The sequence below is a fragment of the Liolophura sinensis genome, chromosome 13, assembly GCF_032854445.1.
Source record: "Liolophura sinensis isolate JHLJ2023 chromosome 13, CUHK_Ljap_v2, whole genome shotgun sequence".
Lineage (NCBI taxonomy): Eukaryota > Metazoa > Mollusca > Polyplacophora > Chitonida > Chitonidae > Liolophura > Liolophura sinensis.
Genome location: NC_088307.1, coordinates 17,722,777 through 17,866,955, shown reverse-complemented (window position 1 = coordinate 17,866,955; position 144,179 = coordinate 17,722,777). Strand labels below are relative to the sequence as shown.

General features: G+C 40.0%; 2 protein-coding genes across 11 annotated transcripts; both read right to left on the bottom strand.

The window, feature by feature from the left end:
- Nucleotides 1–30,906: 30,906 nt before the first annotated feature.
- On the bottom strand, nt 30,907–39,529 carry LOC135480601 (uncharacterized). 8 transcript variants are annotated; one of them, XM_064760478.1, is made up of 6 exons: nt 39,341–39,529; nt 38,604–38,771; nt 34,937–35,278; nt 33,909–34,283; nt 32,737–32,778; nt 30,907–32,116 (listed from the first exon to the last, which is right to left on the bottom strand). In XM_064760478.1, exons 2-6 carry the CDS (start codon nt 38,650–38,652, stop codon nt 31,944–31,946), a joined length of 981 nt encoding a protein of 326 aa, XP_064616548.1. In that variant the 5' UTR covers nt 38,653–38,771; nt 39,341–39,529; the 3' UTR covers nt 30,907–31,943. The 8 variants fall into 8 exon arrangements, with proteins under 8 accessions (XP_064616548.1, XP_064616545.1, XP_064616542.1 ...); XM_064760475.1 differs by lacking the exon at nt 39,341–39,529 and adding an exon at nt 38,897–39,305; XM_064760472.1 differs by lacking the exon at nt 39,341–39,529 and adding an exon at nt 38,906–39,305.
- Nucleotides 39,530–42,223: 2,694 nt separating this feature from the next.
- On the bottom strand, nt 42,224–122,075 carry LOC135480687 (uncharacterized). 3 transcript variants are annotated; one of them, XM_064760588.1, is made up of 6 exons: nt 121,722–122,075; nt 53,974–54,084; nt 53,012–53,093; nt 50,180–50,257; nt 49,669–49,755; nt 42,224–43,013 (listed from the first exon to the last, which is right to left on the bottom strand). In XM_064760588.1, exons 2-6 carry the CDS (start codon nt 54,053–54,055, stop codon nt 42,800–42,802), a joined length of 543 nt encoding a protein of 180 aa, XP_064616658.1. In that variant the 5' UTR covers nt 54,056–54,084; nt 121,722–122,075; the 3' UTR covers nt 42,224–42,799. The 3 variants fall into 3 exon arrangements, with proteins under 3 accessions (XP_064616658.1, XP_064616659.1, XP_064616661.1); XM_064760589.1 differs by lacking the exon at nt 121,722–122,075 and adding an exon at nt 66,229–66,346; XM_064760591.1 differs by lacking the exon at nt 50,180–50,257.
- Nucleotides 122,076–144,179: the final 22,104 nt, after the last annotated feature.

The window sequence follows — 144,179 nt, the reverse complement described above, 5'->3', positions numbered from 1 at the left end:
TTCGCAGCACTATGCCATGCTCGTTTACCATGGTGACGTATCTCTTCGCTGTATACGCCAGGTGCGACTGCTTAGTAAAACAGGTCCCTCGGACTTTTGTTCGGGAATCATGCATAGGCCGTACACAATTTTGTCAAACTTAACGTCATAGCAATGTCCAACAGGCAACTTCGTTGCTAGCCCTTTTAAAGTGGTTTCAGACAGGTCAGATTATCGGCGTATGCTGATTGTCGCCGTGACTTGTGATTCACGCAAGATTTGTATGGTGAGGGATATGTGTTTCAAGCAAGATTTACAAGATGGGGGATAGGTAATTCACGCAACATTTGCAAAATGGGAGTTATGAGATTCACTTAAGATTTGCAAAATGGGGGATTTGTGAATCACGCAACATTTACAAGCTGAGGGATTTATCAATCACGCAAGATTTACAAGATGGGTGTTGTGTGATTCAAGCAAGATTTACAAGATGAGGGATTTGTGAATCACGCAAGATTTACAAGATGGGAGATGTGTGAATCACGCAAGATTTACAAGATGGGTGATGTGTGAATCACGCAAATTTACAAGATGGGTGATGTGTGAATCACGCAAGATTTACAAGATGGGAGATGTGTGAATCACGCAAGATTTACAAGATGGGTGATGTGTGAATCACGCAAGATTTACAAGATGAGGGATATGTGATTCAATCGTTTGTCACATTACTTAAGACAGAACAGCGAAGATCGTCGAACTTGATGTGTACTTTTTTTTTATTAGTACCGCGGTTTAGCCACAATGTAACCAGCTGATCCAAACTGTCACTATTTTGGTATATTTTCAAAATCGAAGGAACCAAAAAAACATTAAGGACATCTTTATTGGCGAGTCACTTTTTAAAAATGCGCATGGTTACAAAACCTTGCAGCATGCATTCTTCTTAATAGGCCAATCACAGGTCGTTTGCCATCAAATAGCCAAGATGGCTGCCACAGACGAGCATCTCTCACTGACATGTTTTGATTGTAGGGTCTTACCAACAAGATAAATAACTTGTATTTTAGATCAAGAACGTGGATAACAACGGGTATAATCGCCTAAACAGGTCAATTCCAATCTGTTTAAAAACACATATGCATTTCCCTATATCAATGAGGCAGCTTGTTAATAAACAGATTTCAAAGAGACATATATGGACTAAATAAAAATAAAATACAGCGTGCAACCCCGCCCTTATACAACCAAATTGAGTTCTTTCAGTAAGAAAAGAACTGTAATAGTTATATGTGAGACACTATTCGAATACATGTACTTGATCCAGGCAGGGTGGTACTAAAACAAGCTATACACGTTGGGATCAAAGGTCTTAATTTCATGTCACATACCATGTCTGAGGAGGGCTGTGGTAAGTTTGAAACTCAGGGATATCGTATTATTTGGTTGAGTGTTTACTTTACTACTAATAATATCAGATTGTAGGAGGTTATACTATAAACCGTGTTGGCGCTTTTTTTTTGGTTGAGGGGGGGGGGGGGCGGGGGACTGATAAAGTATTTTTTGCAAGCGAAAGAAGTTAATCTGAAAAAGCATAATAGCACTGACGATCAGACATCCCTGTATATAGATGACATTATAGCGTAACCCTTAATAATGATTGGTCAAACTCCGGACACTGAGTTTACAAATCGGGCGTCAAAACAATTCTCTTCCAAAAATTTTTTTTCATCATGTCAATTTTACGACTCCGTACAATTAAGCTATATACCGTAACATATCTAAGGCAAGGAGGAAAACCAGCGACGATTGTCTGCATGCGTCTTAATTAGACTGTTATTTATTGTTGGTCAAAGTTAGATCACGGTATAACAATCTCCTTGTATCACAGACACTAACTTCACACTGTTTTTCGGCGTCTGCCATGCAGCAAAGCCTTTCCACACATCGATTATTGTGATCGACGTAGTGACTCTGAAATAAACGGTCGTCATTTTCAACGAAGGGAAATAGCTCTTACCAATAATCTGAACCAAAATACGGGAAGGACAGTCTTGAACATATACATATTACTGCCAATGTACCGTACATATTATACCCAAGAATGACTATTTCTCCAAAATACATCAACAATCTCCCTTGTACTGAGCTAGATGTGGAATGGCTATCAATAGCACCACAGGTTTTACTCTTAGCCGACAAGTCTTGGGGTATGGAGCGAAAGCTGTTTCCGAAGCAGACGGCAAAAGGAATTAAATAAGACAACGCGTTTAGAGGCTCTGTCTAACGTATGAGCACGCGAACCTGTAATTTCGAGACAGACAAGACAGTGACATTCACAGATTCCCAAGTAAGCACTGAACGCTGCTTTGTAACCTATTAGTGGGTTATTTTGTTTGTATTTTCGATTCGGATCATTTCAATTATAAACGAACTCCTCTGCGTGGCGTTTTTCATAATAGGTTTTGTATAGCAATAGGCAATCGGCAATTTGCATAGCAATAGGCAATCGGGGAAAAGAAAAAAAACCCACCACGCTAACTACCTCAGCCAGCCCGGCACCACGCCCAGGCTGACCCCTGAGTTGTTCAGGAGTAATATAGTAAGTTGCAAACGTGTCGCATTGCGATGGAGGCAATGCAGTGGAGGGAGTGTGTGTTGTTGAGTCCGCGCTCCCCAAGGCGCGTGTGCGTGGCGTCAGCGCATGATGACGTCATACGAGGCACGCCAACGGACCAATGAGGGCTGCTCCTTCAGCTCTATGTCCCGCCAAAACGGACCTATGGGTTTGCGCCAAAACTGACCAATGGGTGAGTTCCATTTCGTTGGCGACAAAATTGACCAATGGATGAACTCCATTTGCACCACGCGCCAGAGCAACTCATTCAGGCGTGACGGACCAATGAGCAGCCACGCGTTCTTGGTATGTTGGGGATTGAGCAGCTCTTTCTGAGCAGCCCCTTGAGCACAGCTCTTTCAGCTCCTCAGCACCCAAACTGACCCTTGGGTGATCACGTGGTCGGTCTTGGCGCCTGAATTTTGTTGACAAATGCATGTACACTGGATAATATATATATATCCGCTGTCTGGGATAGGTTCACTCACTTAACACGAATACAGGGACGACACCTGACTATGCCTCGCACCGGCCGCCAGTCACGTCGCCAGCACCAGCAGCGGCCGCAGCCGCCGCCGCGGCGGGGACGGAAGCGGGGTCAGAGAACGCTGGCGGGCAGAGACTCAGACCTGGTCGATACCGCTCTTCATGCATTGTACTACGACCCCGACAGTCCAGCGACTTACAGCGGCGTTCAGCCCTTGCTCAAGGTAGCCCGGCAACATGGACTCAAAGTGAGTCGGGCACGTGAGTGTCGGCTTGGCTGGCCCAGCAGGACAGGTATACGCTGCACCGCCCCGCTCGACGGCGCTACCCTCGTAACCGAGTTGTGGTTGGGGTATAGACAGTCAGTGGCAGGCGGACCTGATCGACATGGCAGCGTTTGCCAAAGAGAACGACGGCAACCGTTACCTACTTACCTGAATCGATGTCCTCTCCAAGTACGCTTGGGTGGTTCCACTGCGCACCAAAACCGGTGTTAGTCTGATCGGGGTGTTTTAATACATTTTCAAGACGGGACCTCGACCTTTGTACCTGCAAACGGACGAGAGTAAAGAGTTTCTGAACAGACCGTTCCAGGCATTTTTAAGGATAACGGGGTGTTTTTCTTTCACACGTTTAAAAGCGTCCGTGGTAGAACGGTTTAACCGTACTTTGAAATGACACATGTACAAATATTTCACCGTTTACAACACTCGGCAGTACCTGGACGCCTTACTGGCGCTGGTCCGTGGCTACAATAAAGTGTATCTCCGGAGTATACGGCGGACCCCCATCGAAGTCACCACCCAGAACTAGAAAGAAGTACGTCAAGCCATTAACGGTCCACCCACGTCCAGACGATCGGTGTACCGTTATTGCGCCGGCGATCTCGTGCGTATAAATAAAGTGAAAGGGAAATTCGAAAAATCGTCCCGAATTGGAGCACGCAAATGTTCCACATCGTCCACACCCACCCTCGTCAGCCTGTCGTGTACACACTGGAGGACTTGAACGGGGAAAGGTTGCTCAGGACGTTTTACGAGACCGAACTGCAACCGGTGACGGCTGTGACGGCCGCAGCAGACAAGTTTTATCAGCTGGACTTTCTTGTTCGACTCTTTACCGTAGCAATAGTATGTCTTCGAACTCAAACTGACGATAGCGTCACCAGTCCACCCGACTTTGAAATGCCCCGGCGTACGTTTATCAAAGTCGCAGTGGTCGCGTCGAGGCAACCATTTGTCCCGCTCCGTCTCGTACACCGCCCGCAGCTCAGGTTTAACCAAGGATCCCCAGTCCGGGTCAGACCATGTACGTAGAGTCCGTGTCCATCTCATAGTACTGCCAGTCTGCCGTGTTAAAAAAAACGAGTCATAAAATCATAGTAAAACTCCAAGTTGCAGGGATTGGCATACTGGTACACAATACATCTTATTTGCAAGAGGTTGTAACAAATGGTCCTCTTGCTGCTCACAACTTCGAGGGCGTTGTCATCGATTTGGTCGACGGTACGTCACCGTACACTCTCCAGTAACTAGCGCGTGTTCGTCAGGTCACAGATTTTCATATCTACATGCTGGTCTTGGTTTGTCACGGTTTTGCCATAGCCGGAATTTCACAACAACTTCATCGTTTCCCCGATAAGAGCCTTGGAAGGGTCGCCGTCTCCCTCTCGCAGGGCTTGAGTGACGCCGTCCGAGAATGTTTGAAAGGCTCGCTCGGGCGTGTACTCCACCACTTGGTAGACGCGGGTCACTACCAACCCGTGAGCGAGATACCACTGGAGTAACGGGGTGGCCAGCAGAATTTCCGTGCCGAACGTACTCCCGATCAGCATTCGCCTGGAACCGGGCATGATCTCATGTACCTGAGCAAACTCCGCCATGGTGGGACCTATGTCCCCCGGACTCAAATCGATGTTTTTAAATATGGGTGGACATTCCTTGATATAAGCGTAAAGTCCGACATTCCTATACCATTCGTAGTCCATAAAGGGCGTTCCAAGTCGATAATCCATCTCCAAAATAACGTTTAACACTAGCTCCCAAAGAAAAAGGTATGTAAGAAATTATACAAATAAGAAATAATGCCGGTAACACACTAGAGAGAAGCGGTCATCAGTTTTCAATGATGCCGGGCAGACAATGAATATTCCAGGCATGAATTCCATATCAAAGTTCAAATTCGTAGTCCGTGAATGAGTTCCATGTCAAATAACAATTAAACAAGTATCTCAGTCGCTCTTTAATTGCAACTGTTCATAAAAGCATCATGCAGATGTAATGAGCATGACTACCTTTACGGCCCCTAGCCCCAGGTTAAGCGGTATTAGATACAGTTTGAAAATGAAGAGCATTACAGACCCTAACCGATCAGATTGTGATTCAAAAGTAACGGACGATTACGTCTTTCCCGTTAATATGTAAAGATCTCATGCTACAAGAGGCGCCATGTATGATGCTACACATGACATACAAGATAGACGGTTACACTGGGCATCCATCTATGTTGTTAAATACCATGTACTTGATAGATATGTACATAGGGATAACAGCGCCGTCTATGTGGTTGATCACAATGCAGATCGCCAAAGATTCTGAACGCTCTGTCCATACCTGCCAACGAGAGTGTTATACTCATTGTAAAATTTGAGAAACTTAGAATGAAGGCGTTTGATCGCAAGATCTGATAAATGCTACAAGGCGAGATATGTACACGCCATATGCAAGACCCTTTGGTATATTGCTATCTAAATAAGGATAATTTACAATATCAAAATTGAAATTATCCCTTTTGTCGTAAAGGCGGCGTGAAAGGAGACCTTGTTCGTCTTTGTACAGATATAGATCCAAATAAGATGTACCATCAGGACTATCTGTTGTCTCCTTTAAATCCAATGAAGGCGGATAGATTTCCTTCACCGCTTGAGCAATATGGGAATTATTTAACGCCAGTAGATCATCAATATACCGCTTGGTAAATGAAAAGGATAGAGCTTTAAAGATATTACTTTTAAGTAATTTCTGCATATAGTCGTATTCATATGAAAACAGGTATAGGTCTGCCAAAAGAGGCGCACAATTGGTACCCATTGGAATACCTATGCACTGTTGGTAAATGGTATCTCTGAATTTCACATAGATGTTATTATTGAGAAATTCAAGTAATTCAATAAATAATGTAACATCCCATGAGTGGTAACCTTTATAAAGAGTAGAACTAAAGAAAGCCTTATTGCTTCTGCCGTTAATGTAACGATGACCTGTTTTAGTAAATACCGAGACAATTAACGACGATATTCTTTTAATAAGATCTTTGAGAGGAATCGTAGTATAGAGAGTAGAGAAATCCCATCTGGATACATCTTTGTACGGTGTATGCATATGAGCATCGAGTTCTTCTGTAAGACGTTTGGAGTTGTTAAGAATCCACATGCAGTTGACACCTGAATTTTTTGTTATGGCACAACAATACTTATTCCAAAATGACTTTACTTCTTGTAACGCTGTCGTAAGTAGGGTTGACAAGAGTTTGGTGGTACAGCTTCTTGAACCTGCAATAAATTGGGCCTTGTACGGGGATTTATGCATTTTAGGAATGCAGTAAAGTTGTGGTATTTCTGTGTGACGTGTAGGTATATGTATGCGCCTTTCTTTAAGAAAGGTTTTGTGTTTGTTAAATAGTTCCTCCAGAGTACATGTAGTAGCAGAATACGCGGATGTCGTTGTAGATGCATATAGCTCTTGAACAAGAATTTGATAATAATAATTCTTGCAAATAAAGATGACATTATTAGGAGCCTTGTCTGCTACAGTGATGACAAATTTACTATGAAGGTCAGCGAGTGTTTTTTGCACAGTGGGATCCTTCAGAACCTGTTTAACTTTAGGCAGAGCATCAATGTCTAGACGGTGTATAGTCAAACTAACTTTCTTTTTGACAATCTCAAGCCAATCGTTAAGTACCGAAGAATCCACTTTCTCCCGTTTTGACCATTTTTTAACATACTCCTCAAGTGCCGAGATGATATTTTTTTTGTTTCATTGAATGTTGACATTACTCTTTTCTCTATACTTAGGACCCCTCACAAAGAGATTCCTGAGATTATGATTCTTAATAATATTAAGGTCACCAGTCAGGACATGTTTACATTTGTCGTAGGTAAAAACTGAGGATTCACAATCACAGTTATAGCCGCCAGAAGTATACGTCGCCAGATCGAACTCCTTGATGGCCTGGGAATAATTGAAAAGTTTGGAAGCGATAGGCTTTGTATACTCATAGGATATGCAAGGTGGCTCTTGGATATTAAAATAATTAGGCACAGCACTACGAACATCAGGTTCATTAAAGATACGTGGTAGGTTAATTAAATCAAGGCCACTGTCTAAATACTTCATCTTCAGGAAGAGTCGATCGTGTTGAGTTTCAATTGTAGTTACAGGGCGATTCAATCGAAAATACGATATGTCTTGACACAGACGTACAAGGTAAGGTGGAACATTAAAATTGTGTATGTTATTGGATACGTCTTGAACGACCTGTTTTAGCAAGTTCAATGGCAGTGCATATAATACTGTGCATAGAGCATGCATGCTATTGGTGTCATACGACAATCCTACTAAATAGCTAACTGTAACGTGTGTGTGAATCATGTTTCTGTTGAACTTCCTCCTACCATGACTGCGAGGTCTACGTTTACGGTATTTGAATAAATTTGTTACGATGGAGTCACATGGTTGGCTAGATGTTACATTGCCGATTCCCATAACGTTATCATTCAACCCATATGGGAAGACTGAACCAATCTCTAGCATCCAGAAAAGCTCACGGTCACGGATTTTACGTTCAAATTCGACATCAGTCTCATTTGTTGATGGATAAACTGATTCTATTATTTGAATGTTGAAATGGTTCCAGTCATGGTCGGAGGCACAGAAATGCTTGCCTATTAGCATTTGTTTCTTGCGCACGGACTTACGGTGCCTGTTCACCCGAAGATGTAGTTTCTGGGTGGTCTTCCCAACATACTGCTGACCACACTTCTTGCATGTTACCAAGTAAATACAACTGGACGCAATACAACTTAAGTTAACGTAGGAATTAACAGAATAACATTTTCCAGTCAGTGAGGAAATAAAAGTGGCGGATGTATCAAATGATGGACATGTAAGACAATTGGTATGTCCACATTTGGAAATAGTTAAATGTTTGCTTTGGGAATTCAGTGTCAAACAATCGTTCAGTTGGATAGAACACGGTTTGGGCGAAATGCCATGTTTAATGCTCTCAAATATATCCGGTATTTGGATGGAAATGGGTCTTAGTGGCAAACGAATCATTTATTGACTCGCCCTGGGAACATGCACCACAATTCCCAGCGTTAGTCCTATACATATTGTTGTAGTTCATCAATTATTGGTATAACTGTGCAGAGGCCTCGCCTCGGTGTCAAAAACCACCAGAAGAATCGGGGCATGCACAGGTTATAAATATAAGCGTCAAGTCCGACATTCCTATGAAACTGGAAGACGGTGGGACATCCGTCGATGTGGGCGAACCCTTCTACGGGGAGTTGCCTATCATTGACCCGTTTCTCGGTATGTTTCAGCTGGTGGCGGATGGGTACCCACAGCTGGTGCGACTGGTGAGACATTCCTCCGCTTTGAGATGGTCCGGCACGTGAATGTCGCATTCGACGAGGCCAAACAACCGGCCTTGGACGACAGCCTCCACCAGTTGACCCTGCGTCTTGGGCTTTCGCTGTGACGGGGGCAAGCTGTACAGCTGCAGGAAGGCGCGCAAGGTCGGGTTCGTTTTCCGCAGACGAAGAAACTGGCACTCCCATATAGATATCAGCTCGTACCCCTGGGGGCGGACGTAGGCCTTGTTCGTGTTGAGGTGTCAACCTTCGCCGGTCGTTATAGTGCAGTTCACCCTGACGTGGGTGATTCAAGTGACAGGCGTGGTAGTGATAATAGCAGCCGTGGAACTGGAAGACGGTGGGACATCCGTCGATGTGAGGGAACCCGTCTACGGGGAGTTGCCTATCACCGACCCGTTTCTCAGAATGTTTCAGCCGGTGGCGGATGGGTACCCCTAGCTGGTGCGACTGCCGGTGCAGCCATTTTTCAGCCAGACGAGTTGCGGTGCCGGAGGGAACGAACTTCTCCCCGTCACGTTGCCATCGGATGTAGTGACCCGCCGGCATGAGTGAGGCAAGGCAGGCGAAGTACAATGTGTTAGCATCGAACCCAACGATCCCCTGACAGAGCTTACCTCCCCGTATACGAGTCACGCCTCGTTCGTGGTACGGAGGACGGGGAGCTGGTTGATATAGGCCACGAATTTGTCCTGCACCCGCCGAGTGTGAGACGGCTTGATGTCATTGGGATCGATGCGCTCGTTTAACTCTTCCAGGATATAGTCATAACGCTCGGCGAGATAGGCGCTAGTGGTCTTACTGATGGTATTGAGGTAAGCCATCATCCTCTTGACGAGCTTGTGAGGATCGACGGTAGAGATGAGGCGCACGGGCTGGTCGTAGTCGGGCACATTGGTGTTCCCCTGACACTCATGGGGATGTGTTGGGACCTCCGTTTCGTTGAGCCGGTCATCGCTTCGTCCACAGGGGCCAGGTAAGCTTCGAAGTCGTAACATGCTCGGTAAGGGAATATTTCGTCGTCACCTTCCCGGAGGTAAATACCCATATTCGCCAACACTTCGAAAATACTCGGTTGATTGTGGAATACACCCTCCTTTCGACGGACGGCGTCAGTGCACGTCTGACCGTGCCATCGTAACTTCCATAGCTTTTTGAAGCTCTTAGAACACACTTGACAGGTGAAAGACTGGTCGTAACGCCCCATGTCCTTGATGTAGCTGAAATGCTAACTGTTCAAGTTTAACCGCATGGTGAGAGAAGCATAGCGCTCTGCACTGCGATCGACGAGTTGAGCCGAGTTAAAGTTGTCCATGGGGACGAGCTGGTACACTGAAATGTTTACGTTAAATAGGCTCTCCACCGTGTCCACCGCACTGAGGGTTACACCGAGGAAATGTCTGACCTCCATTTCTACCGCCTCCATATAAGTTCGGTGGTAAAACTGAGCCTAGTTTTCCCAGTTTTGGGGGTCGACCTTGTCCAGATGGACGGCCAAACAACGGAACAAACACAAATTCTCCATGTAAGGTCAATGAGATCCTTCCCCCAACGTGTGCAGCCCCTTGTTCGCCGCCAGGAAAGGCGGCAACATTACCCCGCCCTCACCGATGGGCTAATGGGGAACTGATGCACAAAAAAAAAACACGTTCGTGAGGAAGTCCACGGTCCATTTCGTATCGGGGCGTTATTTTTGTGCACAAGCGAGTGGATCTTGGCTGGGGAGATGGTGAGTGAGGAGTTTACGCAGGTCAGCCCGACACGCCACGTGGTACGGAGCGTCGAGTACTCGGGCATTATTGGTGTAGGGTAATAATAACTTAACTATTCTGTTTCCTTGTGTCGCAGGATATGCCCAAAACTATAATGGTGAAAGCGGTCGGCTGAATCTCATAAATCGCGTTTAGATAATCATCCATAATGCCCAGATCGGTCAGTTGTAGCGATCTTGGACTGGCTTGCCGCGGTGAAAATGGCTCCGAATCGAGCGCCAGTGCTGCCGATACAGTTCCCATAGATTATTCTCACTGCTAGACAGGAGATCATGGGTCGGGTCGGGTTGGAACTGACTCGTCGGGATCTTCCAGTTTTCCTTGGTTGGCTCCTCCATCTCTAGACTTGCTGCACTCGACGAGCTAGCTTCGTTTTCGTTGCGGTGGTGGCGGTGGTGGGGAAAACGGGTCTCTGTAACACAGAAGCGTGTCGAATAGTAGACTAAGTATAGTAGAGTAGAGTGCAGTATAGTTTAGTATAGTATAGTATAACTATTGCAGAGTATAACTGTAGTATCGTAGAGTATAGTTTAGTATAGTATAACTATAGGAGAGTATAAATATCGTATCGTAGAGTATCGTCGAGTATAACTATAGTAAAGTATAACTATAGTATCGTCGAGTATAACTATAGTAGAGTATAACTATAGTATCGTAGAGTACAGTTTAGTATTGTATAGTATAACTATAGCAGAGTATAACTATAGTAGAGTATAACTATAATATTGTATAGCCATACTATAGTAAAACTACAGTAGGGGAATAGTACGGTCGAACAGCACGGTGACTGGGTGTAACAGGTCTAGGGCGTGTGATGACGTGACACCCCGCGTGCAGTGTGTCAGCCGGCGTCCGTGGGGGCTTGCCGAATATTTATTGTCTAGTATAGCTATAGTATCGTATAGTATAGCTATAGTATCGTATAGTATAGCTATAGTATCGCACAGTATAGCTATAATATCGTTTAGTAGAGTATAAGTATAGTAGAGTTAAACTATAGAGTAGAGTACATAACTATAGTATAGTATATTTATTTATTTATTTGATTGTTGTTTTACGCTGTACTCAAGAATATTTCACTTAGTATAGTATAGTATTGTTTTATTCAATTTACATAAAATGTCACCAAATCCAGAGAATATGACCACAGGACGTGTTAGGCAACATATAGGTAAAAATAAGCTTATAACTTGGAATCACACGGTTATGTAACACTAATTCTGGATTGTCTTATAGAATAGCTTTTCACGTCACACAATTATCTGTTCGTATCGGCAGTCATACCTTTCCATGTATGTGCGGAAGCGAATAGCGGCGGGCGATGACCTAGCGAGCATTATGGCAAGTGGGCTTAGATTAGCCATACAGCGCTATCAGTGATGTCTCAATAATTATTATTTTATTCAGTTTTACATATATCCGTTTGAACAAGTGGGCTTAGATTAACCATACAGCGCCAAAGGCTGTTCCCCATCTATAGCCGTGCCAACAAGCGGCCCAGAGTTATTCCCCCCTGAAAGTCTCTGTACGAAATACGGCATGTGTTCATACGGCATGTGTTCATACTGAATGCTCGTATTCAAATATGTCAGTTTTAGTTGACGGCCTTCAGGTCTAGAGTTATGTTGTACAAAAAAAATCACATGAGTTCGGCAAAAAAACCTAGGCTATCTGGAAAGCTGAAAATGACACAAATCCAACGAATGCGCTATCACTGACATCGATTTGACAACAGGCATATTCCTGTGTAATATTTTTGCGGGACGAATTTCTTCATGTGGTCTCTAGCTTCTGGATTGTCTTATAGAATAGCTTATAATTTCACCTGTTGGTATCGGCAGTCATACCTTTTCATGTCTGTACAGAAGCGAATAGCGGCGGGCGATGACCTAGCGAGCATTATAGCAAGTGGGCTTATTACATCAGCATGATGCCTTTATGAACAGTTGCAATGAAAGCGCGACTGAGATACTTGTTTAACTGTTATTTGACATGGAACTCATTCACGGACTACGAATTTGAACTTTGATATGGAATTCTTACCTGGAATATTCATCGTCTGCCCGGCATCATTGAAAACTGATGACCGCTTCTCTCTTGTGTGTTACCGGCTTTATTTCTTATTTGTATAATTTCTTAAATACCTTTGTCTTTGGGAGTTAGTGTTAAACGTTGTTTTGGAAATGGATCTTGCCATTACAGACTTGGAACGCCTTTTACGGACTACGAATGGTATATGAATGTCGGACTTGACGCTTATATAGATTAACCATACAGCGCTATCAGTGATGTCCCAATAATTATTATTTTATTCAGTTTTACATATATCCATTTGAAAAAGTGGGATTAGATTAACCATACAGCGCCAAAGGCTGTTCCCCGTCTATAGCCGTGTCAACAAGCGGCCCAGAGTTATTCCCCCCTGAAATTCTCTGTACGAAATACGGCATGTGTTCATACTGCATGCTCGTATTCAAATATGTCAGTTTTAGTCGACGGCTTTCAGGTCTAGCGTTATGTTGCACAAAAACATCACATGAATTCTGCAAAACACCTAGACTATCTGGAAAGCTGAAAATGACATAAATCCAACGAATACAATATCGCTGACATCGATTTGACAACAGGCATTTTCCTATGTAATATTTTGCGGGACGAATTTCTTCACCCACCCTGTTTGCAACCAGGGAAACCACGTGGTCTCTATCTTCTGGATAGAATAGCTTATCATGTCACATAATTATCTGTTGGTATCGGCAGTCATACCTTTTCATGTGTGTGCAGAAGCGAATAGTGGTGGGTGATGACCTAGCAAGCATTATGGCAAGTGGGCATAGATTAGCCCTACAGCGCCATCTTCGATGTCCAATAATTGTTGTTTTATTCAGTTTAACATAAAAAAAGGCACCAAATCCAGAGAATATGACCACAGAAACGTGTTATGCAACATATAGGTAAAAAAAGCTTTTAACTTGGGAGCACACGGTTATGTAACACTAACTCATGAATAGCTATCACGTCACACAATTATCTGTTCGTATCGGCAGTCATACCTTTTCATGTATGTGCAGATGCGAATAGCGGCGGGCGATAAACTAGCGGGCATTATGGTAAGTGGGCTTAACACTTTTCAGTCTTACGAAGATGAGGAGTTATTCACCATGTGTATAGACTGTGTCTTCTTGTAGCAGAGTTCACGCCGCCAAAGTGTTGCCGCCACTGAAGTATCAGGCCAAAGATACCAGACAGGACACCCCACCCAGTCACATTACAATGATGCCGGGCCAACCCATCCTGGGGTGTTGATATATGCCTAGATATAAAGTTTTTTTGAAAATGAGATTTTGTGCTATCTAGAACCACTTAAATATTTATAGAACAGTGGTAATGAAGGAAATACATATAAGTTAAAATAAGGACTACTCCCCAGCGAATAACTAACTGCTAAGTGCGAACCGCCAACTGCCTTCACCGACATCATAAACCAGCAGTCCCCAAAGGAATATGTAAAGCCGGGTACACACTAGACACATGTTTTCGCTCGTACAGGCGTATTTTGTAAATTTATCAAAATCCTCCTAATGTGTCCACGCAGGCTATATTTTCGCAGGCGATCTTGTCCGATCCCGAAATTCGCTTATATCAAACATGTCAGACATTAGAAAAGAAATACGCCAGCGATTTCATTCGATCCGCGTAGTGTGTCCTCTCCATCAAATTTCGGCCATGTAGCTGACAAATCAAACCACACGGAATTGTGTTGAACTGTACACTTTTGTTTGTGTCACTGGGTTTACTAGGTCACATGACCTTACCTAATGACCACGATCCACGGAAAAATCCGCCTAGTGTGTCTGCAACTATATGCTATCACTTCAAGCCAAAAAATTCGCCTAGTGTGTCCCCAGCTTAAGCAATAATATACACCTAATAAATTAAGCTAGTTACATGTCAAAGAAAAGCAATCATTAGTTTTTGATATTCTAGACATGATATCCAATTAAACTTTCACATCGTAAAAACTCATAAATATTTCCATTTTTTTAGTTGTATATAGACAACAACTATACAGAATAAAACAGAAATAAATTAAATATGATGTGCTTTATAATGTGAAAACTTTACCAAATGCTACTAAGGTTATTGTAATTAATGTCCATCGTATTCACCCAGACGTCAAACATCTCGCTGTAGTCGTTCTTTTCGTTGATTATAATGTGGGGAGGGAGAAAAAAAAACGAAGAATACGCCTCCGCAGCCATTTCCACCTCTGGTGAGACTTTTCTGATAAACTGTTCTATTTTACGTGCATGTCGAATTACTGCAGTGTGGACACGATGCATACGTCTGTCAGTAGATATAACATGTTTAGCATACATCATGAAAAACTGCGTATATACTCATACTGATTCACCAACCTATTTATTACTTGTGAGAGTGAAAGAGTATGATACAAAGACTTCTGAAGTGAAGTAAACAAAGTCATTTTTCGCCTTTGATACGATGTCCAGTCACGTGTGACCAAGGGGCACACCATATTGCAAGATTTGCCTGATGTGAGCACGGACTCTGCCCTATTTGACAGCCATTTTTTTACGCAGGCCAAGCCTTTTGACATTTCTGTGCACGGAAATATAAAGACTCCGATCGTGGAGGGTGGTATCGATGTCGACATGAGGTGGTATTTCCTGTTGGACCACGCAGGGATTCACCAACTGAGCGTGTCAAGAGGACGCGGTGTCTAAAAGCATTTCGTCAACTCAGCTACCCCCAGTGGCTTTGCTCTCTGCCCTGACATCTCTTAACCCGTCTCCCCCTTGTCTAGCAAATTCAACAGCCCGTGACCACTGACGGGACTTTACCTGATAAAATAAAGCCACACAGCTCACTGCTAATATAGTGGTCGCACTGGCGTTGTTAGATATATGGTACATAGCACAAGCCAGAAGAGTTGGAAACTCCGATAGAATACCGACGTATACAGGGCAAAGCAGGAGCCATAGGAGTTGAGAAACTGACGAAACCGTGATTTAAAAAATTGCATAAAAATACTACGTAGCTGAGTAATGGAACGAGCCTGTTCGGTAGACTGACTTTCCTTACACAGTTCAAATGCTTTGGGTGAACACAGGGGCGTGGATAAAACGTGGAAGTGTAGTCTTTTTGTTTTTTGCATGCACGGATACCGTTGACGAATTCTGAAAAGAAGATAAAACCACTCCTGCATGCTTGATACCTGTTTATGGTGTTTATGTATGGACAGCCAGCAACCCCAGATTGTGACCAGTTCCTGTAGAGACTGACACTTCGTACACTGCGAGACCAACAGGCGAAACAACCGCGTGGACAACACTTGGTTTACAACACGCGCTGTCTGACAATTCGTACTTGCTGTGTGTGATCAACAGGAGATCAAACTGTGTGAACAACTCCTGGGTTACAACAAGCCCTTGTATGGTAGTTCATACTTGCTGTGTGTGATCAACAGACTAACAAACCGTGTGAACAACTTTGAAAATACAACAAGCGTTTAGTCTGACAATTCGTAGCCTACTTGCTGTGTGGGATCAACAGACGAACAAACCGTGTGAACAACTTTTGGAATACAACAAGCGTTTGGTCTGACAATTCGTACTTGCTGTGTGTGATCAACAGACGAACAAACCGTGTGAACAACTGCTGGAATAAAACAAGTGTTTGGTCTGACAATTCGTACTTGCTGTGTGTGATCAACAGACGAACAAACCGTGTGAACAACTGCTTGAATACAACAAGTGTTTGGTCTGACAATTCGTACTGGCTGTGTTGACCTGTAACTGTCGTACACATTTTTCAAGGGCATATATACCCCCTCTTCTTTCAGCCAACAGTTTATACCTTCACAAGTACAAAACACACACAGTGTGCAGACTGGGCACAAAAGGGATCACTGGATCAGTAACCTAGACACCGAGGAACAGTTACACTAAACACCATGTCTCTTCTTAAACAAAAACAACAACAACGGCGTCAGCAGGAAGAAATCTTCGACAAGGCGTACAAGCGTTCTGCCTTCATATCCATCATTCTACTGCTATTTATCGGAGCTTTAATCGCCCTTGCGGCGCTGATTATTTTTTACACGCTGAACTGCCCGTAAGTATATATATTACATATTTTTTAAAAAGTTAAAAAAAAGTATAAAAATGGGGTTATTCCAAAAATTGAAAAAATATTACACTTATTGTTTTAATTTTTTATTATGCCATCGAGGACCCTGAATACCCTTCCACAAAGCCAGTTTTGACTTACGTCAGAATTTCAAATATGATTTTAGAGCTTATTTTCGTGATTTGTAAATTAAAATTTTGATTACTTCTTCAGTATTATCTAAAGTCGAATGTGTAAAAATTTAAACTCCCAAAACCCAATAACCAAACATTGTGACAACGTTTTGAATTATCTTTGAGGAATCGAACCCAGGAGTAATAAATGGATATGGGTGTCATACGCAATATATTTTTCGAACGAATTTATTTATTTATTTGATTGGTGTTTTACGCCGTACTCCAGAATGTTTCATTTATACGACGTGACCAGCATTATGGTGGGAGGAAACCGGACAGAGCTCTGTGGAAACCAGGACAATTCGCAGGTTGGTGGCAGGTCTTCCCACGTACGGCCATAGAGGAAGACGGTTTTCGAAAGAGCAATGTTTTCGTTTTATATGAAGTTAATCAACGTGACTACCGGGTGTTTTGACTGTTTTTTTTTTACGTTGCAGATTAGGATATTGCATTCATAAGGGGCAGTGGGGAGGTTTTAAGGGTTGAGATAAGACAGATGAATGCGGCATTTTTGTTTTGGAATGCAACCATGGCAGATCGATTTATCATCTCGTATCGTATATTTGCATAAACACACCAGGACTCAATCATTGGCTTGTAATTCAATGAATTCATTCGAATTAAGCTGTTTAAAACTTCCCAACAATGTTGAGACAAGGGAATTGGATCGTACATACTACAGTAGCGGTGTAAAATAAATCTATTTAAGTTCTTATTTTGCATGATTCTGAAGGTTATATTAATCTTAGAAAGATGGTATGAACTTTGTTTGGGAGGTGTTTAGTATGATATCGTGCGGGAAAATTGTTTCAGCGCCAAAGGTATTACTTTAGAACCTGTGGGTGAGTTTTTATGTCAAATACGGTACATACGCCTGTATAGCCCGTTGCTCGTTGAACCATTTCCCTACCCCACATGTATAGCCCGATGCATGACCTAGTTGGGTGAAGGTCATCGATATGTATGTTCTGCATATTTTTTTTTCGTTTTTTGCTACAACCCCCGAATAACATAAAATTTTCTCAGTGAGAGTTTACATCCAAAAACGGGTCAAGCAAATCCAAGTGTACCATTGGTTAGTCAAAGTATATTTACTGAGTCGGGAAAAGAGATGTAAACAATTTTTTAGGTCTATATAAGGATAATTGATTAACTAGAAATACAAATGCATTGGGGGTAATACAACATTAATTAAACACGTTATAAGCTATTAAATATTCTTGTTGTACCCACTGGCAAATAAGGCAGAATGGCCTTGTCACTGTCCAGATATGTATCTATGAATATATAATTATTCACTCGAGCAATAATTATTCACTAAACCGCATATTCAGTATGTCAGCCATTTAGTTAGTCCAGAAATGAGTCGTTAAGTCAAATATTAAATCAATCTTCTCGGCATTCAGCGTGAACTTTGGTTAAGAAGTTATGAGTGAGTGACTCATTCATGATGTGAATGAGTCAGATATTACTCCACCAGTCAAACACTCAATGATTTAGTCAGCCTTACACTCAGTCATCCTTCCGGCAAGCCAGTCAGTCAGCCAGTCAAATGAGTTAAAAATTCACGTCAGTCAGAAAGTGATTGAAGTACCTGACCCTGTCAGTGAGTCAGTGAGTCAAATAGTTTAATCAGTCAGCCATTGAGTCAGTCAGACATAAGTTAGCCAATCGGCTAGTCAGTCAGTCATTTTATCATAATGCAAATCCGGCCATTAGTCATAAGCCATCAGGCAGTAGCAAAGATGTACGTTTTCACAGTTTAAATACCTTGTGAGTGTTACCTGGTACTGTTAATTACATATGAACGTTACATCTCAGCAAGCACATATACAAATGCTGCCATAAATATGATGCATGAAAACTAAAGAAAAGTTGGGACCATAGCCCGAAGGTTATATTCTGTATGGGATCATTTGTGAAGTTGTTTTATGTATATGAGATGCGTTACCCATTAAGTATATAGCCACTTGTTGTCAGCCCTTAGGCTCACTTGTCGCCTGGCTACACGCGAAAGTATGACCTTACAAATGGATGTATTCCTTTTGTTGCTTATGCATCTGTCCTTGTATCATTTTAATGCTTATACATTCAGTATAATGAGAATTTCAGGTGCAGCGTAATGACGTATTCAGGAGAAACAGCCCATAAATTCGAGGGGAGGGGCTCTAACTGGTGCAAAGGGTTACAGAGCTGGCTCGCTGCGATTATTAGGCCGTTCAGGTTGTGGGTTCGAATTCAGCTCTCGCTCCTTCGGCTGCGTCTTTAAGTCAGGAGCTCTGTCAGTTACATAGCGAAGAGAGGCGCTTTGCGCCGGGAACCCGGTCCCCCCAGCAAATAAAACTGAATGCCTTCATTTAAACTGAAAATTCTTGAGTGTGGCGATAAACAAAAATCAAACAAATTCTTAGATAAAAATGGATAAATAGATAAATAAATTAACGTCAACGCATACGCACAACAGAAGAGACCAATGGCGTAGGAAGATGACAGGAGCTGACGTAAATTTACAAGCCCACAGTTTATTTATGGTACCGCCCAGCCGCTTCATCAAGGTTATGTCTGATCAGAATGACCACTCATGCCTGAAAATACCTTTACTTATATTTCAGTTAGTTTGTTTATCCACCAAACCAAATGCATTCAAATGTATGAATCATGTATGGTTGGCTCTTTGTACCATACCGATTGTTTATATGCGCAGTGACGTCACGTTGGTTTCTCGTGTCAAAATTTACTGTGTGCTGTTACGATGTACCGGTAATGACAAACAGTCTTGATGATTGTGTAGTTTGTTATATACCTCGCTCGCCTAAGCTATAATTCACAACAAAAATTTATTTAGCTACTAATGAAGATTTAAGCTAACTTTTTTTTTTATTGTTGAATCACTCAATCATCGAATTGAAAAGGGTGTTAGTAACCACACCGAAACTCAAATCAACCAATTAAACAACAGTTTGTTAATGAGGTAATCAATGTGTCAAAATGTCAGTCTCCGTGTCTTTGCAGGGCCAGGCGTGCCATAATGACAGAGAGGAATCAAGCTGTGGAAAGGTACAATCTGTCAGTCTCACAGACAGGAGGGTGTGTCGGCCAGCCCACTGCCCTCTTCGCTGACGGCCCAGGTTTCGCCCACACTGTGACTTATCTCATCGGCAGCGGCGACATCAAACCCTGGCAGTATGTCGGCGATTTCCCTATATACCTTTATTATCATCAAGGAGAGGCGCTCAAGGTAAATATAAGTGTCATGTCCGACATTCCTATACCATTCGTAGTCCGTAAAAGGCGTTCCAAATCGCTAATCGCAAGATCCATTTCCAAAACAACGTTTAACACTAGCCCCCAAAGACAAAGGTATGTAAGAAATTATACAAATAAGAAATAAAGCCGGTAAGAGAGAAGCGGTCATCAGTTTTCAATGATGCCGGGCAGACAATGGATATTCCAGGCATGAATTCCATATCAAAGTTCAAATTCATAGTCCGTGAATGAGTTCCATGTCAAATATCTCAGTCGCTCTTTAATTGCAACTGTTCATAAAGGCATCATGCTGATGTAATGAGCATGACTACCTTTACGGCCCCTAGCCCCAGGTTAAGCGGTATTAGATACAGTTTGAAAATGAAGAGCATTACAGACCCTAACCGATCAGATTGTGATTCAAAAGTAACGGACAATTACGTCTTTCCCGTTAATATGTAAAGATCTCATGCTACAAGAGGCGCCATCTATGGTGTTACACATGACATAAATGATAGACGGTTACAATGGGCAACCAGCGCCATCTATGTTATTAAATACCATGTACTTGATAGATATGTACATAGGGATAACAGCGCCGTCTATGTGGTTGATCACAATGCAGATCGCCAGAGATTCTGAACGCTCTGTCCATACCTGCCAACGAGAGTGTTATACTCATTGTAAAATTTGAGAAACTTAGAATGAAGGAGTTTGACTTACCACCATCTGACTATCCTTTAAATCCAATGAAGCACCACCGGTTCCACTGTGTTTATACTCTTGACCAGAAAAATAAAGAGACAGTTGTAAATATGAGATTGACGCATTTGTTAGTTGTTGATTTATTTTTCAGATGTTCAATGTTAAAAATAAGACTCGTAAATGAACTGACGTCACCCTTCCACGTTACATGAACTCCAACTTTACAAATCGCACACACACGCCAGTAATTTTTCACACCCACCAAACGTGTTCCCGTTCAAACTTATTCATTTGAAGGGCTAACTTGATGGGCAAAATGGCGTCGTCAATAAGTATTCTCAATGGCTGATGTACAGCCAGTATTTTGATTGACAGAGGAGATTGGCGATTGGTCAATAGGTCAACTGCCCGCCTAAAACAAGTCCCATCTCGCTGGCTCTTCAGCAAAATTAATGTTGAAGTTTAAAAGGATACAGAACCAACGCTGATTGGATGACAGTGGAGATAGGGCTTCCTGGGTTAAATCCTACAGCCTTGTTCACGATTAAATACCCCTGCCATCTACCTAACACTGAGTTTAGGCATAGCCTGAATTTGCCTATCCCAGGCCAGCCAATCAGAATCAATTCTGTATTCTTTTAAGTAGGCAAGTTTGTCAGGTAGAGTTAGATTCCTGTGTACTGTGCACTCTATGTGCTAAAGCATAAACGCGTTACGAACAATACATACATTTAAGTCATTCAGGTCATATTTACATAAATACATACATCTTCTGTGTTTATCACGCTTTGGTCATATACAGTTCAGCTCACAAAAAAACAGTTTATTTTCATAGATATCTGAGGAAATCGGAAGAAACGTCCTATATAACAAAAAGTAGAAATCACTTACTATACAATGCGTCCATGTCATCAAAGAGACGACAATAGTTTATACATAATCCCTATAGGAAATCCTTTTTACTTTGTCACCTTGAAGCTTAGAAGAAAACTATAAAGAGAAGAGATTGTTCATTTTTAATAGTTGTCCGTATATTATATCTCATTAACCTTACTTCATGCATACTCCAGTCCCTTCTTATAGGTGAAAAAGAATTAACGTTTTATCGCAATCTGTGTATTAATTCGGTACCATACTCGTATCAAGCCCAGCTCATGATAGCTTCCTCTCCGGTCGCATCCGTGCGAAGCTTTGTCAGCTATCTGCGGGCGATCGTGTATTTCCCCCTAGATCTGTCCGGGTTTCCTCCCACCAAAATGCTAGCCACCATTGTATAAGCGAAATTTTCTTGAGCTCGCGACGTAAATCACAAATCAAATGACGAAAATAAAATAAAAAAATTAATAATCAGATTGATCTGTGCTGGGAACGGATCAACATTTGATATGTAACCAAGCGTTACAGATTTAGTTTTATATGAGTACAGACAAAATAACACTCATATATCGTGTAAATTAATGATAGTATAGTAAGATATGGCCTAGGCAATACATTAACATAAAAAAAGCTGTACTGAAAATATGTTGGATTCAAACTCCGTGAAATGGTTGTAGGGACTGTTCATATTTACCTAAAATATAATCCGTGTGAATCTACGTTTCAAAGTTCTATTAAATCAAACTCATATGCGTGCCTAGAAGGCGAAAATCCCTAGGTGGCAGAGAAAAAAATGACGTTGTATAAAACGACATTTTAATATTAGATTGGTAAAGGAATATGAAATTGTGTACATCAGCAATGATAAATTCCTAATTCTAAACGATTAGTGCAAGACTTCCTTTTTGGCTTTTCGGAAGTAAGACAAACGTTCGAAATATCCTATTATGCATGTCACGGAATTTGATGTATTAATTAAAGTTTTATCCTGGTACAACAAAATGAGTTGAAATTGAGAATTTTTTTCTCTCTTTTCTTGAGGCCTTGATGATGACCGTTCATGGCTATCGAATGTAGACATAAACAATTATCGAGTATATGGTGTTAAGCAAAAAACAAACAAAGAAAAAAAAGTAACAAATTATTATTATTATTTTATATAATTTTTTTACTTCAGAAAGAATCCATTCATCTTCTGTTTTAATGTCTTGTTTAGTTGTGTTGACAGGAACAGTTTCATTTAAGAAACACACACTTACATTGGCTTGGATTATACATACAAACATATGGTATATATGGTACTGAATTCATCCCTGATTTTTCACTCCGGAGATTAAAGGCCAGTGTAATTCTGTGAACGATCTAAAACGGTCGTATGTGGTAGAATTAATACAAACCAACTATGGACATTGCCTAATTGTCTAGAATATCCAATTGTCTAGAATATCTGTCTAATTGTCTAGAATATCTGTCTAATTGTCTAGAATATCTGTCTGATTGGCATTAAATTGTCATTAACTTTCAACCCATTCAGTATTCTTTTCTGTATTTTGCTGAAGATGCTGGCCGCCGTCGTATAAGTGAAATATTCTTGAGTACGGCGTAAAACATTCAAATACATTAACAAATTCCTCTAAATCTGAGATCACGAGAAAGCCTTTCCACAGGAAAGACGTTACAAGAAATCATCTCAATAAGAACAAGGCCAGAGTAAAAACTTTTAATATTATTTAAGTTAGGGAGAATGCGATTTCTGTAGGATTGACATTGCGAGAGTGGCTTTCAAAAAAAATGGCGTTAGAAGAAATTCATTCAACAGGAATGACGTTATGAGAACATTATTTAATAAGGTTAATCTAATAGGGAGAAAGCCCGGCGTTACAAGGAATGGCGTTGCGAGAAGCCTTTCATCAGAAATGGCGTTGCGAGAAGCTTTTCAACATTAACCAGAAAAACATTTATGATTATGCTTGTGCGTTTCGAGAAAGCCTTACACCGTATCAGATATTTTGCCTGATACAAGTTTCTTCTAATCACTTCAACATTTCTTTCACCACCAGATTCATCTGCTTAACGCTGAGGGAAACTATACAATGGAGATGCTGGGTGACGTCAACACTGATACCATGGAAACCAGTCTCATCGTGAAACTTCCGGCATTCCATTGGCATGCGTGGGAACCCAAGAATCTATATCCGTTTACCCTCCTCAGCATTGTTACCTCTTCCGGTGAGAACATCCTTTGTGTCGTCAGTAAGCCTCAAGTTTTTAAATCCATTATTAAGAAAGAAAGCTTGGTTTTAAAGAATCAGTTGTGCCCTCGCTGACCGAGAAGGTTAAAGCGCAGGCTCAGATGCATCTGCGAGGTCCTTGACCGCTGAGATGGTTAACTGTGGCTTTAAGTCAGGAGGTTTGTCGGGTATGCCTGTGCGAAGTGCGGTAGTTTATATTCCTGTCATCCCGATTACCTATATTCATATATGTCTGACCATGGTCGTATGAGTGAAACATTATTGAGCATACGGCTCACCATCTTTTGAGTACGTATACCACTCGAATAAATAAATAAATAAATAAATAAATTGCCTATCTAATAATGAAGCGAACTTGAGGTGGTTTCTCCTTACTCGGTCTGGTTTACTCCGCCCATGTTCTTGAGCCTTAACTTTAAAAGTCTAAGTGTAAAGTGAAACTATTTTAATACAGTTTGAAATTTTGCCATAAACAGAGAACTGCATTATGAAATAACCCCAAACTCCTCGATCTGAATTACTCTAAAATCCTCTAAAACCTCTAGTTTTTATGATGAGTAAATGCATGTTTCGTTATTTTTTCCAGGATCTTCCGATTTCTCTCAGCATCCGTTGGTGAGCATCAGCACCGACCCAGACTTCAGTGTATTACTTAACAGCTCAGACACAACGGTGTCTAACATGATACTGAAGTACAGCCAACTACCGGGGTCAGACTATTGCCTTCAGACCTCATAACCTCATTGCCACATCATGCAATACGTCATACAAGCACAGTGTCATAACTGTCGCTGGCCTTCACTTAGAGAACAATTATTCTTGTCCGATGTACAGTAATTCATTTCCAAACATCTTTTATATACTTCTGTTCATGCGACACTGTTTTAAAAAGTGCACATATGCTCACGTCTTGTAATGAAACCCGACCAGAAAAGTTTGTTTGGGTGAGTGAGTGAGTGCTTGGGGTTTAACGTCGTACGCAACAATTTTTCAGTCATATGACGACCACAAAAATTTTGTTTCAGCAAGCGTTTATTTGTTTGTATTTCTGATTACCAGCAACTGTAAGTTGTTAAGTTGAAATCTCGTGCACAGGATTTGGGTCAAGGACAATAATCCATGAAATTTTGGTGGTAATTGGAATTAGGGCCCAGGCTTTGTTAAAACAAGTGGACAGATTCCACAAGGACGGATATGCAGAGTAATGCCCCTTGCGTCAATGTTTACATTTAGCCGTGACGGAAGTTCGCATTATCATGGGCCGCTTTCCAGTTCTACACTAAAAAAATTAAACTGTTAATTTTAACAGAAAGTATGTTATGTGAGTGATTCTAGAATGTATCCTGCTATTAAAACATAATATTCTGTTCTTATCAACATAATATCCTGTTACTCTACTTGAATCTTTACGTTGAATTCTAAGAATGCGTGTGTTATATTAATATAACAATGTATTGCAATAACAGAATAGATTCTAACATTACTCAAACAAAAGACTTTTAAAAATTACCAGACTCATTTTTTGAGTGCATTTTGTGTTAACGTATAAGCCATAGCATATGTATTTGCGATCTTTTGCTATTTGCTGTGTGTAAATATCTAAACTTAACACGAGAAGACATATTTGGGTCAGAACCCTTCAAGGTATATTTACTTCCTTGTGTGAATTTATGCTCTCGTTGAACTAGCTGGCTTAATAGAGCAAACTGGGATAAAAATTAACCCTTACTCTCACAACTATAACCTCCTTCTCGTATACAGGCTTTTACTTTTTTTTTTTTACAATTATGACGTCACCCGAGGCAATGGAGTATTTTTTTTTTTTGCAATAGCATGGACGTCCAATATATTAGTATGTAAAGCTTGACGTGTCACATGTAACTAGCGACAGGCAAAGTAGTATGCGTGTATTTACAGATGGCTGAATATAGGCGGCCAGTTAAACAAGTTATATAATACAAACCACTGGTTTCGCTCAAACTGACAAGATTATCCTTGTTCTCAGAAAGTAAATACGTTATGTTTTGTACATATACACCTGATGTGTACGAGATGGGTACCACATGTATCACTATTTAGTACACGTTTAAAGTGTAGGTACACAAAGAGGTGTATGCAAGGTACAAAGTAATGCGCCTATAAGTGAAGATTTTGCTACAGTTAATGTCTACATGTGACTGTGCCTTACATCTTGTGTATATTTTGTTCGCAAATGCTGTTTAGAGAGTAATTTCTATGATTTTAGGACAGTTTTCCATGTATTCACTAGATAGGTGCATATATGACTTGGTCGATACTATACACATTTGCGTGTCATCTCACGTGAATACCATAATACTGAAAATATGTGGTGATTTTTCTCTGTTTACTATAGAAGACGCTTCATGCATGACTGTTTGTTACGCTTTGGTTGTCATAAACCATAAAGAAAAAAAAGCAAAAAAAAAAAAAAAGCAAAAAACATACAAACTAAAGGGCAGCATATAATCAACCTTGGATTCCCTAAAAAGCCGTTGAATCAAACATCAGTTAAAGGTTAAAGATGTCAAACTGTAAACAAATTTATTATAGCATCGTTATCGCTGGGAAACCTAACCAAAAGGGTACTGCCTCTTTCTTTAGTTATAAGTTAGTTTGCGTGAAAACCGCAATGCAATTTTCTGACCTGGATTCCCCATTCAAGCCTGTTAAGCTCACTTGCCAGGAAATTCAGATTTTAACATACCATGTAACTTTTGAAACATTTCAGAATGTGTCATAATTTGCATATGTTATTTTAGTGTTTTAGAAACTGTAAATAAATTTCTGTGCAAATACTTCGCTAATACAGCAGTGTGTCATAGGTTTACATACTCCAAAACAGGAAAATTACATCAAATTTTGTATTAATTTTGTTGCATGTGTCATTTAAAATTAATTTTTTTATTAAAAGAATTTGGTAAATTGACTAAAAAAAAGAGTTTTGGCTACAGTGTATTTTTCTGTAGAGAAAAAGCTCCTTTTTGACTGTAAATTTACGACCAATTTCGCTGGTACGTAAGCAAAGCGGAGTATATAAAGCACAGTATCGTACGTTTCTTTTACCAAAAACCAGTCTAAAACCCGTCTAAAATCAGCCTACAGCAGTTATATTTTCTTTGCGCAGTAGTTTGTGTAGATCTACGGCATTTGTTTTCGTAAAGTATATTTATGGTACTTTTTTTGTCGTAAATTACAGCAAAATACTGTATATCTATATATATACATACAATTTAACAATGGATTCTTTTGTACCCGGGGGGTGGGGGGGGCATTTATCTGGGAGAATACTGTTTGTTACCGTTCATGTCATACCATATGTCCGCCTGTAACAGAATACAGGGGTATATATGACGGGTATACATTTATCATACAAACTTTTACTGAAACATGTAATTGGACTAGGCTGTTTTCGTTTAAGTAATGATCTGAAATAAATCCAACATTTGGAACTACGTGAATTTTGTTTCATTAGACGAATATATGATACACTCAAAAAATTAATCTGTCAATATTAACGGGAAGTCTTTTTTTTGAGTGATACTAGAATGCATTCTTTTATTATAACACAATATTCTGTCATAGTGAACACAACATCCTGTTTGTCTAATAGAATTTTTATGTTGACCTAATAGAGTATGTGTGTTATATTTAACAGAATAATCTGGTGAAATATCAGAATACATTCTAGATTCTACATTCACACAGACAACAGACTTTCTGTTATAATTAACAGATTAATATTTTGAATATTGTATTGGAATAACCAAAACGAGCAAACATTTCTCAAAATTTCTTCATCTTTGCCGACTGCATGCATGCGGCTGTCAACGCGTTGTCCCCCGAGAATACGCGCGGTTCCAGGGAAAAGCTGGTCACTTGGATAACCCTGGAAACATGTATATAAAGGAGGAACTGTTATACTTCATCCATTGGCTGTTAATCACAACACGTTCGCATCTGCATGCAGTCGAAATAGAAAGATGTAGAAAACTAAAAAAGGCTCGTTTGTTTGTTTTTTTTTCTGTCATTCTATCAGAAATATCCTATTTTATGCCTACATTATATTACCTATATTCCTCACTTTTTTTTTACTAAATCTTTGTGATGGCGTGCCACCCAAGCAGGTTTGACCAAGTTATTGCTCCCTGAACAGGTACAGATTATGCTTGGCGTGATTCTTAGCCTTTCTCCCCCAATAATACATAAGTGACTGTTCAGCCCGTGCAGTGTCAGGATCCAGATCGCGGCACCGCTGTATACTTGTGCTGTTTTAGCGGTCATCTTGAGGCTATTTTCAAAATGTTTAAGCACTTGGGACGTTCAAACCCATACACCGCTAGAGATCGGTTTCTCTTGATTTGTATATATGCTGCAAATTCATAAAAAAAAAAAATTGCTGTAGTCTGCTTTAGAATGAGAAAAACCAACGATGACAGAAAACTGTATAGAGCGCCTATTTTACTGGTATTCTGCGGTTTTAATGTTGTCTTAACCCATTAAGGATTGCTTTTCTCCATTGATCAGGTTAATATTAATTTGTACATATAAAATGTACATATCATTATGTTACTTATTATTTGAGATGCTCAGTCATGCACAATGAAGTGTTACCTCTGAACACTTCGAATCAACGAGTATATTCTTCAGCTTTTCTACTAGCTATCACTAAAGGGAGTTTGCCTTTTGATATCATTTGGATGAAGAGATGACGCTACTAGACCTAGATCATTATACCACTCCTGCACAGAGCATGGATATATTCATTTTATACATCATACAGTTTAAACATTACAATTGTAATTCTTTTGCTGGCAAGGCGGCATTAATCAAATCGTTACACAAATACAAGCAAATGGCTGAAAAGCTGTCATTAATTAAAATGTACGAGGAATGAGACTACATAGAATATTGCACAAGGAAGTTCGCTCTGGTTATTTTGGGGAAACTTAAATTTCATCTAAATACTGTCTTCAGAAAACATAGGATCTGTATATTTTAATCAGAATGACGTATTTCCCCAATAACGTTAGAAATAACGATTTAAAAATTATTGATTCTGAACTGGCGTGATAGAAAAAAGAATTATTCAGGAGGTAGGTAGACCTGAACTCGAGCATCCCAACTGTAAGAATCAATATTACGCCCATTCGGTAGTAATTCAGTCATATCGGCGAAAATGTGTTTAAACTAAGAAACTGTAGGGGTATGGTTTGCGGTTTGAGAATTACAACATTGAAAATCACTTGACACCTGCAAATATTATAAACATTTCACACAAACATCGCACGAGAAGAAAAACTCAGGTTGATTTTGTCTGCACCAAGCCGACAAACTCATCGAGGTACCTCCCCTACTACAACACTTGCTGTTTACTCTCTCGTATCCACAAAAAAACTATTACCTCAGGGTCTTGATACTTGACCCTAACTCAAAATTGTATAAAAATCCGCTGGAAAATTGAACTATATAACCATCTAAGCAGGGGACAAATAACGGTGTTTTTATGTACACATTAAAGAAACAGGACAAGCCATTAAATATACTGAATCGTTGTTTAGCTTCATATTGCGTTTGATGCTGTTTGTGAAGCACTTTGCGCCAGACATTTTCCGTGTTCATAAGCAAGGGGTTAAGAATGGGGTTACAGCAGGGTGAAAATCAGAAAATCTATTAGGATTAAGATTATCTGAATTTCAAGGAAAAAAATTTATGTACGTATCTGTGTATGCATGTATGTATGTATGTGTGTATGTATGTTTGTATGCATGTCTGTATGTCTGTATTTAGGTATGTCTGTATGTCTGTATTTAGGTATGTCTGTATGTACGTGTGCCTGTATTAGGCGTTTGTATGAGCAAAATTAACGAAAACGGTGTGGTAGTTTGCAATGTGTAACCGTGGAAATCCGGTCTCTTGTCAACTTACCATCGATGGAGTTTATTCAAACTGTTCGTGTAATTAACGGCTTACATAGTGACAACTTACATGCCCCCTATCACCATGGCTTAAGCATTACATTCCTCTCCGGTCGTAAGTGGGAAGGTCTGTCAGCAACCTGTGGATGGTCGTGGGTTTTCCCCGGGCACTGCCCGCCGTCGTATAAGTGAAATATTCATGAGTACGGCCTAAAACGTCAATCAAATAAATAAATAATAAATGTGCTCACGCTTAAGGATAAACGCTCTACGCTAAAAAAACAAATACAAAGTTCTGGACAAAGACCTGTATCATCGCTTCGCACCATCGTGCTATCGCTTCGTTTCATCGACTTCCCAAGATACCATGTACGATGATACGAAATTGGCCTTATCCGGCTTTCATAGTACAGGGCTTAAGCTATATATGTGACTGGAAAACCAGCTTGTATGGGAGATCAGCGGCCAGCATTAATCGTGTCTTAAATCGTCATTTATAACATTTATTACGCAAAGAAAATAGTTACCAAAAGGTAATACTAATATTTATAAAAATATTATGTCATTTTTTCTTTAAAGAAAAAATATGGACGACCACAGTTACAACTAACTTTTCGCGCTCCTTCAACGGATCTTTTATATGTTTTCTTCACCTTTAAAACGGGAGTACATTTCTGAACGATGCTGCAACCCGCACTGGCAGCTGCTTGACACCTGTATTAGCTATAATGACAAAATAGGCAACCGTTCTGCTAGTAACAGATCGGGTCCAGTCCCTTCTTGTTCTGTATGCTCTATCTTTCTTTTCTATATATATTGTATTCCTGCATAAACCTGGATTATGTTGATGGACCCGGCAGTTCTGGTTTTACTCTTTACGCTTCAGTCTTTCTATATTATAATGTGTGATCAATGCGGTAACCAGAAGTCAAACCTGTAGGGACGAAGTGTTTCATTCACAGACTTTATATTCTTTTTGTTTTGTTTCAGGACATGAGCTTTATTGGTTAATGTCATAGAAGTGTATTATCACACATTACAAAGCATTTGTCCATTTGAGTGTGCTTTCGCAAAGAAGGGTGACAATACAGTGTTTAATGGCAACAGTTGTCAGCTTGAAATAATGAGTGAAACATCTGAATACATCTACTCCTGTAAATGCAATGTTTATGCAAAAAAAAGTAACTCGTACTTTGCCCAAGACATGATTAATGACTATTATGGGTTATACATCAAGGCAGAATACAGACAACGCAGGTTGTTAACTCGACATTGATTTAATTGTCATATCAATGATCAATCTTCGGAGTTGCATCCGGGACACCTACCTGTAGCCTAATAAGTGAATAAGGATTCCAGAGCCCACAAAATGGCTGCAGTAATCTCAATGGCGATCTATTTGACAATCTCCTTTCTGATTCTCCAAAATGTGCTTGTGGTATGAAAATGCTGAACACAAACGCAAAATCTAATGAAATAATTATGGAACATGTGGGTTGCTTTATTAATGAGAGCCGGAGATTTAATTAAGTAGTGTGTCTTTATATCATCAGTCTCAGCCTTTACTCCAAGAGACAAAAACATCTGTAATCCTATTTGCATATTTAGCTGTATAATTTTAGGTAATTTTCCAAAATATTGTTCTTAGATAGATAGAAAAGTCGATTTTCCTATTTATTCAAGCACATGTCTATATTATATCGTCCATTTTGAACTGTTGATATGAGCCCATTCAGCACTGCACGCTCCCATCAAAAGCACTTTCTCTTGCACGTGTAATTCGCTAATCTGATTACATTGCATATATATACACACATACAGTTATTTATCTGTCAAATTGTTGTATGCACTAAATGGTTCACAGTATACGTCACGGCTTACTGTGGTCCGAAAGATTACAAAATAAAGGCTATATAAAAGGAGCCCACGAACAGAAATTATCCGTGCGTGAGTTCTGATTTATTTCTCATTTGACAAAAAGTTGTCTTCTATTGTTTCGTACAAAAGTTTTACCCCCATTTTTACACAGTTATATATCTTTAATCATATATAGCATATAAACTGCAGAAGTAGCCTGTTTTAGTCTCTGACGCTATTGTTCTTGTTCCTGATGCCTTCCAGACTTCCTTCTACGATTTCTGGCTTTTTTACCTCGGTTTCGGCGTTTTTTCTTTCTGTTCTTTCCTTTTCCTTTTCGATTCATCATTTTCCTTTCTTTCTTGCCTTTATTACCATTCCTTCTGCGTTTTTTGTCTTTACAATCATCTGAGGATTAAGTACAAATAAATAACATTTATTGAACCTCATCGGCATCCTACGTGAACTGGAACTATACAAATCAGAATTATGTCAGCTTCCGGGATATAGGGACCATCACATACCGGTGACGTCACATACTACATTTATTTATTTATTTATTTATTTGATTGGTGTTTTACGCCGTACTCAAGAATATTTCACTTATACGACGGCAGCACATACTAGAGAAGTCACGTATCAGATTTTCTCGCTTGACCATTGCGGAGCCATGACGTGGTACGGTAGTAATGGTCACACATGTTAAGCAAACATACATGTTCCAAAATTAGGAATTCGTCGACTTTATTTGTTTATTTATTTAACTGTTTAACTCATACTCAATACTACATGTACTACTGTGGCAGTTTCACGGGTGGAGGGAAAGAATACGCCGAGGGAAAACGAAAAAAAGCGCTTATGTTTATCATAAAAGTTATGTTTATCAGCAATCGTTGGGAAATTTCTATCACATAATTATTTTGAAAGATTTTTGAAATTTCACAACACAGAAGGGCTTCAGTGAATGCAAAAGCCGAATTTTATAGGAAGGAATTAGCTCAGATGACAAGTAATAGATTAGTTATTACCTGTTCCTGGAGTTGTCTCCCCATTGCTGTCAATGGCCGTCCCTATAGAGAAAACATTAACAAACCATGCAGTTACACAAGAAGTCTAAGTATTTCGGAATAGGGAAAATTGTATGAATCTAGTTTCAGTGTTTGATGTGACGCGAAGCATGTTAATAAACTTTATGTTCACACGTTAATGAACTGAATGTTCACGTGTTAATGAGCTGAATGTTCACATGTTAATGAGCTGAATGCTCACATGTTAATAAAGGAAATGTTCACTTGTTAATGAACTGAATCTTCACATGTTAATACACCGAATGCTCACATGTTAATGAACGAAATGTTCACATCTTAGTGAACTGAATGTTCACATGTTAATGAGCGGAATGTTCTCATGTTAATGAACTGAATGCTCACATGTTAATAAAGGAAATGTTCACTTGTTAATGAACTGAATCTTCACATGTTAATACACCGAATGCTCACATGTTAATGAACGAAATGTTCACATCTTAGTGAACTGAATGTTCACATGTTAATGAACCGACTGCTTACATGCTAATTAACTGAATGTTCACATCTTAATAAACTAAATGATCACATCTTAATGAACTGAATGCTCATCCTCAGCGAATCAAAAGGTCCCAAGGAAAGAACTTGACGCTCATGCGCACATATCATGTAAAAGCGTATCCACTTGGGATTTCTCTACTCTCTTCCCTACAATTCCTCGCTACCATTCAATCGTTAATTGTCACTGCGTTCACCAAAAGAGGGCACCGTTACTTTAACGACTTCCTCCATTCCTACAACTTACAAAGGCTAACATTCATGGGACACTTCGTTGTTCATTGAATGGTTACAATTTCTCATTACTGGTATCTATGTGAAATCTGACAATTAAGCTTTTAAAATGGGCAAAACAGAGTAACGTCCCTTGGTTTTTGCGAATCGGGTCCAAGCCAGATTAACAATTGTTCTCTTGTAATATATATAATGATCCACAGTAAGATGGAACAAGCAGATAAAGAGAATCGTTCGGAGCAAAATAGGTTCTAACAGAAAGGACTAAAGCATAGGAAGTGAAAACACAGCCTCTTGTCAATTTACGTTGGTTAAGGTCCTTTTAAACTGTTTATAGAATGTTTTAATAGGAGCAGCAACAACACCATGGCTTAAGCACTCACATTTGTAGTTGATTATAAATCCTCGTCCCGCCTTCGTCTTCTGATTGATGAAGAAGACGAGCTGTATGGTTGACGAGGTTATAGTCTCGTTGAAGCCCTGCGTGGAGTACATCAGCGGCTCGCCGATAGCCTGGCTGTCCTCTGACGTCACGTTGTACAAGGACACGTTGTCGTGGCCGTCCGGGTCAAGGTCGATATCATCCGACCACAAGGTCAATTTATAGCTGGGCTGCTGGGCAAAGGACACTCGACAGTAACGGTCGTTTCCGTGCTTCGGGTAGAACCAAGGGTAGCTCCGGTGGCTGACAAGTCGGCCTTCGCTTTTCTTTACGAGCTGGTCACTTTCCATGGCATCGCAGACGTATTTCAAAGATCCTGTCCAAGAAAAAAGAACCGATAAGCGATTGGCTTAGTGTTAAATTTTACATTTCAACTTGACATGAAATAAAGCTCTTTCGTCCAGAGTAATGCACTGAGCGAATTTGTCGCCGTGTATATCACATTTCTTGATTTTAAAGGGCAAATAAGATTTGATCTGAAGTGGTTAAATAAAAAACACAACGGAATTTATATTTAATGAATTAGTTCAACAATGCCATGGGAATTAATATGTATCATGAAGATGGGACGCAGACTGCAATTGCCAAGCGTTTGCGAAGCGTGATTTTTGTTAAGGGCATTAGTTGAAACTTTGGCGGATGCACACACTTGGGAACGGGATAAAATGAAAGAAACTATGGACTCCTTCTCAAAAGCAACGTACACTCCCCTATCATCTAGACATGCATCTGGATGTGTATCACAATTTAAGACTTCCAATAACTCGTCCTCTCTGTTGTAGAGTAGAAAATCTCCCCTTACGTCCCAAATGCAACCATTGCGGTTTCCTGCATCCGTAAACATGACCGGCGGTGAATACATGGACAATTCGTCCATTTACAGCGTTAAAGATCTTGCAAACTAAATCAAAATGATCAAAATGAAAGAGGGTGAAAGAGGGTGAAAGAGGGAGAATGTGGAGGAATTACTTTCACAGATGCAGTCCCACGACTCCAGTATGGCATAATCCGGCGTCCTGGCAAGACAGGAGCGATTTTCAGAGTTGGTGATTGGCATCAGGGGGCTCAGTTGGACCGAGCATTGGTTCCGGAAGTAACAGTTGTTTGTTTGAGCTACGACTTCCGGTGTTAATCCCATACAGTCGTGTTTCCGATTCGATGTGCAGCGTTTTGAGGAACCCGGATCAGCTGAGCTCTTTCCAACCTTGACCTTCAAGTTCATGATAACCTCACCTCTGGGACAAGTTACCTTGATATTGCTCCCCGGTCGATCGAGACACGTGACCCGCTTCGGGAATACTGCCACTGGGCCTGGAACACAAAATATTTAACATACAGAATAAACCTTGTTAGAGGTAAAGAAATTCTTTGATCAGTTATACTGACAACGAATGTACATTGCCAATAGTGTCCATAGATAGAAGTATTTAGGTTCAGAATGTGCAAGGCATCCAATACAGAAAAAGCAAACAAAAGCTGCGACGGCACCTCTCGTCGCCATGTTGCAAGGCTATAGCTTGATTTCTTGTCCGTTAGTCACTGAGAAGGCAGAGTTCTCGCAATTCTTTACGACATTGGTTTGGTTGTGTATAACGTTACACAACGTTTTCTGTTAGCTGAAATGTGTCAGAAGACGCGGAGAGTGAGGCGAATACCTAGATTTACTGGAAGTATACAATATTACCTCCAGGCACCGAAGAGCTCGTAATACAACTACATGACTAGTTTGTGTACTTCACTGAAGCCATAAATATGACAGCCATAGAATATTTATTTATTTGATTGGTGTTTTACCAATATTTTACTCATTTGATAGCGGCCAGCATTTTAGTGGGAGGAAACCGGGCAGAGCCCGGGGGAAGCCCACGACCATCCGCAGGTTGCTGTCAGACCTTCCCACTTACCACCATAGAATAAGTGAAAACATCTTGAATACGGCGTTAAACAACAATCAAAGAAATGAAACAAATACATTGGAAGTCTCGTCCATAGGCAAAACAAAAACATCGTACAAAATGTCCGCCAGAGATATTAATCGTCTTCATGTCTGTATGGCATTTCATCTGATATACACTTGAAACTTCTTGCTCCGCTTTCAGAGCGTGGACATTTTTTTTTTTCACGACAAACAAATGTTTGATTCATTCAAATATGTGACAAGGAAAAGTTCAGTTCAAAGGACCAAGCCTTCCGTATCGGGAAGTGCGACCATGCTGGGTGTGTCGTTTATTGTATACAGGTATAATCCTGTCCCCAAACTTATCCACTTATTTGTGATCGTGATAATGTATACTTTGCGTACGGTTGTCCGTACACAAACGTTCACGGAAGTACGTCCAAGTGCACAGTGGCTCATAACTTCCCTGTACGCTTCGTATGACATCATTAATCAGTCATTTACGAACAACTTTGCACTTTATTATTCTTCCTCGTTTCTACTTGAACAAATTTGTTCAGCGCGTGATTCATTAAGAAAAGGAGATCAAGTAATTACCTTGGTGGATTTTGCCGTTGTCTGTTCGATTCGATAACAATGCATAATACATCACGCGGATCCCACGTGTCTGTAGGCACGTTTCATACTCTTTGAAACTTGAGAATGGTTATCAATAATAAGGAAACTTATAAATATTTGTCCAACTTCAGTACTCGTAAAAACAAATGTTCTGACGTATACATATGTTTGTCTTAAATGATTCTACATTTTTCAACTTGGGTACTTTACTGATACATGAGGTACGTTTGTAACACAAAGTAAAGTTTTAAGGTAAACAGCTGAACAAAATAAACAAAATACTTGGCGTTGAAAAATTTCCAAATTATTACCCAGGCTGTGAACCACACAAGAAAGTTGACATGTGTCAGCCATGTTCAGCATCTCCAGTCATGTAAATTATTACCAGATTGAAGTACCTAATTCACGAACATTATCTCAGCGTACGGATACCATAATGAAGTGCCTCAGGCACAACCAGTATCTCGGCGTAAAGATAGCATAACGAAGCACCTCAGTCACGCCCAGTATCTCAGCATAAGGATATCATAATGAAGTATTTAAGTCATGTCCAGTATCTCAACGTAAGGATACCATAATGAAGTATTTAAGTCATGTCCAGTATCTCAGCGTACAGATACCATAATGAAGTATTTAAGTCATGTCCAGTATCTCAGCGTACAGATACCATAATGAAGTATTTAAGTCATGTCCAGTATCTCAGCATACAGATACCATAATGAAGTGCCTCAGGCACAACCAGTATCTCGGCGTAAGGATAGCACAACGAAGCACCTCAGCCACGCCCAGTATCTCAGCGTAATGATACCATTATAAAGTATATCTGTCAAGTCCAATATAATGAAGCATCTCTGTATCTCAGTATCTCAGCAAATGAAAGGCACGAGTATCTGTCACGTCCAGTATCTCAGCGTAATGCAGTATCTCCGTCACCTCCAGTATCTCAGCGTAAGGATAGCATAATGAAGTATTTCAGTCACGTCCAGTATCTCAGCGTAAGGGTAGCATATAGTAATATCCCAGTCATCTTTAGTATCTCAGCAAATGAAAACCACGAGTATTTGGGGATAGCATACTAAAATATCTCAGTCTCGTTCAGGATCACAGCATGGAGATATCATATTAAAGTATGTCAGTCATTTTTAAATCTGTCACTGTAAATGGCAACTACATAAGTATCGTGCACATGCGATCACAATTATTTCCGTGAATAATTTATTTTCAAAAAGAAACGATCTCCTACCCCAGCTCAGTTAGGGTTTATCCTAACCGTTCATATAAATGCTTTATAAAATGTATACCTCATCAAACAATGGCTAGAAGCAGAATTATGCTTAAAAATGTTGCAGCCATATTATTGCAATTTATTAGACGTCACATAAATTTCTTATTTTCTTGGTCAGGGTATAATTATAATGACATGACAAATATACTATATTACATATATTTTTCAAATATCTTTTACGACGTTAAACCCCAAACACTCACTCACTCAATATCTACAATTCAGATTATTCGTGTGAATTACCGTACTCAAGACTTGTTCATTAATGCCAGGTTTATAGCGTAGTGTAAACAGGAATGCCAGAAGAGAAAACCACCGCCCTTTGTCAGATATGAAATGAACATGATTTAAAGCAGCAGTTGAACTGATGAGAGTTCCATGGCCTTGTGGTTAACGTGCTAGCGCAGCATAATGTCCCAGACGCTTCTCACCAATGCGGTCGAAGTCCAAGTCCAGCTCATGCTGGTTTCTTCTTCGGTTCCAGTTTGGCAAGGTCTGTCATCAACCTGAGGGTAGTGTGGTTTCGTCGGGCTCTGTTCATTTTCCTCCCACCATAATGCCGGCCGCCGTCGGAAAAGTGAAATATTATTGAGTACGGTGTAAACATCAATCAAATAAATAAATAGATAAATAATCAGAGCCGGATTCGAGCCTGTAACCCCATAGGTCAATGGCTGATCGAAGTGAGATGAGACCAGTGCTGTGGTTAAAAGAGCCAGGGAGAGGCTCGACCTTGGTGGAATGGTTTAATACTTTTGTATGGCCTCGAATCTTGGTTCGAAATTTGACTTTTATTACTTTTATTTTAGAGTTTAAAAAATGATACGTATTCTTACCCAAAACAACGCCCACAAGCAATATGACGGTCACCCATCCAGTTTCCATTTCGCTTCTCTTTGTTGTCCTGCAAAATCTCCTGTCAGCTTTCCTAGCAAATAATGAATCTAAACTTCGGTGTTTCTTCGACGGACATTGAATTGCAAGATTTCGTTTTCAGGATGCACCTGCGTTAGAAGAAGAAAAGCTTTTTACGTATCTCAGTACCAATGATAGACAAACGACTTCCGGTGAGAAAATCAGGTAGCCAAATGATGTTTGTTCTCTCTGCAAAGTACTTCAGATACGCTACGTTACATACTGCCTACAATGGCCATACTGTACGTGAACTCGCTTCTGTTGCAGACGATAGTTCTTCTGAAGTCCTTGTCTTACTGCCTATATCCGTCAGCACATGAATTCCAGTTGCAGATATCCTCGGGTGTGTTGGTCGCGTCTGACTTCAGTGCTGTAGCTGATACTAAAGACTCACTGTAGCAAAGCACTTTCATGTACACATCATAAAATACTTCCGTAACAATCAACAACAAGCACAGTACTGCACAGAAAGGTGGCCTACATGTGTTATTATGAAGCGCACACCGACGATACTATCTCGTACGTAAGGTTTGTCTGATTTTGTGACAAAATATAGCCCGGCCTTGGCTGAATCCGTATCGGACCTGAGCACAGGTCTAGGTTTTATACACTGACATACCGGAAGGATATCGAAGATATAAATCTAGCTATAACACACCTATATCCACTTATCCCAGAGTGACCCTGGTGATTAGGCAAACTTGACAAAACTTCCTTGTCATATATGAACGTAACAGGCGGCCCAATCAGCTGTGAAAGAATCTCGAGTAGACACTGGGTCAGTGACCAACTTTCTATTAAGATCCTGGTCGTGGTAGTACTGCGTGGACGTTACCAGTACCAACGTTGTTGTTGTGTTGCACGAGCTTCGTGTGTATCACTTCTGCTACTTATAGTTTTCTGAAAAATACACGATTAAAGTTTATGACTGAAGTTAAATATGTTTACCGACGTTGGATGTGCAACCATTTTAGTACATTGTATTAGAGTCTACCATACGTTTAAGCAGACCAGAGTAACTCGGAGAATGTCCAATAACATCAGAGCCTATAAGTGAAGTTAATATATTAAAGAACGACTAACAAAAAATAGCATAAACAACAATCATCGAAAAGATAACTGAAACCTGGATCTCATGTGTTCTCATTCATAAAGCTGTTTTCTCACCAAACTGAAAGGATTTAAATGTTTAGATCCTAAGGTTTTTACACCGCTTCGGTGGTCGAATAGGTAGACCGGCCACCTCATAGGCGGGAGACCCGGGATCAAGCAAGAGTCGGGTCGTACCAGAGACTTTTAAAAACGGTACTTGTTGTTGCCTTGCCTGGGGCTCAGCACTGATAAGTTAGGACAAGAAAACAGGACTGGTTGGCCCGGTGTCAGTATATTGTTACTGGGTGGGGTGTCCTCTCTGGTGCCTCCAGCATGCTACTTCAGTCGCGGAAGCACTTTGGCGGCATTAACTCGCCCTGCCACGAGAAGACACAGTATATGTAAACACACCTGATGACTCCTCGTCATCATACGACTGAAAAATTGTTAAGTACAACGTTAAGCATTCATCCATTTATTCTAGGGTTTTATGGGGGGTCATACATGATAAACGATCTTTGTTTATATCAGGATATTACTTCACTGTAATCTGTATATAATACCGGTGCCAGATTGGCTGTTGTGTAGGTTTAGTTATATAGTTATAATATTACTTGTCCAATATTTTTTTTATTTTTATAAAAAATGCCGTTTAAGCTGAAAAATCGCCTTCATCTCATTGTGACAAAATATGGCTCGTAATATAAGAGACTAAAGAGTAAAACGAAAGCAGCGGCGGCGGAGTTACTCTAACTATTTTAACTAAATGCTGAAAAAAGCTATTCTAACTATTTTAACTAAATGCTGAAAAAAGCACCAGACCTATGTTCTATGATGAACTGCACCTCAATGTATTTTATATAAAATTTTGGATATCCTTCTGACATCATTTCTTGTTTTTCTTGTTGTTTTAATGAATAACAATATTGCAACTGACTGCCCTAAAGAAAATGGAAAGAAAATTCAGAAAGTTACGAAAAATTTGACTGGAGAATTTTGATGAATGTTGCCCTGAATTTGTTATCCCAGTTATTTAACTGTTGCTACTCACTTTTGTGATGATAATAGGACTCTCCAATCAGCTGTTAATTTTCTTACTTCGTCTCTGTCCACTGACAATATGCTTCAAGTACATGTATATCTTCTTGATATTGTCTTTTCAATGAATCTAGGCTTATTTGCCTGCAGGAGTTATCCTCGTTGAAACGTAAGGGGAATTCCCTTAAGAGTTCGGATGGATTTGTTTAACAGACATGACAGATCAAAGAAAGATGTTTCAAAAACAAACCCCGTAAGCTATTTTTTTGTTATTTATATTTTAAGTTAAATTTCAACTGCTGGTTAAAGCGGCTATACCGGAAATTTTTGACAATGAATCCGTTGGAAATTAGCTAATTAAATAAAATTTTCTGTTTTTATAGAACAGTAAAAATCATTGCCAATCTATAAATACCAGACTCGTACCTGTATTATTTATAATGTTAAAATGATTGTTAAGACTGAAAGCTTTATAAGGGTCGACAACACGTGCACAGACGTGGAGAATGTTTTGTGAAAGGTAATTCATTGGGCATTTTTTACATTTGCGTTCATCGACTTTTGTCTTCAATCTCCGCTCTGCAATGTGCAATAGTTGCATAATGTATAGCGCCATATACATTAAATTATGTTGTCAAGGGCGATGACTTTGGGGCTAAAGGTTTCTGGTCGTGTGACATTGGTTCTCGGAATGGCACTATTAATAACATATTTAGTTTTCACACCAAGGCGATGATGTACCTGGATAGCTCAGCAAACAGAGGCAGTGGTGTATTTTGCTTTTATTGGTAACACAGGCTATGTGCCTATCGGCCATGCATGAGGTGGTGTTCCCTATTGATAGATGATGTTATAGAATAAGAAGTGTATATAACCTATATCACGGAAGGTGTTTTAGATCTACATCATGGAAAGATGTTTTCCTGTACAACAGCTTGGATCACGCTTAAAGCTCGTATCCATTGAACTGCAGTGCGGAGCGGGTATTACATCCATATCAGGCGCTTTGATTCTAGCCATTCATAACAACAAACCATTAAAAGGCCATAAACATACAGTTAATAAATGACTGTACAGGTTTTACAAGGTTGTGATACATATTTTATTTGACTGGTGACGTACGCCATGTACTCAGGAATATTTTACTTCTTCTACCTACGGCCAGCGCAGGGGAAGCCCACAGCCATCTGAATGTTGCTAACGGTCGACCGGAGAAGAAGCTAGCATAAGCTCAACTTACCACGACTGCATTGGTGTGAGGCTCCTTGGTTATTGTACTACGCTAACACGCTATAACCACTCGGTCTCGGAAGACTCTTGATGAATATGACTCGGTCCCTATTTACGTGCAATATACTTGGGTACACGTAACACCCATGAAAAACGTACCAAATCAACACATTCTTCCGGAAGTACAATTTTATTTGAGCACATGCATTTAACATGAATACAAAAATAGTTAGGCGCCGTTTGACAACGACGCTAAATTCCGGAATTCCATATACGCCTCAACACAGTAATTAATAACGCAGAGTTATTAGTGTGAATAGTGGAACAAAAGAATGAAGATCACATTTAATCCGCAAAAATAAAATACTCTGAGGAAAAGGGATTTAGCTTACATGTACATAAGGAAACTTCTTTCTATTTGATGAAAACTGTTGTCTTTTTTTTTTGTTTTTCACTGCTGGCGAATTTGATTGAGACTGGGGCTTGGATAAGCCCTTTATAGAGAAACATCACACACTTTATAAACGAATACACCCAATCAGTACGAACAAGCAAAATATAATAGTTGAATTATTAGCCAGATAATGAAACGTAAAACCACACACTTTAATGACGTCATGGAAATGTCAGAAAACAAAATTGTATGTTTGACTTCCGGTCAGGAAAACTGGGCACGGTTGGGTTTCAGCTCTGTTTCAAGATGGCGTCGGTACGGTATGGTGGCCGGGATCCCAGTGATGGACCGGCGCCAGACAGATCAGTTCTGACATCGCCCCAGGGCCGAGTTGCAGAAGGGGAATCTCTCGCAGCAGTCGGACGAGGTTCGACAGGACTTTCCGTACCAACAGTCGATACAACGCTTAATGTTCGGGTCGCAGAGATTGTAGCGACGACAGCAGTTCAGGTGACTTCTACATGGCTGCCTGTAGCACCGGCTGTTGTTGGGGAGAAACAGCCATGGCGCCTTATACCTGCAAAGAAAACAACATGAGTTTAAAATTACAAAGATGTACTGCGTGGGTTTGTTCAATTCGTCTATCTAACCGCCACTGATGGCAAGATTCAGTGACGTCCGGGGCAACACGGTTTGACGTCTCATTGTTCCAGAAGTCTCGTCAATTCGCGTGAGGTTACACTCTACGGACTCTACCAACTTCAAACTCGGTGGTCTCCGGTGACCAATGGACACTTTCGTGGCCACTACATCCTCCAGTACTCACTACCCTTCCAGTAACCAAAAGGGAACGTACCCTATGGGCCTTAAATCACTGTATCTAAATGCTAGCCGTTCTCTAGCTCCAACCAGACGTCTGTACAGGTTACACATAGGTAATTTAATCAACTGGGTCCGGGATTTGGAGTGGGAGTGAAGACGGGGGGTCTATATGTCTCATAACTGACATTTTGCATACCAGCAGTCAACAAAAATGGCCGTTTCAGGCCAATTTCTAATAGGACGTTTAACACAAACCCCAAATGAAATAAAAAAGTAGGATGAAATCGTGCAAAGAGAAGCCGACAACAGTTTTCAATGACGTTGGAAATACGCATGTTCTCGGCATACATTTATGATGATACCTGTGACCATAAAAAGAGTTATGATACATTTCGATTGTCAGTATGTACACCTGCTCATTTAAATCAAACATGAATTTTATCTGAAGTAAACAAGTGGTTAGGGACTGTGACCACTCGCCAACCCAAGCCTAAAAAACTTTGGTGACTACATGTCATGACCTCATCCCAATCAGTTGTAACTTTCAAAGTGGAGCTCAGCCCATGCTGATATTTTGATGATGCGTTGTACCTGCATGGATCAGCTACATAAGTCACTATTCCAGATGGGAGTTTGACAAGATAAGTTTCTTCTGTCTGAATTTCGTGACATTGTTACAGAAACCGTGGAAAATATCAATGCAGTCAAAATCAAACCCGTGTACCTCAAGAGTTATCCCCCCTTAATAGGCTACAGCGTCAGTCAGTACGAGATACCGCATAGGAAAGTGTGTATACTTGATTAGATTGGATTGGATTGGATTGATTGGCGTTTTCGCGATACTCAAGAATTGAGAACTTTAGTCACACGTATAGCTTGTAACTTCATACTAGAATAGGTAAACTAATTCTATTTTGTAGTTAGAAGTTACAAGTTTCATACTGCAACTTCTAATTAAAGGTCTCTAATATTTCGCGTATACGACGGCGGTCAGCATCATGGTAGGTGGAAACCGGGGCCGAGCCCAGGGGAAACCTACGACCATCCGTAGGTTGCTGCAAGACCTTCTGTCATATGGCCGGAGAGGACACCAACATGAACTGGACTTGAACTAGATAAAACAGATATACATGGCTAGATAATGGAACATAAGCACCAGATAGACATCAGTCAGTAGCCATACTTAACGTATGCAAGGTGACGCTATACAAGGTAAAGAACTCAGAAGAATTATTGCACCGTAGTCAAAAAAAGAAACCACGTGATACACGGTAACTGAAACCAGGCAAATGACAAGCCTAGACTGCTACATTACACGAGGCTTAAACACGGTATTATCATACCGTATACCTGTTGCTATTGGAGGAACCCAAGTGACATGGTTAGAAACAAAAATTACATGAAGAAAAAACAACGAAAAACAGTAACACCGTAAAGCGGCATAGTTAGAAAAATTCAAACAACACAAACTTTCAAAGTGTCATTTATGTTTTCTTTTCTAATAAGTTGTCCTCACGAGAAAATTGACCAATAAAAATGAATGTTATGTGCACAAGTTAATAAAGATCTCGAGAACACGAGATAACTGCTATGTCGATCTCGTGCGCATGGCGTCCCAAAGATCTCGTGCGCAAGACATACTTGTGCATTTTATTGGCTTTGAAACTTGCGTTATTTTTTCTATTAACATTTTTTTTGTTAGGTAAATGTAAGGCAAATGATAAGCCTAGATTACTACATTACACGAGGTTTAAACACGGTATTATCGTTACGTATACCTGTAGCTATTACAGCAACTCAAGTCATACACGATAAAAAGAAAATTAAGCATTTTATTTTGGATGAATAAAAACAGGCACTAGTTAATTAGGCAAATGGTAGACTTTTAAACAAAAATAGTGTTCCTAAAAATAATGCCTTACCTCAGGGAGAGGAATTCAGAAATGATGTGGCCATAGCCGAAAGCAAAATTGCATATTGTCAAGTTTTTGAAGAAAATTAACAAACCCGGAAATTATGGGTCAAGTAAACAATGCCCTGTACAATTCGGGAAATTTCAGTGAAACTTGCTTACTTGTGATACTGCTAAACTTCTGAAATTCTACGGTGAATATGGCACTCTAGTCTCACGACCTGTTGCAAAGTTTCAGGATAATGATATCTAATTAGGCTTAACCCGGGGCTAGGGGAAGTATAACCATCAACGTTTATTACATCTATACACATGGTGCTTTTATAACAGTTGCAATCAAAGCACAGCTGAGACATCTATATTTGTATTCGACTTGGGAATTAATCACGGACTAAGAGTTTGAAATTTTAATTGGATGTCATGCCTAGAATTTCCAACGTTCCAGCCTGCATCATTGAAAAACTGATGACTGGCTATCTCTTTCATGTAACCAACTTTAGTAACTATTTATATATTATTCCTCACATATTCCTTTGAAAACTGCTTGTTGATTTAGGTTGTTTTGGAAATAGGGTGTGTGATAATCGATTTGGAATGACCCTTCATGGTTGAAGTTTTGGCCAAAACTGAAGACTGAAAAGAGCAAACCTTGGTTGAGAGAAAAAGAAAATGTGTATGGTGTTAACTGACAGCAAACGACCAATCCAAACGACACGAACACTTAAATCCTTATTTATTGGACGTTATTCGATTTTAAATCATAACTATGGGTCACACCCAATCTGTAAAATCCGGCCTTTTGTAAATTCACCTCAGCATATTTATATACGAATTCATGTAAAATTACCAGCATACAGCAAATCAACTTATACGACGTCAGTAGGCAAAGTCATGCTTCATTTCAGTCTAATTAAAGTCACATATAGAAGCCACTATACTGACCTTCAAACTAAACCCATCGATTATTGATTCAACCGAATTCTTTCTTCTACGGAGCGGCAAAAGTTACATGGTTAGAAACAAAAATTAAAGGAAGAAAAAACATCGAAAAACAGTAGCACCGTAAAAGCGGCATAGTTAGAAAAATTCAATTATTTATTTATTTATTTATTTGATTGGTGTTTTACGCCGTACTCAAGAATATTTCACGTCCAGCATTATGGTGGGAGGAAACCGGGCATAGCCCGGTGGAAACCCACGACCATCCGCAGGTTGCTGAAGAACCTTCCCACATACGGCCGGAGAGGAAGCCAGCATGAGCTGGACTTGAACTCACAGCGACCGCATTGGTGAGAGGCTCCTGGGTCATTACGCTGCCCTAGCGCGCTAACCAACTGAGCCACGGAGGTCCCCGTTAGAAAAATTCAAACAACACAAACTTTCAAAGTGTCATTTACGTCTTCTTTTCTAATAAGTCGTCCTCACGAGAAAATTGACCAATAAATATGAACATTTATGTCGTGCGTACGAGATCTTTGTTAAGCCGTGCGCACAAGTTAATAAAGATCTCGAGAACACGAGATAACTGCAATGTCGATGTCGTGCGCATGACATCCCAAAGATCTTTATTGGCTTTGAAACTTGAGTTTTTTTTTCTATTTACGATTTTTTTTGTTTAACCGTGTCACTTTTATGGCTCCGTAGGCCTATGCTTCTTTAATTTGGGATGTCAGTTCTATATCGTTATTTCAGCCAAAGGGAGTGGCATTTCTTGTCGGTGTATAGCAGTATGCCTGTAAGCAAATTTATAGACAACCTTATTCACGGATTTGGAGGATATTCAATACATATATTAGCTTAGAATTTTTGTGGTGATCCAGAAATTTTTTGCACGGTTTTTCACTATTACGAGAAAGAAGAGAAAGGCAGAGTATCGTCCCTTCGTAGTGATCGAAGAATGATCTAAGAAATGAGATAAAAAAAATTAGCAGGGAGTACCAGTTGAGAGTTTTCAATGATGCCGGAATGCAAGAAGTGTTCTAGACCGCGGAAGCTTAAGTAGTACATCTAAACCGGTGGCCGTGGGTTTTCCCCGGGCTCTGCCCCATTTCCCCCTACCATAACGCTGCCCACCGTTGAATAAGTGAAATAGTCTTGAGTACGGCGTAAAACACGAGTCAAAAAAAAAAAAAAAATTGCGTATCGGGCTAGTTTATAAGTGGTCATTAATCAAAATATGTATTTCAGTTGTCTTGTGATTAAAACAGTGTAAATATCCACATATGTAACTTGTAGATTTTATTCGACGCGATGAATATACACATTTTTCGGAATGGATATAATTAAGCCCGTATTTATGGAGCAATTTAAGACTTAAGTCATAAAATGTAACCGGGTCGAGTCACACTTAAGACTTTAAACGAGGAAGTTGTAACTTCCTTGCTTGGCGCTCAGCATGAGGGGGATAGTGCAACGACTGGTAGGCCCGTATCAGTATAATGGCTCGGGCGGTGCGCCTTACTTGCCTTCGGTAAGTCGTCTCAGTGAAGCAGCATTAGATAAAAGAACGGTGGAAATCCGTCCTGCCACAAGGAGGCTCACTACATATACCCTAAGGATTTCTTCGTCGTCATATGACTGAAAAATTGTTGAGTACGACGTTAAACCCCAAACACTCATTCACTCACTCATAAATTGTAAGTACTTTAAAAGCCAAACTCAGAACAGCAAAGAACTCAAATTGTAGTTTGCACATTGTCCTGCAGTAAAGAATCTGTGTACAACGTCTAAACTTTCTAGAGCAAAACATTTAGTTTGTAGCTGTGTTTGGAATTCTTACAAAAGTCTGAAGAAAGTACATCACAAAACAAAATTAGGCCAGGTGAAAAACATTTCATTAGATAACAGACACGATATTCTCTTTTTGCACTTTGTCATCAACAAGAGCAAAAAGTTTCCAAATGGCAATTTTTTTCTACCTCTTTGTGTTGCCGTCAAACCCATTGGGTGTTTGGTGCTCTGTATATGGCTTTGTGTAGCCGTCAAACCTATTGGGTGTTTGGTGCTGTGTATATGGCTTTGTGTAGCCGTCAAACCTATTGTGTGTTTGGTGCTGTGTATATGGCTTTGTGTAGCCGTCAAACCCATTGGGTGTTTGGTGCTGTGTATATGGCTTTGTGTAGCCGTCAAACCTATTGGGTGTTTGGTGCTGTGTATATGGCTTTGTGTAGCCGTCAAACCTATTGGGTGTTTGGTGCTGTGTATATGGCTTTGTGTAGCCGTCAAACCCATTGGGTGTTTGGTGCTCTGTATATGGCTTTGTGTAGCCGTCAAACCTATTGGGTGTTTGGTGCTGTGTATATGGCTTTGTGTAGCCGTCAAACCTATTGGGTGTTTGGTGCTGTGTATATGGCTTTGTGTAGCCGTCAAACCTATTGTGTGTTTGGTGCTGTGTATATGGCTTTGTGTAGCCGTCAAACCCATTGGGTGTTTGGTGCTGTGTATATGGCTTTGTGTAGCCGTCAAACCTATTGGGTGTTTGGTGCTGTGTATATGGCTTTGTGTAGCCGTCAAACCTATTGGGTGTTTGGTGCTGTGTATATGGCTTTGTGTAGCCGTCAAACCCATTGGGTGTTTGGTGCTCTGTATATGGCTTTGTGTAGCCGTCAAACCTATTGGGTGTTTGGTGCTCTGTATATGGCTTTGTGTAGCCGTCAAACCTATTGGGTGTTTGGTGCTGTGTATATGGCTTTGTGTAGCCGTCAAACCTATTGGGTGTTTGGTGCTGTGTATATGGCTTTGTGTGGCCGTCAAACCCATTGGGTGTTTGGTGCTCTGTATATGGCTTTGTGTAGCCGTCAAACCTATTGGGTGTTTGGTGCTGTGTATATGGCTTTGTGTAGCCGTCAAACCTATTGGGTGTTTGGTGCTCTGTATATGGCTTTGTGTAGCCGTCAAACCCATTGGGTGTTTGGTGCTGTGTATATGGCTTTGTGTAGCCGTCAAACCTATTGGGTGTTTGGTGCTCTGTATATGGCTTTGTGTAGCCGTCAAACCTATTGGGTGTTTGGTGCTCTGTATATGGCTTTGTGTAGCCGTCAAACCTATTGGGTGTTTGGTGCTGTGTATATGGCTTTGTGTAGCCGTCAAACCCATTGGGTGTTTGGTGCTCTGTATATGGCTTTGTGTAGCCGTCAAACCTATTGGGTGTTTGGTGCTCTGTATATGGCTTTCAGACTAGGCAAGAGCACACTGTTGAAAAATGACGTAAAAGAAGATGCATTCAAAATATGAAATAGCCAAACCCAGGTATACTTTTTATTGTTTTTTCCAAATTTATCTTTCTATATATGCCCCTGGGGTCGGCTTCATGAAGCGCGCTTGACTTCCGTGACAACATATGTTGTAGAGATATGAAGTCCACCTAGCTAAGGGCTACCAAACACTGAGTATGTTTCGTGAAACTAACCTATGAACTATGCTTTTTTTCTCTCATATAGCTCAAGTAAATGTAGTTTAGCTCACTTCTGTTGTATGCTTTTCTGCTACAACAATTTACCTTTTGTACATGTCGTTTATGCCTGATCTTCCCCTGGATCTGGATCCCCATCTCCCACGGCCCCTGGAATGGGACAGTCTGGCATACCTAGACAACCAATCAAACGTAAACATTCATCAAAACGGGAAAAATCTACTTGCACTGGGCCTACTTAACATGTACAAACATTCGGAATACATCGGACATTTCCGTAATGTATGAAAAATTAATAAAAAGGAGATTACAATTATACAATTTTTTGGATTTATTCAGACTTATAGGAAATATAGCAGCTTCTGAATAAACACATGAAATTATCCAAAGCAAGGTCTAAAGTTCAACATGCATATAAAACTTATCTACAGCCTCGGTACCTTGGCGGAAATGTCCGAGGTTGTCCGAGGCGAGAGGGGAAGCAAAGCAGGCTATACTTCGGTGCGTCTACAGGCGAAAAAGCGTGCGTGAATGGTGACTGGTGCAAAATATAGCAAAATGCCGATAATGAAAAAGATGATGTTCAGACCATGTATACCTATAGTAACTATCTCCTACACTGTATCTGGATCTATCCGACCATCTACTGGGAGGGGAATAAGAGAGGCGTGCATACCTGGGACGAAAAAGGAAACATTAGTAACAAACAAACAAACAAACAAACAAACAGAGAAGGGAAACAACAACATCACTGTGATAGCTCACAGTCGTCTGCTTTACATGAGGTTTCCCATGTTTGACGTCAACGGTCTTTGGCCAGTAAAAGAACAGTGGCCTGGTTTAGTTGCAGTCTTACTGTGCTTGATGATTGTAACACACCGACACCGATAACATCTGTAGGAGTGAAACTGTCGTCTGCTTCACTTGATTTTTGGCACATAAGGCGTCACTGATCATTAAATGTTGCTAAAACTGGAGAAGGTGAGAACATGTGCGAATTTCCACACAAAGAGGGCAGTGCATCAAGCAACAAATATACCACAGTGTCGCTATTAACGTGCAATCACGCGTTACCTTACATACGACAATTACTGCATCACATATTTACCACCATTATCAACATTAACATTAACAACGTTATACAGTGCATAAAATTACGAAAGCTTGCGAGAATTCATCACATTTATATACCTTGTATTAGATTTTATTACAGTATACAGCAAAGCACATAACTTCGTTTGAAGTCAGCAAGTAAAACTAACGTTCGGAATAACTATAAAGAAAAATATAATACTGTCAAAGCGACTTCGAAGTACTAAGTGTACTTCTACCCCAATACACGCTAGAAAGAGAGTTGGAGACCGAGAGCTTTATTCAAGAAATCGATACAAGTGGGAAACAATATGTCCTTATGTATTTATTGGAGTTTTTTATTTCCGAGCTTTACTTTGCTCTAGACACAGCTGTCATATTTAGCCTAAACAAGTGAAACAAACAGGCTTGGGTTTAAAATGAGTCAAACAAATGTTTTATTTTTTTTTAAATTTATTGGTGTTTCACGTCAGGTTCAGAGGTAAAACGTTGGGGAGGTTTATACGTGGAGGAAAGAAGACAGACCTCTTGAATTAAAGCCGCAAAAGAACTAGCAAAAGCTGGATTCGAACCCAGGCCCTCGTCGACCGCGGTGAGAACAACACCTCTCCATATATTGTGCCATACACGGAGCACCAAACAAATTAAATGAAATAACTTGGATTGGCACAGAGGCTGCATAGACACTTCAGTATCCAATTGGTGTTAAGCGCACGGAAATCCTTAAATCTAAATTCCGGTATTTTAAGGACACCTTAAACAACCAGTACAGCCTCTTACGTACAATGTAATCACTGCACGAGACACTTCACAGCGTATGATAACTGCTGGGTCAATCTCTCACGCTTACATTACAATCACGAAAATTAGCGTGTTATCCAGATAATCGATCTGCTAGCAAAACGATACAGAATAGTGATGTATCACAGTTTCAAGTTCACCCCCGAGGTCCTAAGGCGAAAAGAGAGTGGGGACGGAGACGACTTTTCATTGGATGGAGTTAATGAATTATAGAAAGAGTAGATTACAATCATGAGCGTCCCCACTCCCAACTCGCCCAAAGCACCTGTATATCATGCCCGTTTTTCTGTGGCCTCATTCTCCATTTCCCATTTCCGCATGCCATAGCTTACACTACACATGACGGTACAATCCGGTATTACATAAATATTTAAAGACGAGGATGATAGTTCTAGTCCAGAGTGGGGTAATTACTTTAGTATGCATAACAGAAAAAATACTCATTACCGTAATTGCAATAGTATTTATTTGCAGTCCTAAGCAAGCTGTCACACTAAACCTAACAGATCGCTAGAGGCGTGCAAACCGGAACTACCTATACATAACGTATATCGCGTGCAGCAAGTACATGGCTTAATATGATTGGATAACACTGCCAAGGTTTAACTGCATCATGCATGCGCTGGTAAGTCAATATTTGTCTGAAAAAATAAATTGACATCACAAAACGTTACGATGTGCCGAGGCAAAGTAAATTTGATGACTACGGCTGTTTCAGAAAAGTAAATCGCCTAATCAATCGGTTTATTACACAATCCAAGGAGGTTATGTTTTTTGCGGGCAATTGTTTGGCTGTCGGTGAGAAAATTTACGGAAAAGTTATGCAGGAATTTGGATGAAAGTTTTTACACAGGTGGGCCCTATGTATTGAGAACGGCAAGCAGAAATGTTGTTTTCTCTCAGGCTCTTCTCTGTTTCCACCCACCATAATGCTAGCCGCCGTCGTATAGGCCTAAGTGAGATATCCTTGAGTACTGCGTAAAACACCAATCAAATAAATAAATAAATAAAACGGCATTTAGTTAACGGAATCTCAAAATAGCTATATAGCTGTGCTTCGTGCGTTTTCCATGAGTTTTAGTGTAATTAAACAATGGTCCACCTGTTTGGCATATGATATAATAGCTGATTTGTCCAAGTGCTCGAGGGCCAAAAACGCTATAGTCTTGCAAAACCTCAAGCTGTTCGGCGTTACCCGTCGCCCTGTGAACGGTCCTGTAATATAACAGTGATAAACCAACCACACGTCATCCTTCTGAACACCAAAGTCTCGCTTGTGTATTTCAAGCCCTTCTTTTTTTACCGTTCCACCACTGCATTGTCTGCTGCACACCCATGAACTCGAGGTAGACGTGTTTCTACGAGACTAAATATGCCTCAGTGATCCTCAAGCGCATTAATAGAACTTCAATACAATTGATACAAATAGTTGAGAGATTGTCAGTCAAACCTATACTCTTAGCGGCGGAAGTCATCTCGTCGTCACGCTGACAGGACTTTCGTGCCACCTGGCGGTGGGTCACGGGAAATAACTCACCGTTTGGAAATTTCCTGAGAATTTGTAGGTAGATCGTTTGTCAGACTGTCGAGGGCGTCCTCGCTGTAGGCATCATACTGACCTACCGGAAGATATATTAGTTTTTTGATTAAGGGAGACAACTGTACAGAATCATGACAACACTTATGAAGAAACACACGGTTCATGCAAAAATGGAACTAGATACATCAAACGGCAAATGTTCCTGCCCATTTGAATTTTAGAAGTATTGAACATTAACCAGACGTATTTACATCTTTAGGCTTCTCCATAATCAGTTACATCTGGAAAAAGTTTTTCAAAAAGTACGAGATCATTCCAACTCATTCCATCAAAACTAAACATTTATATTGCTTCAGATATTGACGGTTTCACGTTTGAAACGTAAATAAAGTAACGTGGTACAGCTTGGCCACTAGAGCATTAAATCCTATAATCGTATTACAAAATACACAAGACTCTTATTAATATTAAATATTTCAAAAACTGTTAAATTATCATTTACAAAGCCCTTGAACAAAGACATTCTATGCAAAATTGGTATTTTTTTCGCATTTACTTCAAATGGAAGAAGTCAGGTTGAATCCAAGTAAACATTAAACAGTCATAAAAAGTAAGTATTAGCCTATATGCCACCGGTATCAAAATCTATTTCGATGGGGTAACACATTGTTTTTTTTTTTCAAAATATGAAGTTACCACATTCATTTACAATTATTCACATTTGAATATCAGGAAACATCGTTCACATTAGTCCACATGAGATTTACTTATTTATTTATTTATTTATTAATTATATATAGCATTATGGTGGGAGGAAACTAGGCAGTGCCCTGGGAAAACCCGCAACCATACGCAGGTTTATTGCAGACCTTCCCACGTATGGGCGGAGTGCACGAGATTTAGAAGAAACAGCTGTTGAATACTTGTTTTCACGTTCAGCATATTGGATGAATACTTACTTTGTACACTGGAAAGGCAACAAATAGTAATGACGAAAACAACAGGAATTGTGACGTAAACAATTCCAGTATCCAATCGCATCTTTGTTTAGATTGTTTTCAATCCGGAATCTGTGAAATTGAAAACAAAAACGTGCGACCATTAGGACATTTTAAAAGCAATCATTTTCGCTAATTTAATAATTTTTTAGTGCAACAATAACACCAACAATGACAATTAAACCAGATGAAAGGAAACCTGCAATCTCAGTGTTTAACTGAGAAATGTATGTGTGTTTAATGATCTGTGGAAAAATAAATAACTCAAAGGTACTACTAGCGGTCCGTGTTTGTCGAGCTCTTTGATTGGTCGCTAGACAACAGTCTCCTATCGACCCCTGCCTTTATCCATGATTAACGCAGCTCAATCCGTCTGACACCAGGGTTACTTTGTAACACCTGACTGGATGATGGCTCTCAATAGGCACTTTCCTAAACTTTTTTAAGCTAAAGGGATAGCTTTCCACATACCTCTCATGCTTTATATTATTGATTTGATTGGCTTTTCGAGACGTCTCGACCCGGATTATCTGACGATGTTCAGTTTAAGAAAACCAGTCAGTGAGACAAACAAAAATCCACAGAATGTTGACCCTATAGGTAAAAAAATACCAATAACCAAATAAGATGTCGAGATGGATTTGAACTCACAGCCTGACTGGTGGTAAGAACATACTATGAAGAACGAATGAGTTAGAGCTATGGATCGATAACAAGCTGATGTCCAAATTGATCACGCAATACCTTATGGTAACTGATAGCGGTACTGTCAATCTTCGAACTTTTTGACCTAAAAAGCACTTTTTCAACGGACTTTATGCATACAGTTATTATAAAAATAACACTAAAGGGAACTGTTTGTGTCACATAAGATGCAAGCGTCATAAAGTGTGCAAATTATTTCTGTAAGGCGATCGAAATGGTTGACGAATTAGGGTATGTTGTAGCTGAGAAAAAAAAAAAATATATATATATATATATATATATATATATATATATATATATATATAAGCGACGTATGTCCCTAATAAGCGTTGTGTATCGCTGGTAAAGGGAGTAGTTTGACATTATCAGTGGCATCCGGGGGCAGATGTCAGCATGGCAGACAGATTGCCACCTCGACTGCTACACTATCAGGACGCTCACAAGAGATAATCAGATCTTACCAAGGTGATTCCGACAAGTTATTGATTAATTCTAACAATAACAGGTGCAATAAAATCCAGTACCTAACAGCTGACAAATACCGGCATGTTATCGAACGTGCCGCTTGTAGCAGATGGCATCTACATGTATGGCGCCCGGGTATATATATATACACACTCATATTTTTTAATAAAATGTAAAATGGCCAATGTCGATAGCTCGTACTATTGGTACGTGTTTTTTTCAGGTGCTGATACTGTCCGTTGTATTACATCGTTGTTTCAAAGCGCAGTCGTGCCGTTCAGATATCAGATGGCACAATCAAAAAAATGTTCACTCATATACACTAAAACACTAATCTGCTATTTGTAACAGAAAGTCTGTTGTCTGAGTGATACCAGAATGTATTCTGTCATTACAACACTAATAAATTAGTGTCATTATAAACACTAATGAATGTCAAATTCACACTCTTCATGTTGAATTAATAAAATAAGTGTGGTATATTTAACAAAATAATGTGCTGCAATAAGATAATACAGTGTATCACCGCTCTGTCAACACATTTTGGTCACAAGTGGGAAAGTTTGCCACTAACTTGCCAAACGTCAATGGTTTATGTCGGCCACACCGTTTTCTTCCTCCTACAAAACTGCTAGTCGGACATCGTATGAGTAGAAAACTCTTGAATATGGTGTTAACGACTATCAGATAAATAAATATATGATTTATTCTTTGATTGACTGACTGTTGATTTACGTCATATGCAAGATTTCTTCACTTATGAAATAGAGGCCATTTTCACGGGTTCACAGCGCTATATTTCAATGAACTGAACTGAACCCATTCCCGTGAATAGGTCAATATTAGAAGTATTGGGCTTAATATAGACAGTCATCGTTACATATTGTCTGCACAACAACAGTGTTGTTCCAAGAATAGCTTCAGTCTACTCAAATGCTGCACTTGGTTACCTAAACAACGCTCTGCCTCCGCATTGGGCATGCGCGAATCATGGAAACTGTGCCGAGAGCGTTATGGAGAACGCGAAAGTGGGGATCCCTGGTCGAGTGGGTGGCTTCTGCCACTTGGACTACGGGTTGTCGAATAATTAGGACACAATTTCAATTCCATTTCTTGTTGAATTGGTCTTCACTCTGGGAGGATTGTTAGGTATCTCTCAAGGCTAGGTTTCTGAAAAAAATGTTCTGAATATCCAACGATCTACATAGTAGGATTACATACTGATAAATTTATATTTTAGAAATAGAACAGTAAACAAAATTCGAGTAAAATAAATTGTTGATATATTTACTTAGATTTCAAACGCCGTTAAATCGGTCTAAATTGTATGTAAAAAGGCTTTAGGCACATTTCATGAAAAAGTAATTTTAATTTCAGGTAAAACTATCAAAGGTGCTGTTAAACAAGTCGTAATGTAGAGATAATATGTGATGAAACCTATTCGCAGCAGTAAAGCTTGTTGTAATGTTTGATGTAAAGGCGTTTTAAGAAGAAAACACAGTTTTCAGAATTGATTTATAAACGTCATTTAGATAATGAGAAATTTACGAACCATGATTATAAATTTAAGATCTCAACGTAGTTGTTACTTATACCGTATTTATTTGACTGATTGTTTTAACCTCTTCGATTTAAGAACATATATTTTATGTTTTACGGTTGCGTTTGTGTCACTGGAGGAAATGGGTAAATACTTCCCCACGTGCCTGGTCAACGTCCTAACTTAACGCCGCAGTCTAGTCATACGGATCATGTATACCAATATAATGGGTATACTCCTCGCCTCAGAAAAGCGGCCAAAAATATGTACTGCTGTTGCTCTTTCCTATAGTACATCACACTATTCGATATTCGCTCATAAAATGAAACGAAAGACTTACATAGAGAGCAAAACCAGAGGCGCAATGACAGTGTGATAGTTGGCAAAACGTTAAACGTAACCGGTGAATACGGCCCCTTGCCAGTGTTCCTGAGTTAAGGTTTTATTCTACCTTTTCATATAAATGCTTAAATACTAACATAGAGAGCAAAACCAGAGGAAAGATGAAAGAGTGATAGTTGGCAAATCACTAAACGTAACGGCTAAAATACGCCCCCGTGTACTTGAGTTAAGGTTTTATTCTAACTTCATGTAAATGCTTAAATAATAGTTAATTTAACGCCCCCTAGCACCATGGATTAAGCACAGTTAGGTAAGAAAAAATACAGTGATATTAATTTCAATTATCAGACATCACTGGTCTAGAACTACTCAAAATGCTGTGTTGTTATCACATTTAGCATACAATAACATTAAAACAATGTATGTGTTAAAAACAACCACTGTAACATAACAGCAGCCAAAAATGTATGTGTTTTAACTGCAATTTGAACCTATTTGTGTACACCGTCATGGGCTCCTCTTTTATCATTGCAACATGCTCATTATTAATGTATGGTACCGGCATGGCGGAACTTTATTCAAGCCATTGATTAATTTACTTGTAGTTAGGGCGGTGTCGAGAAGCTGTGAATTTCTGGACAATATATCATTAATCCCAGCATTGTCCTCAACGCTACTTAAATCGTTGGAAAGAAAAAAAATTGGAACTTTCTAAGGTTTCACACTAATGAACGAATGAAAAGTTCGGCAAAGAGTAGAAATGGTTCAAATAGAGCCAATAAACGCACAGTTTGAGCTGAAACAGGAATGTTGAAACAATATGCATGTATAAGCATAGTGACTGATTGCTGGCAATAAATGCGATGTACGGTTAGAGAATAGTCTAATCTGGAACTGGCCTAAATACGGGAGCTGGGTGGGATACCTACTCATCCATATAATTGCGTTTAAATTCCAATAACTCCCCCTGCCCCTCCTCCCCCCTTCCAAAAAAAAACAAAAAAAACAAAAAAAAAAACAAAAAAAAAACAAAAGAAAAACAAAACAAAAAGAAAACAAAAAACACAGGACTGAATACTTTATTGGTACTGTGTGTAAAATGACAATACTGATCTCAGGGGAGTTTTCCTTGCCCAGTACGCAATCACCAAATATCAGGTCAAACGGGTAGGTCACGTGACAATGGCGGCCGTCTGGCTGTCCTCGTTAGGCCTGAGTGATTCGGAACAAACAAATAAAGAGTCCAATTTATCAGCCTCCAAGTGAAGCGTAATTACAGCAGGGATGCCTGGCTAGTCAATGTCTCGTGCAATGAAAGCGCTTTTAGTTCCTCATCTTATGGGTAAATTATGATATCGGCCAGAAATCAGTTTGCATCGGATGGCCGTGTTACCACAGGATTACCATCCTGTTACATCCTATATCGTGCCTAGCAGATATTTGGGCGCTTACAGATACCGAATTGCATGTTAACACCCCCGGTGCCTAGTGCTTCTCCGAACCGTACAACCTGTAACAAATCTAAATAAGCATTTCTGAGATCGTATTTGTGTAATGCCTTCGCACGCTATTAGCTCATCTAGCGAACATAACACCATCTGAAAGGTGTAAAATCTCATTAATTACAGGTAAATCGAAGGTGAATTTTCCCTCCCGTGGGCTCTATTGGTTAATTTCCAAGTCACGCGGTCAGACCAAGAGGGCGGCGTGTGCTCCCTTGTAGGAAGTGGAAAGTCGAGGTGGGGTGGGGTAGCTTTTCACCAGTATCTGTCAATAATGGATTGCAGCTGTTTATATGTCTGTACACGCGTTTAATATGAAATATTTATTTTATGTGTTCCTTAGTACAAGCTAGTCCAACGTGTAGAGAATTCAACAGGATCCGACAGACATTACATACTGTTGTTCAAGTAAGGAACATGACTGTATGTCTAATAAGAAAACTTGGTGCAAAAGAAATTGTCCGGTGATAGAGACTTTCGAATACATAAACAAATACGCCTACTTGTGCATTTCTATCATCCGTACGCCACTAAAATCCGCGATGAGAAAATAAGGAGAGCGTCCTTTTGATTGGATAAAGTAAGTTGTCTTTACTTCTGCACCTCACCAATCCAATCCAGGAGAATGTGATTCAAATTTGAAATGATGGAGAATTAGACATGACTCTCGGCCTAAGCTACCTGTCTGAGAAAAACAAGATGACCGTGTAAAATGCCAGGGTCGTCGTGTTAACGCAGGAAGTGTTGTTGATCCGGGTGTAGGCTATTTTAACAGTTAAAAGTCATGCTGTTCGACAACTTAACATATTCGACTCCGAATTCGAGATAGCAAACATCCGAGCATTTGCCGTTTTATTCGAGCCAACACACTTTCCTCGCACAGACAAGGTGATGAAATCATTGCCCAAATAACATGTGAGTTAATCAAAGCCGATACGTTCAAACCAGGTTTTGCATATCCACCAAAGTTGTTCATTTTCTTAAGATTCGCATGTTATCTTTCACCTCGTCGTCTGATTTCAAATGCCTCATGCGAGTAAAGTACCCGGATGTGCGTAATCTCGAAAACGATTCTTAACAGAACTCCCAAATCAAGTCTTCATTGATTGCTCTCTCAATAAATGTTGCCCTTGTAGCAGACCATAGTGACTCTATACCAACACAGCCATTATGCCACTATCAACACAGCCATCCACCGTGACTCAGAAGGGCAACTAGGACTCCAGAATCATTGTCTATACATTTGGTAGATCCATTTTGACCTCATCAGTAGAACCATTTTTGCACTGTGATTAGGATGTCATCATCACAACCTTTGTGGCTCTATGGCCAGAGCCATATTGTAAACAACGATAACTTTTACTTAACCAGCTCCATTGTCACTTTATTGGTACAACCACCGTGACTCTATCAGTAGAATCATTGTGACACTGTATACACAACCATCAGGACTTCATCAACACAACCTTTGTGGCTCAACGGCCACAGCCATATTGTGAACCATGGTAACAAATTACATAACCAGGTTCATTGTCCCGTTATTGGTGACTCCATCAACAGAACTATCAGAGCATCCACTTTGTAGCATGCGTAATGCCAATGTCGCATATACCCAGTCATTAATTATACAGTCCAAGATTACGCACTTAAGCTCCCTCATCCCATCTTACTGCTTCAAATAACTAAATCATTGTAATTCTGCGGTACCTGTCGTCTGTGATCACAGTCCCTGCTTCAAATAGAGGCCATTTTCGGGTGATTTTAGGCCACTGTGACTGCGTTGTGTTTTATTATATGCCAACTAATCTGATCTGGGTTTATGGTTTGACAACAATGTGTTTCACAGATGTGTATTTTTTTTTCAAAAACAAATCTTGTCTGTGTTTACGGTTTGACAACAACGTGTTTCACAGATATGTATTTTGTAGCATGCGCTCTATTAATAAAACAGGAACAAATGACATATGTTTGAGGAAAAGATGCAATTCACATGCATTTTTTAACATGTGCTGCAAGATAAGACAAACAAAAAATTCACCATCCCCAGCAACAACAACAACAACACTGTTGTCTAATAGATGGTGCTCGTCGTCGCCAATACGTTCGTTGAAGATATTGAAATTCCCGGCCAGATACCGGGATAACGGTCCCATTTTGTGGTTGACTGTTCATACGCTAATATCCACACAGATACATGAGTTTCTGTACGATACTCCTGGTATGAAAAACACTAAAGAGAGGATAATTCCATGTATAACCGTTTAGATCTTGAAGGGCGATTTATCTGCATGGGTCCAATAAAGATTCATCAAATTTGGGAAAGAACGATGACAGTTTATTCCGGAGAGCTAATAGGGAAACTCCGCATGTGGGACTTACAGTTAAAGCTTTTTTCCACGAGTGTACCAGGCCAGTTTAAATGAACTCTCAGTTGAGAAAACAATTCAGACAGTGGAAAGAAACGGTTTGTCAAAACTGATCTGCGGCAACGTGTGGAGATGTGGAGTCAAGCAAGCTGCGCCGACCCTTGGGGGAGGTATTTACACCCCGTTTTCTGTTAGACTAGAGAAGGAGGTGAATTGCCTTGCCCTAATGGGAGTCCCCACTTTAGGCCCCCTATACTTAAAGTAAAATCGATGAGACGGTGAAGAGTTGGGAACGTAACATTTCGGACGATCAGCTTTATACTTCATAGAAAAAATCCCATAGAAGAATCACGTGATACGCGCAATGATTTGACATTTGAATGAAACGGCGTTGCACTTGGTTGGCCAGGTCTGGATCGCGTATACGGCTTAACCAATAAAATATACCTTAAAATATGAAAGTTTCAGTGTCATGGAATTATTTAAACTTTCGGAATCGGCTAAAAATCAGCATTTCACCCATTTAGCTCCATGTTATTTATCATCTCCTGCTCTTTACGAGGAGGCCTGATGTTCAAAGCTATAAATAGGTAAAACTGAGCTTCACGGGAAGTTAAGAAAGGTGCAACAAAAAACTCCTTATGATCTTACTCAAAATCTAATCCCGTTTGCATAAAATGTCTGAAAAACTTAGACATTCTCGAATGTATTTGTACATTAAAGATTACGGCATGTCTTCATCAAAATTCATTTGCACCAAATTTCTTAAAAATATTTAAAACTTGACCATTTTCGAATCCATTTGCAATTTATACATACGACATGTAATCGTATCTTCAAATAAACAAGGTGCAACGCGCCTTCCCACTCAACTACCGAGACTATGCCTTTAAGAACAGGTGCAGTTTTCAATCAACAACAATTTCCCTTTCAGAAACTTGTATCTGGGTATTAAATAAACAAGGATTAACATGTTTTTCAAATAAAAATCCGGTTGTTCGTCGTGAACCGAGAAGTGAAGAAAAAACCACGAGCATGCAACAAATGTAATGAAATAGGTCACAGGAAATAATCAACTTTTCTACAAGCACCTGAGTCCAGCCCATCATCGTTTTTGCATCTGTCATGAAATGTCAGTTTGTGGAAATGTCGAAGTATTAATGATTTCTTGGACGTCGGATTTCATAATCGAAGGTCTTTTTAAAAACGTTTAATAAAGAAAGGGTTTCGAGTTACTCTCTTCAGATCAAACGAGGCCATTTCCTGTTTGTACTTAACATTTTCATCCTGACATTTCATTATTTATTTTCCCCTGATTCTATGAATGGTATAGCCTAAGTATTGGCGCATTTTAAATTCTTCCAAAAGTGATAATCTGTTTATGGCTAAGTATAATATAAAGCCACATGACACATAAGTACAGACCAAGTGTTTCATAACTAGAAATGAAATACCTACATTTTGTCTTGATTTTAGTTTTTTTTTCTACCACTTTATATAGTGGTGGGGCCTCCGTGGCTCAGTCGGTTAGCGCGCTAGCGCAGCGTAATAACCCAGAAGCCTCTCACCAGTGCGGTCGCTGTGAGTTCAAGTCCAGCTCATGCTGGCTTCCTCTCCGGCCGTAAGTGGGAAGGTCTGCCAGCAACCTGCAGATGGTCGTGGGTTTCCCCCGGGCTGTGCCCGGTTTCCTCCCACCATAATGCTGGCCGCCGTCGCATAAGTGAAATATTCTTGAGTACGGCGTAAAACACCAATCAAATAAATAAATAAATATATAGTGGTAAATATATCCTACCACTGAAAATCGTTCCCAAAGAGAACTAGAACTAATTTCAGTGTTGCAGAAAAAACCTACAAAATTGTCTCCGTTTTCATTCCCACATATTTATCTCACATGCAGTAGTACGAATGAACCGGATTAATTAGTTAATACACTTAATTTGGTTTGATCGATGTTAAATAGAAAAAAATATAGATTCCGCGTATGTACGTGTTCTGGAATTGTACACTATGAGCTACTTTCCATGCGATTCCAATCACGACACTGGCTATGGCGGCATCCCCACAGTGGATAGCAAAGCTTAACCCCAAAGGGGCTAAGGGGAGCCGTCACGGCCCGAGGCTCAGAGCCGCAGGGCCCGTTGGGAAAGGGCAGGCAGACCTATCTGATCTGATGAGACATGTGATAAGGAGACACAATACAAATGAGGAAAGGTTGGAGGTGGGGTGGGGAGGGAGGGAGGGAGGGGGGGGGGGTGAGTAGCTTCCATAGCTAGGCTTGTCTGCGGCATCTGTTGATATGTTTCCTAATCATGACATAGCTTTCCAGCTAGAAATTTAACCAATCGCCGAGTCTATCGATTCGAACACAGACGGTAGTGTGGTATTTTGGAGGAATTTTATCTGGACAGGCTATTTTATCATTTCCGTAAAGCTCATAATACGTGTTCCTAAATGAACGATATTTAGCTACATTTTAATCTGCAAAATTTTATGGATTATGTTTTCAAAGTGCATCGCCCACCCAAGTACTACCCTAAATCCTCGACAAATTCGACCAGACATCGTGTAGCATATAGCATCTAAAGTTATCCTTTACTGGTCGAAGTTGTTGAGGATATTGGGTAATGTGTATTTCTCAATGTAGCCTGCCAGACGGTGTCGGTGTAACATGAACTGCTAACACTATCAGCTAAAAACCATGGTGGGCACGTAGACCTATATAGGCCTATATATTATTTTCTCCCCATTTATATCCCATTTTCTCAATATCCCTCCGATACGAGTGGAACTCTCACTGGCGTTTTGTTATCAAATCGCGTCAGTGGACAATGATTATTATTTAAAGTCCGCTACACGAGATACTAATGCCATGTAACGATAACTGGCATCTCTATGACTTACATCACTTATCTAGCCTCTTGCGTGTCCCACACGTCTACGCCTACAACAATAGAACCTTTCACAAGGCGGCCGTAAATAAGTTGTATTTCAACACTCGTTACAGGAATGCTTCGCAGGAAAATCACTTTTCCAATATATGGTCTTTTTAAGGAGCTCCTGGGGAAATTCCATTGTCAAAAACAATCTACCATAAACAATAAGGAAAGAATCGCACTACAGAAATCAGTAGTCACAGGAAATGAGCTTCGCTGTTCCATGGGACACTCCATTCACCCCGAAACATAATGCACCTTTTTTGTTTATATTTATGTATTTGATTCGGCTTTAACGTTCTTATCTACAGTAGGCCTACATCACGTAGGTCAAGTGTATATAGGTGAAGTTGCCATAACTCGAAAATGACACTTTAAGCAAATGGCCATCGAGAACTTCTGTATGATACCCTTTACTGTGCTTCAAAAAAAAAACAGTTACAATACGAGGTGTAAGATCAGTCATGTAATGGAATTCAAAATGGACACGAAACTATCTCGTCAGTCAAAAATTCAGACAAAGCCTTAAAGTTACAGCACAGAAAATGTAACATTACCGCGGTAATAACCAATCGAGACATTCTGAGGAGGATACGACATAAAGAGTTTTTTCCCAAACCTGTTTCCCCAAGTCCCGCGATAGATATGATGTGGAGTATGCAGTTATAGTGGTTGAAAGAATTCTATGGCTCAGACGGTTACTACGTTTGTGTACTGCAACTGTCTACTTAAGTGATCAATGAGGTCGTGGGTTCGATTCCAGGCTTTGGCTGCCGCTTTTAGCCCAGAGGTTTGTCAGTGACTTAGCCAAGGACGCTGCTCACTTTGGACACAGTGGTGTACTCCTCCTGAAAACCTTTCAGTCTTCATATCAGTGGTGAGTTCTTGAGTGTACGGCGTTAAGCGTAAATATAATAAATATAGGGGGGCAAAATGGCAATGTGCCCCGAGGCTCTACCCGGTATCCTCCGACTATAATGCTAGCAATCGTTCTAGAAGTGAAATATTCTTGTGCAAAGCCTTGAACATCCATCAATTAAATAAATCAGGCGGAAGCAATGTTTTCCATACATGGCAGACGCACTGGTCTCCTAAGTATTGTTTATGATAAAACCTCAAATAACGGCCCTCCAAAAAAAGTAAAATAAAAACAAAAATACAGAGACAAATAGGTTTGCGGACATATACCTGAAATAACACGAGAACAATTTTTGATCACGTGATGGTGTTGTATTGATTACTGAAGCTGACACCAATTTTAAGCTTCGCCGTGTTTCAACTGTAAACTGTATGAAGCTTCGGTTTTCTTTCTTTGAAGATAAAAAAACTTAATGTAGAAATTTGAAAAGCGGTTTTCTCCAAGGTTATTTGTTGTTGTAGGAATGCCACACGGGATATATACAAGCTTTGCTACAGTTAACATAAGAGCTGTTTAAATAGTTAATATCAGGATGGAAGAAAAGGGTAACTAAAAAAAAATATCGGAAATAGGCCGGTAATCCTTTTCCTGAACAATTTCCAGGTTCAGTTTTTGCTATCACCGGATACCTTGGGGGATTGTTTCTCAAGCTGCCAAATTCCTAGTTTAAAGTTACATCATGGCTTAACTGGTATTGAATACATGTGTTACCATGGTAATAAGGCTTGGCGTAACTTTACGACTGTTTCACATTGCAGAAACATGCAGGAGAAGAAAGTTAGTATCCTGTGGATGCCAATCCACTCTGACGCTCTTTGATGACAATATACTGTTACAAATGAGCATACGTTATACAATAGTGAATGCACAAGTGAGTGTACAAGTGAAAAGGCACCCAAAACGCGAGAACATACCTTGTTCTAACAGAAAAGCAACGTACATGTGGACATACATTATATAAATAGGAATGAATTGTATATGCCAGTATGAATACATTAAATTTAAAAAAAAAACATAAATAAAAAAAAAACGACTAGCCTTTCGCCAACGAAGCCGTGAGTTCAGAAGCTCTTTGTGAGACATGAAAGATATCCTCTACCAGACACGGTTTTTCTGCAGCTCGAAATGGTGTTACCTGCACGGAATACTCGTCCTCTTTTTACCCGTTAAACGGTTTAAACAGTTTCTCCTTTGGCCATTGTCCAGTTTCCTACATTCAGCCATAAACAGCTTTTTCTATGAACACCTCCCATTTTCCTACGGCCAACCATAACGGACTTTTCCTCTGGGTAGTGCCCAGCTCCCAACATCCATAAACGTTACGTGTTTGTCCTTCAGGGCTCTGCCTGGTTTCATCTGCCCAAAAATGACATTCGTAAACTTTCCAAATTGCCAAGCTCTATTCTAACAGAGTAAAAACACGTACATGTACTAATCTTACCTTCCTATTAATTGAGCACCTGTGGTTCAACATCCGTTCTGTATAGTATGATGAAGGTACAGAGCTTTGTAATAGTGCTCACAAGTGCGTCTCAGCGATATATCTATACAGGTAGGCTACATCCCACGCTGTCCATACCCAACTACGCGAGTATCCGTATTGGTGGAGCTCGAATCATTACAAAGCCAAGCGGAAATAGCGATTGATTCCCCCACAAAGCTTTGCGCGGCACACTACCTCGCACGGTCAACAGTAATGTTTGCCCCCAAAAGCAGCCTTAACAACTTGATTAAGCGTGATTGATTGGAGACAAAAGCTATCCCAGATGATCGAATAGGTTCAGGGTGAATTAAATCATGGTGTCATTATAGCATAGATAAATATACACTGGGGAAGGGATAATGGTAGCGATGCGGGTGGGGGTGGGGAGACAGGGAGCGGTGGAAGTGGTATTAGTTGGTGTGGGAGATTTGTACTTGCGCATCCTATATTTGTGGGAGCCTGTTGGCCGAATGATTTAGGCGATTGACATCTAGATCTGTTGACATCTTGGAATGGTGCCTGACTCTTTTTTTCAATGGTTCAAACTCTAGGAGGTCTCAGCCATTTTCGTGGAATGTGTCAGAAAGCATTAATCATTATTGTAACGTAAATCATTTTCTGAACGACATTCATGAGGTCAAATGATGTGTTACCCAATGTTGAAATATCCATGGAATTGCTTTTGTGGCACACTGAATGACAGCAGTTTATATTGTCTTAACAAAGATGTAACAACTGATCTTGCATTTTTCGCATAAAGTTAACAAGCAGCGAATCCGAATATTCCAAAAAGATCGGCCTTTGTCGGCAGATTCCGTCTAGAATCAATGTTTTCCTACTATGTCGTTTGGCTACGACCTCGTTTTATGGTGTGGCTTTTACAACAAAAAATGATACACAAAACTAAACTCTCAGATCTTACCAAGGCCTTTGTCGTTTAGCGGATAGTCCAAAAAAGATTGAAATTGGATTAGGTGTCTTCAGATAAAGTTTCCTTGAAATAAAAAAATAATTTGATCTCGTAAAGGAAATCCAAGCCCTTTGGGGAAATTTCAAAGGAAAGCTGCTTTCAAATGGCGTCTCGTGGATTTCCGCTAGAAAAAGAAAACCTTTTTGAGTTGCAAAAAAAAAAGCCGATGACGTTAGAACGCCATAAACTTCCACACACGAAGAGATTTTCAATAGACATGTCATATTTGGCCCTCAGATTCGTGTGTATACCATGAATAGCTTAAACGGGGTTCTTTATTTATGATGGAATTCCTGTGGACAAACAGTGATCTGGACAAACTCCTTTTTGATTATTTGATTAGGGATTAACTTCACTAATGATCTGAGCTAACTTTGAACCAGAACGGTTCATCGCGGCACAAACGCACCTTAATGAAACTTAGTCTGTGACAGATCTAAAGTACTAATTAATAATAACGGATAAATTATTCATCAATCGCGCAAGCCCATCTACAATGACATGCTACGAATCACACCAGCATTCTGCTGATTATGGCACATAGTTCATTGACTTTGACTCTCATTAGTACTAACGTTGTGTTTAATAATCCTGTAACTTAGCTCTGTCCTCGGTATAGCCCAAATCATTCTTCCTGGATGAAATGAAAATGACAAGTGACCCGATATCGCGAGATAAACCTGGTAATAGTATAATCCTACCCAGTCTTGTTCCCTGAGGTATTCTGCGTACCATTAAGCGACTGGCGCCACCTGAAGTCAGGGGGAGGGAATCAGCCAGAGTACTCTCTGCAGAAGTGGGATAGGTTCTCGTAAGCCGATTACGTCACCACACATTAACATGACGTTGTCGGCTTTCGAGAAGTATAACGTGTGGCCAAAGGATTCTACAATTGAGACCACTTGGCTGGGATTATTGTGGTGGTAGGATTAAGTGCTGAGGCTGTGTGTCATTCATCGTGTGTCACGATTATTTTGTCTTCATCCTAATAAATGAATAAAACAGTAAGCAAATAAATAAAAATTAATTAAACATGAAAACAACTTCCACCAACGACGATGCACCCAACCGTTTTGTGTTGTCAATTGATAATAATTTTAGGGAGTTAGGGATCATGTAAAGGAAAACTTGCTTGTGAAGAAAATTTTTGAAAAATCCTTCGCTTTATGTTACTTGAAGCTGTGAAACCACGACATGGAAACATCATCTCAAATTTGCCACGTAAATTGACCTTTCCAGAGCCTACATCTATCATCAGTTTGCAAATTTTGGAGTAGTTATTGCTATGGACATAAGACGATAGCTGTATGACATATTAGACCGGAAGTTAGAGTCTGATACGTTAAGAAATTTGTACGTTCTTTATTAAACAGGGCTTTCTCAAATCCATTTAGGAAAGATGACTCTTTGGCACTGTATGAAAGTAAATGACCCTTGCCAAAGTACTTAGTTCGGTAACAAGAGACGTGGATGGAATGATCGGTGATACCAGGGGTAAACTAACCGGCGACGGTGGAAATGAAGAGAGACTATACAACCCTAGTTGCCTCAGACAGTAGCGTGATCAGACACTCGATGTGGCGTTCAGCCCCATCTTTGACCTCGACGTCGATTCTTAGGAATTCATCCGCTTTTAGAAACAGGTGCTCGCTTAAACCATGAGATGTAAATGTACCAAATGGTTTGTTATAAGCCGTATCGCATTAATAAGTTTATTGCGAATATACATGGCCTTTATCAAAAATACCACAACAACACATTTCCAGTGAAGGCTCGTATGTCCAACCTACACATGCCTTGTCTGATGACAATGTAAAAGTGTTTCCAAGAACGGGATGCAACAGGGAAGTTTCGAGTTGTAACTCTTTTGTCGTTAAAGGTACAAATAGTCCTATAGTATCAAGTGACTGGTGAAAAATGTTAGGCAACCTTCGTTGACATTGATTAACCAATTACCTGCCTCACGTTGTTCCAAAGGAACAAATGACACCTATTTCCTTTATGAAATTCTCAAGTTCACAGCTTTCTCCATCGTTGGTCAACTCTAAATTACTTTTTGTGAAATGTTATATTAAATGTAATCAAAATAGTTTTATAACATAATTGAGAAGTCACGTGGTACAGTTACACTTTTTTCAGCCTTTATCAATAAAAAAGTAGGGCCTCAGTGGCTCAGTTGGTTAGCGCGCTAGCGCAGCGTAATGACCCAGAAGCCTCTCACCAATGCGGTCGCTGTGAGGTCAAGTCCAGCTTATGCTGGCTTCCTCCCCGGCCGTAAGTGGGAAGGTCTGCCAGCAACCTGCAGATGGTCGTGAGTTTCCCCCGGGCTCTGCCCGGTTTCCTCCCACCATAATGCTGGCCGCCGTCGTATAAGTGAAATATTCTTGAGTACGGCGTAAAACACCAATCAAATAAATAAATAAATAAATAAAAAACTTCCAACTCCCCCATTAAAATCTGACTAAAGATTGTCGGGTGCTATTTTCTTTTTTTTTCTTTTTTTTTTGTACCGTTTATTAACCCACAGACGATAACCTGCATCCTTATGACACCTGAACCAGGAATCATTTCACATGAAAAGTCCTTTGTTGAGTGATAGTTGTGTTAATGCTTGCTTCGTCTTTTTAACTGGTGATTTCGGAGCCCCCCCACTATACCTGATTAATTTTGGTAATGTGATAATTGGTGAATGGTCATAGGTAACTGGAGAAATCCCACCTCTTGTCAGTCCACAGCGGCTTAGATTTTATTCTTACCCCTATTGCAAGTGCTTAAAGAGTAGCAAGCTACGCAAAACGTCGCACCATGTCTTTAGCAGAGTAAGATAAGTATGCAGTGTTGTTAAGGGCAGTTTTATCAGACGTCACTGATCTGGAATTGCATGACGTTTTCTACAATAGAAGTCACCAGTCCAATGAAGTCGCGGGCTCAAAAAAACGTCGGCCAATGTTGTATAACATTATACACTGGGGACATCTGACAGACAAATGGAAAAGAATAAAAAGCTTAACCTACAAATAGACCCAGCCCCCGGCAACAAATAAACGGAAAGTCTGTGGCCTTCACTATGCTGAACAGTCCTTGAACGAGACAGTGAATACTTTAAATCAGTCGCTGAAAAAATTATCCGATTAATGTACCACCTCATGCCTTTCGGCCAATGTCTACCGGTTGTAGGCAAAACGTGGTAGTAAACCGGCCTATTGGCCACTTCCGGCGAAGTGATTGGTGGCTTTCGGAGAAATATCTGGTAACTTGTTTTGACTGAATTTGTTCTCAGACGTGCAAACACTTTCATTAAGCTGCATAAATGGGTTTGCCTTCTCTATCAACTGGTACGTATAGACATTCCATCAGGCTTTAATTTACACTTATAGTTAAAAAATAGTTTCAGGCGAAGGCTGGAAGTTTGGTGAATTCCTAAATGGGTGAAGACAAATGCGTTTGCTGTTGCGTTGGGATCGCATAGGTTAATCTCCACAGCCACTGGCTCCTAGCCTGATGTTTTGCAGAGTCTCCTCCCGAGAAAACCAGAAAGGAAGGAAACTCAGGAATTCAGCATCTCTGCTTGTTCTGCATGGAAAAATTCCAGCTTCTTAAAATTCAACTTTGAAGAGACTCCATGAAGAGACCCCATATAGCCTCCCTCCATGACCCGCGACTCCATCATAAGGGACTCCCACATTTACAAAGAAGGGAATTCTTTTCAGAGGTCTTACGATAGCAGTGATGTAAATCATGCGCAGTAAGGAGTGTGTTGGGAGTACAACAAAAATCAGTGGATGAGTTATCGTACACTCAAAAAATAAATCTCCTAAACTTAACAGAAAATCTTTTTGTTATAGGGGTGATGCTACAACGTATTCTGCCATTGCAGCAGATTGTTCTGTGAAATATAGCACACATATTCTATTAATCTAACATAACCATTCTATTAGACTAACAGGATATTATGTTCAATTTGACAAAATATTGTGTTATAATAACAGAATACATTCTAGTATCACTCAGATTTTCTGTTAAAATTAACAGATTGATTTTTTGAGTGTAACCTATTCAACAGGTATATCATATATAACACTGCATATATTGTAATGCATGGTGGAATTATGTTTGCTTACACGCTAACTAATGTCTTCACTCATTTATTATTAGCTGAGCGTATATGGCAAAGTAGTTAAGACGTTTATCTCTCCGTGCCGGGAACACTCTATGTACAGGTTCAACTCCGGCCTTGGGCAGGAAATTTGTAGATACCTCTGCTCTCACTGTTCACAAGGCTTTGGCGACACAAACGGCCAGCGACGGTCGTGTGGCCATTTGTACAGTCTAACGTTCGTTGAAGACTCCTTGTCTTCCACCAATATGGTGCGCACAGGCCTATCTGTACATTCCACTGGGAAAAATTCGTCACATACTAGGCAAAGGTCAGTCATTACCCCAGGCATTCCCGTTTCCTCCACTCAATAAACTGACTGCAATTGTATAAGTAAAACAGTTCTTTGAGCAGGGCACTAATAACAATGAAATAAACAAGTCAACGTTAGCCACAGGAATTTTGGAAGTGACCATGTCAGAAGCCATTTAGCTGATGACTGACTCTCTTTCATATCACACCCAGCCTAATTCATTACCTTTTATATTTACTGGTTATATATTACTTTTTCTAAGTGATGTTAATGTTTGCTTTGGAAATTGGTCTCCTGTTGTTATTGACTCGGAAAGTGGTTGCTTCACGGCTGATTAGTCGCAGCGGTATACGGATGCCGTCAGAGACGACTAGAACCATGTTAGATTTAATGGCAAGGAAACTGGAGGAAATTCACTGTAGACGAGCAGAGAGTTCCATTTCAGTGTAATAAGAGGCGAACATTTTTCATGGCTACACAGTCTCTTTGCTGTGACATTACAATGTTGTTCCCGTCGTACAACGCAAAAACGAGGGTACAAAATAATTACGCTGAATGAAAAAAAAAATGAATGAAAAAAAGTTAAATAAAATATCCTCGTTAATGTGTAACAGTAAATAGACAACACATTATTTATTTTTTTATTTGATTGATTGGTGATTTACGCTGTTCTCAAGAATATTTCACTAATACGATGGCGGAAATCCATAACCAGCCGCAGATTGGTGACGGCCCTTCCCACGTGCGGCCAGAAGAAGTCAGCAGGAGCTGGACTTGAACTCACAGTGACCGCATTGGTGAGAGGCTTCTGGGCCATTGCGCCGCCGTGGCGTGCTAACCACCTCGGCCACGAAGGACAACATATTGACCACACGTTACGGGTCTTCATATCTTACAACATAATATGATTTGTCTAATTTCGATATTATGTAACCCCAAGCACTCACTCACTCACTCGATATTATGTAATTCAGAATTGACACTAAACCATATCGGGTCATGCAGATAACATGAGAACGCCTTGCACTGTCGTCGTTGAATTGCATTGGACAGCTTGAAAAATGAAAATCGCGATTGCATCAGCCAAAGCCTTGACTCAGGCCGGCTTTGTCCTATACGTAATTTTCTAAATGGCAATAGTGTTTCTAAATATGGATTTTTTTTCAAATTCCCATGCGGCATTTGAGGTAAATATGTCCCCTGTTATGTGTTTCTTTACACGTTCAAAATAACTTTGAGTCTCCAAGGTTTAAAAGCTCGCATCTAGTCCATGACCTGTGAACAGTGGCTACATCGCTGTGGAGAGTACATGTATTATGGACAGTGAAGGCATGTACATCGCTGTACAGCGTGCGTGTAATATGAACAGTGGCGGCTTTTGCATCGCTGTACAGCGTGCGTGTAATACGAACAACTAGGCCTGCTGTAGAACTGTAGTGTAAATGGTGAAACGATTCAGCTAATACTATTGGTGAAGCTCAACCAATAGGAAACTTATGTGGGGTGTCAGTTGATTTTATACCACTATGAGTGACAGAGAGAAGCACGTGTACCACCGTGATGCCATTCGTCACTTGCCGAGTTAGCAGCTTATACACCCGACTGCACCCTGTTATGGCGGCTTTACACAGGCTTTTATCGTCAAGCATCAGCTGTGTCCGCGAAGGCTTACGGAACATGTTGTTAGTACATTATCCATTAACGCGTTTTTTCTTCGCTCGAATTATGGTTTACAACGAAATTTGCGATGATGTACCTTTCACGGAACGACAATACTGTCTCTTTTCAACAAAGAGAAGAAAAAAAATGACTGCTGATTTGTTTCGAAATCGCAATTTACATATATAGAACCTATATACTTGACTCAAGCCATAATCTGGGTTTTCATATGTAGGCAAATGTAAAGCGTGCTGACGGAACGGCTTGCCAACGGGCGGATGACAGAGCTGGAAAGTTTAAATCGTGACCTAGGCGACCGTTTCTTCTTTTTGAGGACATTCCTTTAATATTTCAGTACTAAGAACCGAATTCAGTTAGTTCCAAACTCACACAGACTGTGCTACGAAAACAAATCAGTTTATTGGATATAAATCGCTAGCAATACATCACAGCGACAATTACCAAAATACCTTAGCCGTTGCCTTGCTCAGACTTCAAGCAAATCTCTTCACTCGGTCATCATGGAACATCTTGAGACGCTGGCTGATCAGCTACTCAGCTCAATGCAATCACTTCGTTACCAGCCAAAGCCATGGCGTAGTCAGCTATGTTCGGCAATGATCAGCTTTTGTCGGCTATGATCGGCGTTGGACGGCTTTTTGCGGTTAAAGTCGGCGTTGGTCGGCTTTTGTCGACTATGGTCGTCGTTTGTCGGCCTCTATCGGAAAGATCGGAAAGATCATTCCACTCAGGCTAAGATAAATCAAATTTGTATTCGACCGGGAAATTATTCACAGGTTATGAGTTTGGTTTGGATGTCATGCGTAAAATATTAATTGTTTGAAAAATGATGAGTGCATCTCTTTTCCATGTTACCACTTTATTTACTACTTATGTAATGTTTTTGGAAATGGGTCTTTGCTTTTTTTTCATGGTCTAGAGGTTATACACGAATGACAGGCTTGACGCTTAGATCCCGTACTCATCATTTCCGATTAGCTTCAGTCATATCATATTCTGTCTTGTGCTTGCGCAGTGGTTATCTGATTAAAAGCCTCGTGAATTGAACTGCTTACACATAGCCATATCCTCAGAGAAGGATACTGGTTTATCGTCAGGGGAATGAGCAGCTTGCTCATAGCCTATACCCAGATTTATTGGCCTGTTTCGTTTGGTCTTAATCCCAAAATCGACCACTATGGAAAGTCCGCGTAGGGCTTTGTAAGGACTGACGGCTTCAGGGGAGATATAATTAGTGGGAATAACCCTTCGAATGAGATTGTGGAGTCGGTGCGTAGAATCAGGTGATCTGCTTTCAAATCCAGGAGTACCCACAAAAAAGGGTCGTTCGTAAATATTTGAACGCGCACATTGTGTTTTAGCAGCAAATCATAAGATTTGAAGCGCCAAAGGAAATCGCAAACGAGCATTTGTGCAATGTATTGTGTTCTCAGATATCTAAGTATGAATATACACAGGAAGTTAAGATGTCTTCGCAAGGTACAAAGTGTCCTACTTGAGAACAAAGCTGGTTGGCCATGGTTAAAATGTAAAGGCTTAGGATTATGAGTGGAAGAAGCCGGAGAGCCCAGGATAAACCACCGACCTTTGGCACCACCACCGCAGGACAAAACACAGCAGAATTCTGGGTACATACAAAACATAATTGCAACTTGTGGATAAATTTGCTAGGAAGTATTAAACATAGGACAGGTTGCTTTTACTGATGACATCATTTCAAGATTTGTAGTTCACATTACACTCATCAAATGTTTCTTAACAATCCAGGTCAGTTAAAGATCCTGATTCATTTTCCAATGACAAAGATGTTTCAATGAATCTTGAACAATATAAACATAAGTTAATTTCCGTATGCCCCAGATATCAGAGACACCATTGGATTACTTGTGGTTTTGCCTTCTTGACGGGGTCTACGCATGCCCTAAGACTTGCCAGTTGTACTGCATGGCGAAGAACGTTGATGTTTAGCGTCACCCACTACCTAAAGACGCACGACAAAACTGATTCGTTTTGCAATTTATGTGAGCGATGAAGTTACAAGGCAAGTTCTACGGTTCGATAAAAACACTGCAGTGTTAATATTATCCAAGTGCACGAGATCACATTAAAACTGCTTGTAGCACGATCCATAAGAACGCATGTGGCTGTCACTTTGTCGAATAGTGGCGAAGGTGTGTTTTTGTTCTTCCCCTAGAGAGTTCTCTTGCATGTGAAAGACTCGGACAACTTCTGAAATCTGTGAAGTAAATAAGATTATAAGGAACCTAAATAAGGCCAGGTTTCATCCCAGGTTAAGCCATTTTCACGTCGGAAAAAGGAAATTCTCGTTTTCTTTGCGAAGAATGAATCAAATTTGCGTTCATTGGCTTTGTCAAATTGTATCACGCTATATATTGTGAGGCAGTCGAGTTTTAAGAGGATCTGGTAACCTTCTGCTACAGTGAATCTATGCGGAGTGGTTAAAGGGATTCAAGTTTTCTTAAGGGCTTGCTTGGTTTCTGTGATAGCAAGAGCTGTACTGAGAAAGAGAACAATTTGCTACCAAAAACCGTTTGGGATTAAAAGTAAAAAGCATCGAACGAAACGTTTTTTAAGTAATTCACTTTTCTTTCCGAACGATTCGACCGGAGAGTACTTGGGACGAACGGATATAACCGAATTGTTCCGAAAATTGCCGATATAGCGTCATTTCCGGTTAACACCCCAAAGGATGAAATGTTCAAAAAAAAGCTATTTACAGTTATAATTACTGGTCTTCTTCAGCCTTGGACTGATCCATTTCACCTTCAGTTTGACAGCCGGTTTGCTCTTGAGATTTCAGCCAAATTAATATTCCTGCGATTATGTGTCATGAATACATGAATTCCCAAGACTCATGCCAACAATAATGAGATAGTCATTTGCGAGATGTGGTGATGTCTGCCAGCGGCGATTTTAAACAAGAGATAAAATAGAACTGGTTATGTGCTTTAGAACTCGACTTGCGTGTGTAACTACGCCTGGGGGTGGATTTTACTCAGCAACTTATCGATGTGGGTGGAGTATTACGAATAAACACTGCAAGGTATTGCACGAAATAATTATACCAAAGGCTATAAAAACTATATTTTTATTACAGTTGCGTAATTAAAGTATGGAACTGCTGCTTAAATAACGTTTGAAAAAACATCCCTTGAGTCTTCCATTCCATCTCAACAAAAATACCAAATGACGGTGAATTTAGCTTCGATAAAGAAGGCATAACTTTATAAATTTCTGAGCAATGATTTATCTATTTATTTGTTTTTGTGATTGGAGTTTTGCACCACACTCAAGAATATTTCATTTATATGAGGCGATCAGTACTGTGGTGGGAGGAACTGCAACAGAGGGGGAAAAACACCGTCATCTGCAGGCTTCTGAGAGCCGTTCCCAAGTACAAACTGGTGAAGAACAAAGCATGAGCTGGACTTGAACTCATAGCGACAATATCAGAGATGCCCCTTGGGTGATTTTTCTGCGTTAGCACGCTATTTCATTTATTCACAATAAAACTTAAAAATAAATACATACATGTACGAGCGAAATACAATGGCGGGAACAAAGCTCATACAAGCTTGCTCGATCGACTCGCCCATGGAGTAACAAAGAAGTAACCAGATAGCAAATATCACTTTCATTTCGTCAGACCCTTAACCAGTGCGTGAGGTTAGGTGTTTAAGTCCAGGTCATGCTACTTTGGCTGTGACTTTAGGTCAAAATGTTTTGTGAAGCCCGTTTAACTGTCTATCGATGATGTCATTGAATGAGAGGTTTCTTCAACATTTCTTGATGTTAACTTTGGAAATGTCGCCTTTCTGGGTAAGACAATAGAACAAAAATGCCACTACACGTTCCGTGCTATTTCACTAAAGTAGTATACAAGAGACAGACTCGGGATATCGGCATGGTAGGACAACTACAACATTCATTCTATGTTTTACACACTCTTAACTGTATAGCATCTTTTCATTAGCCATTGGGGTGATCCAGTTTTTGGATTGATTCCTGGATAATTGGTAATGGTTAGTTGATTCCCACGATGTACAAAAACATCTCAGAGAATAGCAAACATATAAAAAAAAACATGAAATAATAATCGGGTTGTGCGCATCTTAATGACGAAATCACGGTGTACATTAGGCCCTTTTTTACCTCCTGCGATCAAAGATCGTCAAAAGGAATCACCTGTATTGAGCTTATGCTGAAATCTTCCGGAATAATGTTTGCGAAAAAAATGGGTTGTATACGCCGTATAATGGGTGATTTATTTGATTCAGTTTATTTATTAATGACGGCAATGGGTGCTGGGCAACTACAATCAGCGCGCATGCTCCAGCATGATGAAGCTATTGTTAATTCACTTTTTTTCAGAATGGTTTTATTATGTATTCTCTCGGCCTGCATGGGTTTCTAGCCAAAGAAAAAAAATAATATGTCATTTTTTTCACTGCCCGTCTGACTGGTGATTTGTCTATGAACAACAAATGACAAAAAACACCGCCGCAAAGACTAGAGTGCCTCGGGAAACCTTCGTGTAATTTCCGGTAACGGAAAAACGTTAATACCTTTTGATTTTATTAATATTCGGGTTGATGAATAGAATCGTTTTCGATTAATAATTGAGGAAGGCCGCTTGGAATATATATAAGGTCACTTTGAATTAACTGTGACTTGTGGCAGCCATTATGCCAATGTCTAGGGACTGTAGAACTAAGCCTTGAACTTGACCCTCGGCCTAAATCCCACGATTACTGGTGTTTGAGAGATCTAACTATAAAGGCGGGAATCCCTATATGTATGTATGACTGTGTGTCCGTTTTCTCCACAACTGTTCATCCAATCAACTCCAAACCTGCCAGGTGTACTGCTGACGACCCTGTCGAGTGCAGCGACGAGTTTGGAAAATTTATGCATGCAAATTTCGCAATGATGACGTCAAAATCTTATCATCAAAGGGCACTGCCATTCAAATATTAGGTTGAAAAAATAAATGCTTCAGATTTCTAAAAAGGCTTAGTGACAGTGAAACAGTTTCTGACACAAAAAATACAATCATCTAACCCTCAAAGGGCTTACTGACAGTCAAACAGCTCCTAATGCAAAAACCTACATTTTTCAGATATTCAAAAGGCCTTAGTCACAATAAAGCCATTTCTGACACAAATACCTACAATCGTCAAATTTTACAAAAGGTTTTGTGACAGTAAACCAGTTTGTAACACAAATACCGACATCCTTCAGGTCTGCAAATGCCTTTAATGACAGCATTTAAGTATTTTTTCACTTATTTATTTCATTGGTGTTTTATGCTGTACTCAAGAATATTTCTCTTGTACCACGGCGGCCAATACTGATGTGGGAGGAAACCGGTCAGAGCCCGAATGAATTTAATGACAGTAACAACAGTTTTTGGCACAAATCTTTTCAACAAGCACTAATCTGGCCAAACCATAAATTTGCCTTATTTATTTGATTGGTGTTTTACGCCGTACTCAAGAATATTTCACTTGTACGACGGCGGCCAGCATTATGGTGGGAGGAATCCGGGCAGAACCCGGGGAAGCCGACGACCATCCGCAGGTTGCTGCATGACCTTCCCACTTACGGCCTCTAACCATAAAGGAAGGAGCCTCGATGGTATCCACTTCTATTTTCTTAACAATCCTTCATCCGATCGACTTCACACATTCTGGGTGTATTGCTGAAAACTTGCTGAAGTGCCGTATAGAGTATATCAAAACGTGCCTATTGTGCACGTAAGGCAGCGATGACATCATAAACGGGTACTGCTCTAGTCGTACTAAATCAGGAACTAAAAAGATGGTGCTTAAGCACCACAAGTGTATCAAAAGGAAGCGGTCAACTGGCCACATTTTGAGTCATAAATGTTTCGCATCTTGCAATTCATAGGTTATATATGGAGATCTAAACGATTCTCAACCTTTGACACTGTTTTGCCTTTCACGTCGCCACAACAGATACTTTAAAACTGATTCTGATGAATTATTCACTTATTGTTAGTCTTTGTTTGGAAACCAGAAAAAAAAAATTCTGGATTTCATTCTTGTGGATTGGGTGTCACTTTTTGGTGTCTTCTACTCAAGGAAATGTGGAGGCGACGTCTCTGTTAGTAAGACAATGGCGTTATGTAAATCACGCAGCGGTGGAGACATTACAGTATTATTTTCTTTCTGAAAGAATTTTTTTAAGAGCAGTTCACAATTCAATAGAATTTAAAAACAGCACAGACTTTGGATTTTGCCGGAAGAAATACACAACTCTGATAAACCTCTGACGTGTTTCGTACAGCCTTAATATCAGCTAGCGATTTCGTGATCTTGAAGTCTTTGTTATGGGCTAGGATAAGAAAGGAGTGGATGTCAATAGCACATACCAGTCATCAGTCGAGATCTGATTTCGTTTCATATAAGATTTTGTAGCTTGAGACAAACTCGTCTCAAAATTTCGCCGCCGCCGCACACGTTTTCTTGGAAATAAGACAGTTTCTTTGCATCCTAACAGTAATTTATGCTGCCAAGATACAGTCAAATCGTTAATTAAATAAATCTCAATATCTTTCGTTAATCAGTATTCGCTGACATTATTGTTGCTACGCGTGGATGGTCACGTGACCCATAGGCTGGTAACTGCATGGTCAGATACATGAAACATCCAGGCACGAGCTTTAATCACTTGTCACAGTTAATACCGGTTATAATAAACACAGCGGAATGCCAGAACAGAAAAAAAATCAATCTATGGAATAATTTTGCAAAAATTACGCCAGAAAACGAGTTTAACATTCAGTTGATGAACTGTGATATTATTCCCTTTGCGATGAAAGTTAATACAAATCCCTATTGAAATTTCTATACAGTAGCTCTCTACGAGGTCCTCGCTAAATAGAGGCAGACTGTATCTGCTGCGGTGGCAGAGGGCAATTAAGTACATGAACTTTCAGGTTGATGACAGCCTTCCACAAATAATACAACGGAACGGACTCGTGTGAATACATGGCACTATTATCTGTCCTGCATACGGAGAACACGTGAGTATTCTGTATACACATTCGCAGGCAAAAGGACGGCTATTATAAAGATTAAGTTAAGCCACCAATGTTTGATTAGATGACTGTATGATTACGTGTTTGTAGTGTGTATATAACATTGATTTTAGTATTTACCAAATTGTTGGGGTATGATGAATGTTTTTCTCCCTGCAATCGTGGTACGATTCTTTTTTTTTAACGTGTGTATGTGTAACATATAACGTATGAGTGTGTAACATTTAGCCCAGAAGATATGGGCAGATTTATGACTTGATAGTTTAGCCTAAACAATGAAGAATTCATTTATCATCATTTGCAGGGATGTAAGAAATGGTATGAATGAAGCTGACAAATGGATAAAGCAAAATTCACAAATAGTGAAATGAAACCAGGAGAAAATAAATGTTTAGGAACATATTTAGAAGATTTTAGAAGATCGTAGTGTAATGTTAAGAATCTATGCGTGGAAACAGACATCGGTATGCAGCCCTTTAATCAGTACACTCAAAAAATTAATATGTTCATTTTATGTATCATATTTAATTCTGTTGTCTGAGTGATGCTAGAAAGTATTTTTCTATTGCAACAGATAATTCTCTTAGGCATTACACTCATATTCTATTAATTCAACATAAAGATTCTATTAGACTAACAGAATATTGTGTTGAATATGACACAATATTTTGTTATAATCACAGAATACATTCTAGCATCATTCAGACTTTCTGTTAAAATTGACAGATTACTTTTTTGAGTGTATGGACGTTTTGAACCAATAATTGCAAGACTATCTCGCACTAAATTTCGACACAAACCACGAAAGAACTGTAAGAAAGTAAAGCGTTTGACAGTCAAACCACAGAAACTAAAACTTGTCTTGCGGATAACAACTTATCTAGGATTTTAAGTAAAACGAAGCCCCATTATCATGTAATGGCAAACACGCTGAAACCTAGTCGCCATGGTAACAACATTTATCTAAACGTCAGACCTATTTACAAAGACAAACGCAAAGGACAGCCCCCAAAATGCGTTTAAATGTGTTTGTTTTTGTGTTAGTTATGGAAGGTCTCTTAAGTTCCCAATAAAATCTGAATCAAATGAAAGGTTGACACAAACTATGTGACAGTGTGACAAACACAAACTGAAATGTGTGTGAGAGCCTATTATATATAAACAAGCTCACGAGGAAAAAAGTAGAAACAATGTTGCATAGTGGATCCTTAGGTCAGGTTTTCCTTACCTTATTACTTTGACTTTATTCAGTATCTAAATATTCATTTAAATCGAATAATACAGCCCTAGTTTATTTGAATAAATCTGACTTCAGGTAAATCAATAATGTTGGAATGTCATGTATACAACATCATCATTCCTAAGCAAACAGTGCAGTCCCTCCAGACCGTCATGGAATAATGTTATCATTATAAGCCAAAAGTAATTAACCATTTTATAATTTATACACAAAAAACGTGTATTATAATTATCACAGCATTTTGGAAGCAGTTGGGACTAGGAAATGAGAAAATGACGTTGACATAAAGCCTAGCACAATTGGCTGCAGTGTACTTCATGTTAATAGATTTCTGCTAACAAAAAAACATCCAAGAAAAGATGAAACTACCACAGTATCACTAATGCATCCCAGTTCATTACACTGGATTTTAATATCAGGAAAACAAAGGTTTTGTCGCTCGGCGGGACATGACAAATGTTGCTTTGCGCATAGCAACACCAGAAAGGGGAAGCTGATCCCACAGTAGAGGCTCTCACGGCTATTGTACTAGATAAAGTGACCGGCTTACTGTGAACTTCACGTAGACAAAAGGAAATGGTAGGTCCCCGAGGATATCGATGCATGGGACATGCCCTTTGTGCTGGGAAACGTAGAGCTTCATAATTCGAACAAAAAGCCTAAATGAGCTTTCCCGTAACGTGTAGATCACGTTTCACTCGATATACAATACTATGTGTATGGTTGGGGTGGGGGAGTGGAGGGTGGCTGTAGGAAGGAATGACTGCACGTGCCATATCTGAGTCTGATCAGGGGCCAACGCAGCTTCCGGTCAAATGTCCTGTCGTCTGATTTCATTACTTCCGGTGTTTCCGTACCCAACATACCCAAGGGAAACAGACACCATCGTTCTGTAAGATTTCCCCTGGGATTATGTGGGGGACTGTTGTACAGATACCTGGTCTGTTAGGGGCCTCCCCAGCCCGTGCAGGCGTTTTACATGCCGCTAAACATCGAAAGCTTCGAACGAATGTTTAATAACGCAGTACTACAGTCGACAAAGGAATATAATAAGCAGGTTAATTAACTTTTAATGTTGTGCCACACAGCCAATTGGATTCATGTAAAGTGAAAATCTGCTGTACTCTGAACGTCAGCAGTTCCCAAACACACCAGAAATAATATATAAATGGTAAATCAAGCTGGTAGCATGTAAGACAGAAACGCTCTGCACTATATTCTTGTGAACTGTCTGCAATACTTCACGTTCTGATACCGGACTGGTAGCCAGGATCACAAAAATGTCGCAACGTTACGTAAAACGCATGTCTATGCCTTCACAATAAGTTGCCATGGATCTTACGCATGGCGTAAGATTCAACAGAAACGGGACCAGGTCACTAAATTGTAATCTCCACATCGGAGGCAATAACACACTTTCCTAAATACAGAATATGTACCTTTATTTATTCTTCTCCGCTTCTCGTATCCTCGAACATTTCTATTACGACGGCTTAAATGACATACGTTCGAATGCAGCACTATCGTTCAAACATTCGATCCACTTAAATAACAGCTTCCATGCAATGTACTGATTTAAGCTTACAGTTCTCCTCTGTACCTCATTTTCCCCCCATGGAATATGACATCGCCACATGCCTTCACCAATCTCCATAATAAGATTAACATGTCTGATAATCCTGTTATATCCTTGCTATGTGCTAAAGGCCATCCATATCCAATCTAATTGGTCGCAATATTTGCAAATCTATACTGATGCATCTAAATGCCCTGACACTTATGTAGTGGGAACTTCATCTTGTGTGCCAGAAATTGAGTATAGCAAGTCCTATAGACTGACAAACTCGTTATCTGTGTTCACTGCCGACCTCACTGCAGTTATTAGTGCCCTCCAGTTTTTGATGGCACTAAGACCAATCCGCGCTGTTATTTTCACGGACTCTCTGTCTTCTTTACCAGCTCTTGTTAATTTTTGTGGAACAAACCATCTACATTAATATTCGAAATACTTTATCAATGTACCATGCTTAATTACCATGGAGTGTCTGTGTCGTTTGACTGGGTGCCGGCCCATTTCGGTGTACCTGGCAGTGAGCTTGCTGAACAGTTGACTAAACAAGCTGATCTGTTACCTGATATAATCCTCACTGCCCCTCTATCGTTGGAAGAGGCAATTAGTTCAATAAGCAGAATTTCAGTTATCAGGCAGAACGAATGGGATAATTCTGAGAAAGGGAGGTTCTGCCATGAACGTAACGCATCTGTTATTTTATGCTATGACCTATCGCTTAATCGTCGTCAGGATGAAATACTATTATTTCGACTTCTACCTGGCCATCTGCCGAACAACCTATACTTATTCAGATTGGTCTCCACGATACAGGGCTTTGCGAGGAAAGTTTTGTCGAAGATTCGATCCCCCATCTTATATTTCGTTGCCTACGTCACACACACACCCGACATCTGTTGTACGCGGAATTACGCTCCCGCGGCATCCGTCGTTTTAATGAAGTAAAAGTGTAGAGTCCTATGAAAAATCATAATAAGGTATTTCAGGCTGTTGCCAAACTCCTAACTCGATGCCATAGATTCTAGCACCTCTAAAAAAATAACATAAATGGATATGAAATTAATTTTTATTTAAATTGAAGGTAAAGAACTCCGAGCGCTGGCTGGCGTGCTTCGCTTTCGGCAGGCGTGCGGAACGCCATTACAAATCAACAGCCACCACTGCACCCCCCCCCCCCCACTTCCTTTTTTTTTTCTCTTCACCTCACCGTACTTTGTTCCGTGGGTAAGGAATCGTGGCGCATTTTGCAGTCATTTAGGATAAACGTTTTTGACACATCTGAGATATCAATAACAACCAGTCAAATTCGTTTGATCAACGTATATCAGTTGTGTGCAACGGTTATATAGCAGAAACCCAGTAGATGAGCTTCACATCAAACGATGTTTACTCTGTAAGTTACTTGTAAGAAGATATGATGCGCATATGTTTCTCATATTGCATTTTAGAGCGTACAGTAAAAACCGCACTTGGATTAGTTACGGATTCGCTGGATACAGACCCTTAATCTATTACCATGGAACACTAGCCATCCGTATTGCCGGCCTTTTCTATGTTTCATGAAATGTCACACGACCACTGTGAGGACAATAAAACATCGTCAGTGACAATTACGAAACGTTGATTTTTTTCATGGTTTTCTGTCAAATCTCAATGAACCATGAAAGACAAGAAATGCAATGCTTAGCAAGGACGGATTTTCTGTTCAATACCACTGAGCTCGACTCTTAATCAAGTCAACTTGCTGCACAGAACTGCATAACATGTGTGCCCTTGGAATCAACTGCTACACAATGTATATAAAACTGAATAGATTTGTGTTTTGGGGAAAAAAAAACATTTTCATTGTCGTTTGAATACGTTATTAACGAAACAGTCATTTCGACTTTTCAGAGCAGCGTCCTTTGTGAGAATGCAGATGCCTTTCTTTCATATGCTGACGAATTATTTATTTATTTATTTGATTGGTGTTTTACGCCGTACTCAAGAATATTTCACTTATACGACGATGACCAGCATTATGGTGGGAGGAAACCAGTCAGAACCCGGGGGAAACCCACGACCATCCGCAGGTTGACTGACGAATTATAGACATGTCTGTAACTAGTGTGTACTACGCCATGCGAAAGAAATATTTCCATGTATACGCCTCTAAACCAAATATATGTAGCATAAAAGTCACGTTTATATCATCATAAGCAAATTAATCGATATTGGGCTCAGCAGCTCGAGATGAACAGGAAAACTGAGCCTCGTTTAATATTCTGTTTAAAGTCCATGGCGGTGTCTTAATAGAAATACCATTAACGTGGATTAAGTTTTATCACGATTTAGATTTTGTGATGAGGGGAAATGAAATATAAATGAGTTGGTTATCTTTGCCATTGGGTGCAATTTAAAAAGGTGCAATGCATCTGCAGCTATGGCTACAAGATGCGCATGTGTATTCACGCGTTACAAGCCCATGGACGAAGTCACTACATAGGGTCGTGGCTAGAATACATTTGCATTTTTTTGCGAAGTACAGGGGGCATAATTTCGAATTGACCGAGTTCCTGGGTGTTAATTTGACAACTCTGGCATTATTCCGGCATTGCGACCGCAAAATCGCCACACATATGCAGATGTATGACTCTTGTTGCCATGGTTACAGTATCCTGGGGTAACGTCTCAATCAGCCTCCATGCTGCTTTGTCACTGGCCTATATTTGGTGCCAACAGGAGCTGTACCGGGGGAAAATGCCCTTTGTGAGTCGGTCACAAATTGCACCACTTTTAAGTCGTATTTAAATGTAGTACATTTATTTATTTATTTACTTGGTTGTTGTTTCCAGCCAAACTCAAGAATTTTCAGTTCTTTTCTTATATTATGGCGGTCAGTCTTCTTGGAAACGGGAATGCAAAGGGTAAGCCTTTGGCAACTTTTTTACGTTTTACACCATGTTGTTGGAAGACGTCGTCAAAGTCGTCGTGTTAATGAATGTTAAAGAATGAAACGCGAGGATAGTAGTGGAAAAAACATGAACAGGCTCTCCTTGAATAAGGAGAGGATATAGCAGGGGACTAAAACGAGACAGGGGATAAAACGCGAGGATAGCAATGGAATAAAACATGAAAAGGCGGATATAAGAAAAGGATATAGCAGGGGACTAAAACGGGAGGTAAGGGGATAAAACGTGAGGAAAGCAGTGGGATAAAAAATGAAGAGGCGGATATAAGGGGAGGATATAGCAGGGGACTAAAACGGGAAGCAGGGGGATAAAACATAAACAGGCGGATATAAGGGGAGGATCTAGCAGGGGACTAAAACTGGGAAATGGGAGGATAGGAGTGGAATATATCTAGGTGGACTGCAGGGAAATAAAACGGCAGGATTGCATGTGTATAAAACGGGAGTAGAGAAGAGGAATGGAGGCAGGATAAACCAAGGGAATAGAGCAGGAGAGTAGCATGCTGGGAATAAAGCGGGGAATAGCACGGTAAAGAAAACCTAGAGGAGAGCAAGGAACTAAGATAGGATAGCATACAGGGAAATACAACACGCTGGCAAAATAAAGAGCTTCTATGAATACAACAGTGGGTGTGAGACATAAAATAAAAGAAGTGTTAAATACTGATAGGCCGCAGGGATTAGTTTTATGGTGTAATTTACTGAATGAGGAACTATCAATTCAGTTTAGCAGCACATAGGGACATTCTCATACCGAACTCGGTCAATCTTACTACGCGAAAGAAAGAAATTCTCTCTAGAAATTATTCTGCTTGATTTTTTTAAAAACTGTTTTAATCCACTATTCAATTTACGCTGCAGGAAATCCATTAGCCAAACGAAATGGCATCAAAAACGGGTTTAAGTAAAGGAAAAAACAAAGCCGTATTGTAAGTAGCCGATAGTTTATACTTCCGTATTTAAGGACAGAACGTCAGCTTGAAGGAAAGGAAACAGCGATGAAATCCTAAGCACAAATCCCGTTAGTGGAACTATTTTGTTGTTTATTCTTGCACGGCCTGTTCATCCACGTCGTCGTTTCCATAACCTGGTCTGATATGAAGTGTCTGCCCAATAAAAACTGTTCGTGCCTCGTGGATAAGATAATGGCCTTTTTTGCAAGCATAACAAACCGTTAGCCACACAAGAGGCGCTTTCCTGGCGCCTGCGCCATTTTTTAAAAGCGTTCTTGTTTCAAGGACTGGTGTGTTATTTAACTGAGCTTTATGGTGTTCAATAAGATGAGTGGATATCAAGTATTCTCTGCACGTGAAAGTAGAACACGAGCGGTTGCTTCTCCATACAGATATGATCTTATCAGGAAAACAGATCGATAATGTTCCATTGACCCATAAATAGGTTTACATATAATTTTGAAGCGCCTAAAATGGATTTTCTGTAAACGAGCAAAATTGCATCGCTTACTTAAGTTTAAAACAAAAATACGAAGAAAGAGTTAGGGGTTTCATCGGCTCATACGGTTAATGCCATGCGTGAATTACTCCAACTGTCAGGGCATTGATCAATGAATGAGGTCGCGGGTTCGAATCCAGCCCCAGCTGTCTGAATTAGTCCACGGCTTAGTTATGGATATGTCAGGTATTTACATGGGGGTAAACAATGCTAACATTTTTTGATTTTATCTTCAATTTGACTAGGCCACGCTTTTGCCACCCGCATCGGTAGAAAATCGTCGCCTTCCGATTTGTAATGAATATCATCGTCATAGAAGTGAAAATTCTCGCTTTACGTGTTATAAACACAATCAAACATACAATAAAGTTGCATATAATTGGTGAAATCTAAAATATAACTATATAACAAATTTGCCAGCCCTTGACAACACTGAGAGCATAGAAATGAAATCGTATGTGAATTGCGAGATCAAGCAAAGGATTGAATTACAATCAAAGTCCGATTGAGATACCAATATTTGTATTGGACATTGAATGTTTCAATAGAGACTATAGAGATTATAAGAGTTTGGGGACTGCTGTTAAACCACAAGCACTCACTCACTCACAAAATATTTCGGATTATGTACTTTTAAAATTTGACGTAATTTATTGTTTCTTAAAATGTTTTTATCCTAAATATCCCAAATCCTTCAGTAAATTTGTCTAATAGGCGTACAACCAAGGTTGTGTAAACTGTGGAAGACCAGTACGACGTCTTCTCTTAATTCCGATGATTTTTACCCATCTTTCATTTTCCAGTTCCCATGACCGCATTGTAGGTAAAAGGTGCGACATTTCAGTTCGATTGATTGCATTCGTTTCTCTTTACGCCAGTTCCTCTGAACCCCTAGTTCATGTCATTTTCTCCAAACCCCAAGTTTACGCCAGTTTCCCCAAATCCCAAGATTACGCCAGTTTCTCCGAATACCTATTTTACGCCAGTTCCTCTGAATCACAAGGTTACGCCAACCTCTCCGAACCCCTAATTTATATCAGTTTCTCTAAACCTATATAGTTTACGCAAGTTTCTCTAAACTATAAATTGACGTCAGTTTCACAGAACCCCAAGTATACGCCAGTTTCTCCAAACCCCAAGTTTACGCCAGTCTCTGAGAAGTCCATGTTATAAATTATACCACTTGAGGGTATCAAATATAGACACGAAAACAATAACGCTTTGAACAAAGATGGTGCCCATACACACATGTACAGTAGTGTCATTTCATGACCTTAAATGCTACAACATGCTAAACATACATCAAATAACCAGAGCATGTTCGTTTGTCTGATAATAATAGTGTACATGGATGCCATTCATAATTTATGACCTCCCCCTTTGTGGATTGAAATTCACACAAATGAAACACACTGTTTTGGGTTTGTAATGTCAGCTGCTTGCTTATTATTCATAAATGTCACCGGCTATTGTTACAGTACCAGACACACATACGCAAAAGCGCTGACGACATGTGACGTCACGAGCACGCGAGGCTGATGTCACTACCGTGTTTCGTGAGATCCAGCAAACTAAAGAGAATTCCGTTTTGGTTCGTTTGAAATGCCAGCATTCAATAAGAGTCCTACACTTATAATTGCACAAAGATTCGTTAATTCCCCAAATTCTCATAAATATGACCTATTTTCATTGTATTAATTCCACAAAATAGCATTAGTATTCACGTGCTATCTGATTAAAGACTACAGAATGGAGAGTAAAACCAGAGCAGCGAGGACAGTGTGATTCCTGGCAAATGGTCACAAATAACCAGTTAAATCCGACCTCTTGTAAATTTAGCTTAGTTAGAGTTTTATTCTAACTGTTCATGTAAATGTTGAAATGATAGCCGCTTACATACCCCTGACACCATGGCTTAAGTAGAATTAGATAAAAATTATCAAAGTGAAATCTATTAGACGTCATTGACAAATACTCAAAAGACTGTTTTGTCATCACATTTAATTCACTAAAAGCAATAATGTGATATTATACACTTTGCCAAAGGTTTGTTAAAAGTTTATGTAATCGAGGAAAGCACACTGTAAGGTTGTGGGCTTAGAAAAGAACACAACTTATACCTTGAGTTTCCACGGGGATCTTTATATGGTGAAATAATTTCCCCCTGCCACTGTCGGAGTCGGTACCGTACCACACCAACTAAGGCTCACAAGGTTCACAGTGCGTCAAAGAATAGACCGAAACGTCGACGGTCACCGTGTACATCAATAATTCACCCCAGGACTTTCATGTATGAAAAAATCCGTAAACTTGACAAACAATAACTGTTCACACACCGCTACTTGAATATTGTCGTTTCTGACAATATAGTCCCCAAAACAACTAATAGCTAGGTGTGGGATTGCATCCCGGACAACATCTGGACTAAAAGTATTTGGGTCTGGCTAATGTTTGCTAACACAGATGGGTCCATCGAAGAACCATTTTTTAATCTCTTGCTTACCACAGACTTAGGCAGTTTGTGGATGTTACTGTGGGTCCCTGCTCTTGAGCGCGTACTCCGACGTAGCACAGGAGGAGCCTTGGCCTCTTCAGTTGGCTCCCCTACTTTGTACTCAGTAGTATCTATGCTACCAAGCGACGTCTCCAACTCCACGCCGTCTGTTGATGTCACTTCGGAGTCCTCGCGTCCACCAAGCAATCCCACCCATTCCACTTCTTATTCCACGTCCAAACCGCTGTCCGACGATTTACTGTCATCATTTGCTGAAGATGATGACTTTGCTGACGGCTGAATATCCTCAACAAGAACACGTGAGTCCAACAACTCAGAACGATGAACACGTTTCTCTTCACGATCTCCTGTTAAGGATTTGATCATGTACACATTGTTGTCGCACCTCTTTATGATCTTGAATGGGTTGTCACTCCAAATGTCATGTATCTTATGTCGAGTCCTCAAATGATTACGAATGAACACTCTGGACCCAACGATAAAGGGCTTGTCATTAGACATTGCAATGGCTCGATTCAATAGTGCTTTCTCAGTTCGTTCACATTGCCAACTTGAAGGCAACAGGTAGGCACTGTTGATACTCATACACCCATTCCTCCTCAATGTTCTCAGCAGGCTTGGCCAGAAGAAAGTCGACCAGTAATCTTGGTTCCCGACCGAAGAAAACGTAAAACGGAGCAAATCCTGTTGTGGCGTGTGGAGTGCAGTTTTATGCGTATAGTAGTCCAGGAAGCATACTTGACCAATTCCGATTCATTTCCTGGGGGATTGTTCTCCACAGATTATGCATAGTCTTGTTAAACCTCTCGCAATTACCGTTTCCTTGCAGGTGGCAATACCGTACAATTTGCAGAAAGCATCCACAATTTTACCTTCAAAACCCCATCCTTGATCACTGTTCAACCGCTCTGGTATGCCATACTTGACAAACCACTCTGTGAAAAGAATCCTAGCAGTGAACGGTCACTACTGTTTGGTCCTTCGCTGGGAATGCCTGCGTGAATTTAGTGTAGATGTCTCAGACGACCAGTACGTTTTCAACAGGCTTTCCACCGATGGTTACTCGCCCATACATGATTCCATCGGTCGCCCATTGCCCACAATGCTTGCACTTCGCCACTCTCCTTGCATAGTTGTGTCTTCGTAACCGTTTTCCTGGACCTAAGACTGATGACTCTACCAATAACAGGATCATCTGCTTGCAGAGCATATAGCTGCGTTGGAGACTCGGTTATCACCGACAATGTAGCAGCTGGTGTCTGGTTTGACTTCCTCGGTTCAGATCTGGTGAACCAAACCATTCAGTTTGTGTCGCACTTCCTTCGACAGGGTAGTCTGTGTAGGTCCTGAGACGGAGCCCGAGACGAATGACGCATGCGTCTCCTCGAGGTAGGTCGTTTCTGGCATATGTGAAACCCTACGACTGAGGGAGTCAGCATTTCGGTTTACCTTTCCTGAGCGATGTTTGATGACTAGATTGTAGCTGGCCAGCTCTGGCACCCTTCTCAGCTCAGCTGCACTTGATTCGCTTCTGATGGACTGTATATACGAAGGCGGGTCGTTGTCAGTGTAGGCCACACATTCAGTTCCCAGAAGGAGGTCCTTGAATTTCTCGGTTACAGCCCGTTTTAAGACTAGGAACTCTAGCTTACGACTACTATAGCTCCCCATGTTCTTTTCATTTTCCCGGAGTGCCCGACTGGCATAGCCAAGAACACGACGGCCATCTTCCTGATCCTGGCTGAGCACTTCCCCACGCCCTAGATATCTAGCAGCGATCTCTAAAATAAAGGGTCGATTGAAATCAGGGAATCCTAACAGCGAGGCTGAAGTTAACTTGTCTTTCAGGTCTGCAAAGGCTACATCACAGCTTAGGTCCCAAGTCTGCGAAGAGGAGCCGCAATTTTAGCAAAATCCCTAACAAAACGCCCATAGTATCCGGCCAGCCCAAGGAACCATCTTAATTCTGTCTCTGTTTTCGGTGTTGGCCATTTCGTCACCGCTTCAATCTTGTCGGGATCAGGCTTGATTCCTGCTTCTGATACTATATGCCCAGGGTATCAAAGTCTCTTCTTGAATAGTTGTCACTTCTCTGGCTTTACTTTTAAATATGCTGCACCAAGACTAGATAATACCATATCCAGCCTCTCGATTGTTTGCTCAAAACTGCTCCCAAACACCAAAATGTCATCCAGATAGATCAAGATGGTCTGGAAACTTTGGTCACCCAACAGTTTGTCCATTAACCTCATGAAGGTTGCGGGGGCTCCTGTTAGACCGAAGGGCATCCTTCGATATTTGTAAAGCCCTGCTGTGGCCACTCTAAATGCAGTTTTTTCATTGTCTTTTGAAGCTACTGGTATTTGGTTAAAGCCATGGGCCAAGTCAAAACTGCAAACTTGGCGTCCTTAAGCACATCAAGAGCTTCCTCAAAGCGTGGTAGAGGATGCACAATAGTCAGACATTTCTTCAAATAGTCTCGAACTTTCGCCCACAAGTGTGGTGGGATTCTCCAATATGAAAGCCTTACTGGAACATCAGCGTTTTTTGTTCGTCATGTTCAGGCCAGCTGAAGACATCTCTGCGCTTGTGGATCAGAGTCTCCAAGGTTCTACGCTGCGACTCTTCCAAGTGTGCGCCAATATCTATTCTCGACAGCAAATCACTCGTCGACTTGGTCACCTCAGACATCCGTCCATCCAGTCGCTCTTCCACTTCATTGACACCAACCTGAACAAATTCTACGCACGGCTCCAAATCTGCCACACTCAGAAATCCGACACGTGTTTTGAGACGGAAATGTGCATCCCTATCACAAAAGTTTGCTACTTGCACTAACACTTTACCAGTCTTGTCGTAGGTGACACAGGTTGGTCCCAATCCAACTCCCTGAGGTAAAACTAGATTTCTATTTTCTTCGATCAAATCTGGACGTGGTCTTCCCGTGTTGACCTTCACATTGCATTCCACACTCTTACTGTACAAGTCGGAAACCCTTCTCTTGTTCGTGTTTCCTGATACAGAGACAACAATTGTTTCATTTCGCCAGTCAGATTCTCAGCACCCTCAGCCCTACTCATGTCCCTAAATATGTTAGAGTCAATGGCACCTGGAACGTCGAGTTTTGTTCGACCCTTCTCCACAAACTCATAACTTTGTAAATTTGTCTGGCCATCTCAAGGTCTAGTTGAATGTAGACCACCACGGTTATGTCTTGTCCATTAGCTGCAAAAATCCGGATAAGTGTCCGGTGTCGACCAGATCACATTTTTCCAGAACGAGTGTTCTTTGTTGAAAGACTCCACAAGTGTAAATACCTGAGCGCTTGTGTCGAGTAAACACCTTACTCCTTGACCCATCAACTTCACAATGGTTTCAGGACAATTCCAAACAGCTTTGTGTAACATTGAGCCATTCTCCTTACATAGACCCACCACGCGGCCCTTCACAGCAGGTCTTAGTTGTTTAATGATGTGGACTTGCCTTTCCCCGGCTCTTGGCAATCACGCCTGAAGTGCTTCGGAAGAGGTTCCAGCACCTCTTGATGGGTTTCTCCATGGACTACGACAGTTTCTTTGTGGTTTTCAGCAACTCATCGATCTGCAATTGCTGCTGTTTAATAGCCTCCTCCTGCCTTTTGACGACGGATTCCTGTTCGGCTGAAGTCTCGTTTGTCGATGCAGACTTCACCACTGACGTCTTCCTTGAACGACCAATGGACAACCAACTGACGGCACGGTTCTGCAACTCGAAGAAGCTCAATCCAGGCATCTCGATGTTGAGTCTGTGAAGTTCCCTTTGTAGGCCCTCACCCTTCACTCATTCAGCTAATTGGCCCTTCAAAGCTAATTTGCGACCACTACTGTATGACGGCTCACGCTCTAAGATCCCACCATACAGTTGACAAGGTTCAAAGAGCACGACAGCACATCCTCCTCGCGCTGCTTGTACGAGTAGAACCTCTACTGATGGGTGTGGAGCTCACCGCCATCACCAAACACTCGCTGAATGATTTCTAACATCTGTTCAGGGTCTTCTTGCACCTCATATTCTCGAGCCTGGATTTCCAGCCGAGCAGGACCTGCTAGGTTGTCCAAGATGAAGGCTGAAAAATCACGAGAAGTTAGCCTCCTTGACCTGGCATAACTTTTCATGTCAGCCACCCACTCACGCGCTGTTACGTCATAGGATTTGTCTGGCTTTCCTCTGAACTTGTCCAGCTTCCTACCAGGCAAAACCATCACAAGCCTGTACTCAGAAGCTGCACCCTGGTTTCTAGAAGCACTGAGTTCATGCATCAACTTCTCATCCTGACTTTTCAAACGCACCATCAAGGCCTCCAACACTGCAGACAGTTTAGCTAATTGCTCATCAGACATGATTAAAGTTACACACGGAATATGACTGAAAAGTACACAGTGCACTGTGTTGTATTGTGAATGTTAGCAGGCCTTACACATAATCTGTTTTAATCTGGTCTTGCAGTGGAACTGTAGGCTTGGTGACCACCTACTGTTTTAATTCACCGCAACGCTGCATATCAGGACCAGTCATGTACGTTATTGTAGAATTGTATGTCTGTAAACCTTGTTAAAACTTGTTTGTTACTATGCTGTATGTTTTTGTATAAAAATGTACTGTCACTTGTCAAGTAAACCCAGAGCCCCGGAACCACCGACTCTGCGATACAATTGTGCCATAGCTGAAGTTACACCAGCTAGTGTGAATCTGATTACAAATTGTGAGCGGCATCACAATACACTGTACTGTTTTAATCATTCCGTAAAGAACTAAAAAAATTGCTTAATTTATCTTCAGTCCATCGTCATACTCATCTGACTATCATGCCACACACGGGTAATCACAACCAGGGGGAAATATGTTGTCACCATCCAACCGCTTCCACCATTTAATCGAGGAACGCACATTGTAAGGTTGTGGGCTTAGGAAAGAACGCAACTCATGCCTTGAGCTTCCATGGGACCTTTATATGGTGAAATAATTTCCCCCTGCCACTGTCGGAGTCGGTACCGTACCACACCAACTAAGGTTCACAGGGCTCACATTGCGTCAAAGAATAGACCAAAACGTGGACATCAATGATTCATGTGTGAAAAAATCCGTAAACTTGAAAAACAAAATTAGTTCGATCGCCGCTGAGCTGACGGTCAGGCAGTGACTTCGCCGAGCATCACACTTCGGATGATTTCGGTTAACTTCGGGAATAGCATCCTCGGGTACTACATAACTCTTCACGTTTAGAAAAGGCTTTAAAGCAACGGTATACATCTTATGTGACATTAACACTATTTGATGCTGTGTTTCGTATTATAAATGTTAAAAACTCTTGTAATTTTAACAACTCCCAAACAATCATATACGCGACGTAACATTTTAAGATGCTGGTATTCACATTTTACACAAATTAACATGTTGAATCATTTAACACTTCAAAAGTGTTAATTTTTAACAATTTAAGGGTGTGAAGAAGCCTTCGAATCAGTGAATCAGAGTGTGACTCAGTGAATCAGGCTCTGACTCATTGAATTAGGCTCTGACTCAGTCACACAGCATACACAGGTTAGTATACAGAACATACTCCATTCTCGAAACGTGCCAAAATATACAGGCACGAGCTTCGAAGCTAAGCTTTAATGTCAAACTCGATTAACATAATTAACACTGAAGTAAATAAAAGATGGCCAGAAAGTCCCATTTTACTGCCAACTCACGTGAGCTAAACAAACCATTATTTTTGCTAACCTTCAACGATAACCGTCATCAAAAGAAACCCTGACGTAAAAGGTGTGGGATTTCAGTATTGGACTAAATTCTTCAGCGTTTCTATTGTCGAAGAGCCATATTTGGTAACGTCTCTTTGTTGATACTCCATTATTCAGGATTTGCGTCTTTTTTAAAATGGAAAACACAGAAGTCTTTAATTATAAATATGGCTGAGTCGAGTCGGAGACGACCGTGCAATTATTGGTGAAATTTTAGAAGACACCATCTGTCTATTAAGTGTAACACGCCGTCTAAAGGACCGATTTTTATACAGGCTACCGGTACTCTACTTGCAAACCGCAAATGTTGATCACAACATTTAAAAGCAAATTTGTTTAGTTATTAATTGTATTACTGAAAAGAACATAATAATAATAAAATCTTTTCCCAAATTCGTATTATTTTTCATAATAGTTATTAATATTCACCGAACAGGATTGCTGGCTAAAGAAAATATAATTACGGTATATATAAAATGAATCTGTTAAATTTAACATGAAGTCTGTTGTCTGAATGATGCTACAATGTATTCTGTTATTGAAAACAGATTATTCTGTTAAATATAACACACATATTCTATTAACTCAACGTAGCCATTCTATTAGACTAACAAGATATTATGTTGAACATGACAAAACATTGTGTCATAATAAGAGAATACATTCTAACATAACATAGAGAGCAGACTTTCTATTAAATTTAACATATTAATTTTTGGAGTGTAGTGTATGAGGAAGCTTCCTGTGCAATCAAAAGTTACATATTTAAAAATAAATGAAATCCATTGATTACAAACTAAAGAATCAACCGATGGAAGAATAAGGGAAAATTTTGTCTATGACATTTGTTTGCCGCCTCAAGTTAGGCGTTTTGTAAGAGGCAGACGGAGACGTTGTAGACAGGCCTTGGGGGTTGTATACAGATAACATGAAAACATACAGATACCAGACCTAGATTTCTCCGACTGGTTAGATTCACACTGACGTAAATGGAGCCTGACCCCAAAATATTTAATTTGCCTTTTGGTTCGTTTGTTTTATGCACAATAGCCTTACTAATACCCAGGTATAAGGAGATTTGCACCAGACGTTCGAAGACCTTCGTCAATTACTGTAATGCGTTCCAACCCAGCTCCTGTTCGATCGCTTTTGGCTGCATGTCTGGATGTTCGACACGATTCTTTAGAGGTCTGTGTATACCACTGTTAAATAAGCCATAGCTACCCATGCATCATATCAGTATAGAACCGTTATATATGCGATGTTTACACACGAATTGTACCACTGTTGTATAAATAGCAATCTTCTACAAATGATACCTATCCGGATCTACAATCCACTGCCGTCTAAGCGAAATCAATCCTCGAATCGTACCAATGTTGAATAAGCGATATCTATCCATGAATCATACCAATGTTGTTTAAGCGATATCTATCCGTGAAACGTACCAATGTGGTATAAGCGATAACTATGTATGAGTCATACCAATGTTGTATAAACGATATTTATCTATGTATCACACCAATGTTGTATAAGCGATATCTATTCATGAATCTTACCAATGCTGTATAAGCGATATCTATGCATGAGTCATACCAATGTTGTATAAGCGATATTTTTCCATGTATCATACCGATATTATATAAGCGATATCTATCTACCAATCTTACCACTATTGTGTAAGCGACTGCTTTTCTATGAATCAAACCAAAGTTGTATAAACGATACAATGTTTAATACAGTGCTGATATAGGTGATACAAATTAGCATAAAATAACTTAGATAATTGGAAATAAACAATTAAAACAATGAAAATGTCCTGCTTCTATGTATTTCATTTCTACTCATTTACGGATGTAGGGCTTAGTCGAGCTGGTTGACTGTTTAGGTTTAATTGGAAAAAACGACGTAATGGAGAATATCTCATTTCATTTACTACAGTGGTCAGTTTCACGGGAACATGAGTCGGAAGTAAACCTCTGGCCCTGGATATGTAAGTGACCAACTTTGCCAAATGTGCCCCACAGCCTCATCACCGGTAATCCAGGGTTTGTATGATGGAATTCGCTTTACAAATGGTGATAGCGAGGGAAGTGAACTTCTGCTGTTTTCCGTCGTTACGATGTCTGACTGGAGTGAACGATTCATCTGGGAATTGTCAGCCCATCAAATAGCGTTATTATCTGTTGATTATTTTCATAAATCCCGGTTACCGGCAATGAATTCATGCGCCTAGAAAAAAAAAACAATTACTGAAATGCCATAGACTATAACTGTCATTGACTGTTGAACAAATTATTTCATCTGTTTGACGAGCGCCTGGGAGGATATCGATTCTGACGCGCATGGGCGACTTCCCGATTCCAGAGCGAAGGGCATGGCGACAGGCAGTTCGCGGTACCACATGGAAAGGTACGAGTCTACTTACGACGAATTTAACGTCCATAGTTGTATTGGGCTGCCAACGACATTTATTATTTATTCGTTGTGGCGTACGCGCCGCTACAGTCGCGGTGAATGAGAGAAAAGACGGGATTATTATACACGGATATATTTATGTCCTCCACTTTTGTTTGAGGCCATTGACGAAATACTGGCGTTTCTCTGAATGGAACATTGTATAAAGAGTTCTAGACACAAAAAATTAATCCTTTCAAGGGTAGGCTACGCATTAGTTTCCATTAACATCTTTGTCAAATTTATACAAACTGATTCAGTGCTTCTTGTGTAAACAGATCCACTGGCCTCTCGAATAAGTAGATGCAGTCTTTCCTTGCGTAGGCCGAGTCATTCATTCATGTGTAGGTAGAACCAGGCTTCCTTTGTCTAGGTAAAGTCAGTCTTAATTTGTGTAAACAGATTAAACCTTTCCTTGCGTAAGTATTCTAAAGTCAGCATTTCCTTAAATCCCAAGCTGAATCAATCCTCCTTTGTGTGAGTGCAGCCGTACTACCGTCGGCAGCTGGCGGTTACTTGTCAGGCCCTACAGCCTTCTTTAAGGATAAATCACAGACAAGAAAAATTAAGGCTAACATAAAGAAAATACCTAAATTACAGTCGCTTTCCCGTGCATGGGAGTCATATAAGATATAAGTATACTCGACAGGTAGGCCTACATAGTAGAAGCATGACCGCATTGGGTTTAACTAAATGTGTAACCAGTAATGGAAAATATCTGCTCTCGGTAGCTTGAGCTTTATTAAAAAATCCGTGGTTCAGAACGAAGAAAAAAATATTGAAAAAACTACTGGCTAAACTTGCTGAGGGATACAGAATGTCAGCTGCTTGCATAATCAATAGGATTTATGGAAAATGAATCCAATGCAAACTTTGAATCGGACTTCGAAGTGGATATAGAATCGGAATCGTGTATATATACGGACACAGAATTGGAATCTGATATAAAATCGGATGTGGGATCATGAATCGTAATCGGTTTTAATTCTCCTGTTAAAATACTGATAAAAGGTTCAAAAATGCCAAACTAAAAATATAGTGAATTACAAAAGAAAGGTTGACATGATGATTGCGTGGAGAACGGTTTTAAAAATCTCTCGCCATACAAGACAGAATAATTGCTAAAACAAGAAACAGCGTCATATTATATAGTGATTTGTGAGAACATATTCACCTAAGAACTGCAAAAGTCTTTTTGCTTCATGTTTTTGTACAAATTTATTAGATTTGATATGGGTACTGATGATTTCATTTTAAAAGTGAGTCATTTTTTCTCTCAAAGAATGGTTGTTAAAAGAAAATAATTCGCACTTCTACACTTACCCTGTAAATTTTTAATGGAAATAATAATATCATTTTCCAAGAACAATGAAAAAGCCCCGACTTTGTATTTCCTTCTAAATGGCTTTGGAAATTGTATTGTCCGGAAATATGTACAACATTCACAATCAAATAGTGAAAATCCTGTCTTTGAGAAACAGCCGCAGTGAAAAAGACCGTGCACATAAAGACAGTCGTTCGTTATAATAAACATTTCGCGGAGAAATTATTTCTGTCTTTGTCCATCCTTTGAGTCGGTTTTTCACGTCATTAGAGTCAGAAATCAATTGTTTGAGTTCATTTATTGTTGATTTTCACTTACAAACAGTTTAACAGTTTTATGGGTGGAGAAAACAGAAGAGCCTGTCGTAAACCACCGACTTTTGGCAAGTTATTGACAAGCTTTCACACTTCTAACATACAGCTACGTACATCATTTTGGTGGAAGACGATTGGTATTCAACGAAAGTTAGACCGCAATCTATACACGGCCCTATATGAACTCTTATCGATCTCTTATTTTCACCAAGGGCCTCATTAACACTTGAGTTATAGCCTGAGAAGCTGCAATGAACATGAATTGGTATGAATAAAACCCAAGGTAATAACCATTTTCGCAAATTATTTTTGTCGTCCTGAGTAAATAGAATTAGACTTTGGTTTGTTTGTGCTTTAGGTTGGGATTTGGTCAGTATTTTATAAAACGTTCACTAAAATCAGATGTCAAATGTGGCGAACTGTAGTCACCAACACGATTTGGTCCTGCACTATCCGCCAACAACAACCGAGATTAACATGCTTTGTGATTCTAAATTCTATTATCTTGTTCGTTTTCCCAGCACTGTTGAAACAGTTTGTGTATTGTGGTAATGGATATATAACCGCAACCGCGGGAAACAGCACGCGCTGGTGACTTCCGGTTCTGTGGCAAGTCCTCTTGGGAATATATGACTTCAGTTCATTCCAGCACGAGGCATGCAGATGAAAGCATGCGTAACAATACAGAGTCTGTGCGTCATGTAACAAGTAGAGCCCATTACAGAACTGAGACACTGAGCATGACTTTACACAGGGGATCGACCCAGGCAGAATTAATATTACTCGCTCCAGTATGACTTGACATAAGACAACCTCTCACCGTCGGGTCGCTAGTCAAATAACCCTTCTTGCGTGTAAAGGCCTTAAGGTACTTCCACTCCCGGTCAATCAAACCCTACCCTCGTGTAAATACTGTAAAAAAAAGTAATAAAATCTTGTGCTATTACCACTGTCGTAACGGATTCCGGCCTTATAAGACAGGAACACAATGGCAGCGTTTACGGTCCACACGACGCTGTACCAGCAAGCTCATTCACTTGGCCAAGCCAATGTCATATTAAAAGTTTGCTTTTTCTGCATGGGGATACTTAGTGAGAGAAGAACGGCGATAAAAAGCTTAATCTCAGAAGGAAAAGCATTAATCTTATCAACGTTTCAAGGCATAATGATCATGAAGTCGTGTAAAATTAAAGGACACGTGCAACTAATTAAATATTTACAATCCCGAATATTTTAAAAGCATTTAGGGTATTATGATACGCCCTTTACGACAGCTGATACACGCGTTTTATCTGTCGACTGCGCAGTCATTCCGAATGAATCGATGCTCCGTGGATGTTACCTCGTGCTACAAAGCAACCCTCGCTGTAGATTATTGGGGAAAAAAAGCTTACGGCGTACAAAATAGGCCTGGTTGCTCGTACAAGAGATCAACTTATCAGTATGGCAAAGTTAGTCCTTGAGACTGGGTACTTAAACCCTAACATTTAATGTATGTTTTGCGGTTCTTTCCATTATTACCAGTAGGGACGTGAAGGTTCTTTCCATCATTACCAGTAGGGACGTGAAGGTTCTTTCCATCATTACCAGTAGGTACGTGAAGGTTCTTTCCATCATTACCAGTAGCGACGTGAAAGTTCTTTCCATGCTTACGAATTTGGACCAACCACTGACCGATGAGGTCGCGTGATCGTATCCAGATATCGCTGAATCTCTTGCGGTTTCATGTCACCAGGTTTGTGAGGTAGTGGCTACCTGTGGTGCGGTGATGCCCCCGAGTGCTCGATTTCATCTACCCATAAAAGCTATATTATAGTATAATATACTTGAACAGGCAAAGAATGACAAATCCGCCTTCACAAGCTGCGACAACTACCGAATGGTCGTGGGTTTCCACCGGGCTATGCTCGGTTTCCTCCCACCATAATGCTGGCCCCCATCGTATAAGTGAAATATTCTTGAGTACGGCGTACAAGGCCAATTAAATAAATAAATAAAATAAATCACAAGCTGCGACGCATGCGCATTTGAAAATGCTCACAATGATGCGTTATTGTTTTTCCTACAACAACAACAACGTCGTCTTCCCGAAGAGCTGCTGGCTTGTCGTCCAAAATCAATACATTAGTACGGTGCTAACTACCAAAAAGTGAAATAAATAAAAGAACACAAATAGAACAAGACCTGGTAAGTATACTTCACATTCACTGATCTCTACCGTGGACAATTTACAATCTCTCGAACGTTTGCTCCAATATTTCTATATACTACCCATTAGCCTTTGTTTGCAGCTTTCTCAAAACCCCATTCGCCAGAGATGGTTTGTGCGAGTACATATTTGTTTACTGTATTCATTGTGATGAGCGTTTGGGGTATATATGTGCTACAACTGAGAATATCTGTAAAAATAATAAAAGACACTTGAAACAGGGATTATTTATGTGGACAGACGCAGTGATGATACATGGCGAGCAGAGCGCATGACAGGTAGAGTGCAAAAATGAGTCAATTCATCCGTGGCAAACAAGGATGCTTGTGAACAATACCCGTGAAGGCCAGGGCATTCAGTACAGGTAACATGCAAAGATGAGTAGGTGGTGTGCTAGGATACATGCGTCACCTCTAATATTGATTCATTCAATCGGGCCGCACCTAAGACTTGTCACATGTGACTAGTGGCGGAAGTCTGGGAAGATTATCCACATAAATTTTTTTCATTGTTAGTTTAAACATACTTTATTTAGATACGGTACAAAGTTAAGCTTTACGCTTATAATTTTTGCTCCGTTTTCAAATAGAAATAACATTGTTAGATGGCGGTTTTACATATTTATTGGGATTAGCAAATTGTTACATGCAGGGTTATGTACACTAAACGAGTAATAGATATGTCTCAACAGAAATATGGGTTATCACGGAGCGGCAAAGAGAAGGATATCATTCAAAAGAATAATGGTACAGATATACAGATATACGTACCACACTCAATTGGATATATAAGTATAGCGCAAATATAAGTATAGCACAAATTTGCATAATTTACGTCTATGTGGTTAATAATAATAATAATAATAATAATAATAATAATAATAATAATAATAATAATAATTCAATATTCATACGTGGACATGCATATATCCAATCCATATATGCTATATTCATATTCACACGTTCATTGGTGTGGTGGGTATAAATGCTTTCTTAAAATGCTCTGTTCTACAGTGTACAGGGGTTAACTGGTTCGGTGATCTTACAGAGTACAGGTTCGGTCTATTGATTTGGGAGGAATGTGGTGTGGTAAAATGCAAATACCTGGGTTGTGAATAATATGATGTAAATTAACCAAACGATGCATATGTCTTATGAAGATGACATGTCTTTATGAAGAGGAAGCAATCCAAACTAGCAAAGTAGTAAGGGTGCTAACCTTCAATCCAATAACTATTCGAATACATTCTTTTTCATGTTTTTTCCAGCCTGTTTATATCATATCCAGTGAGATTGTCCCAAACTACATCTACATATTCTAGACATGGTTTAATAAAGCTCTTGTACATAACAGACAATGACTGCCCGTTCAATATATATTTCAATCCTCTAAGAAGAGATAATTTTTTATTTGCTGCCTGAACAAGGTTCAGCATGATTGTTCCAAGTAGCTTGAGTATTCAAAGTAATGCCAAGATGCTTGTGTGTTTGGCACAACTGGATAGCTGCATTTTCCAATGTCAACTGAGGGCACGATGGCGTTCTCGTATCCAGGTGCGTTCATATTCACACCTGGGTACCCACTGAGCCTTACAGCCTACAGCAAATCTAGGTAATACTTGTTTCCTTTCGCCATGTTCCCGTACGCGACAGCATATGTTGCCATCGTGGGTCCACACAGAGAACACTTTACCCACTTTCTCAAGCTGTAGCACTTTTTTAAACAGTTTGTATCTTGTTGCTGTAAGGTCTTCGTTGATATAGACACTTGCAGTAATTGGTGGGGTCTTTAGGGCCTGGAGTGCTAATATAGACACTTGCGGTATTAGGTGACGTCTTCAGGGCCTAACATACTGATATAGACACTTGCAATATTAGGTAACGTCTTTAGGGCCTGACGTGCTGATACAGACATTTGCGGTTTTAGGTGACGTCTTTAGAGCCTGACGTGCTGATATAGACACTTGCGGTATTAGGTGACGTCTTTAGGGCCTGACGTGCTGATATAGACACTTGCGGCATTAAGTGACGTCTTTATGGCCTGATATAAACGTGCTGATATAAATTCAGCCCGCTTCCGATAAAAAACAAATCTCACTATTATCTAGGCTTTGTTTTCACCTGTGAAGTGGGGCCTTGCAAAGTCAATTTTTGTGAGTGGAACATTCAGGAGTTTTGTGGGTGAAACATTACTGGCAAGAACGTCTTTAGGGCCTGACGTGCTGATACAGACATTTGCGGTTTTAGGTGACGTCTTTAGAGCCTGACGTGCTGATATAGACACTTGCGGTATTAGGTGACGTCTTTAGGGCCTGACGTGCTGATATAGACACTTGCAGCATTAAGTGACGTCTTTAGGGCCTGATATAAACGTGCTGATATAAATTCAGCCCGCTTCCGATAAAAAACAAATCTCACTATTATCTAGGCTTTGTTTTCACCTGTGAAGTGGGGCCTTGCAAAGTCAATTTTTGTGAGTGGAACATTCAGGAGTTTTGTGGGTGAAACATTACTGGCAAGAAGGCAGATTGCATCGTCAGTATGTTAATTTTTAAGAAGTCTTAAGCCAGAAACACGTAGGGACTCTCGTCGGCTGTATTGTTCTGCCTTGTCATGCACAAGTGCATTTTCTTCTTTAAATCTGACAGTTTCGTTTTTACGATGGCTTAATTCAGCGCGCAGGTCTTTCATTTCATTTGTTATTTGGCTCGGTATGCGAAATTGTTCTTCGCTTATTTTGTCCCTATCATCAATTTCATTCATGGTGGTTTTTCGGTCTTTTTTTTTAAATCCTGTCTAATTTTTATGACGTCGGCTAGTGATTTTACGGCTGAGGTAATAGCTTCTTGTATCACTTGAGACTCATTTGCTTTGACAGGTTTTTGCACAGTCTCCTCTAGAAAGGATAGGTCTGTACGGGAACTGGAAAACGGTAAACTGGAAGGAACATTACCTCGCGGACTCTCTGGTTTTATACGCGGTGGCTCGATATCATTACCGGGTTTGCGCTTCCCGTCAGTCTGTTGGGTTGGCTGTAGACCATTGTCAACCATCTGTGTTGATTTACCTGGTCTTCGTTCCGACAACCTTCAGTGTAGATGATCGTAAACCGGCAAAATCCGAAACCCCAAACGTTGATCAATCGGTGACAGCATGCTTACAAACAAATCGGAGCTATGAGAAAAGCTTTACATGATATGACAGATGGGAATACCTGCAACTTTATGAGACCTCAATTACAACCTGCACTTGCCGCCATCTTGAAACCAATATGTTGATTGTTATTTAAGCCATACTCGACAATGTTTACCTATACGATAGAGGTCAATTTTATGGATGAATCATACCGGATAGACCAGCATATACCACCGACCTTTGGCAAGTTACTAACAAACCTTTCCACGTTTTGAACATGACGTACATGACTTTGTAGAAGATACACACATCAAAATGGTGGAAGTCAAGTTCCCCTCGATGATCGTTAGATTGCGCAAATGGCCATACTAGTTTCATCAACCGCTTATTGACACGTTGGGCAATCAAGAATTGAGAGTTGCGGAATGTACAAATTCCATGCCCAAGGCCGGTTTTGAACCCACGTCTTCTGTGTCACAGAGACTGAAAACAACATCGATAAGTTAGTAATTGTTCCTGAGAAAACAGAGTGATTGTGGTTTACTGTTACACACAACGCGTACGGACTTTATCAACGTTTTTGTCAAGCCTGTGCCATTTCTGCGATTTGTGTTGTGTCCATGACAACTTCCACAACAAGAACTCTACGTAGACAGGCGCAGGATTCGAATCCATAGCAGGATCGGAGGGTGAGTGGGTTACTTTATCTGCGCACATCAGCTTTTGTGGCGTATATAGAGAGTGACTCAGATGGGGGGGATTTGTTTACTTCGGCCCTTCGTGTGTTGAATCTAAAAAGACGCGAAATGGTTTTTCAAAAGTATCATTTTTTACAATGAGGATAAAACTATTGCTATACAAGCAGAAACTACGTCAACCAATTGCGTTGAAGAATTTGAGAAACATTCTGGCGAACGAGTCACGCTTTTTTGTTTCTCTTATTGTATAATCGGGTAACGGTCGAAACGGGATGATACTTCTTCGCTCCATGCTTCGAAATGACATCGTCGTTCTTTTCCACACGCTATCGTTATTTGCTGCTAATGTAGAAGAGGACATCATTTCATCCGAAGCACAATTATTATTTTGTGAGAAAAAAATCTCTATTTAATTTCAATATCTTAAATAAAGATTGACAAAAAGATAATGAACAAAGTAAACCACAACGATCCGGGTTATCAAAATGTAATTCGAATTTGACGAAAAAATCGATTAGGAATTAAAAGAAAACATTGAAGAAGCCTTATAAGGCCGATATAATCGCTTTAAGCTTCTCTCATATAGATTTTGGCACGAATGAAACAAAATCTTACTTTATTGTCGCTTTTTGTCACGAATAGACCACAGTAGTTTTGCACCCAGTCTGTTGTACATCGCGGTCATGTAATGGAGCGTTCCACCAGAGACAGCGTGCGTTCCAGCTCACTTAAGCTGTGACTTTTACGATCGTGTTCAGCAAAGTTACGACCTGGCCTCATTGATTGACAATACACTTAATGGTTTTATTTACCGATTTTCTTAGCTGAGTAACATCGCCTTTTAGGACCATCAGGCTTTTTATGACTTCTTCACGAAGTGACCATTTAGTAACAAGATTCCACTAGGAGGCGCTTGCACGCAAGGAAGGAAAGACGAAATACAATACGAGGGCGTATTTGTAAGGAAACTCGTGCCTTGCTGATTTGTCCAGAAAACGTCATTGGTGTAAAATTTATCCTGGACGATATAGGAGAAAATGTGAAGAACACCTATCCGTCAGAACAAAATCATAAGAAGGAAGGATTGCTACCAGTAGTGATTAGTAGACTAAAAATTCGTAGACAGAGTCTCCGTATGTGCGAAAGGTAGAAAATAGAATAATTTTGCCTTTAATCACATTTTCTGTCCACCACTCAATACGGGTTCAAATCGTGCAAATTAAACTCCACAGAAAAAAATTTAAAACGCATAAATAAATGGATTTAACGAGCTCATATCCTTGTTTCAAACATTAACATTTCATACAACATTTGGAGGGAGTGTCATTATGAAGACTTGCCACATTGCATGGATTTCTACCTATAAATAACATTTTCATGGCGATTTTACTGCGAGAGAAAGATATTTACCTTCTCACATAGAGAAACCTGTTGTTCAAAAATAACCCGAACTGAAAAAAGGCATCACCAGATAAACGAGGGTAAACTATATATGTGTGAATTTTATTCTTAACTTTTGTATTTTTACGCGGAATCAAACCCCCCATCAAATAGTTTAAGCAACTATAATCAGATTGGCTGATATTCGTAATCAGATTATAGGTATACATTAGATTATCCTGTGTAATATCTTTTCCCAAGAAAACCAGTATCTCTCACACCCGTACTTGAAACAAAGAAACTATGTGACGTGCGAGCAAGCCGAGGCTGATATGGGCATTGATTTGTACAATCTACGATTGCAATTTTAACGCATCACGAAAATTGTCTGAAAAAGTAAAATCAAGCAAAGGTATTTACAACGAAGGAGTCCTTAGAGTGCACATACGTATAACGTGCCTCCTTGTTGAAGGACGGATTTCTCACCTCTCCTTTCTCTGGTGCTGCTTCACAACTTACCGAAGGCAAATAAGCTGCCCTACCCGAACCATTATACTGATACGGGTCAACCAGTCGTTGCACTATCCCCTTACAGGATGCATCAAAAGGAGCCATAACACAAAGATAATGTTTCTTTGCCAAAAGAAAAAAATGACGTCTCGGAATCTTTTGTTATAAAATTTTCATTTTGATACCTGTTAAGTCATCCCTCTATATTATGCATATTTTCCGTCAACGGTCAGACTTTTTCAGAAATTACGTTATCGTTGATCATGCTTGGAACTCGGTGAACACCCAGAAGTGCCCCGAGCCCAGTGAACCCTGTCGTTACAGTGTGGGCAAGGTGACGTGTACACAGATACTGCATGGCTTTTCGGGCCAGCTTAGCGTCCACTCTGCGCAACTACACCAGCCCCCATTCGGTCTGTTACCCGCACCACCGACCCTATTCGGCCAGGTCCGTTGCGTCTGTCCACCTCAGAGTTTTATTCAAGCAGGGATCATCGTCGACGTCATTACTGCCACCTACTTAATTCCCGGACAGGCCGCTGGGACCTTAAGAAAACTACTTTGAAGCCGTTTTACCACCCATAGTGAAAGTTGAAAAATTTATTTGTACTGTAATATGTTATTACACATGATAATCTGCACATTAAGAAATAAAACTAAAGCGTTAGATGTATCTTTTAATGCTGATCGACAAGCGAGGAAGCTACAACTTCCTCTTTTACGGTCTTAGGTGTGACCCGACCCATGACTGACCTTGGATCTACCACCCCAAAAGCGGACGCTCCACAAATTGAGCATCGGGTCGGTCGACAGCTCACGAGGTAAAAGCCCCTGTGTCGACCTGTCTATAGTGTAGACCTACATCCGCTATTGTGTAGGCCTGTAGGAGAACTATTATTTGTACGCAAATCAGTAGGAGCACCAGCTAGCCTATGCTGATACATTGATCAGTGAACCCTACGTTACTAGTGATGTCGACTGCTGGTAATTTTATAGAAGGGTTTTGCCATGTTCGCCATGATTGAATCCAATTCACAATGGTGGCATGTTATCACTAATCGCCCTGTTCCGACTCTCTCCAAGGACGACCAATGTCTGGAGCACATGTCACTGGGGGCCCATATTTCGTGACGGTAAATACGAGACTGATAATGGCTGCTAGTCACGTGATAGATCACGTGAGAGGATCAGTTTCCATTATCGACTACAGTTAACAGTAAAACCTCTCGATTCACTGACGAGCCGCTGAGGAGTGTTCTCTGGATTTATTGTCCTCTCGCCGGCGAAATTAATTGTCCACAGTCCAAATGGACAGCGTCTGACCATAGCTTAGCCCCGTTCAGGAAGATTCCACGACCAGAATCAGGCCAATATGAGTCTGCGCCATTTCCTGAGATAGAAGTGTTTCTGGGGAGTTTATGTGGCTCATATACTGGCATCTTTCTGCCGGCCATTTCGTCTTTCCAGAAAATTACGGGAAAAGTTACAATATTGAATTTCTCCCCCTTTTTTTTGCTTCGCATTGTACTTTGTGTTTCTTCCTTTGGCGAATTGGCATTCCGAGCTATTACCACATGAGCACAGGTGGTGAGATGCTCAGTCAAGTGGTCTTTTTTTGTGAAGTGGGTTAACTAAACAAATAAATAAACTAACAAGCAAACGAAACTACAGCGGCCTACATGTTAAATTCCCACCATGTTTGACATTTACATGCATTTGGGCATATACGTGAAAATTAAAAAGCTTGTTAAATCTAAGTGTAATGAAACACAACTGCACGTGTATCAGCGTACCGACATTTTTCAGCGTTAAAAGTTTAAGTCTTGTCACTGTTCCTGGAGCCTTCGTGAAAGTAACTTAACACCAATAGGGCCTATGGTGTACATATCTGCACGTCACCTGTGGGAAAGTTCGTCAATAACTTCCCAAAAGCCGCTGGTTTGACATGGGAACTCCGTTTTCCAAAAAGTAAAACTGACCGCCTTCGTACAAAGTAAAAAAATTCTCGAGTTAGTCGTCAAACAAAACACAAGCAACTGAGTTAAAAGTTTTAACACAGTTTACAGATAAATAACGTACATAGAAGCGTCCATTGTGCACATTATATGCGATTGTTTTCAAAGAGTACATAAAGCCGCCCACAAATAGAACCAAATTATGGTTTAATTGCCTTGTTTGTTGCTCTGCAAAGCTCCAAGCAGTTTTTGGTGCTCGGTGATTTATTATATGTGCCGAATAAGACAACATATTAACTGACAAAAAAAAGTCCTGGGGTTTCAAAACAAATAACCATCCATAACGTCAGTTGTGAATGTGATGATTAATGAAGATAATTTCCACAATGAAGGCCAGAATCATTGGAGGATTTATGTCATCATAATGTGGTATTTAAACTTGACGACACCATTAACAGCCTGATTTCTGATCACTGGGTGTTTGTTCTAAGGCTTTAAGGGTGTTTTGTTTGGAAAAATTTTAACTCTGCCGTTTTTTATACATGGAACATCAGCCTATTGAAGCTTTAATCAGTGATAAAATTATTCTTCTGAAACCCTTGTTAATTTTTTCACTTGTTATTTTCCACTGAGAAACACCGCTAGTAATAAATGTCGATAGGAATTAAGTTAGTCACATTTGACCGTATCCAGAAATTTTAATTTCAACGTGTTTTGTCATTTTTCTTTCCGCTGATGAAAATACGATTTGCGTTGAAGTGAGATGACGAATGAAAAGCAATCGACGTATCCTTATAAAATATATAAAAAATATCATTGAATATAATGAATAATTAATTAACATTATCAACAAAGCCATCCCATGGTCATCGAGACCCTGAATTCTCGGCTCTGACATTTATAATCTGATTGAGTGAGGTGTGTTGTGCACTTAAAATATCTAGTTCTCCTGTAATGTATGAAGGGCCACCGTGACACAAATCCCCTACCCACAGCGCCCTATATAAGTGCTGTCTATTGCTTTTTTTCACCAATGTCCTGACGACCATTTTGATTGTCCGGAAGAGAAGGGAAATGTAAAAAGGTGGTTAGCTTTTCCGGACTTTGATTTGCCTGATTGGCCCCCGAAATGATTTTAAACCTTCGGTTCCGTTAAACCAATCTATGCTCAGTCGACCATCATAAACAGAGTTGCAAAATTTATCGTCAAATATCGTTACGGGCATTTGTGTCAGTTTCATTAGGATGTGGATTGGTTTTACGTTATTCATCAAAAGTTATTCATCACCACAAATGTTATGCGCATTTATCAATCCAGTACAAGAATTTTTTTCTGCAATTATTCAGTTTCATTACCATACCAGAAATCTTTTGCGCCTTTCGCCAAATCCATAGGCAACTTTGCAACATTTGCAACATTTGCAAAGTTCATTACCAGAAATTTAGTTAGTTCCATAAGCGAAGTAAGTGTTGGTAATTTCTCAATACCAGGAGCAGTTGTGCGTGTTTTGTCACGTCCATTAAGTGTCATCATTTTATTATGGCCTTATTACACATGTACATATGAACACATTGTTGACGAGATTTTACGAGATCTAGCCAACATAAGAAATGGTGGCAAAGGAATTGGCCTATATCAGATTTCACACAAAGTGTAATTTTATCAGACTACACAGAATAATTCCTTCAGAATATGCTTGAATAAACACTTTGCAAACATCCAAAAAGATAAAAGAATTACAGCATTTGTGTTTGACGCATTCATGAATTTTTCACTTATACGACGGCGGTCACGGTTAGGCGTGAAAGATACCGGAGTATCTGGATTTAATCGCAATTCTCCAGGTGCCCTGACAAAACCTCCTGACATAAAGCCTCAACCTAACCTTTTCACGCATACTGGACTATTTCTGTTTATTGGAAATATCGACCACATTACTACATGTATGTAAGTATCTCACATGTTAACTATAATAAACACAACAAAACTTAACAGGAATGTTTTTAAAAAGGAAACACTTATTTAGTGTGATCATTCTTACGCAAAAGAATAGGGCTGTGTATACAATTCTCTTGTTGAACAAAAGACGACTAAAGATGTCGGAGGGAGCTGTCAGGATATACCGAGGTGACGAAGGTGCCGAGCTAAAGTAAATCGATCAGAAAAACAAAATTTGCACTGCGTCGAATAGAGGAATTAAGGGGAGAATCGGAAATTGACCTGGGCAAGGTCTGGTGAACGCCACTTTGTCACGTCGCTATTCAGCTCTGTGGGTAACGTATCACATCGGAGTTAAACAACCAGCGGTGCCCAGCCTACGGAGATTGTGAATACTTATCAAGCTGAACACCTCTCTCTGGAGCACTGGCTGTAACGCAGCTCTGGACGACCTCAGCTGGTGCGGCGCTGACACGACCGAGTCATCAATCAAGATTATATCGGAAAAAGAGACAATAAAAACTTTTAGCGCCATTACATTACACAAATGGTTCAGACGTCACTTCTATCTGTCCCCCTCAGCTGTGAGACAACGGCCGTTATAGTGCCAGGGTCCAATTGTCTCAACCTCAACATCATGTCACATCCACAGGGAATGTTGTAGACGCGCTTATATACAACTGTCAGCTGTTGCTTAGAAATTACACCACAAGGTCAGTCACAAGACCATTTTACAATTGACGTTCCAAACATAATTGCCCAAGATAATTAAGAAACCAATTACGTTTTAAGACATGAGGTCGATGTACCCAAAAATCTACAGCAGAAGCTCAGAGCATCAATGGCTTCAAAGAGACAGAATATGTTCCTTGATGAACAAGACAACAATCGGGTGTAGACTACACAGTGACTAACTGACTGATTGGTTCTCGAAGGTTAGGTTCCATTGATAAAACTGACATTAGCTGGATTCGATCCGTTGACCCTCATTGGTGAATAACTACTGTTTAGACTAGTTTCATGTATACAGAAATGCCCCCTTGACCTAACTCGATATCATTGGGATAAGTAAAATCGCCTGGGGATGTCTAGAGGCGGTTTCTTTTAGCTTCAGTGATTCAGTTGGAGCAAGCCTTGGAAAAATCTCGGTTTGAACTCATCAAGCTGTTTATCGTCTGTTATTAATACGTGAACTCGAGGCCATTAAAGATATTGCATTTCGGGTGAAAACCGCATTTCTTGTTGGCGAGAGTGGATTAGATGAGGAAGGTCGAGGACACAGTAATGCCTAAATGGTTTAAACACCAGTCCTTGAACGGTGGTGACAATATCCTAGCAACTTCAAAGGATTCCTGATCATTTATACAAGGCATGTCTAATATCTGCCGGAAGCAAGTAGCTTAACTAGAAAATACGGATTTGTCTATTTCCGAAAATCGGCATGCCGTTTAAAGCCATCCCAACCCCTACAACGAGCAGCATACCGTTGAAATGTAGCATGCCACATAGTACGAGGCTGTACAGTCATAGGAATGCGACCGCCGAAACTCGGGGACATGAGGATTAAGTGAGGCGGATTAAGAAGAGACTGTTAGTGATAAATATCATTCCTCTTAATGTGGTTATTTGAGGTTGACTGTCAGAGCGGATATTGCAGTCTGTATGTAGAAATACAGCTGGATTTGAAGATAATGGGGCAAGGTCATTTCTTCTCGATTGGGTAAAGTAACTCTGTAGTAAATATATAGCATTCCTGTTCCTTTTGTGTATATGTACACAAAGGAGCAAAATGGTTGGCCCTGGAATATTATAAGTCGCCTTCTACCGTTATACAAAAGGGAGATTGCTGCAGCCACGGATGTAGCATAGCCACTATAAACGTCTCTGCTACATCACATACGCGGCATAAATTGTAAAGCGACAAGGCCATACACTATATTCAATTTGGTGGCCAATATTTCGAAAATTCAGTACATTTCATTGTTAAGCAATTAGGCGGGTGCACTAGATTTAACCTAAAATTTTGCATGGCTAAATGATAAGCAATAAGCTTGCCTTTACATACAAACGTGAAGGATCGACAATGTTTGGAGCATATACATACAGCTCATTTCCTTTCCTAAAAGCCTTCCTTTTTCATTGTAAAGATGTCGCTTTTAAGGTACATGTTTTAAATATTTAAACAAGACGACAGTTCAATAGAAAGGCTTTTGAAGGGTTTCTCTGCAACAACACACTTTCCTCAGCAAGCCTACATGTTTTGATCACAAAGAAGAAAAACAGCAACAAAAGGAGCAGCGTTTTTTTTTTTTTTGTTTTTTTTTGGCTAATATCAGATATCTTCTTCCCCACACAGCCATCGCATATGTCGACGCACGCCAAAAAGCTTATGCCGTTCGTTTTTTTTTCCCCTGCTTTCGTTGTTTCATAACAGACGGCTCAGGTGGTAGAGAGCTTGACATTAAGCTATACTGAATGCGTATCCCTAAACGCAGCTCGCGGCAGCAGTCCTTAAGGGTACCATTTATCGTTGCTTTAAGCGCCTTATACTCTGGTTTGAAGAAAAATCTTCTTGTGACAAGAAAACAAGACAGCATCGACTGGCTCGACCAATAGCCACAGCTTGGGAATGAAAGTTCACATATCTGGGGCATAAGCGTTACAACAGCACTGATGTCATTACCTTTCTTCCCCACACTTTCAAATGCCCTCTCCCCTCACACCCACTCTTCTCTCCCCTCTCTTTTTCTCTCCCCCCCCCCCGCCTCTCTCTCTCTCTCCCAGGGTGTCAGTCTGCATCAGCCTTTAAAGTTCTACATTTAGCTATCCGTCTTCTGTCTGTTGTAAATTACTTCTTAAGTCACCCTGCATAAATCCAACGGCATAATCAAAAATAACTGCCGGAAATTTCTGACATACTTGACAAGTGTGCTAATCTTATGGGAGCCGCTTTACATCGAGGAAAGCTAATTCAACCTTGACAGTTGTCTGTCACGAACCACGATGAAAATCCCGGTAGGTACGGCTCATAATTACTGTTGCAATGTTTGATGTTTCTCCAGGGTTTAGCACGATGACAACATCACGGCACTTAGAAACCAGATGTTCGCAGAAGACAATCGCACAAGCCGAGAAATTGTCTCTGGATACATTCACCAAGGAGCTTTTATTCATACTTTGCAATCGCCAAGAGAAAAAAGCAAACACGCTGTGATGTAAGTGCTATTTTGTATGAGTCATTATGCAACAAAATCCCTACACAATAACAAATCAGAAATGTGCTTCTACCGTCGGAGCCTTGCACTGATCTCCAAGGCCACAATGTAAAAATATTCTTTGAACTAGAAATGTTCAAAGAAATGTTCAAACCATATCACTTAAAGAACATTATATCTCTATTAAAGCAATAGACAACAAAAGAATTTAGAGAGTATACTTACTGGTCATCGAGAACGAATAGAATACGATCATCATCAAGTTACAAAATATATTCATTCGCCCGGGCTTTGCCCAGCTTCCTCCCACCATAATGGAACCGTCGTTGTATAAGTGAAATATTCTTCAGTACAGCGCAAAACACCAAATCAAATAAATGAAACCAAATCAAAACATATTCAGGCACTCATGTTTGTCTTGCTGTCTTTTTGTCAAATTACATTGTTCCGAATTCATATCTTCTTAACACTAGCTCAAGCCCATTGTTTCCAGCCCAGAGTGTGTGGATCCAACCCAGTTGATAGTCAAGAGGCACAGTAGAGTTCCGGTCCATCGACGATAACCCGCTCACACAATGGCGCCTTTCATAAGCATCTAATACTTGCATTACGGTCGAATTTGACTCGCTTTTGGTATGCGTTTGTTTGAAATCGTGAACATCATCCATACGATTCAACTTTTTCCATATCCTGTTTGGGATGGTTCCGGAGAATTCTAAATCATGAAATGAACTACTGTCCAGCATTGGTCATCACTGTCTAACCCTAACTTGATTATCCTAGATGGGGTAAACTGACAAGAGGCCGTATTTCACCGGTTACGTGTGACCATTTGCCAATTATCACACTGTGTCGCTGCTCTGGTTTTACTCTCTTTTAAAGCTTAAGTCTAAGATTTATGTCGTTTATTATGTTACTAGCTTAACACCAATGAATTGATGCAACGTCAGGCTTATGTTGAACACATTCGTGCCATACGTTTCCGGTAAGTCTTTTTACCATTGGTGAGATCTACTGTATTACACACGCGAGAAACAACTGTACGATATATAAGTACAGAGTCTGTATCTGAGCGAGTATAGCGGTAACTCTGGAAACGATGTTCTTGATGAGGGACGGTATTGTCTGGCATCATTGTCGTGCGCTGTCGCCACGAAGACGGCTGCAATATTGCCGGCGAGGTATCAAACCATAATCACGAATTCATTTATTGACACACACTCACAAACACAGTCAAACTGAGTAGTGGCCACCTACCCGGAAATGTTTATTTAATTCCTATGATTCCCAATCTTGCGCTAAATAAAGCCATGCCATGTAGTGATGTAACTGAGGGCAAATGACTATGATATACTAGTACCCCAAAGAATGTGAAGAAGCGAAATGTAATCGGTTAGGGATTGAGGCGACTTGACATTTTTTCGAGTCTAGCTGTAATGGTAGCCGTGGTTGACTATGCTATAAAATCCCTGAAAGGAACAAACTAAACATACGTTGAATTCCTACAAGAAATTCACAAGATTTTGTTGTCAGATAGGTGTGGAATCGACTTTAAGCAAGGCTATGCCTGTGCTGTTTGGAATATATGCGTCGAAACAGACATTCGTGTCCCAGTCGTCAACGATTACGGACATTCCAGGACAATAATCGCTAGGTCAATTCCCAAACCGACACATAGCACAAACCACCAAAGGACCGAGAAAGAATATAAAGTACGAAATTAGGACGAAATTATGTAAAGAGAAAAGCAGTCTACAGTTTTCAATGATCTTGGAAAGACGTAAGGTATGTTCTGGGCGATTTAATGAAATCAGTATTCAAATCGTGTACCATGCTAGAATATCAGGTGTCGATAACAAAATATGTATCTCAGGGACGCTTTGATTGCAGCTGTTCATATATCCAATGTGGGGATATAATTAAACACGGTGAATACACGTGTAATTGTTAGTCCCTAGTCCCCAGTCCCTTGTTAAGTTGAATTGGACACAATCCTGAAACAGAGCCTCAGAGATTCTGAACTCTCTGTCCATTTTACTCACAAAAAAAAATACCCATTGTTAAACTTAAGAAACTTGGAGTGAAGGTGTTTGATGGGATAACCTTGACACACTAGTTTTTACAGGTATAACATGTGAATATAAGCGTCATGCCCGTTCCAAGTCGATAATCGCAAGATCCATTTCCAAAACAACGTTTAACACTAGCTCCCAAAGACAAAGGTATGTAAAAAATTATACAAATAGGAAATAAAGCCGGTAACACACAAGAAAGAAGCGGTCATCAGTTTTCAGTGATGCCGGGCAGATAGTGGATATTCCAAGCATGCATTCCATATCAAAGTTCAACCCCTAAAGTAAGTCAAGCCTAGGCTGTGAAATCTGCTGCTCATTCCTGTGCGGTTTTGATGACGTCTTGTGGGCAAACTGGTGACGGAAATAATTTATGCATTGGAATGGTCATTCCAGCTTGGACCCATGTCACCATTGCATGGGATATATACATATGTATACACCCTTGTGATCGGAGTCATGTCTATACTACCAGAGACCAAAACAAAGGGCTAAAAGCTATATAATCTTGCTGTCCGAAATATGTAACTTCAGCTGCCCTATAACCGTAAGACATTCACACACATTTGATTGTCGGGAATCTATTTACCCGTCTTATACACGGAGCTATGCTTGTCTCTACCACCAGGAAATACAAGGGCTTCCTTCCCCAAGAAGCACATGCACGAGATTATGACTCATGAGTTACGAATATGTTGACGGAATTCAGCACCGTTAGGCTATTATCATGCTGTGTTGACGTAGTTACACAATGTGATGCCAAAATACAGGAAGACCATACATAGAACACTCTTAACTTGATGTTCGATTTCAATACCACAGCACCCAGAAAACGGCGACTGACAGAGTGACGTGGGATATATATTAAGGGAAAGCTCTATGACAGATAAAGAATGGAATACATGTACAAGGGAGCGAAAAGCCGTGATTTGATTTGTGTGCTTTGGTTTGCTTTCGATTTAACATCTGTACCAGCACAGTGTCTTCTTGCCGTTTATATATAGTGCTGCCTTAACGCAAAACCATGCCAAAGACATCATGGTGTCTTGGTTTGGAACGATGCTTAGAGATTGCCAACATCACATAATCTCAGGCATGGCTGCTCCGACTTGAATCTGGGGCTACCGGCTTACGAGGCGTTTGCTCTGACATCTCGGCCATAGCGGTGCACTTTGTGTTATTGTTTTCGTGTTACTGTTTCTGAAGTGTAATAAAAACTTAGCATTTGGAAAATTCTACACCAGTGAAGTTTAACATATTGTAATTAAATTGCTCTACATCCCCTACATAGCTCTACGTAGAAGGGGATGCAGTATTTAAGCATTTACATGAACAGTTAGAATAAAACCCAAACTGGGGGAATCTTGAGCAGTGTCTTATCTAAGTCCAGTGGTCTTATACAGGATCGGGCCAGGCTTCACATGGCATCCGAATACATGCACGCGAAGGTAGTCGCCTTCATATGCCGAGGGATAACAATTCTCGTCTCCCCTCCCAGATGCTTCATACTCTCTCACCCACCAGTTTTTAAAAAGCTATGTTTTAACAGCGAGTGGTGTTTGGCGTTCCGTGCAGGAGCAATTAACTTAAGACTACAGAATGACCCCCAATGCAACCATGCATTCACGATGCAATCCGGCTCGATGACAGCCGTACGGATTAACGGGAAAGCGATGCTGGTTAATAGATAACCTACAAAACAGGACCATTGTCCCGTTATTGACTGATGTCCGTTAATGTCAATATTAAACCGCACACTATCCCTAGGTCCTGACTGACAATGTGTCACTTCAGGCACAGTCTGGAGATCATACCAGCTTATTAACGCCCGGTATAACATAGCTAGACGGCGTTATTTTTAAAACAGTATGGCCTATGGCCATCGACTGGAATGATACGTTCGTCTTCAATGACTTGCCAAAGGCCTGTCTTCATTCCGAGCATTTCGGTTTCTTCCACGAAGTTTAAGACACTGGCCAATGTCGTATAAAAGGGAAATATTGTTGAACGATGGTCTTAACTTACAAATGGATCAAATGGACAGATTGGAATTGTGAAGAGCGAAGAGTGAACACTACGAATTTTATACAACATATACACACATCACTATATTTTAAACAAGCCAGAATGACCGACAAATGTGTGATCACAAGCTGCGACGCCAGCATACGCGTTTCAAAATTCACCTGCGATCAAGAACAAGAAGAATGCCATTCTAACAACAACAACAACACCCCCATTCTCGAATAAAGCTGCTCGTCACAGCTAAAAATGTCAGCTCACTGTTTTGTCAAAGTCATTCAAAACCAAATTATATTAAAACACCATTTGTGGTTTCGTGTATTAGTGAGAGAAGAAATCATCTATTTGGAAGCAGAGTAATAAATTCCTTCACATTAGGCTAGTACCATTAACAACCTATTACAGATTTCATTCACCAAACACCAATATATAGATCCTTTAAATTCCAACACCACACTGTTCACAAGTACAATCTCAATATTTTTGTCATTATATACATGCTGCCAAATAATTCACCATTTTAACTACCTTCAGCATAACAATAGCCTGCTTCTATCCGAAGAAAGCAGTACTCGCTTGATGAATCTTGCGCATGCGCGGTATCTCATCACTATGCTTGGTGTATGTGGGCAAAGATTGTTATCTTCAGAAACTATGATCACACTCCTTTCCACTGTATTCATTTAGGCCCCATTTAGGCCCCGTTGAAGGCTCTACTAAAGACTCCAATTCGGAAGAGCTTTTCAACAGTGAAGAAAAAACGGCGAAAATGTGTTCAATAACATGTCGCTGACAGGGAATTACGGGACATCAACTTCCATCCAATAAGATGTAACTTGCTGCGCGGGTTTGGTCAGCAGTCCCATCTTACTTCAGTTTTTAAAAAAATCCGTATGTTCAAAGGCACGCTTTAGGGACACCGTTTTTCTTATTCAGAAATACAAAATTGTACAACTTATGGGTTCACAGCTGGTAAAAGTGGGATTCAAAAACCCAGAAACCATTGGAGGTGGACCGCCTATGGAGGCACACCCTTTCGATCATCGGTCATTCGTGAGAAATATATCAGATGGAAATGTTGGAGTAATTTTTCCGGTTATTTGACGCTTTGTCGACCGTCCCCTTGACCCCGCAACCAAAGACGGCCAAGAGCGTCGTCTGAACTTTCAGGCACTGTTCCCTTTGCTTTGTCAAAGTACCTGTGTGTCAGCCCTGTAAACATATGGCCACTGTACCGCCGTGTCTTAAACTGATACCTCAGATAAGCGTCCACAAATGCCTGGCCCAATATATGAACCGCAAAGTACCACGTTTTTCTGGAAGGATTTAGTCACGTTGTAGATTCGTGCTTTCGACCAACAGCCAAGAGGCCTGGGCCGTTCTCTGAACCTTCAGGCACCCCTGCCAATTGCCTTAACGATGTATGCATGTATCCTGTAAGGATATCGTCAGTTTGTAACCCCATGCCTCATGCCCACAGCCATGAGGCCTCAACTGCCTGGACCGCCCTTGGAGCCTGCAGGTACCGTGACATCGGACGACAGAGGCCCTCTATAGCTTATGCATTCAGTCACACCACAGTAGCAATACATAGTAGAAGCTAGTATTTCATCGGAATTCCATACGCAGGAATGTATCCCGAAATGAAACATCTCTAGCTGTCACAAACGTGCCTAATAACCAATTCCTGAAGTCAATGTATATATAAATTTTTAAGCAATATGTTCCGAACTATATGAAATCCCATCTTTCACTATAGATAAGGTATAAGGGATATTTCAATTCTGAACGCATTCTGTATAACACTTCTCCTTGATGGGTTTTCCAGCATTTGCACAAAATGTACCTTTTGTTCACATTGAAGAGGAGAAATCGCATGCACAAATTAACATCAAAACTTGTCGAGAACTCATCGATTTTTATGTATAGACAACGAGTCAACAGATAATTTTGTTTAATACACTATATAAATGTACTTTTTTTTTACTTTGAATCGAATTGCAGTGAGAGACTATAACTCTACGACTTGATATACATCTACGACTTATTCCATTCTACGATTTATAATATGTGACAATTTACGAAAACAATTGGCATCAAAGGCTAATAGTAAACGTAATCACGACGAGGGTAAGATCGAGGTGACATATTTGGCTATACGAAATCTTCACATCGGTGCGTATGTTACCCCACATTAAACTGAACAATGCACCGGTGAGAAGAAGTAAGACAATGACAGAGGGTGAGAAAGATAGAGAGTTTCACGATTTGGCGTTTTCCAATCAGTTTAGATGCAAAATTTTCATGTTCACTGTTATCTAGGTCTCCTGGATGCATGTAGTATGAATACGAGATATTAAATACTCAGTGCAAGATGCATGTATAATGATTTATTAAGACAATACCGGTATTCGATACTTTCGTGTCAACGCTATGCATAACTGAAGTATTCAGTACGTATGGGCGACATGAGATATTCAGTTCTAAATACTTCATACCCCCCAAAACTGAAAGAAAAAATACAACCCACAGAATTAAAACCGAAGAGAAAACAAAGGATGAAACTGACCTTAAGTGTAGAACCACAAAAGTTCCTGTATGGTTGCTTTGATATTTGTCCCGGTGCTCGCTTTCGAGTAAGAAGTAAGTGCTTATGAATGCACGGTTGTCCTAGTCTCAAATGTTTCCAGCCACTCTTCCGTTATTCACGCACTGGTATGATCGCGGCCTGGCGCAGCACTAAATGACTTCGCTCCCCTTGTCTGTCCCCTACGCTTTCTCTCTCTCACCCGCTCTCTCTATGTCCTTGGATCTCTCAGTCACTGTCAAGTGAAATCCCGCCCCACACGTCTAAAGGCTCGCTTGGCTTGTTAGCAATGCTTCCACGTAGCAACTTCCAGTTACCTATATTGGCACCAGTTATACCATGACGTGATCGGCACGCGGTCTCTGCCCACACGCTATTTCCCGCACACTGCGAAGCTCTGGCCGGCCGAAACACACCTCCCGATACCTGTATGCAAATTAGTTACTCCTTTAGGCTTTAGCGCGCAAGCGCGGTCAATAAACCGATGGTAGCAATATACATATATATATATAATGGTAAATATCGGTGTGTATATGTACACTCTACTATATAACAGCCTGTTAGTTTATGGCTGGGTGCCGGTTTTTTTCCACCAGAAGAGCATTGCAAAGCCACGCCATTGCGGGCCTATCGACTCACTGGGCAATGGCTACAAAGCTTGTGAAGTTCCGTGATCAGATTCCTCCCATGAGAATTGTTTGCGTTTGCTTGAGTCGGTGTTTCCAGAAGCCGCGGGCGGAAATTCTCCTCCCTTAATAAAAAGCCACACACTCTCTCCTGTCATACGTGAAAGTGTTGGCGTACTGCAAAGCTATAGGTAAACGACGTATTAACACACGCGGTAACTCATTCTATGCCAACGAGCCGATTTAAACAGGAAGAGTAGATAGCTAGGGATTTCAACGCGCTATGTTTCGAATTTTGTCAAGCATTGCCTAGCTATGAGGTTTGTGTAAACTTCATAACTGATTCTAAAGTGATTTCCGCAGCTAATGAACACGATTTAAAGTTCTAAGGATTAAATTAAATTTACAGGTGGATATATAATGGATAAAATTTGAAACAGATGACGGTACGTAGTTGCTGATACTGTGAAAGTTTTTTGGAGTACAGATTTAGGTTGATCAGTCACATGATTAAAATTAAGTTTTCAAAATTGTATAATAATTTGATTGTGAAGTAACTGTCCATAGACGGTAGAACCTTGTTTCGTTGCAATACATAAGTACTACGCTACTCTACTGCGCAGAAATCATCATTGTTAGGGCAATGTCGAACAGTGTAGACTAAGGTTTACAAACTGAGCATATTACAAAACAGGGCCACCCATAGATTACATACTACTTCGAGAATTACGCAGTTGATCCCCCTGACTTGTGCAGTTGACATTGTTTTTAGTATTCTAAAATACATCAAATGATGATAACATTTGTACGTAACGAAAGCCCATTGGCTGTCAATGAAGACGATACTTAGGTCTAACAACGATAATCTTACTTTGTTTCTGTCACGTGACAAATCATTCAAAAGTCCATTTATTAGTGAAAAGGGATACATCTCAATATCAAAACACATTAAACACATCAGGGGTCTCAGGTGTCAATATGATGAAAGATTCACAGCACAGTGAGTAAAACCAGGGCAGCGTCCACAGAGTGGTAATTGGCTCATAGTCACACGTAACCAGGGGGAATACGGCCTCTTGCCATGATGATTTGAGAACAGTGAAAGTTTCATGTACACATGTGCAGACGAAGATCACGTGTCCAATGTGACGTTAAACAGGCTCCGATTGCCATCGCTTTAATGAACCCCAAGCAGAAAGGGGTTAATGAAATCTAATGTAGCAATGTGATTTCGTGATTCTGTGATCTTGCATGTAGCCTTTTTCGAGGGCATTAATCCCCGTGATATGACTATAACATTTCGGATAATTAAGGCCGTAAGCCATAGAGATTTGTTGATGTGCATTTAACCTTGGATTTGGCCATGTTTTATTATATTTACAAGTCATTAGCGAGAACGAATGATTGACGTTGGACGCCACATTGGCAGTACTTTAACTATTACTGGGCGGTCGCACAAAATAATATTTTAGTTTTATACGGTAACAGTTAACTTATAACTGCAATAGTGTTAAATCCAACATTTAAACAAGAGGACGTATAAAAGCATTTATTATGTTAGGCTAACACTGCAGAAAGGATTCGAAATTTAACACTTTACAAAATGCAAAGCAAATCTGTTGTGATGGAGTTCGATTTTCCAGTCCACGATTCACGCTTCATTGGTGTAATCAAAGTGCACTTCAGGCCTTACTGCGTGCGAAAGTTCTGAAAAGTGGGTCAAATGTCCATAAAAAGTGCCCCTCTTCAATCGTCCACTCCATGTTGCAGTTTGTTAAATTACGATTTCTATTGGAATATCGACGTTTGCTTTTTGGTGAATATAAGCCTCAAGTCTGACATTCGTCTACCAATCGTCAACTGAGAAAATGGTGAAAAAATAATTTATTTCCCAACATGTCATTGTCACACGGAGAGGCGTGCGAAACCAAGCCTTGTGAATATGAAAAAAATCTCTATGACACAGACATGTGCGGAAGAAAAAATCATTTCTCAAGTGAATTCATTTCATTGATTGATGTTTCACGGAGAAGTCATTAAAATTTCCTTGATGTTTGTATCACCGATGGAAGCTTTGGGTTGGAATATAATCACCGCTCCCAGACAATGCCCTGACAAGGTAAATGAACACATACATTCGGAAACAAAAACTTAAAGCCCCGGGGAACCGCGTTTTGACAAGCACCCAAGAAAGCAAACGAAGACATATTCAAAAACGTTAGTTCTTGACCCCCAGAGCCTCCGGATTTTTTTTAAATTATTTTTTTCTTTTTTGTTCAGTTTCATGCTTTATTGGCAAACGCAATTTGGTTGACCTGACCTCATCGACTGGTTCAATCGACCTTGATCATAAAACAAGTAATCTCACAGGTACGCAATGACATGAAGATAAAACCGGAACAAAGGTTTGATGAGAAGTTTGCGTGTGTCTGTGTATGGTTTGGGGAGGTATTATCAACTCCAATGTCAATACGTGTTAAGTATCCAGGTGATGGCATCGTAGTGGCGAGCAAACGCGCTTAAAAAAGGGTGGAGCGAGTTAAACTGTTACATGGTGAGACTGCGCATGTGTATGCCGTGTGCAGAGACGTACATGTAAAGTGGGGGATTCAAAACCCAGCTAGCAGCTGAAATTTCTCCTTTCAAAACTTTTCCCACTTCAGAATTGCCCTTTAATGAAATTTGGCAATTGTCAGGTTTAATACTCGTGTAATGTATCACTCGATGCACACTGTCCTTCTGAACCTATAGTCGTGCCACCTGTATACGAGGATTGCATGATACAGTATTCACTTATCCACCAATAAAATAAACCTTGTATTTAGCAATATAGAAAAATACATGGAAGAACACTTATTTTAATCTCACACGTTCATGAACAAGAAAAAAAAGATAAAGGTTGAAACCGGTATAGTCTTTATGTGGACTATTGTTAGCTAAGGCCTTATCTCGGTGCGGAGGGATTGGTCTTTTTGCTCATTAGCGCATGGTAATGTCTTCATCCGTACCTAAATTGCAAGGATTATCACCTACGCGTCTTAACTGAACACCAAATCGACTTATGACTCACACGCAATCATGTGTTAATAGCACCCACCGTGCCGTCATTGGCGCACTTCGGAAATCGTTTAATATGCGTACGTGGCCTGTCGTGCCATGGACGCTAATCTACTCAGAGGTGATAATTCTCATTATCCGATTATTTGATAGATCCCAGTTCGCTAACCTCCGGCTTGTTTGGTACACTTGTCATCGTCACTGTCGATTCAATGACGAACAGACATAGGCTTCTTTTTTAATGGAGAGAAAACTCTTAGTGACAGAAAGAAAATTCTTGTATTGTCTGTCAAGATTTCCTAGGACGATTTGATGAGAAAAACACGTTTTACAGAATTATAAAAATAGTAAATTAAAGTGAATGAAAAAAAGTTCAAGTCAAAATCGTTTCCTAGTTCTGCGCTTTATTTCTCTTTTTCAAAATGCCCGTTTTCCAGCCTTTCTGCTTACTAGAAACTCACAGAAAGGAGAGAGACAAAAACAGTTCTTTTTATCTTTCGTTTGACACGATTTTAGAAGTCGATTCATGCAAATAATAGTTATAAAAATATGAAACAAAATACTTGAGCAGAAGATAGGTACCTCCAAGAATGGATACACTTTACATATTTTTGAGTTTTAAATAAAAAATTTAAAAGGAAAAAGGAAATATATTCCTTATTGTCCGTACCTTTCTGGTGATGGCACAAACATAATGGCCGAAATATAGATTTTGCTTTAATTTATGCCAAACTCAGTTGTGAACCAAATGGATTCTAGAATAAAAATTATACAAAACGAATGAACAGTGTATGTCGTAATGTTGACCAACCGTGTTGTACCGTAATGTTACCAAACAGTACCATTAAGTTGTTGTATACTGTGTGACATCGTGTACCGTGAGGTTACACCGCATTACGGATGTACCGTGAGGTTACTAAGCAGTACCATGGTGGTTGTACGGAGACAGCCTTATCGTACCGTGCGGTGACCAAGCAGTACCATGGTGGTGGTACGGCGACAGCCCAATTGTACCGTGAGGTGACCAAGCAGTACCATGGCGGCTGTAAGGTGACAGCCCTGTTGTACCGTGAGATTACACCGCAGTAACACCAAGTTTACCAAGCAGTGTCATTAAGCTGCCGTGTTCTGTGTGACATCGTGCACCGTGAGGTTACACCGCATTATGGATGTATCGTGAGGTTACCACGCAGTACCATGGTGGTGGTACGGCGACAGCCCTATTGTACCGTGAGGTGACCAAGCAGTACCATGGCGGTTGTAAGGTGACAGCCCTGTTGTACCGTGAGATTACACCGCAGTAACACCAAGTTTACCAAGCAGTGTCATTAAGCTGCTTTGAACTGTATGACAGCGTGTACCATGAGGTTACACCGTAGAGTCACGTCTTATGCTAAACACAATCACGTGTTATACTAAACACAATCACGTCTCATGCTGAACACAATCACGTCTCATGCTGAACACAATCACGTCACGTCTGGGAAATGAAATGTCATCCTGGAAATCTTTTTGGATGTTTGGTTGTGTGAATCTGAACGTTGTTGCCAGGATTATCTCAATCATATTCGGAAGGCATCGCCTTCTAGCAGACAGGTCCCATTAGGGCTAAGTTATTGATTTCAACATATGAGTGATAGGATCCACATACAACAGATTGACAAGACTGACATGCAAATGAATAATAGATGAAACATACAACAGACGAAACATCTGTAAACATTAGGCAAACAATAGACATTAACAACAATGGGCAAAGGTGTGAGTTAGAGACTCCAAGAATCCATTGCCTCGGTTAATGTGTGGATTTGATCGGCGTATTCCATCAGCTTTCTTGTTGTTTCCATATTAAAATCAGTTTCTAAATTAAATCTTTGCAGTAAAAAAAAAAAAAAGAAACACTCAAAACCTCATCAACACCTAAACTGCATGTAAATATACAGGGAGTCAGTATTATGAATCGCATGACATGTGTGCCAAGTATTCAAGATTTAAATCGCAGCTTCCCAAAGTTATGTCTTCGTGTTACGCCATTAAATAAATTGAAATGCGCAGCCTTTAAAAAATACCCAGTTATATAATATATAGTTTCGCATTATATAATTTACATCATGTAATTTTGCACGAAGAACGATCCAGCTCATGGAACTAGGCATTCTGTTACACCAGATACTGTCAATTCATTTTGCAAAACTTTAACAGAATACGCTTCACAGTATAGGAAAACCCTCTATTGTCTTTCCAGGTACTTCCCATCAGGCACTTTGACCAAGGCCTGTACCAATACCGTGTGAACCAGTTACATGTGCTGTACGATTCGCTTTGCAAGACTTAAATAGAACACGTTTTACTGTGTAGCAAAACACTGCATGTCTCTTCGCATATTTAATGTTGGGTGGGCCTATTTCGACCAAGGTCCCTATAGCTCTGCAGTGTGTAGCAACCGAGTTCCAAGTACTCTTATTTTTCTCCTTATCGCATTCTACACAGCCAATAGTCGGGGTGGAATTGGAAAAAGAGATTGGACGATGGTGTGAAGCATGGAGACTATTAAAACACTGTGGCTTTGGCTGGAAGGAGAGGGGACATATCAGTGGGCAAACAAAGATGTATGGCTTTAAATAGGTTAGGTGATGAAAAAACGAGCCCTCATTCCTCTTGATCACGACCTCTCTTCCTTTGAATGATGCTCGCCTGTATTAACTCTTCATTTCCTCACAGTTTCGCCCACTCGCCCGACATGAGGACATTTGCTGACGAGAGTTCGTATCAAGGGCTTATACACTGTAAAAAAGAGAGGAAAGAAAAAAAAATTTAAAAAATATAGAAAAGAAAAAAGAAGGTGGACTACGTCACATGTTTAAGTACTCCACATGATATGAACTCAGAGAATCAGGGACCGATTCCACAAAGCCAATTTTGAGTTAAGTCATAAATTTCAAATTTGATTTTAGTGTTTATTTTTGAGCCCTGTAAATTAAAATTTTGACCACCTCATCAGAGTTATCTTAAAACAAATGTGTCAAAATTTCATCTTCCATTACCGGAAACTAAATATATAACGTTTTAAGTTTTGACTTAAGTCAGAAATGTTATTGGATCTGTCCGTGTTCCATGTATGTAGGAGAAATCATCACCACAATCAGACATGTCAGTGTTTCAAGTTTAGACACAAGAATCACACACTTCCCGGTACTAATGCTCAACCATTATGGATGTTACAGGTACATTATGACACGTGTAATATAGCCTCGTAAGAATTAATAAATGATTTTGGTATTACGTTACTTCAGCAATGGCATAGCCATATCGTGGAGAGACCTCGTAAGACATTACATCCTTCAATATTCGAACACAGAACTTTCACTCCTCAAGTGAAAAATTAATAAGTGTCTAACTGAAGGTATAAACTTTCTGGCTCTTTCGGTGGAAACGATTCGACTGGATATAAGAATTTACCGGTAGTAAACGATTTGGATTCATGTGCCTAACGTTTTGTTTTCACTGTGGCCTACTGGTTTTTCATTATTGAGGTCGTAGGTTCGAGTCCAACTCTTGCCTCGCTTTTAAGAATCTTGGCGGAAGGAGGTAGTTTACTCCAGGTACCCCGGTTTCCTTAACTCTTAAAAAAAACATAAATCACATAAGTAAAAGTAATAATCCTTGTAAGAGACGTGGAAGATAAATGAAATAAATAATAAAATCTATTCGGGTGGCTAACGTGGGCGAGGTGCTTAACGTGCCAGCACGGCGTAATGATCTAGGAGACGCCGTGAGTTCAAGAAGAGCTCATGCTGGCTTCCTGTCGGCCGTACCCGGTCTGGTCTTCCAGCTACCCGCGGATGGTCGTGGGTTTCCTCCGGGCCCTTCTATATTTCCTTCAACCCTCGTATAAGTGAATTATTCTTGATTAAGTTGTAAAACACCACTGGAATAAACAATAAAAATAAAAAACACCATTATAATGGAAACTGAGCTTTTCAAACATGAGACTTCCAGACAATCAGGACGTCGTCCACTCACTGATGACGTGGCATGGTGCACGATTTGTATACTTATTTAATTCCTTCCCCTAGAACATTCCTTTCGTCTTTCTATCAATGGAAACTGTTGACTGCTTCTCTTAGTATGAATCCGTCCTAATTTCGTACTGTATGAACGGTAAAAAGTATATTGTAAGCTATAAAGAATAGCGTATATCATTTCTAGAACAGTGACGTCTAACAAGTTGCAATTTACATCACTGTATTTTATTTTACCTAATTCTGCTTAAGATATGGTGATAGGGGCGTGTAATTTGCTAGTATTTAAGTATTTATATGAACAGATAGAATAAAACCATAACTGGTAAATTTCACCGGTTACGCGTGGTCATTTGCCAGATATCACCCGTTTTCATATTGTATTTCTTAGTTCTGTGGTGGTTTGTGTGGAACGTTGCTTTGGAAATTGGTCATGCGATTATTGACCAGGAACGTTCATTTTGTTAGACGTTTGCTATACGAATGTTTGTTTTGACGCCTAGTCCCACACAGTTGGTCATCACAGCTAAATTGAGATTTAGAATTTTGGCCTTGTGCACGAAAACGGCGATAAACTGTGTGAACAGATGCACGGTTAACAAAATAAATTGTGACTTGTACAGAATCTCAGCAAATGTAGAATCCTAAAAGATCTGTATGGTCGGCAGGTTCACAGCTTAAATTGTGATTTCGACCATGCAGTGTAGAATGACAGATGGCCAGAGTCGACGGTCTGAATGGTAACTTGTGAGTTCACAAAGTGTCCAATAGTAAACAATCTGTAAGGATGGAGAGCTGACGGTCTAAATTATAATATATGACTTTGCTTAGTTCAGAATGACAAACCACCAGATTGGACAGGGAATGGACAGTGATTTGTAACACGGTAAACAGCCTTGGCGGACTGGAATTCAACAGTGCGAACTGTAGCTGAATTATAGATTTTGCACTTTGCCTAGACAACACCTGACTAGTGTTAACAATGTAGGACAGGAAGTGACACTTTTCTTGATGATTTAGTATCTGAAGGTATATATATATATATAGGTTGCGTTCAACTAGTTCACGTGACCATGACTTCTTTGGCCCACCTCTTTGGGTCCGCGATGCTAGATCTCATGATTTTGTGTATATTTGCTGATGTATTGGTTCATATAGCACTGCTCAGGCTCGCGCTGTAAAATGTAACCTACATACAATATTATATTAGCTTTGAAGATATTCTTTGCGTATTTATTTACAATATCGCCAGGAACCTTGAGTGGCCTGTTCTGTTTACGCGGTCCACACCTGAGAGTTTTTGCTTAGTCACCATTTGCGTCGTAAAACCTCAAGCATTAATACATACCTTTTACGTCAAATTTGTGGGAAGGGTTGAAGTCTTCACATGTTTAACAGGTACATACAACACAATGTATTTATTCATTTATTTATTTATTTGATTGGTGTTTTACGCCGTTCTCAAGAATATTTATACACTTAGGCGGCAACCAGCAGTGGTGGGAGGAAAGCAGGCAGAACTCCGGAGAAACACACGACCTTCCGCACGTTGCTGAAGACCTTTCCACGTATGACCGGAGAAAAAGCCGGCATGAGCATGAGCACAGCGACCGCATTGGTCAGAGTGCTCGCGTGCTAATCACCTCGGCTACGAAGACCCCACTACGCACTATAATTAAAAATAATGTTCCTGTTATGGGTGTCTAGCGGCAGTTTATAGTCAGTAAGGTGGACGAAGTGATTATTTTAGGTCGAAGGCGTAGACACCCATAGCAGGAAACATTATTCCAATTCTATAACCCTCCCCAAAAAGTATAATGCCAGCAATCTAATAAATAAATATGAAAAACTCCAGTCATGTAAACACTTTCACACCCATGCGACGTAGCTATGGAAGATCCCAGTAAAGTTATTCTAAATAGCGCGTGACCTGCAACGTCATACATACCAGGCAAAACCATTGTTTCTGAACAAAAGGGGTACCAGTCTATATAGTCACTGGTTTCAGGTTGAACTTGTATTAAACTGATGGCAATTGCAGCTGTTGAAATCAATTTATGAAGAGTTTTGAAGGGTGAAACATTCGTTGGTAGCGATCGGCTGGTAATCTTCGACAATGACACGTTTCTCACCGTGATATGAACACTGCTGCCAAGTGTTGTTCACATATCATCTGCAGCACAGTACATGAACATGTTAAATCTTTCTGTGAATTAATTGCCTTCACCGGGAATGAAATCGTCCGCCATTTACTGATTACATGTTTAACCTTTCTGTGACGTCTTGGTCACTATAGCTTTCGCCGAGGATGGAATGAAATTAACAACGTCGCGAGACGTTGTTCTGTTGTGACCTTTATCCATTCATTTTTGTCAGCGAAAACAACATCCCGTTTTATGATAGACCCGTCCGTTCTATTTGTGAAAAACATGAGATTTATAGTCTTTGATCGTCTTTCATATATGTAATATAAGAAGTCCATTACCCAGAAGTATACTACTTCCCAATAAGAAGTCTCTTCGATCTCTAACACATTATGCGACGTATCTGCGCAGCTATGTACTTTTCTTTCTCTCTAATGCGCAGCAAATGCCTGAGAAACGGCTGATGCATGATGTGCTGAAATAGACTTCAAGAAATTACGACGGAAAGTTTTGGAAAAGCCCAACAATATCCTTGATAGTAATTGTTTTATAGCTGCTTGGAAATATAAAATAGTCAATGAGTTCTTAACTGCATAGCAACAATTATCAGCGAAATCGTAGTTTTTAAAAACGGAGTTTCGATTTCAAGGTGTGGCCAGTTCTTGTAGCAGCCGTTTACAATTAAATTTCCCATGAATCACTTCACAATTTCCGACCAAGAGGTAGGCATATTTCTCCACCAGGTGCCGCGAGCTTATACAGATGACGTAACATGTGTACTGTGCCGACGACACTATCTATAGGGAAGTTGCATACTTCTAGATAATGGACTTCTGGTAATAGGAAAACGGTCGAGGGCTATATAAGAGGGCATACAGTACCATGTGAGTGTTTGGCGATGTAAAACCTTGGGTCCATTTATACCTACTATGCCGGAGGAAGAGGGACTGAGTCATATAACACATGATAGTGGATGTATCTCCACGTGATCGATTTATATTTATCGATCTCAGACACTCCTCGCGTTTTCGTGTAGACGCTTTTGGAATGATATAATCCAGATGAGTATGAATGGCTACAGCGTCTCAATTTACGATAAAGCCATTGCTAGCTCTTAAATATATTGGATGATTAGTTATCTGTATAGCCTTAGCAAGAATAATCTTCATGTATAAGAGTGCTATTGTCATCGATGGCTTCTTCCATATCAAGAAATTAACAATTCAGAGTTCCTAAATAATGAAGATGAATAAATGTGAAATAACGGTATAGTCCTCGGGTGACCAGACATATTAACCTTCGGTGGGAAACGTTTCCCGTCTATAGTAAAGCGATGGCAGTATATGGGTAAACTGGTAACACTGTATTAATGTATTACAAGGGAGCAATGGTGTACAGCTTGGAACCGAGTCGCCATTACGCGGGAAAAGGTACCTTAAAGTTTGGTGACATTCACTGGTAAACCTCTGACTTAGGTGTGAGATAGTTATACGGTACTTTAATAGGGTATTGGAATCTATGTGTTATATATTCAGGGTTTTTAGTGCATTGAAATTGGTAAACATTAAATCTGTATTTATCAACATGTTTCTTACGGTGCATGAAATTTATATCCAATAAAATTGCAAGTATCTCTACGGCAAATCTCGCGCCTGCGTCAGAACCTTGCGTTATCGATTAAACTTCGATCTAGCTCGAATCTCGCCTTCTCGTTCATTTCTCTCTGAATCTCGCGCAACGCATTGATTCTCGGCTTATTCTCGTCTATATGTCACCTATATTCTTAATCCTGTCGAAATGTTGCGGTATCCTGGAAATAATTGATGAGATTCTCCAAGCCTACGTGACAACTCAACTTGGGAGGAGCGACATTCAGGTGACAACGCGAGATTAGGACGGGAATTGGAAAACAGGGCGACATTTTGACGAGATTAGCGCGCCATTTAGACAGATGTTGAATTATTTCTCATTTTTTGCGTGCTTGTGTAAAAAGGGAGAAAGAAGAAAATAAAATCTCTCTAATTTAAGGTTTAATTTGCTTCTTTATTTAAATATAATTTTATTTTTTGTTTTTTTTTATTTATTTTTTTTCACTTCACAAATATGGGATAAATAAAATCTCCAGCTCGAGATCCCAAACTATTTAAACTGGAGTCAAGATTTTTGTCTTTCTCTCGCCTTAGGCTCGAAAGAAACGGTTTTTTTTTCAACTATCGAGATAAATATAAATAAGACAGCGATTACAGATTCAATACTTATTTTTCGGCTATAGCAGACATTTTCACCACATTGGTAGATGACAAGTGGTCTCCAACTAATGGTGGATGACACCAACCACCCACCTGAGCCTCGTCAACAATCCATTGTCAGGAACGCACCATGAAACAACATAAATATATGAGTATGTATATAGATTCAGTGTTGTTGTGATACACAGCTGGTAATGATACATTGATGACAAACTATTGCTTGGTGCTAGGTGTGTTTTAATCGTCCTGATAACAGTGATTAGCAGCCCATAGTCGATAGAGGCTATAGACTAGTCAGTGATGTGTCGAACAAAACGCCCCCTGCGAAAGCATGCTACATTGACATAACGTCAAGGAAAAGAAGCATGCTACATTGTCATAACGTCACGGAAAAGAAGCATGCTACATTGTTATAATGTCAAGGAAAAGAAGCATGCTACATTGTCACAATGTCACGAAAAAGAAACGTGCTACATTGTCATAATGTCAAGGAAAAGAAGCATGCTACATTGTCATAATGTCAAGGAAAAGAAGCATGCTACATTGTCATAATATCAAGGAAAAGAAGCATGCTACATTGTCATAATGTCAAGGAAAAGAAGCATGCTACATTGTCATAATATCAAGGAAAAGAAGCATGCTACATTGTTATAATGTCAAGGAAAAGAAGCATGCTACATTGTTATAATGTCAAGGAAAAGAAGCATGCTACATTGTCACAATGTCACGGAAAAGAAACGTGCGACATTGTCATAATGTCAAGGAAAAGAAGCATGCTACATTGTCATAATGTCAAGGAAAAGAAGCATGCTACATTGTTATAATGTCAAGGAAAAGAAGCATGCTACATTATCATAATGTCAAGGAAAAGAAGCATGCTACATTGTTATAATGTCAAGGAAAAGAAGCATGCTACATTGTCACAATGTCACGGAAAAAAAAGCATGCTACATTGTCATAATGTCAAGGAAAAGAAGCATGCTACATTGTCATAATGTCAAGGAAAAGAAAGCATGCGGCATTGTCATAACGTCAAAGAAAAGAAAGCATGCGACATTGTCATAATGTCAAGGAAAGAAGCATGCTACATTGCCATAATGGCAAGGAAAAAAACAGAATAATTAGTAGATTTCGCGCCTACAACTTCTCCAAAATTTTATTTATTTATTTTTATTTATTTGATTGGGGTTTTACGTTGTAGCGAAGAATGTTTCACTTATACCACGGCGGCTAGCGTTATGGTGGGAGGTTGGAAAATGGTTTAAGATATTTTCCCGTGCATTATATTATTTATGCTTGATGGAAGGCATTCCAACGTATGACATCACAGGAAGCCAGCATGAGCTGATGGACTTGAACAGGACTTGAACAATGACCTCATTGGTGAGACGCTTCTGAGTTGTGCTACAATGGCATGTTACTCACTCGGCCACGGAGGCCCCCAACTGATCCCTCGAGACCAGCTAAGTTGTACACCTCCGAAATGTAGGTGCATATTTTCACAGCTTATCGATCTGTCATCCACACACTCATCTATTCACACATTGATTCATTCACACATTCTCCCATTCATCCATTCACAAATTCATTCATCCATTCACACATCACACTTTTTTCAACAATTCACTGTCAGAAATCGAGTGAAGTGGACGTTGCCCAAGTGATAACATATGGTAAGAAACTATCAACGGCTATGTTGTGGCTTCGGACTGACTCGTACGCTATAAATAAGCTGATCGTCTTGTATACAGTCCATCTGACACGTCACCTCTAGCAGTCATTAGTTTAAACCAAATGCCAGTCAACAGGGACTACACTAGCTAACTGGTTTATGCGTTCCCCCTCCCCACGACACCTACAACCAACGCTATTCAATGTGTATACAACCATTCCACCGACTGACACGGACTGAGGTATCTGTATTGGAGGTAAGACTGAACACAGGCACTCTTCTTCCAAATAACGGAAAAGTGATTGACAGAGAAATCAAATACTTAGTTGTTCAGGGGAGAAATATTATATATTAATAAATAATATTAAAAAACGAAGATGGAAGCGCCATAGTGACGTCCCTCTGTTGTTGTAACGTCATGTCTCGAAAATTGCGTATAAATTTGTCTGTGACGAAGCATGTAACAGATACTAATCTGTGGGGCCTGTAAGCTCGGCTACAGCTTCACATCTGGAGTTTCGTCACTTTCAACGGACAACAAGCATTTGTGCTTACATTGCCTAAAATCCTGGAAAGCAACCATTAAACCATAAAAAAATGTTGACACAATATAAACAAACTAGAGTAGATACAGTAAAACCACGACAGTCCAAATGATCACACGCTACTGCTGGAATTCGGCTTCTTGTCAATTTACCTTATAGGGTTACAGTCTGGCCTTTCAAACTTGAACTTTCGTCTTCTAGAAACTGTGATTTATAGGCCTATCAACGTCAGGGGGAAGCGCATGTCCAGTTCCCAAAAACGACGTTAACACATACCAACGAAGTACTAAGAAAGTATAGAAAGTATGAAAATAGAACAGAATCAGTCAAAGGGAAGCAGTCAACAATTTTAATGATGCTGGAAAGACGCTAGGACTGTTGTAGGCGCGACTGAGTGAAATCAGTGTTCAAATCGTGTACCATACTGTTACATGTATATAAGATGTCCAAGGTAAAACATGTATCTTAGCTGCGCTTTGATTGCAATTGTTCGTGTACTCAACGTGGCGATCTAGTTCTATACATTGCTCCTAGTCCCGGCTTAAGCAAACTAATACGCAATCATGAAGCAGAGTGACAGAGATCCTGGGTGCTGTGTTCATATTAACTTATAATAGAGAATTATACTCATCGTACAACTTAACAAACTTACAGTGAAGGCGTTTTATGGAATAACCTTAACACAGTAGTTTATGCAGTAACAACTTGTGACGTTGACTGAAATCGTCTCATAACACACAGGATCTAACAAATGATATAAACCGAGATATGTACACACAATGAGCAGGACCGTTTGGTATATTGATATATCAGTAATTTAGATAATTTACAAAGTCAAAATTTGAACTAAAGTCTAGGCGACAGGAAACCGTTTTGGTTTCCTTTAAATCTAGCGGATGTAGACATGTATCTTCAAAAGCCTTGGTTGTATATGGATTGTCTAAAGCTAGCAAGGTCATCAACATACCGCACTGGTGAGGATTATACGAGAACGTGTACAGGTCAGCCAAAAGTGGGACACAATTTGTACACATCGGAATACCTCTACTATGCTTCCCCGAATTTCACGCAGATGTTATAAATGAGAATTCAAGGAGCATTCCATGAATGGTTAGCATTGTCACTCTGAGTCTCTCGGGCACCTGACATTTTTTACCGTTTCGCCGAGAATTTCAAACTTTCATCAACTTTCACATAGTCGCTTAGTGGTAATATATATATATATATATATATATATATATATATATATATATATATATATATATATATATATATATATATATATATATATATATATATATATATTTGCTGCCTTTGTTCACCTTTTCTGCTTGTTACGTGATATCAATTATCAGCCTTCAAAGCCATGTTTGTCAGAAAATGGAGGCGGAATCAATTCGTCGAATTAGACATTATATACCAGCCGTCAACCAGTAAGGACGTTACAAGTCAATAGTCACAAGGCCAATTCCCAAATCGGCGGATAGCACAAACCACCAAAGAACTGAAACGAAAGTAAGACGAAATCATGCAAAGAAAAGCAATCAACAGTTTTCAATGATGTTGGAAAGACACAAAGTTTGTTATAGGCGATTGAGTAAAATCTGTATTCAAATGTACCTGCTAGAATATCGGTTGTCGATAACAAAATATGTATCTCAGTTGCGCTTTGATTGCAACTGTGCATATATCCAAGGTGTCGATCTATTTAAACACGATGAATAAACCTCTCCTAGCCCCGGGTTAAGCGGAATTAGACACAATCATGAAGCAGAGCGCCAGAGATTCTGAACCCTCATATTCAAGTTCATATTTACTTACAAGAGAATTGTACTCATTGTAAAACTTAAGAAGTTTGGAGTGAAGGCATTTGGTGGAATAACCTTGGCACATTAATGTTTGCAGTAATAACGTGTGACCTTGGTTCAAATCACAGAACAAATGCTACAAGGTGAGATATGTACACGCCATGCGCAGGAGCTTTCGGTATATTGCTGTTCAAATAAGGATAATTTACAATGTAAAAATTGAAAATACTCCTCTTGTCGTAAAGTCTGTGCGATAGAAAATCGATATGTTTCTTTATACAAATATTGGTAGAGATGAGATGTACCCTCTGGAGAGTCTGAGCTTTCCCTTAAATCCAGCGAAAGTGGAGAAATATCTTTCACAGCCTTTGCTATATATACGGATTGTTTAAAGCCAGCAATATACCGTTTGGTGAATAAGAAAGACTGTTGCAATTGCACAACAGTACTTGTTCCAAATGACTGTATTTGTTATAGTGCCCTCGTTAAGAGTAGATACAAGATTCGCAAGTACACCAGGTAACTCAAAAGTCCTGGCTGACTGACCTCTGACATGGTGGGATTGACCCCAAATCATCTATTTTGTGGAAAATTCCATCGATTAAAGCCAACCAGGAATATGTCTGGATTTGTCACAGCGGACGATAGTTATCAGGCCCGGGGCGTTCGGAGCTCTGAGATTTAGGGACAGGGCTGTGAGGGCAAATGTTAACATGCAAGTAAATGGGAAATTAATTGTGTACTGTGGCCACGTATCTGTGTACGCAGACAAGACTTCTAACAGGGGAGATAACCATATCCCCAAGCAAATGATACAAACTGACCGCTAGATCATTTCACTGACCAAAACTGGTGTCGATCGAAGGAACGACTTGCCCACCATAGAGTGACTCCTTTGATTCCCACACTTGCGATGACGTTTTATGGGCAAACTTGTTACGCTTTACAAATGTAAGGCAAAAGAAGAATACTCAATAGAGCTTGAACCCGAATCGCCATTGAACGGGGCAAAATATCCCATTAAATTCATATTTTTGAGAGTACGGCGTAAAACACCAGTCAAATAAATAAATCATATTTTTGACTTGACCCTCCTTAGCCACGCAGATTAATTGCTTCTGCTGGAAATCTACTAATCCTTTATCAGTAAAGCAGAAGGTTCGAATCCAGTCCTTGTTTGTTCGTTCGTGATATTACGTCAAGTTGTGAGGTGCCTATTAAGTACGGCAGTTTTCTTCTGGTGCTGCCCAGTGGAAATGTAACCAATGCCATTTACTCTGCTTTCTTCTTAATGCCAGTTTTGTCGTTACAGATCAATTTCGTTTCTTCACATTTTATGAGAGTACGTAGCCTTTTCCTTGTTTTTGCTTCTTAAGAATACGTAAACACAAATGTTTGGGGCGTGGCTTAAGAGTCATTCGTTTTGCCATGCCTTCATAGCCAGGTAAAATATGCCCAAGACAGGTGAGTCGCCCGATTAATTTAACCCTGGCACACCTGGCAGTACAATTATAATAATGGCAATGCCACTCAACTGCAAACCTCGGATGCTTGAATAGCGTGACCATTTCACATAAACTGTTAACGAACAACCTTGAGCAGTGTCAATCTGCTATACATGATTCATAACATATGCTTGAAGATAAGGTAATATGTCTAAACAAACATTCAAATTTTTTTTGTCAAAGCAGTGTTATTACCTCAGAAACGCGACAATTACAGTCCAAACTTGGGACATTAACATATAGGACAGTTAGTCATAAGCAACCTGTTACCTGGAAATCAAAGAGATGTCTACATTACGCGGCGTCACTTTGAGCATTCAGTGGTATCAAGCTAAACATTATACAGGATCATGTTGAACATTATAGGATTTAGTCTGGAATATTCCTAAACTTTTGTATCCGGACAACAATACTTCAAGTTTCTTAAATGTTACAATGAGTACAGTTCTCTTGTAACTAAATATGCACGCACACTAAAAAAAAAAATTAACCTGTTAAATTTAACACAAAGTCGGTTGTCTTAGTGATGCTAGAATGTATTCTGTTATTATAATACAATCCTCTGTCATGTGTTGCCAATGGTTACGTTGAATTAATAGAATGTGCGTGTTACTTAACAGAATAATCTGCTGCAATAACAAAATACGTTCAAGCACCCACTCAGATAACAATCTTTCCTTTACATTTAACAGATTAAGTTTTTGAGTGCAATGCCGTATTTAACAATTTTTCAGTCATATGACGATAAAGGAGTCCTTAGACTGCTTGTGTAATGATATTATTGTTTGAATCCCACCTTGTGGAAATGTTCAGTCAACACATTTGAAATTTATTTGAAAACTATTCTGCATGGACATGCATTCACTTTTCTTTTACAAAGACATTAACTACATGGTGTCGATTTTCAATTCATTGGACACTTGCAAAACATTTGGACAATGGACAGTTACAAGAGTTATTTCTGATCCTTATCTCTGAAGTAAATCTGTGTTTATTTTGAACCTTAATCCCCTCTAAGAATGACTAAATTAAATCATTTGGTCTCGGTTTTCTTGACTTATCTGAAAGCGGAGTTGAAATAACATCATTGTTTGACTCGCACCTTGTGGAAATGTTCAAGTCAACATATGTTATGCTTTGCGTTTATGTGGTCTCCGCCATCCTGGATAGAGCAGTAAATAGTCAGTTTATGTTATACGGACAACTTCTTGATTCTGTAAAGTATCCGAATATTACACTTGTACATGTAATGTGCCTCCTTGTGGTAGGTCAGATTTCCATCTCACAGAAATGACGCTGTGAGTTCAAGTCCATTTGAACTCACAAATGAGTTCAAATGGACTTGAACTTCTTCTTCGGCCGTAAGTGGGAAGGCCTGCAGAAACCTGTGGATGGTCATTGCTCTGCCCAGTTTTCTCCCACCATAATGCTGGCCGTCATCATCAGTGAAATATATATATATATATATATATACACACACATATATATATATATATATATATATATATATATATATATATATATATATATATATATATATATATATATATATATACTGTCGCGCCCTACCCCCGGGATAATTGTTATTGTAGGAAATTCTCTTGTAAATCTCCAAACATAAGAAGAACTGACATTAGAGTTTTAGGTACTTTAATAACCTGTGGCGTTCCTGGGTGCTACACTAAATATAAGACAGTATAATGATCTATAGAAATAACAGACTCATAGAAAACGGGGATTAGAAATACAGTTATAGATAAACATTTTATTACAATAAAATTAACAAACTGTAGTTCACGCGCGTGGAATAAACGATTCACGAAAAGTGAAAGTATCCCTTGGGTGCTTCTATCATCTTCCAGGTACCAGACAGGCAGGGTAAGCTTCTAGTGAAAAGGAGGTAATGCATAATTAACTAGATATTGAAACTAATATCACCATAAATGGTGGTATGTTCAATTCAGATTAAATAATATGCATCTCCATATAACTGATTTCCAAGGTCATAAACAGGCCTATGTATTTATGTGAGATTGAGACATTTACTACTAGGACAGAAACAGAATACACCGAAATTGCTGGAATGTTCAGTCCATGTTACCTAAATAACACATCTCTTCAGTTTCATCTCGTCCCCAACTGTCGAGATCTCTACTAACACTGGCATGTGTTCTTTAACACGTGACGCTGTAACAAACCGTCAACAGTCAGATTCTCTCCGAAGCGTCAGTCTAAAAACACCTACACTCGTAGGAAATCCCCAAGGAACAGTAGATGGTAGTAGATTGGATAAACTCCGACTTCACCCTTCACGTATTGTTTGAAGTAAATTACACATAAAGGATCTCAAGATTGGTATGGTGAGCAGTAGGTTACTAACTTCCACTCCGCATAGACTCGTAGTATAAATATTAAGTGATTAAGCCAGTGTAATCGTTGTCTGTATGGTAGACAGTGAAATATACAACTGGGATTCCACCGAATTTGGTGACATCGTAATGATCTACATAGCTTGAATATTATAACTAGCCATATGCTTGGTGTACCGATATTTCTATACCAGTAACAAACCTTGCACTGTAATTTAACTTACAGTGGCATGGCCATCACCCGCACCTCAGCTGTCGCTGTGCCATCTGTGGTCGGATAACTTGAAGTAGGCTAAGCTTTGCTTTTGCTATTTTTCCAAAAATGCCGACCTTGAAGTTGCGCGGGCTCAGATTTATACTAAAAGGTCACGAGCCATGACCTCACCTTGAACCAATCAAAATCCTTCACACTATGCGGGATTCCCGCATTGCGTCATTCCCTATGGCAACACTTCCGCTGCACGTGAGCAGGATCTAGACGAGATGGCAGTCAACGTTTCAGTCCCTGTTCTCCATGTAGAAAAAAGAAGGAAACCAGACAGAATAAAGCCTTCAGATAGGTATTTCATGTCGACTTCAAATCGGCTTGAAATGTTCATTACTAGAACACAAGCAGTTATTATACACACCAATCGTAATGCCATAAAAGTTGCTGTGCGTTTGACAAGCCAGTACAACAACAACCTGAATATAAATCGAACTAAAACTCCGTTGATATATCAGACCAACAACTTTAATAATTAGAGTTGGAGAGCAGCCTTAAGTAACGCAGATAGCCCTGTCGTTACACCATATACATATATATGTAAACCAGGGTTATATATATATATATATATATATATATATATATATATATATATATATATATATGCGTTTTGGCTGTTTAACAGAATATTTCTCTTGACACAAGTATAACGAGGCATCCATCATTTCTATGCCGATGTATGTTGTTACCTTCAGAGCGCACGATTTTTACGCGAAAGCTGCAGGTGGCGGTACAACGATCCTGTCTCCTCCATACAATCATTCAACACGTGACAATATCAGTCATTTTCTTTAAACTCACCATTGCTAATTGATTATTCTAACATACAATAACAATTTTCCCTGGAGACTTCAGCCAACCGTTTATCACTGTACAATTGATCGGTAGCCATTATCAAAAACTCATCAAGGCGTCAATAAGTCCAAATGGTACTTGTCATGAATGACATAAACATGTAGACAAGATGCCTATCGAATGTTCACCCAGGGAACAAATGTTGCTGACGGGCATACGCTCCTGGGCTTCTCCCTGTGTACAGTGCCTGAAAGAAGATGAACCATGGTATACAGATTAGAACAAGCTTCTTTTTTTCTAGATTTTCCAAATAGGAAACATCTAATATAAACTTAGTGAGATATCAGGGAAACATTTCCACTCAAATGAACCACAATTTTTCACTCGCATCATAAAAGGTAACGGGAGGATTTCGACCCTTTCCCCAGGTAGGCGTGGCCTATTCATGAATATTAACAAAAACACGTCTTACCCTAACCCTATCTCCTAACCTTAAACAACATATTTCCAGTGATGACATGGTTCATTAGTATTCATATATAGGCCACGCCTACCTGGAGAGAGTGTTGGAATCTTACCATTTCCGCCATGGTATTCCATTTTCTTTACTGTAATTTCCTTGACTGGTCTTTTAAAATATAATGACAACACGCCATTTTGAGTAATTCCAGACCAGTGACGTCTAAAAAATTGCTTGTAACATCACTGCATTTGTTTCACGAACAATTAGAATAAAACTGAGGAAAACTGACAAGAGGGTGAAACCATTTGGCAGCTATCACGCTATGGCTGCTCTGGTTAACTCTCCACGCCTTTGTATTTGATTCGCGCAATTACATGTTCAGACTGCAAGATGAGCTTCCTGGACCGTGTTATGGGGCGATGACGGGAAGGTAATTTTTAACCCCAAACTGTATTGTTTCAGTTACATCTCTACATGTTGCGTTATTTGTAATTAAACTGATAAAATTACTTAACTGATATTGTACTCAGACCACGGAAAAAAATGTAGAAGACTTAAAACACAGAGAGTAAAACAACAGGAACCATGACAGTGTGATAGTTGGCAAATGGTGAAATACAGCATCTTGTCAATTTAACTCAGTTAGGGTTTTATTCTAACTGTTCATGTAAATGCCTCAGTAGAATCAAATTACACGCCCTCGAGTAAAAAGAATTGCACTGATAAGCAATTTTGATGATAAGCGACAATCGAACATTTAATGCACTTTAAACTCTTAAAAATCTATAAAAATTATGTATTAAAATACTGTTTCTGTGGTTTTCTGGTTTTGTTCTCTTCTCCTATACAAGATTTGTTTCAGTGAATCGTGCACCTAGGTCTGCAGTTTGAAACAAAACACACGCATCACGTCAACTACG

Bases quoted from the DNA above. Each gene is read 5' to 3' on its own strand.
- LOC135480601 (XM_064760478.1), bottom strand. From the start codon at position 38,652: ATGGAAACTGGATGGGTGACCGTCATATTGCTTGTGGGCGTTGTTTTG. The intron at 32,779-33,908 runs GTGAGTGCTTAA...TTTTCTCTATAG, and splicing joins ATTTATAATCAACTACAAAT to GGACGGCCATTGACAGCAAT. The intron at 32,117-32,736 runs GTAATAACTAAT...CTTAATCCTCAG, and splicing joins GGAGACAACTCCAGGAACAG to ATGATTGTAAAGACAAAAAA.
- LOC135480687 (XM_064760588.1), bottom strand. From the start codon at position 54,055: ATGCGATTGGATACTGGAATTGTTTACGTCACAATTCCTGTTGTTTTC. The intron at 53,094-53,973 runs GTAAGTATTCAT...ATCTTCCGGTAG, and splicing joins TTGCCTTTCCAGTGTACAAA to GTCAGTATGATGCCTACAGC. The intron at 49,756-50,179 runs GTATACATGGTC...TTGGTTGTCTAG, and splicing joins GTAGGAGATAGTTACTATAG to GTATGCCAGACTGTCCCATT.